The sequence below is a fragment of the Panthera pardus genome, unplaced genomic scaffold (genome assembly GCF_024362965.1).
Source record: "Panthera pardus isolate Hobbes unplaced genomic scaffold, ASM2436296v1 HiC_scaffold_8, whole genome shotgun sequence".
NCBI lineage: Eukaryota > Metazoa > Chordata > Mammalia > Carnivora > Felidae > Panthera > Panthera pardus.
In genome coordinates, this window is record NW_026527013.1 from 7,194,147 (window position 1) to 7,338,325 (window position 144,179).

Here is a 144,179-nt window from a genome sequence, read left to right on the forward strand (position 1 = left end):
GCCAGTTTCACTATGATATGTCGTGCAGAAGATCGATTCAAGTTACGTCTGAAGGGAGTTCTCTGTGCCTCTTGGATTTCAATGCCTTTTTCCTTCCCCAGTTCAGGGAAGTTCTCAGCTATAATTTGTTCAAGTACCCCTTCAGCACCCTTCCCTCTCTCTTCCTCCTCTGGGATACCAATTATGCATATATTATTTTTTTTTAGTGTATCACTTAGTTCTCTAATTTTCCCCTCATACTCCTGGATTTTTTTATCTCTCTTTCTTTCAGCTTCCTCTTTCTCCATAACTTTATCTTCTAGTTCACCTATTCTCTCCTCTGCCTCTTCAAGCCGAGCCATCGTGGATTCCATTTTGTTTTGCAATTCGTTTAAAGCGTTTTTCAACTCCTCGTGACTGTTCCTTAGTCCCTCAATCTTTGTGGCAAGAGATTCTCTGCTGTCCTGTATACTGTTTTCAAGCCCAGCGATTAATTTTATGACTATTATTCTAAATTCACTTTCTGTTATATTATTTAAATCCTTTTTGATCAGTTCATTAGCTGTTGTTATTTCCTGGAGATTCTTCTGAGGGGAATTCTTCCGTTTGGTCATTTTGGAGAGTCCCTGGCGTGGTGAGGACCTGCAGTGCACTTCCCCTGTGCTGTGGTGTATAACTGGAGTTAGTGGGCGGGGCCGCAGTCCGACCCGATGTCTGCCCCCAGCCCACTGCCGGGGCCACAGTCAGACTGGTGTGTGCCTTCTCTTCCCCTCTCCTAGGGGCGGGATTCACTGTGGGGTGGCGTGTCCCGTCTGGGCTACTTGCACACTGCCAGGCTTGTGTTGCTGGGGATCTGGCGTATTAGCTGGGGTGGGTAGGCAAGGTGCACGGGGGCTGGAGGGGCAGGCTTAGCTCGCTTCTCCTTAGGTGATCCGCTTCAGGAGGAGCCCTGTGGCAGCGGGAGGGAGTCAGATCCGCTGCCGGAGGTTTGGCTCTGCAGAAGCACAGAGTTGGGTGTTTGCGCGGAGCGAGCAAGTTCCCTGGCAGGAACTGGTTCCCTTTGGGATTTTGGCTGGGGGAGGGGCGGGGGAGATGGCGCTGGCGCCTTTGTTCCCCGCCAAGCTGAGCTCTGCCGTCCGGGGGCTCAGCAGCTCTCCCTCCCTTTGTCCTCCAGCCTTCCCGCTTTCCGAGCAGAGCTGTTAACTTATGACCTCCCAGACGCTAAGTCGCGCTTGCTGTCGGAACACAGTCCGTCCGGCCCCTCCGCTTTTGCCAGCCAGACTCGGGGGCTCTGCTTGGCCGGCGAGCCGCCCCTCCGCCCCGGCTCCCTCCCGCCAGTCCGTGGAGGGCGCACCGCCTCGCCGCCCTTCCTACCCTCTTCCGTGGGCCTCTAGTCTGCGCTTGACTCCGGAGACTCCCTTCTGCTAATCCTCTGGCGGTTTTCTGGGTTCTTTAGGCAGGTGTAGGTGGAATCTAAGTGATCGGCAGGACGCGCTGTGAGCCCCGCGTCCTCCTACGCCGCCATCTTCCGGAACCTGTCTAAACAAGAGTATCTAACAAGACTGCAATGAGTGTGCCAGCTAGAGTTACAGTCCCCTCAAAGTTTGACTGGGAGAAGACCTGTTTCCAAGCGCACTCACATAGCTGTTGGAAGGATGGACTCCCCGTTGGCTGTTGGCCAGAGGTATTCTTCAGTTCTCTGCCACATGGGTCTTTCATGGGGAAGCAACATAGCAGCTGGCTTCCATTAGGATAAGCAGGTAGGTGACAAGGAAACTACAGACAGGAAGTTGAAAGCCAGAGTCTTTTTGTACCCCAGTCTCAGAAGTGACATCCCATCAGTGTTGCCATGTTGTGTTGGTTGGAAGCAAGTCACTAGGCCCAGGACACACTTCAGGGGATAAGTCTCCACATTGGTATAAATCCAGGAGGTGGAGGTCTTTGGGAACATATGACAATCTACGCACCATGCAGGTCCCACCCTTTTTCAGGACATTGGTCTTAAATACCACAAGACTCTGAAGATGTCTCTCTGCTTCCCAACACAGCCCACAACCCATAACACCAAAAGACTCTCAACAAAATTCCTCTGCAAAAGATCTGACATGTGAGTAGAAATGGCCACTGATTTGGTATTTCTGCAGACCCCACCATGTTGCTTCAGGACATGAAGCTAATATAGTTTCTCTTCTACCACCAGGGTCCCTCCATTGACATCACACCAAGCTGAGCCGTTCTGTGCTCAAATTTAACAACCCCCCCCCCCCGGTAGTTTCTGATTTCTGCACATTGAGAAGAATTCATTTGCCCTCGAATGTATTTTCTTTACATTACTTTGTGTTCACAAATACTAACATTTAAATAAATGGCCTGTTGAGGGGCGCCTGGGTGGCTCAGTCGGTTAAGCGCCCGACTTCAGCTCAGGTCATGACCTCGAAGTTGGTGAGTTCAAGCCCCACGTCAGGCTCTGTGCTGACCGCTCAGAGACTGGAGCCTGCTTCAGATTCTGTGTCTCCTTCTCTCCCTGCCCCTTCCCCACTTGTGCTCTCTCTCTGTCTCTCAAAAATAAGTAAATGTAGGGGCACCTGGGTGGCTCAGTGGGTTGAGCGTCTGACTTCAGCTCAGGTCATGATCTCACACTCCATGAGTTCGAGCCCCGTGTCTGGCTCCGTGCTGTCAGCTGGAGAGCTGGAGCCTGGAGCCTGCTTCAGATTCTGTGTCTCCCTCTCTCTCTGTCCCTCCCCTGCTCATGCTCTTTCTCTGTCTCAAAAATAAATTAATAAAAACATTAAAAAAATTAAAAAAAAAATAAGTAAATGTAAAAAAATTTTTTTTAAATAAATGGCCTGTTGGTTTTTTTCTGGGTGACAAAATAAATTGTGTGAAAATATTGGTCCCTCACAACCTGCCACAGCCTATCATGTGGTTCTCCCAGTTCATAGGACTCTGGATGAGTAACTCAGAGAATGGTTTGTCATTAACTGATGCAAAGAAAAATCAATTAATCCAAGATGGTGAAGAAGCAACCCTGGCCTCTGCCACACCCACCCGAGAGATCAATAATTAACCATCCATGAGTAAAAACAGCTCTGGAAGAGCTCAGGAGTCTACTTAAGAAACTTCAGCAAACAGTGACTAACCACACAAAAGGGAATAACCTGAGAATAAGGTTAACACAAGAATAACTACACAAAAGGGAAGAAAGAATAGCTTCATTTTGCCTGCATCATTCCATCCCTCAGCTAGCACTGCTCAGCACCAAGAGGGTATTCATCAGCCAGAAGAGCTCCTCTCAAAAGGAAAGGGAGAGTAGGGTGAGTGACCAGTTTGCCCAGACGTTCAGGGCTCTGCACAAAGGACCTGCTTCTGGTATACCCCACCCAGAGAATGGCAAAGCTTGCACATATAGACGCAGCTAGAAACAAGGAAGAAGTGTAAGCACTACCAATATCAACCACAAGCAGGTATGGTAATGACATAAAAATAGACACAGAAACCAATAGTACAGACTCAACAGCCCAGAAATAAACCCCTGCATATATAGTCAACTAATATTTAACAAGAGAACCAAGAACACTCAATGGGGAAAGGATATTCTTTTCAAAAATTAGTGTTGGGAAGGAGCATCTGGGTGGCTTAGTTGATTCACTCTTGATTTCAGCTCATGTTTTGCAAGATGGAGCCCCATGTTGGGATCTGCACTGAAAGCATAGAGCCTGCTTGGGATTCTCCCTGCCTCTCTCTCTGCCCCTACCCAACTCACACTCTGTCTCAAAAGAAAAAAAAAATTTTTTTGGAAAACTAAATTACTACCTGCAGAGGAATAAAATTGGACCCTTATCTTACACTACTCACAAAAACGAACTTGAAATGGGTTAAAGATTTAAACAGAGGACCTGAAAACATAAAACTCCTAGAAGAAAACATAGGGGAAAAAACTCCTTCACATTGGTCTGGCAGCAATTTCCTAAACAGGACACCAAAAGCACAAGCAACAAAAGCAAAAATGAATAAGTGGGACTACATCAAAGTAAAAAGCTTCTGCACAGCAAAAGAAACAACAAATGCAAAAGCAACCACAGAATGGGAAAATGAGAGGACATATTTGGAAATCATATATCTGATAAAGAGTTAATATCCAAAATATATAAAGAACTCACACAACTCAAGGACTAATAATAATAATAAATGGGCAGAAGAACCAAGCAAGCCGTTTTCTAAAAGTAGACTAACAAATAACCAATGGGTGCATGAAAGTGCTTGACATCACTCATCATTAGGGAAATGCAAATTGAAACCACAATGAGATATCAACTCAGACCTGTTAAAATTACTGTCTTCAAAGACACTATAACAGATGTTGGCAAAAGTAGAGAAAAGGGAACCCATGTGCACTTTTGTGGGAATGTTCATCAGTACAAACACGATGGAAACGGCATGTGGGTGTCTCAAAGTATTGAAAATAGAACCAGCATATGATCCAGCAACCCCACTTCCAGGTATATTTTCAAAAGAAATTAAAACAGGATCTCGAAGAGATATCTGTGCTCCCATGTTCATTGCAGCATTATTCACATTAGCCAAAATACAAAAATAATCTAAATGTCCTTCAACAGACAAACAGATAAAGAAGATGCAATATGTATCCATACACACAAAAGAGAATATTAGTCAGCAAAAAGAAAGAAGTAAATTTGGGGTGCCTGGGCGGCCCAGTGGGTTAAGTATCCAACTCCTGATCTTGGCTCAGGTCACGATCTCATGGTTCGAGTGTTCAAGCCCTGTGTTGGGCTCTGCAATGACAGCATGGAGCCTGCTTGGGATTCTCTCTCTCTCTTCCTCTTTCTCTGCCCCTTCCCTGCTCACTTGCTCTCTCTCTCTTTCTCTCTCAAAAATAAATAAATAAACATTTTTTAAAAAGAAAGAAACAAGCAAATTCTGCCATTTGCAACATAGATGGACCTTGAGGACATGATGCTAAGTGAAATAAGTCAGAGAAAGACAAACACTGCATACTCTCTCTTATATGTGGAATCTAAAACAACCAAACTCAAACAAACAAAAAGGAAACAACTGGTTACCAGGGGATAGAGGGTAGGGAAAATAGGGATATGTTGGTCAAAGGGCACAAACTTTCAGCTATCAGATAAGTAAATTCTGAGGATCTAATGTACAGCATGATGACTGTACTATATCATATACTTGAAAGTTGCTGAGAGAGTAGATCTTAAATGTTCTCACCACAAAAAAGAAATGGTACTTATGTGATATATGGAATTGTTAACTAACTCTGTGGTCGTAAATCACTTTGCAATATATCAGTGTATCAAATCAATACACTGTACATTTTAAACTTACACAATGTTGTATGTCAATTATGTCTCAATAGACTTGAGAAAAGAAATCTATCAACCTTAGGATATAATGATGATAATGATATCTATATTTATTGAGTTCTTACCATGAGCATATTGTCTTTTTATTTTTACTTTTCTTTAAATTATTTTGTTAATGTTTATTTATTTTTGAGAGAGAGAGAGAAATGTATGAGTTGGGGAGGAACAGAGAGAAAGGGAGACACAGAATGCGAAGCAAGCTCCAGGCTCTGAGCTGTCAGCACAGAGCCCGACGTGGGGCTTGAACTCATAGACTGCGAGATCATGACCTGAGCTGAAGTCGGACACTTAACCGACTGAGCCACCCAGGTGCCCCCCCCCCTTTTTAATCCCAGAGTCTTTTTAATCCTAGAGTGCTTCCAGCTAAATATTACTTAAAATGAAGGATCAGAGGCCATCAAAGTTATAAAAATATATCCCAGCGCACTCAGCTAATGAGTTAGCTGATGGTGAAGCCAGAGCTGATGTTACAAGTCAAATTTTGGCCTACAAAGCCTGTATGTTGGAACTATACACTGGCCTGTCAATATACTACAACAATCTGCCCTATCGATCCCTTACTATATCCTAAATTGTATTCTATCATTACATTTGATGATATCTTCTCAATCAGCCTCTCATTTAGATGCTCTTATTATCATAACTCTACAGATAAGAAATTAAATAGAAATATGTTATGTATCATACTCAAAGTCACACTGTTTGTAGCATCAAGTTACTTATAAATTACTGGAATGTGTATTTAAATTAACTTCCTTAATGTTATAATAAGAATTACCATATACCATCTGACTGGTCCATGGCAAAATTATATATAATTATTGCATGGCCTCAGAGGATAAACACTGTTGCACTTAATTTGCTGCTGAGGATTCTGGGGCTCAGAAAGGAACTTTGACTTACTAATTTGCAAATTTCTGAGCCAATACCAGGCCATGGAGTATTTTCTTATCCCACATTTTTTTCTATTATCTGTGTTTCCTATTCTTTTTTGGGTTTTGGGGTGGTTTTTTTTTTTTTTTTGATGTTTATTTATTTTTGAGAGAGATACAGAGTGTGAGCATGGGAGGGGGAGGGCAGAGAGAGAGGGAGATACAGAATCCAAAGCAGGCCCCAGGCTCCAGGCTGTCAGCACAGAGCCTGATGCAGGGCTCAAACTCATGAACAAGATCTTGACCTGAGCCGAAGTCAGACACTCAGCTGACTGAACCACCCAGTCTCCTTCTGTGTTTCCTATTCTAATCAACTGTTGTCAGTCCACATTTACATGGCTGTATGAATCTTCCAGTCTTTTCCCATGCTCAGCACTCTTCTAAATCTAAACCTAAAAACAAACAAACAAAACCAAAGTGCTGCCACTGGGTAGAGTCTACCATGTGACAAAAAAAGCAGCATCACTTTCCCCCTTACCAAGGTTCTTTGGCCATCACTTAGGTCTGCATAAATGGATAGGCAAGTATAGAAATGCGGTAATTTGTCTTGGATGGTAACTTCCCGCTAACTGTTTTGGCTTCATCATCTGTCAATTTCATGCCTTTCTCCAATATCAAGTTCCTTATCCATGTAGTTGGTAGATGATTTACCATAGAGGTAAAAGACAGGGTAAATTAAAGGAACTTTTGGACAGGTTTTCAGAGAACCAAGATTACTACCAATAAACTACGTATGACATTTCTAAGGAAAGATGGATACCAAATGGAGCCCAAAGACTGATTTATCAGTGACAGAAGACAAGACGGGAAGGCAAAAAGTGAAGTCCTAAACAGGCTGTTTGTTACCAGACAAAGAAAAGAGCTCACCTTTGCTGACAACATAAACCTTTGCTGCTGAGGATTTTTTAAAAAGGAGGACAAAGTACAATTTATTTATGATGAAATTTGTGACTTTATAATCCTCAGACACCACTAGAGCCACTCATCTACTGGAAATAGGATTCCAGGACTTAGATCTCAGTTGTACATTCCTAAATCTATATTTAAAACCACCTTTATTTTATGAGCTCATTATGCAATATTCCAACTGCACACAACTTATTACACACCTTTCTCCTCATGTTATAATTTAACATTCAGGGTTCGGTCAAGAAAAAAAAATCAATGGATTGTTTTAATAAAGAGAATTAAATGTAGGTAGTTGAGTACATAGCTACTTCAGGACAAAGCTAAAGATGGGAAAATGTGGTGACAGATGGAAGCCAATAAATACCAAGGGCTTAGGGTTTTTAGAGGTAGGAGTGAACTTTACTTAATTTTAGAGTGTAATATAATTTGCTGACCATTATTAAAAATATGTAACTACGCATTTTTCATTTTTTTAATGTTTGTTTATTTTTGAGAGAGATAGAGACAGAGCATGAGTGGGGAGAGGGGGAGAGAGAGAGGGATACACAGAATCCAAAGCAGTCTCCAGACTGAGCTGTCAGCATAGAGCCCAATGCAGGGCTTGAACTCATGAACTGTGAGATCATGACCTGAGCCGAACTTGGACACTCAACCGAGTCACCCAGGTGCCCCCAAATTATGCAACAACTCTTAACTGTAGAGAACAGACTGAGGGTTGCCGGAGGGGAGGTGGGTGGGGGGATGGGCTAGATGGATGATGGGTACTAAGGAGGGCACTTGTTGTGATGAATCACCAAATTCTACACCTGAAACTAACATTGAACTATACATTAACTAACTGGAATTTAAGTAAAATTTTGGGAAAAAATATATATATATGGAAAACAAAGCAGGAATTTCAAGAGACCCACTTTAGCATTACAAGATAAGTATAGAAGGATGAGTTTGGAGCAGAAAGAGTTAAAAACCAGCACAAAGGAAAAGCTTATAGTGTTGAAGGACAATATATTTGAAGAAACCCATTGCTACGAGCTACAGTACGTTTTTTATAACTTAGCCTTTTGAGCTTGATCTCTTTAGCAACTCACAACTAAACCATCTTGGGTGCTTTTCAAAAAATCCTCATACCTAGACACACACCTGTCCAACTAAATCAGAATCTCTGGTGATGAGACTCAGTCATCATTAGTTATAAAACTTCTCAGCGTATTCTATAAAATCCATGATTGGGGGGTGCCTGCGGGGCTCAGTCGGTTAAGTGTCCACCTTCAGCTCAGGTCATGATCTCACCATTCATGAGTTTGACCCCACATTGGGCTCCGCACTGACAGTGCAGAGGCTGCTTGGGATTCTATCTCCCCCTGTCTGTTCCTCCTCCACTTGTGTGCTCGTGTTCTCTCTCTCTGTCAAAATAAATAAACTTAAAAAAAAATCCAAGATTGAGGACCAGTAATGGCATATTTAGACATTACCTGGATAAATAGCTTTGACAGATGCAAAATTTGTATGCAAAATAAACAGAAACCATGGGAAAGGATATAAATTTTAGGTACATAAAAGGAAGAATGCACCCTGGATACCAGGGTCATTGAGGAGAACTTCTCACGTATTCATTATGATGTACAAAGCGTCCCAGAATACTCCTCCAATCCAATTAAAAACAAATTTTAAAAAATAGTATTCATGTATGAAACATGAAGAGGAATGAAAACCATGAGACTGAAAAAATAATGGGGCCCAGAAAGCAGTATTTGCTGATCTACATGTTTGGTTTGGCTGATTTTTTCAACACACACTTCAAAAAGGAATGCACACATACGGAGATTAACCTATTCTTCTGAGTGACCTCCATAGGGCACTCTTGATGTCCCTGTTCCTCAAGCTGTAAATGAAGGGGTTCAGCATGGGGGTGACTACGGTGTACACAACTGAGGCCACCATATCCTTCCTGGGAGAAGGCAACAGTGCTGATCCAAGGTATACTCCAATAGCCGTTCCATAAAATAAGCAAACAACTGACAGGTGAGAGCCACAGGTGGAGAAGGCTTTGTACTTCCCACCTGTTGATGGGATTCTCAGAATGGAAGAAACAATTTTATAGTAAGAGAAAAAGATCCCTGAGATAGGGACAAAGCCAGAGATGACACCAACAAAATACATGACTATGTTATTGGTGAAAGTGTCAGAGCAGGCAAGGTTGAGGAGTTGAGAAGGGTCACAGAAGAAATGAGAAATTTACACATCCTTGAAACAGGTAAGTTGCAACACGATTAAATTGTGCAACTGGGAGTCCAAAAGGCTAACACAAAAGGACACCAAAACTACAAAGCCACAGAGATGTGGGTTCATGATGACTGAGTAGTGTAGACGATGACAGATGGCCACAAATCGGTCATATGCCATTGCAGTCAGAAACATACCATCCATACATCCAAAAAGGGTAAAATAGGAAATTCAAAAGGATAAAATAGTAAATCCAAAAAGGATAAAATAGTAAAGGATAAAAATAGTAAATTCTCAAGATCCATTAATTCCAGGTATATGCCCCCTAAAATTTAAGGCAGAAAGTCAAATAGATTCTTGCTGAAGTTCATCCCAGCATTAACCACAATAGCCGAAGGATGAAAATAGATGAATAAACAAAATTTGATATATACATACAATGAAATATTATTCAGCCCTAAGGAATGAGATTCTGATACATGCTGCAACATGGTTGAATCTTGAAAACATGCTAAGTGAGATAAGTCAGACACAAAAGGATAAGCACTTTATGAGTCCACTTATATGAGGTACCTAGAATGGGCAAAGTCATAGAGACAGAAAGTAGAATAGGGGTTTTCAATGGTTGGGAGAGGGCGAATGTGGAATTTGTTTAACGGGGACAGTGTGCTATTGGAAATGATGATAAAGTTCTGGAAATGGATAGTGGTGATGGTTGTACAACATTGTGAATGTTCTTAATGCCACAGACTTGCACACTTAAAAATTCTTAAAATGGAAAATGTCATTATATACATATTGTGGAGATATATATCTATCTATACCTATATATTTGTACCTATCTCTACAATAAAATATAAATAAAAATAAAGTAAAGTAAAATTGTTGTAAATTTTTTTCAAAGTACATTCTCAGCCTCTTCCCCTGGAGATATTGACTATGTATGTCTGGAATAAGGTGGAAAGTTATACATTAACAAGAGCCCAAGGTGATACTTTTGATATAGCTTACATTTTGAAACTCCCCTAGGGCAACTATTCTCAAAATAGTGTCCTAGAGACCAGCAAAATTTAGAGGTTGTGAAAAATCCAAATTGTCAGGCCCAAAGCCAGACATATTGAGACAGAAACTTGGAGACGGAACTCAGAAATCTATTGAAATAAAAGGGGCACCTGGGTGGCACAGTCAGTTAAGAGTCTGACTCTCGATCTCAGCTCAGGTCATGATCTTGCAGTTCGTGAGTTCAAGCCCCACAATGGACTCTGTGCTAATAGTGTAGAGCCTACTTGGGATTCTGTCTCTCCTTCTCTCTGCCCCTCCTCTGCTTGTTCTCTCTCTCTGTGTCTCTCAGAATAAATAAATAAACTTAAAAAATAAAATAACTTAAAACTAAATCTAGTTAAACAAATATTCAAGGTCATCCTGGCACAGGCCAGAAGTTTGAGAACCATTACCCAAGTGACTCCTGGGATCCTTCATTACTCAGCCATCTGCCTGATGTGAATACTACAAGTCAGTTGTCTTCAGGAGGAGATCTAAGAAACACTGGAAAAATTCTTCCCAGTGAAAAGGGACCCAGAAGAGAGGTGTCACAGCTGGCCCCACTATTACTCTCCTAGGGATAAGGAATTGGCAGGTCAGAGACCCTTTCCTGTGTGGTCCCTGCCTATTAGGAGTCAAATTGATCAGGGAATGGAAAATCCATTGATCAATTTGTCTAACAAGCTTCACAGGGGGTTCAGTCCCCAGGGCCACCAAACCTGTAACATATCAACTTATAGTCACCAAGGCCCATGTATCACTCCCAAGATACCCATGCCTTTGCCAGGAAAAATCAGACACACCCTGCATTGCATGCCTGGCTCTGTATCCCTTCTCTTTGGGGAAACAAATCTTTCTTCATTGCCCACCCTCCATGAGAGAACAAGATGCAGGGGAGTCAGCCCCAGTGGTGAGCCCACATTGCCAAGCATACATAGCCCAGTAAGTGTTGTGGGAAATAGAGAAAAGAGGTGGTTGGGTAGAAAGGGCATTGACTACTATTAAGCCTGTGGCAGGGACACCTCCATGGTATGCATGCAGGAGGAGCTCTAGGGGCCAATTTTTTGGGAGGGTGAATGGCTACCCTACCATTGTTAGTGAGCTTTTACTTTGCTTGCATGTTATTTGGGTGGATGGTTGATGGAGATTATAGGGTTGAGGAGGAAGAGTTAAGCCCCCAGTCTGCTCTTGGATACCACAGCACTATCCAGGACCACACCGTGTAATGGCACAGTTACCAGTCGGAAGTGCACAAATGGATGCCCCCAGGTACTGATAGATTATTAGGTCTTTGACTATGCAATATGGGTCTTCTCTTATTCTTTACTCCATCGCCTGGCCCCAAAACTCCAGAGACTTCACCTTCACTCAGACCAGATAAATCCTTTCTGAATCCTTCTTTACCACCTTCATTTGCTGGGGAACATACCCTGTTTCTCTGTAAGGACCTGTCCCTCCATTCCTTCTTCACCTTCATCTGTGGTCCTCATAGAGATATTCAAGAGTGAAGAGTCTGTGTTCCCTGGTATCTAGGGCTGCAGTGTATAAAGACGTGCACACGATGGATGTGGGAGGAAGAGCAAAGCACACAGGAAGGTCCAATGTCCAGTCCCCTCTTGACACCCTCCCCTTCAGCTCTGGAAACATTCTGGAAGACACTGATTTCACATATCCCTTCCTCATAGTTTCACTTGATTCCTCTTGGGTGTCAAGTCTCACCCTTATCTAGAAACATGGAATCATTAGTAAGACATGGGAACAATTTATTCACCTCTTCTCTTTGTTCCTCTTCCCAAAAATTGGTGACGTGGTCCCTTCAACTTTAATGAGGTGAGTATTCCCAACCCCATTCCCTTTGACCCTAGTTTGCCTGCCTTAAATCTATCTTTCACTCCAGGCACCAGGGAAAATCGTGATATGGATCATGTTACTCCTTCAGTCACAGTCCTTACATAGCCCCTATCCTTTTATCCGTTGTTTTTTTTCAAGGTTCCCAGAGATGTGGCCCCCGCTCTTCTCATTAACCTCATTCTTCACCATTTCCATGTCCCATTTTGTGTTGCAACAAATTCCTAGGAGCACACTGTCCCATGCAGCTTTTTGCTTATGGGCTTTTTTCCTTGCTGCCTTCTCTGCCAGAAAAGCCCATGCTCAATCATCAACCTAGACAACTCCTTGCCCACGGATCTGTTCCTCCAGGAATCCTTCCTTGACTGCATCACTTCAGGCTGTATTTGTGGTTCCTTTCTCGACTTCACTCTGAAGACTGCATTTACCTTAGCTTTTAAGTCACTGTATTACGATGACTGGTTTCTGTATCCACCACTACCCCTGAAAGGCAGGCTCCCTCAAGACAAAACCACACCATTAATCTTTGTACCCCCAACAGCTAACACTTAGCCTGTCCCAAAGTAATCCTTCTTGCAGAATGGCTTCCAGGACTTTTTCAGTGACTAACAGCCTAGTTCCATTCTTCTCTACATCCTGCCTGGCTCCACAAAATTGCCCACTAACACTAGATCCTAGAAACAGAATAGAAACAGAAGACCAACATGTATTTGGTGCATGAATAAAGGGGAAAGTATAAATGACAAATGGTTGTATCTTTCACCTCTAATTTCTAAGCTCTCATCCTAAGATAAAATGTTTCTTCCTTTCTTTCTTTCTTTTTGCTGACCATAAATCTTTATTTTTTTAATATGAAATTTATTGTCAAATTGGTTTACATAAAACACCCAGTACTCATCCCAACAGGTGCCCTCCTCAGTGCCTATCACCCACCCTTTCCTCCCTCCCACCCCCCATCAACCTTCAGTTTATTCTCAGTTTTGAAGAGTCTCTGATGGTTTGGCTCCCTCCCTCTCTAACTTTTTTTTTCCTTCCCCTCCCCCATGGTCTTCTGTTAAGTTTCTTAGGATCCACATAAGAGTGAAAACATATGGTATCTTTCTCTGTATGACTTATTTCACTTAGCATAACGCTCTCCATTTCCATCCATCCTTTTGTTGCTACAAAAGGCCAGATTTCATTCTTTCTCATTGCCAAGTAGTATTCCAGTGTGAATATAAACCCCAATTTCTTTATCCATTCATCAGTTGATGGACATTTAGGCTCTTTCCATCGTTTGACTGTTGTTGAACGTGATGCTATAAACATTGGGGTACAAGTGCCCCTATGCATCAGCACTCCTATCTCCCTTGGGTAAATTCCTAGCAGTGCGATTTCTGGGTAATAGGGTAGATCTATTTTTAAATTTTTGAGGAACCTCCACACTGTTTTCCAGAGTGGCTGCACCAGTTTGCATTCCCACCCACAGTACAAGAGGGTTCCCCTTTCTCCACATCCTCGCCAGCATCTATAGTCTCCTGATTTGTTCATTTTAGCCACTCTGACTGGCATGAGATAATATCTCAGTGTGGTTTTGATTTGTATTTTCTTGATGAGGACTGACGTTGAGCATCTTTTCATGTGCCTGTTGGCCATCTGGGTGTCTTCTTTAGAGAAGTGCCTATTCACGTCTTCTGTCCATTTCTTCACTGGATTATTTGTTTTTTGGGTGTGGAGTTTAGTGACTTCTTTATAGATTTTGGATACTAGCCCTTTGTCTGATATGTCATTTGCAAATATCTTTTCCCATTCCGTTGGTTGCCTTTTAGTTTTGTTGATTGTTTCCTTTGTAGTGCAGAAGCTTTTTATCTTGATGAGGTCCCAAGAGTTCATTTTTGCTTTTAATTCCCTTGCCTTTGGAGATGTGTCAAGTAAGAAATTGCTGCAACTGAGGCCAGAGTGGTTTTTCCTGCTTTCCCCTCTTGGGTTATGATGGTTTCCTGTCTCACATTCAGGTCCTTTACCCATTTGGAGTTTATTTTTGTGAATGGTGTAAGAAAGTGGTCTAGTTTCATTCTTCTGTATGTTGCTGTCCAGTTCTCCCAGCACCATTTGTTAAAGAGGCTGTCTTTTTTCTACTGGATAGTCTTTCCTGCTTTGTCAAAGATTAGTTGGCCATACTTTTGTGGGTCCAATTCTGGAGTCTCTGTTCTATTCCACTGGTCTATGTGTCTGTTTTTGTGCCATAAGATAAAATGTTTCTAATCTATAAGAAACTCTTTCTTAAGATGAATGTGATAATTCATCATTTCATGACCCGCTTGAATCATAATCCAGTCCCTCTAAGAAATGGCTTTACTGAATTCTAATGCAGTTGATGATGTTGACACACAGCACCCAGGGATTATCCAGAATTGTGGGCATTACTTGTGTACTCTGATCTTCTGCTCAAAACAGATCAGAATGCAAGGGAGCAAGCTACATCTATAAAAAGTCAAGGAAAATTTTTACAAACTATCGTGCTTTAAAGATGAGTCGTGACCCTCTGTTTCAAATACCTCTCACCTGACCAGAAGCCACCAGAGGTGATTGCAAACTGCCCACCTACCAAGGGTCAGAACAAAGACGTTCATTCATACCTAAACAATTTGCCTACAACGTGACCATCTTTATCATTCCAGACACACTCTTTGCTTTGGGGTTTTTGTGTTTGTTTGTTTTTTTTAGGTAAAATTGGTATGTAATATTATATTAGCTTAAGGTATATGACATAATGATTCATCACATTGCACATATAATATTTGACATATTACCACAATAGGTCTAGTTAACATCTGCCACCACACATAGTTACAAAAATTTTTTTCTGGTGATGAGAAATTATATGATCTATTTTCTTCTTTTTCAAATATTTTTTATTTATTTTTGAGAAACAGTGCACTAGTGAGGGAGGAGCAGAGAGAGAGGGAGACAGAGAATCTGAAGCAGGCTCCAGGCTCTGAGCTGTCAGTACAGAGCCAGATACAGGACTGGAACTCATAAACTGCGAGATCATGACCTGAGCTGAAGTCAGACACTTATCCGACTGAGCCACCCAGGTGCCCCTATAAGGTCTATTTTCTTAGCAACTCTCAAATATACCATATAATATTATTAACTGTATTCATACTGCACATTATACCTCATGGTTTATTTGTTTTATAACTGGAAGTTAGTACCTTTTGACCACCTTCACCTATTTCAGCCACCCCTTCCCTGCTACTTTGATTTTCATACCTAAGAGGACTGACAGGGATGACAGTCAATGGTGGCTTTTTCCCTTTGTAGTTAGGGGCATTACAGAATAGTAGTTGTGCAAAAATACTTCTAACGAGACAAAATACAACACTGAAGATCATTTTATGATTTTATGCTGTTCAGCATCCTGGGTTATAGGACCCCTTCCTCTATATCTGGGTACAGGACCTCAGGACCTGAAACAAAGAGAGTAGGAGAGTAGGTGGGCTCCTCTTCTTCCCAGCCTCATTGAATCATCACCTGATTGTGAGTGCCGCATCTGACTCTCATTTTTTTGGGCTCCTGTGTCAACATCCTGGAGCAGTTCCTATGCTTTCCCCAGGTATTTGATGAGCACCATAGAGATTAAGTCTCAAAGTTCTGTTTGGGACCTTTGTAGTATCTAATGGTACTGAAATAGTGCAAACCTTGATATCTACATTTTTGTTAGACATGGGTACCAATTCCTTAACTTCACAAATAAAGAGCATTTAGTCAAGCACCAAATGTTAAGGAGCGTCTGGCCTTGTTCCTGCAGGATGTTGATGGCTCCTGGTACACTAAGCATTAAGTATTTGTTCATGTGATTTATTATTTTGTGAAAACCTTTTCTTTTTTCTTCCTTTATTTTTTACTTGAGGAGTAAACCTACATTCTACTCATCCTGCAATAGTCTGTCCAGATATGTGAGATACTTTCAAATTTTCTCACCTCTGGGACATAGTTGCCTGACCCTTTTTTGAGTCCCACACAAGGCAGATAATCCACAGTAAGTTACTGCGTTCACCAGACCTCATGTTCCTCATTTGTGTTAGAGTAAGTTTGGGTCATGTTATTTCAAATGTCCAAAATTGTTCTTGAATTTTTAGATTTGATGATTCTAAATAAAAAGGATAAATGAGGGCCCCAAAGGCCTATGGACAGGGATTGATCAACATTATTCAATGTTGTGTGTAACAACAGAATGTAGGATTCCTACATTCTGAAGTGTGAAGGCTTTTGTGCCCAATGCTTCATTTCAAGAAATAAAAAAGTAGACTCTAGAGTTTGTCTAGTGTCTATTTCATGTGCATTCCCTTCTTCAATCATCTAGCTGATGTGTTGGCAACATGGAACCAAGAAATCAAACGAGTGTTTCAGAATTTTTACTCCTGGGATTTTCCCAAGACTCAGAGCATCAACCCATTCTATTTGGGCTCTTCCTGTCCATGTACCTGGTCACCGTGCTCGGGAACCTGCTCATCATCCTGGCCGTCAGCTCTGACTCTCACCTCCACACCCCCATGTACTTCTTCCTCGCCAACTTGTCCTTTGCTGACATCTGCTTCATCTCCACCACCATCCCTAAGATGCTGGTGAACATCCAAACACAGAGCAAATCCATCACCTATGCAGGCTGCATTGCCCAGATGTATTTTTTCATGGTTTTTGGAGGTATGGACACTTTTCTCCTCACTGTGATGGCCTATGACCGGTTTGTAGCCATCTGTCACCCCTTGCACTACACAGTCATCATGAACCCGTGGCTCTGTGGCCTCCTGGTTCTTGTGTCCTGGTTCACCAGCTTGTCATACTCCCTGATCCAGAGTCTCTTAATGTTGCGGCTGTCCTTCTGCACCAACCGGGTAATTCCACACTTTTATTGTGAACTTGCTCAGGCCCTCATGCTTGCCTGCTCAGACACATTGGTCAATCACATCCTGCAATACATGTTGACTGGCCTTCTTGGCATTGTTCCCTTCTCAGGGATCCTTTTCTCCTATAGCCGGATTGCCTCCTCAATCCTGAGAATCCCATCAGCTAATGGGAAGTATAAGACATTTTCCACCTGTGCATCTCACTTGTCTGTGGTTTCTTTCTTCTATGGGACAGCGTTTGGTGTGTATCTCAGTTCTGATGCATCTTCCTGGAGGGGCATGATTGCCTCATTGATGTACACCGTGGTCACCCCAATGCTGAACCCCTTCATCTACAGCCTACGGAACAGGGACATCAAGAGGGCTTTACAAAAAGTTCTCAGGATAACACTCTATGTTCAGTGATGGGAACACTAGTCCTGGGTTTTTGAGCTGACAGTGGTAGCAGCAGGTGGCTGCTAAAGAAATCCTACCTCCTAATCACACTGAGTTATGCTTCTCACCTGTCCTCCATAAGTAAGTGACGTTGCCCAGACCTGCCTTGCGAGTACTTTTTCTAGGTACTTCAACCTCTTATGTTGACTCCTCTGTTATCCTCAGTTCTACCCTCTGCGTCCCCTCCTTTCACTTTCCTATCACTGCACCTCACCTTGGATTTCCAGTCCTGTGGCCATTTATGCTACTACCAGTTCAGAACAGTTGCATGAGGATTATGAAAAGTAGTGCATTTTATCAATAACCATTGTTAGTTCTTATTAACTAAGCACCGTTGGTGTGCTAGGCTGCAAGAGATGTCTGGAAAACAGCACTGAAAGAAAAAAAAAACACAGAAAAAAATCTTTGTCCTAATAGAGCATAAATCCAGGATCTCAGAGTTTCTGATCACATTATGTGTCCAAACAGAATACTCACTGATGGATTAATTATTTGGCTATTAGCAAGGTTGAACGTTTCTCCAAATGCTTATTGAGTGCACTTCCAAAATAAGCTATAAAAATATATCACTAAATGTAGAAAAACTTCTGGGTCCAGAGTATCAGAATTGACCAGACTCTGATACATCATTTGGTTTAGTTGCCTTGTTGTGCAGGTGAATTTACCAAGGGCCCAACACAGGAGAACACACAGTGATAAAATGTGTGTGAAAGGAAACATGTCTTTAAGGATGATGTCAATTACTGGATTACAATTCAGGAGAGTAAGGACAGAATCACAGAATCACTACTCTCTAGGTATGTGATTCTGGGCAGCTTCAGCCGAGGTAGAGTATGTTAGGACCAGTGGATCTTCTGATAAATGTTTGTTTTCCTGTCTTCTTCACCATAAAGCAATTGGATAATGTGTTAAGTCTTTGGATGGTGGTGTTTGCCAAGGCACTGCAACAGGAAAGGCAAACATAAACACAAAAATATCCGTCCTGATAAAGATGAGTCGCTGACCACTCCAGGATGGAACGAGTCTGACAGAATCTACTTTCCATCAAGTGGAGTCTTCAAGGGATAGCACCATTTTGAAAAACTATTTATGGATTTCCAAAAGGGGGACCCACCTCCCCCTTAATTTCTTTTAGGCTTTGTGTCTAAAAACAGATTTCATCTAGAAACTGGGAAAAAATCAGGATATTTGATTGTGGTAGCCAACATCTGATAATTGCAGACTTGCTTTTTATATTTTGGGTTATCTAAGTCAACTGATATTCTTGATGTCTGCTCATCTATGATCTGTTACCACCACCACAGGTCTCTGTGGCTCATGGATCCCAGTCACCATTCTGGATTTGTTGCTCAATCACCCATGGTTAAGACTACTGCCATTTAAGTTTAGAACTCAAGATATTTGTGAATGTAGTTTAGAACTTCTGTCCAGGTATGGAGGTTAGCTAACTGAAACATATTAAAACACTCAAGAATTACAAGTTTGGAACAAGAGTAGAATTTTGGATATCAATTGATTAAGACTGCCTTAACATTCCCTGCAGCTTGACTAAAGTTAAAACATGTTTCTTCCTGACTGCAAGGGCCTGACCACCCCTTTGTCATCAATTTTACAACCCAGGATGTCTTCCTTAAAGACCTGGGAGCCATCCCTTTGAAATATAATCGTCAATAATGTTAGCACCTTTATCTCCCAACGTCTTTGCATAGGAGGGTAGGCACTTAAGTTCAATAAGCAGCAATTAGCAAACACAGATAGACTAGCCACATCGACCAACCTCCCCCCAATATCTTCCACCCCTTTTCCATAAGCTAATCCCAGCTTCTAAAATCCTCCTGTCTTTTGTTCTGTGGAGTTGAGTTCAATCTCTATCCCTTACTGTAATAGTCTTGAATAAGATCTTCTTTACCTGTTTGACTATGTCCAATGCAATTTTACTTGGACACACAACGAACGACTTTCTCTAGAAAGTCTCTAGAAATTTCTAACAAATTTCTATCAAAGTACTCTTTTGATGAAATTTCCCAGTGTCCTGCCTGTTTAAGCAAATAATATTGCATCTCACAAAGGACTTCAGACTGGAAGAGGAGCAAAACCCACTTTCTTGATGCATCAGTTTCATTTGGAACAAAATATCTGAGGTAGCTTGGTACAAAGACTGTCCATGACACTCAAAACATGTGAACTCACTCAGAAGGTAATGGTAGTAAAAGATGAATAGAGACTAACCTGATGGAGAGAACATCAGGAGAATTTAGATGGGTGTAAGAGAAGGCATCTTTTTTTTTTAAGTTTATATTACTTACTTTGAGTGAGAGAGAGAGAGAGAGAGAGAGAGAGAGAGAGAGAGAGAGAGAGAGTGAGAGCAAGCATGGGAGGTGCAGAGAGGGACAGAGAGAATCCCAAGCAGGCTCCTCACCGTCAGCATGGAGCCTGATGTGCGGCTCCAACCCAAGAACTGTGATAAAATGACATAAGCCAATCAAGAGTTCTTCACTTAACTGACTGAGCCATCCAGGTACCCCAGAGAGAGAAAACATCTTTAAGTTTCGATATTTAAGTGGAAACTTGAGTAAGAAAGGGGAAGAAAATTTTAGGCAGAGAGAATTAAGTGTAATGGTCTAGAGACTGAAAGAATATAGTCTGTTTAAAGAAAAATAAGAGGGGTGCTCGGGTGGCTTATCAGTTGAGGGCCCAGCTTTGACTCTGGTCATAATCTCACGGTTTGTGTCTCTGTGCCCCGTGCTGGACTCTGTGCTGATGGTTCAGAGCCTGCTTCAGATTCTGTGTCTCCCTCTCTCTCTGCTCCTCCCTGCTCCTGCTCTGTCTTGTATGTTTCCAAAAAAAAAGTAAATAAACATTAAAACATTTTTTTAATTAAAAAAAGAAATATAAGATATCCAATATGTCTGGGAATGCAAGCTGGTGCAGCCACTCTGGAAAACAGTATGGAGGTTCCTCAAAACATTAAAAATAGAAATACCCTATGACCCAGAAATTGCACTACTAGGCATTTATCCAAGGGATACAAGTGTGCTGTTTGAAGGGACACATGCACCCCAATGTTTATAGCAGCACTATCAACAAGCCAAAGTATGGAAAGAGCCCAAATGCCCATTGATGGATGATGGATAAAGAAGATGTGGCATATACATACATATATATACATATATATATATATATATATATATATATATATATATGCACATACATACATATATATACATACATACATATGTATATGTGTGTGTATATATATATATGTATATATATATATATATATATACACACACATACATACACACACACAATGGAGTATTACTCGGCAATCAAAAAGAATGAAATCTTGCCATTTGCAACTACGTGGGTGGAACAGGAGAGTATTATGCTAAGTGAAATTAGTCCGTCAGAGAAAGACAAATATCATATGACTTCACTCCTATGAGGACTTTAAGAGACAAAACAGGTGAACATAAGGGAAGGGAAACAAAAATAGTATAAAAAAGGAGAGGGGGATAAAACATAAGAGACTCATAAATATGGAGAACAAACAGAGGGTTACTGGAGGGGGTGTGGGAGGGGGGATGAGCTAAATGGGTAAGAGGCACTAAGGAATCTACTCCTGAAATCACTGTTGCACTATATGCTAACTAATCTGGATGTAAATTTAAAAAAATAAAATTAAAAAAAAAGATATCCAATATGTCTAGGCAAATGGTTCTCACACTTAGTGTGCAATAGAATCACCTGCTGGGCCTGTTAAAATACAGATGGCTGGGTTCCAGCTGTAGAGGTTCTGATTTAGCAGGTCTGGAGAGGGTATGAAAGTTGGCATTTGTAGTTTCCCAGGTGAAGCTGATGGTGCTGGTCCAGGGACCAATGAAGGACCTGGAAAGGGATAGGAGAGACTAACTGAAGGATGTTATAGACCATGGCAAAGGGTTCGAATTGTACTCAAAGAGTAACAGAAAGTGACTAGAAGGTTTTAAGCAGAGAAGTCACAAGTTTTGACTACACCTAAAAAATCAATCTGGCTGCCATGTCCACAGGGAGAAAGTGATTACTGAGCACCCAATTAGGGCACTCTTATAAGAGCAATAATACAATGTCAGCATGAATTGTTTTGGAAGAATGGGAAAAGCAAATCATATCACTAAAACAGTGCTATACAGATCATTTAATTGCTTTGATATGAAGGCAAATAAAACAAAGACCTAAAATGACAAAATTTGGGGGGGGGGGTGTCTGAGTGACTTGAAAGGGAGGAGTAGGTCTCTCACTTGAAAATCTGAACAGCTATATTGTATGTGCTAGATGCTAGATGCTAGTGAATTTTGGCAGTGGAAACAAGAAGAGACTTACTAGTATGTCCGCCAACATGCAGTGAAAGCAACTTCCACTAATGGACCAGTGTTGGAATGTTTGTTAATTCTTCAGAAAACTCCTCTTCCGAGAAGGGCAGGAATAGCCTCAGTGTTGAACACTGAGGTCATCCCCACGAGCAATGCTTTCAAAATCCAATGAACAGAGGAATCTGTGGGGCCATGGTAAAACTTGTCACAAAATAAAGGGTTGGGTAGGGGGGAATGTTTATGGTTGGACCACTGATTCCAGAAATTAGAGGATTACAATAGCAGCAGCAGCCAAAATTGTCATTTTTAATGCATATTTTATTTACACCAAGGGTTTAATGTTTTAAAATAAACTTTTTAAAAGTGTAACACACATGGGGATATGTATGTTACTTTATTATCTCAAACTCTACACTCCTTTTCTATCAAATATCTCTGCGTTTGGATTTCCAGAGTTATTAAAAATTTCAATGGTGACCTCCCTGCTGCCCCCAGGGAGCATTGAATGAATGAATGCCCCCATTCTTCATCTCTTGCCTTTGAATTTTCCTTTTCATGAGCCCAGCGTTAGGTTTGTAATTCAAAGAATATTTCAACTACTTCAGAACTGCCTTTAAAATTCTTTCAAGGAGCACAGTCGGTTAAGCAACCAACTCTTGATCTCGGCTCAGGTCATGATCTCACAGTTTGTGATTTCATGTGAGCCCAGTGTCGAGCTCTATCTTGGGCTCCCAGCTGACCATGCAGAGCCCACTTGGGATTTCTCCCTCCCCCTCTCTCTCTGCACCTTCCCCCTCTCAAAATAAGTAAATAAACTTGAAAAAAATAAAATAAAATGTTCTCAAATACATTTTATTAGTAACAAGGGGTCCCATATTGAGTTCCTTCTGAAGCCGACTCTGAGACAATGATTAGCACACAGGATGTTTACCAAGCAATGTTCCTAGAATCAACATCTGTGCAGGGGCATATGTGTAGTAAAGAATTTGGCCTCACCTAAACAGAGATGGCCTTTGTCCCAGCTCCTGGGAGGTAACCTTTAAATGCTTGAAAATTCCCTAATGATAGAAGTGATTGGTTATTCATGAAACACCCCAGGTTATTCATGAAGGACCACACCTGATAGTTTATGCTAATGAAATGACTTAGGATGGGAACTGGCCTTGCCAAAAAGACCAGCCATGTGGTTAAAGGGTTGGAGTATTGGGCAAAGGCATATCAGGCCAATATAGGGAGGGAGGTTGGAAATTGGGTTCAACCTGATAGGCCATAATTCAACTACTCATGTCTATATAATGAAGCCTCAATAAAAATTCTGGACAATGGAGCTCAGGTGAGCTACCTGGTTGGAAATGGTCTTTGAGTATTGTCACACATATTGTCACCAGGAGGAGGTAATGGGTCTGGATCCAAGGGAAGAGAACAACAAGAAGCTTCGCATATGGGAACCTCCATATGCCCTTCTTTGGCTAACTCTAACTTGTATCTCTTTCCTATAAGCAAACTGCAATCATAAGCACACTGCTTCTTGAGCTCTGTGAGTCATTCTGGTGCATCTGAGGAAGTCCTCTTGGTTTGAATCATTCTAGCAAAGTATCGAATGTGAAAAAGTTCCCAAATTTGTATCCAACTGGTCTGATGTGAGAGTGGACCTAGGGGCTCCTGGACTTGCATCTGGTGTCAGAGGTGAGGACAATCTTGTGGTTCGGCAAATTCTTTGCAGCAAGGAAGGAAGCTGGAAAAAGTCGAGCCAAGATGAAGCCCATCAAAGATCTCCAACAACCAGCAGGGAGTTCTGGAGCTAAGATGATCTCTTAGAGTTGCCTGGAATTAGGGCAAAGGGACCAAATATTTGCACTCCCACACATAATCAGTCATCGGATGTGGGCTGCCCCAAGAAGGAGGCATGAGCTTGCTGAAGTAGATCCCTATAGAGGTTGATTGCTGAGGGCTGAGTATCACCCAACATTTGAAGCAACATGTCCCTTATTCCTGACACAAGATCTTTTTTTAAATTGTGGTAAAAGAACATAAAATTTACCATCTTAAGCAGTTTTCAGTACAGTGGCATGAAGTACATTCACACTGTTGTGCAGTCATCACCACCATCCAACTCTAGAACTTTGCTATCTTCCCAGACTGAAATTCTGAACCTACTAAACACTACCTCCCCGTCTCTCACTCCTCCAGACCCCAGCTCCCACCATTCTACTTTCTGTCTCTATGGATTCAACTACTTTATGAACCTCATATAAATGGAAGTATACAATATTTGCCCCTTTGCGTCGGGTTATGTAATAGGACTGGGGAGAAGTTAGATGGAATGGGAAGGAGAATTATCAGGAAAATTGGGAATCACCTCTGTTCTGGTAGTTCCTCTCCCATCTATTCCTTGGGAACCATACATCCCAATCTTCCTAGAGAAGTCCCAGGAAACTTGATAACTGTTGACTCAAACTCAATATTAATAGCGTCCCACTTCAATTTCAAAAAGAAATTAGTCATCCTACTCGCTCAAAAATCTGACCAAGGGCATTAAGGTGCCAAAACGTATCAGATGCCTTGGTCCTTAAGGTAGGGTTTAGAACCTCCCATCAAATTGGTGGGTGGATGGCGCGGGGGGGAGGAATCTCAGGAAAAGTATAGAAACAATAAATAACAAGAGACAGTTATGATTATTTTGCATTGATAGAAACAAGACTGCTCATGACCAAGAGTCCTGGGTAATGCAAAAGGAAAGTGAGAGAGATATATGGATATATACATAATCCTGCAGGGGTTATAATTTAAATGGGGAGCCCAAAATAATTTCCCAGTTCCATTAGAGCTATGCTAAGGGAAAAAATGTGTAAGCAAAAACCAGAGATCCATATAGGTACCTATACCATGTGACTGCACATCCAGAATGTCTTGTGCATGTTTGATTCGCTGCATTTTGCAGTGCAATGAACCGAAAAGGATAAGACACATGCTAAGATTAGTCTGTCCTGCTGATAATCCCCCACAGTGCTCTCTTGATATCCTTGTTTCTCAGGCTGTAGGTGAAGGGGTTCAGCATTGGGGTGACCACAGTGTACATCACCGACGCCACTGCACTCCTCCTAGAGGAGGGGGAGACAGATGAACTGAGGTATACCCCAAGACCTGTTCCGTAAAACAAGCAAACAACTGATAGGTGAGAGCCACAGGTAGAAAAGGCTTTGCACTTCCCGCCTGTCGATGGGACTCTCAGAATGGAGGAAACAATTCGAGTATAAGAGCAAAGGATCCCTGAGAGTGGAACGCCACCAAAAATGGCCCCCATGAAATACACTAGTATGGTATTGATGGAGGTATCAGAACATGTAAGGTGGAGAAGTTGAGGTGCATCACAAAAGAAATGATGAATTTCCACACTTGTGCAGAAGGTAAGTTGTGACACCATCAAACAGTGAATCTGAGAGTCCAAAAGGCTGCTGAAAAATGACACGAGGACCAAAAAGCCACAGAGGCATGGGTTCATGATGACTGGGTAGTGCAGGGGGTGACAAATGGCCACAAACCGGTCATATGCCATCACAGCCAGGAGTAGATTGTCCAAACATCCAAATAGGAAAAAAAAGGATACCTGAGTTAGGCAGTCTGCATGGGTGATAGATCTACTGTGTGTTTGAATGTTCAACAGCATCTTGGGGATCGTAGTGGTGCTGAAACCAATGTCAGCCAAGGACAGGTTGGAAAGGAAGAAGTACATGGGTGTGTAGAGGTGGGGGTCAGAGCTGACAGCCAAGATGATGAGCAGGTTCCCCAGCACAGTGACCAGGTACATGGACAGGAACAGCCCAAAGAGAAGGGGCTGTAGTTCCAGGTCATCTGAGAGTCCCATGAGGAAGAATTCTGAGACACCAGTTAGATTCTGTGGTTCCATGAAGATGGGACACCTCTTGAAAAAGAAGAGTGTTGAATAAACAAAACAAGTGTAGAGACATCCAGCTAAGTGTGAATATTTAGATTCAAGCAATTCATAAGTAACGCATTCACACTTGAGGATCCTACCTCCTGTTACCTTCAGCAACATTTCTCCATTGTAAACTCTTCTTAGAACTCTTTCCTTATTGCTGTCTTGGCAATTTACCTGTTTCTACATATACCCATCATGAAGACATTGAGCCAAAGAATGTTAGACAAGCATCTAAATATATAAACATAGAAATATTTAGGGGCGCCTGGGTGGCTCAGTTGGTTAAGCATCTGACTCATGATTTCAGCTCAGGTTATGATCTCATGGTGTGTGGGTTCAAGCCCCTCATCAGGCTCTGTACTGACAGCATAGAGCCTGCTTGGGCTTCTCTCTCTCCCTCTCACTCTGCCCCTCCCTTGCTTGTACTTTCTTTCTCTCTCTCAAAATAAATAAATAAACTTTAAAAAGAGAAATATTTAGTTATACTTGCTTTGGAACTCATATTTGTGGCCAGGAAAAGTTGAGTTTTCTTGCTATCCCTGCATGATCCCATTGCCCTCCTCACTTCAGCTGCCCAAAGGCAAACACTGTCACGAATGTGGCAGTATATTTTCCTTTCAATGTTTTCATAATATTAGTACTGATGTATTCATGAACAGTTTTCTTAAAAACTTACTTAACCCTGGGGCGCCTGGGTGGCTCAGTCCATCGAGCATCTGACTTCGGCTCAGGTCATGATCTCGTGGTTTGTGAGTTCGAGCCCCGCATCAGGCTCTGTGCTGACAGCTCAGAGCCTGGAGCCTGCTTCAGATTTTGTGTCTCCCTCTCTCTCAGCCCCTCCCTGACCTGTGCTCTATCTCTCTCTCTCAAAAACAAATAAAGCTCAAAAACAAATAAAGTTTAAAAGAAACCTTACTTAATACTATAATAATGCTCACATTGCTTTTTCATTCTCACCACAATAATGTGCTTTAAGTGTCTCTGTGAAGTACACACATCTATTTCAAGCACTTCAAATGATGCATAGTATTACCTGATGGATGACTTTATTTTATTTTTTCATTTCTTATTATAATATTCCTAATAAAATTCTTCTGCACACTTCCATATTATACAAGAATTTCTATACCATATAAGCAGAAAGGTGAAGAATTGTAAAAATCAATACATGTACAATTGTACTATTAATTATCTATATTTATTTTCCTAATAGAAAACGTAGACAAAAGCAACTTCATGCTTTTATTGTCAAGGTATAGAACTGGAAAGATGCCTGAAGTCTGTGTTGCCATGCTCTTTCATAGTAGATCCACATGAAAATTCTATTTTTGTCTAGGGAATAATATTTCCAAATCACAGATCTCCAAAATAGGCTGCCAAATGCATTACTCCTCATAAAAAAAATCCTATGATCTATAATATTCATATAGTAAAGGCCCCCGTAAACCCTAATTCACCCATTTCCCTAATTCACAGATGAAGTCACAAAATCTCAAGAGAAGGAATTGGTCATCCTCTTTCTGTTTTCTCATCTGGGACAAAAGCATGTGTGAAATTGAAGAAATCATTCCACACTGGTGGAGTGCACCGAGTCTTGGGATGGGAATCAGGACTTTGAGTCTCACATCTGTCACATACTAAATCTGGAGTATTTGCAAGCTCTCAACCTCTCCGTGCTGGTATCCCTCTAGGTATCACCTAGAAATGGGGAGAACAGTACCCATGTGGCACCTAACAGAGGTTTGTACTGGAAGGAAGAGAAGCACGCAGAGAGAGCATTGAAGCCATATTGTCTATGCTCTGTTTCTGAGAACCAATGTAGGGTCTATTCAATATTGAACAGAGATCACTGTTGTCCTTGTCACCACTCTGTGCCAAGCAAAGTATAGACTCTGGGAAATCAGAAATGAATGCGATTCAGTCGTTTCCCTCCAAACGCTCAGTACCTACCTGCATAAGAACAACAACAACAACAAAAATGTTCTCTCGGGATCTCAGGAAACCCAAAACTTCCAATCACAGGATATTTAGTTGGATATATGGTGCTTAGCCTTGAGAATGACAGTAAAAACAATATTAATAATACCTAAAATTTACCTTGCCCTTACTATATGCATTCATCACATATTTAGTCACATGTACAGTGCTCATGTTAATTCTTACTCAGTGCAGTTGTATAAACCAGATCAAAGATATTAAGAGCTTACCCAGTCCCATACAGATAAAAAAGTAGAGCAGATAAGGTTCAAAATTCAATGGTGGGTCCCTGTTTCCATGAACTTCAGAGCATTTAAGGAGAAGTCCAGAGGTCGTTTCCAAAATCGCTAAGATATACCTTTGAACTGTTTCTTTCTGTTTTGTTGTTGTTGTTGTTGTTGTTTGTTTGTTTGTTTGTTTGTTTTTTGGAGAGAGAGAGAAGCATGCAGGGGAGAGGGACAGAAAAAGGGAGAGAGAGAATCCAAAGCAGGCTGCATGCCCAGTGTTGAGCCCAATGTGGGGCTCAATCCCACTATTCTGGGATCGTGACCTGAGCGAAAATCAAGAGTCAGACGCTCAACCGACTTAGCCACTCAGGCACCCCTGAACTCTTTATTTCTTAAGAATGGGATCTAACATACTGACTCTATCCCCTTAGAGATCAAGAGGGCCGAAATTACAAAAATGGAGGAGAAAGTGGAGTGTGAAGCAAAATCCAGGAGAAGGGGCAAGAGAGAGCTTCTCTGAACAGTCATGAGTTCTTTTTTTTTTTTTTTTAATGTTTATGTATTTTTCAGAGCGGAAGACAGCGTGCGAGTGGGGAAAAAATATAGAGACGGAGACACAGAATTCGAAGCAGGCTCCAGGCTCTGAGCTGTTAGCCCAGAGCTCAATGCGGGGCTCAAACTCATGAGTCCTGAGATCATGACCTGAGCCAGAGTCTGACACTTCGCTGACTGAGACATCCAGGTGCCCCATGAGCGGACTGTTTATATGATCTCTACCTTCATCTCAACTATCTTTTCTGTAGTTGATGCAGCTGGTGGCACCACTGCTCTCTGGTGTCTTCTACCATGAACCCCCAAAGGAAAGAGCACAGAGAGCAGGAGTCTCTTCCTGGAGTAACGGGAAAAAGACAGGCAGGGTGGATAAGCAGGAGTGAATACAGTCTAGGTGCCCTGTGAACAGAGTCTCACTGTCTGCATCTAAACATGACTTCATCCCTATCTATTCCAGGACCTGGTAAAACTTAAAAACTTTATGCATAGCAAAAACACAATCTTTCCAAAAAAGACATACAGACATGTGAGAAGATGCTCAACATCACTCATCATCAGGGAAATACAAATCAAAACCACCATGAGATACCATTCAACACCTGTCAGAATGGCTAAAATTAGCAACATGGGAAACACCAGGTGTTGGGAAGGATGTGGAGAAAAGGGAACACTCTTCACTGCTGGTGTAGCCACTCTGGAGAATAGTATGGAGATCCCTCAAAAAATTAAATATAGAACTACCCTATGATCCAGCAAATGCATTACTAGATATTTACCCAAAGAATATAAAAATACTAATTCAGAGGGATACATGCACTCTGATAACTATGGCATTATTATCCACGATAATAGTTATAGAAACAGCCCAAGTGTCCATCAATTGATGAATGGATAAAAAAGTCGTGAGATAGATATTACATATATGTATATGTGTGTGTGTGTGTGTGTGTGTGTGTATTTCTCAGCCATAAAAAAGAATGAAATCTTGCCATTTGCAACAACATGGATGGAGCTAGAGCATTATGCTAAGTAGACATAAGTCAGTGAGAGAAAGACAAATATAATATGCTTTCACTCCTATGTGGAATTTAAGAAACAAAACAAACAAGGATAGGGGCAAAAAAGAGACAGAGGCAAGCCAAGAAACAGACTCTTAACTATAGAGAAAAAACTAGAAGGGAAGTGGTGGGGGGGGATGAGTGAAATGGGTCATGGGCATTAAGGAGAGCACTTGTCACGATGAGCATTAGGTGACATATGAAATTGTGGAATCATTATACAGTACACCTAAAATGAATATTATGTTAACTATGATCACTAACTGGAATTTAAATTAAGCCTTAAAAATAAAAGTCGGTTGGACACAAAAAATAAATAAAATCAGGAAGTGAAAGAGAATGCTGTGCTCCTCTCCTTATCTCTGAAATGATGATAATGCATGTTGTTGTCTGTTGGGGATGGTAATGCAGATAAAAGGTAGCAAGCTACATAGAAAACTTAACTCGGTGCCTGAAACTCGGAGTCCCAAGGTAAAAGTTTGTAACATTCTGGTTACTGTCATCATTGCCATCATCACCGTCATCATCACCTTCGTGATCATTTGCAGGACTTGTGGGCAGTTAAGAAGGACCAATTTCCTGCTCTGATGGGGAAGATGCCCACGGGACACAGAAATAACATGGGGGCAAAAATAGAAATCTAAATAAGAGTTCTTGGATCCGCACCAAAACCAATCACATTAGGTCTTTATAGGGCTGTGAGTTGAATCTTTCCATTTTGGTCCCCTCATGTCTGGCTATTCCAACCGCTCTAGTTGTCTTGATGAGGAGGAAACAATGCTCTTCCAGTCCCTTCTGCCTTCAGTCTCTCCCACTGCACTTACTACTCCTGGACTGTGCTGTGTCTCTGCTGGAGCAGGTCTGAGGAACGCAGATCCCACTGCCACTCCCCTACCTGGAACTGGGTGAGGACAGAGGCTTTGTTTCCAGGACTGGCAGGAACACAGATGCAGCTATGGGTCTCCTGGAGCAGACAACTCTGGGAGGAGGAGAGACATGTATGGAGCCCACTTAACTGGAACTGGCCACTAAAGGGCTGGAAAGCACGGGCTGATTGTTTACAGCTGTTTGACCTTGAGGGCTCAAAGCACATGGCACATAATTAGCCAAATTGGTCCATGTTCTCCCAATCTCTAAGGACATTCTATTACTAATGGAAGAGGAAAAGGAAAAAAGTGAATGTACTGAGGTTGCAGGGGGTTGGGGACGGGGTGTCAAGACCCTTCCTCTTCTCAGGAAGAAGCTGACCTCTACTCCTCACTTCTGAATTCCAAGTTACATACCTAACCACAAAATTCAGACACATTTTTTTTCCAACTAGAGAAAGCACCTTATGCCTTTTGTATCTGTAAAGCCATTGACTTAATCATAGTTTAGAGAGAATTAGGTCTCTTATTCTACTACTTCTATTTCTCCTACCAAGAATCTGATAGTATTTCTATTTTCTCTGAAAATTTATGTCTCTAAGGAGAACTTTCTATTTTTCTTCCTATAGATCTTGTTTGGGGTTTGGAATTTTATACACTGGAGATGTCTGGGATTTGATGTTTTGAATGACTGTCCAGGTTCTAAATTTACCATCTAGCCATATACATTGTTACATTAGACAACTGTTTATCTTTACATATTTATCCGGTGACTTGATAGTTTGCTTAAATACTTCAGGAGCTCTCAGAGATCTCTACATTCAAAATGTGGGCCAGGGATGTAGTCCTCTCAAGGCTTGACTGGAAGATGAGCTCAGAGATTGATTTCTCATTTACTGATACAAAGAAAACCTCAATAATTACCAAATTAATTGGATATGAAAGAAGTGTGCTAATCATGTTTGTGTGTGCATAAATGGCAGAGGAAAATTTTAGAGTGTCCAAAGGACCAAATGACAGGAATACAGAGAAGGGTTGGAGAAGGAAGTATGCATACTGAGATGTTTTATAATGCTTGAACAAGAGGAAAATTTAGTATTAAACTGTAGTCACTTTGTAGCAGGAAGAGCTAATCCAATGCTAGGTTCATTGCCAGTGAAGCTGGTAGGCCATTGGCTTAGTGTAGAGGCAGAGCAAATGAAAGCAGTTATCAGAAGGCTTTTCAGAAAGCCCCCAAATTTCTACCTCAGAAACTATCTGTATGTACCACCTGTAAAGGAAAGATTGATACGAACACGGGTTCCCGGGAGTGTAGCAGAAGAGAGAAGAACCCGTCATGATAGAAGTGGTCATGATAGAAGAGAAGGAAGCATGGTGACAAGATGGAATCCTAATAAGGTGGTTACTAGTGAAAGGGAAGATCTGCCCTTTGCTGAGGACACGGTCCTTTGCTATCCTTGAGTAATGACAATGAAGATACAGTTACATTTATCCACAAAGACTTAGGTGATTTACAACCTACAGGCACAATCAAACCCACTGGAAATATCACCACTACTTGAAACCTCAGTTGTATACCCTTGACCAAGACACATCACTACACTCACCTTTTCATCCTCACCCACTTGCATTCTTCCCATCGCATCTCACAATGTAGCTTTATTCCCCACATTACGATTTACCAGAGTTCAATCAAGAAAAAGCCTGCACTAGTTATTGTAATGAAGGTAATTTAATGTAGTTACGATTAAATACTTATTGAAAAGTGAAAGACACAAAAGGAAAAACATGGCAACAGAGCAGTAGCCGCAGGATGTAGTGATAACAGCATGGGCTAGGAAGTATGGGGAAAAGGTTGGGGATTGGTGCATGTGACATTGATCACCATTATTGGAAGAACTTAAAGAAAGGACAGATGGAAAATTAGAGCAGTGGTTGAAAGGTCCCTAGCCCCTACCACAGCATCACAACTTAACGTAGAGAAGGGTAAGTCTGGAGCAGAGAACAAGAGCATAATATTCAGCTATTCAGCACAGTTAGCCAGCTGTAGAGAATGGAGGAAGAAGACACGTAAAAAAATATTACCAGGCATACGAAGGAAAAAAGCATACTGGTTATGGCTATGGAAAACTCGTATCTCCTCTATTGGATATGAGCTATGGAAAGCTCATATCTCCTCCTTTACAAGCTCTGATCACTTGGAGATGTCCGGGATCTGGCCATGTACAGCGAAGGACCCAACACATGTAAATCATCTTTGAATGAAAGGTCTGACAAAATCCCATAGGCCTCCAAATAGCTGCACATTAGCCCCACCTGGGGAGCTGTTAAAAAAGAAAAAGAAAAAAACTGTTCACATTCTTTTCACTCTCCAGTCCAATTGAATCTTAATCTATAATGGTGGGACTCAGGCATGAGGATATTTTTAAAGATTTTTTACAGTTTATTTATTTATTTTTGAGAGAGAGAGAGAGAGAGAGAGAGAGAGAGAGAATCCCAAGTAGGCTCCTTTCTGTCAGCATAGAGCCCAGTGCAGGGCTCAATCTCATGAAACCTGAGAACGCTACCTGAGCCAAAATCACGAGTTGGACTCAACAGACTGAGCCACCTAGGGGCCCCAAGATTTTAGTTTTAGGTAACCACTACACCCAATGTGAGGCTCGAACTTACAACCTCAAGATCAAGAGTTGCTCACTCTTCTGATTGAGTCTACCAGGCACTCCATACTATGAGGATTTTAAAAGGCTTATCAGATACTCCAAAAGGAAGCCAAGATTATGGACCAGTGACATACATTCTCTCACACAACCTGGATAAACAGATTTGACCAAAGCCAAACTTTTATGGATAATAGACATTATGGTGAAAATGGCTGAGAATTGTGTATCTATTTGAAAATGGAGTTGTGAATTTCTACAGGAAGCTCGGGTCATAGGTGACCAATCAGAAGATTCCATAGGTATAAAGAGATTCAATTGTGCAGTGATATTGGGATACATAGCATCCTGGAATACTCCCATAATTCCATCAAAAGGGTGCCAAGATAAGCAATATTTAGAAATGACAAATCAAGAGGAATGGACCACGACCTACAAAAAATGTGGCCAAAGAGGCATGCTTGCCAATTCCATATGTTTGGTTTGGCAATCATTTCTGATCAATAGGCACACACACAAAAAAAGCCCAAGTATTAAGACTAGGCTGTTCTGTTAAGGAGCCTCTGCAAGGCCCTCTTGATGTCCCTGTTCCTCAGGCTGTAGATGAAGGGATTCAGCATGGGAGCAACCACAGCATACATCACGGAGGCCACTGCATCCTTCCTGGAAGAATGTGAGACAGTCGATCCCAGGTACACCCCAAGACCTGTTCCATAATATAAGCAAACAACCGACAGGTGAGAGCCACAGGTGGACAAGGCTTTGTACTTCCCACCTGTTGACGGGACTCTCAGAACGGAGGAAAGAATTTGTGTATAAGAGAAAAGGATCCCTGAGACTGGAATACCAGCAAAGATGCCACCAATAAAATACATGAATATTTTATTGGTGGAAGTATCATTACAGGAAAGCTTGAGGAGTTGAGGAGGGTCACAGAAGAAATGGGGAATTTCCACGTTTGTGCAGAAGGTAAGTTGTGACACAATGAGGCATTGCAGCTGAGAGTCCAGAAGGCTGATCAAAAAAGACACCAGAATCAGCAGGCGACAGAGGCGGGGGTTCATGATGACTGGGTAGTACAGAGGATAGCAAATAGCTACAAACCGATCATAGGCCATCACGGTTAAGAGTACACCGTCCAAACAGCCAAAAAGATAAAAAAAAGACAACTGAATCAGGCAGCCCGCATGGGAGATCACTCGGTTATGAGTCTGAATGTCCAAAATCACCTTCGGGACTGTGGTAGATGTGAAACCGATGTCAGCCACGGACAGGATGGAAAGGAAGACGTACATGGGAGTGTGGAGGTGGGAGTCAGAGCTGACAGCCAGGATGATGAGCAGATTCCCTAGCATGGTGACCACATACATGGACAGGAACAGGCTGAAGGTTAGAGGCTGCCGTTCTGGATCATCTGAGAACCCCAGGAGGAGGAACTCCAACACATCTGTTAGATTATCTGGTTCCACAGAGCAGAGACAGCTTTTGGAAAATAAAGGACAGTTTACATAACAGAAACAAGTATACAGGAATCCATCAGTGTGGCTATACTTTGGATGCATGCATTTCACAAATAAAGTATTCACACTTGAGGGAAATTTAGCAACATTTCTCAGTTGTGACAACATATTCTTCCTACAACTCTTTTCTCATTGTCTTTTGCTCCATTCACCTGTTTCTATGTGCACCCACTTTGGAAAGATGGAGCTAAAGAAATTAGAGATGCCAAGGATACTTACAGATTTAAAATTCCATAAACACACTAACATATCAGTACCCTCCTTAAAGGAAACAAAAGGAATAAGAAATGTCATTCTCCCTTAAAAGATTGTTCTAATCTAAGGGCACTAATTAGCAGTCAAAAGTATGTTATTTCATCTAAATGCAGAGAAATTACAAACACCCTAAAGAACTATGTAATAAAGTGTCTGACTCCATATTTTGTGGTGATATTTGACTGCAAACGGTGGTTAAGGCTCTCTTTACCCCATCTGCCCAACACCTGGGCTAGCTGATAAAAAAACCCGGGTCCTCCAGTTATAAGTGAGTTCTAAGGATGTGATGTACAGCATGTTAACTATAGTTAATAATACCGTGTTTCATATTTGAAAGCGGTTAAGAGTAGATCTTAAAAGTTCTCATTACAAGAAAAAAAAATTTGCAGGGCACCTGAGTGGCACAGTCGGCTGAGCACCCGACCCTTAATTTCGGCTCAGGTCATGATCCCAGAGTCATGGGATCAAGCTCTGCATCCAGCTCTGGATTGAGTATAGAGCCTGCTTAAGATCCTTTCTCTCCCTCTGCCCCTCCCTTGCCTGCCTGCTCTCTCTTTCTCTCTCTCTCTCTCAAAAAAAATTGGAACTATGTATTTGATGGAAGCTAACTAGACCGTAGTGATCCTTTTGTAATATGTATAAATTTTGAATCATTATGTTGTATACTTGACCCTAATATGTTATATGTCAATTTATCTCAAAAAACAAACAACAAAAAAAGCAAGCCAGGCAGCCTGGGTACTCCCTCCTTTAGAGACAGTGAAACATTCAAACCTCACAAGAACATATGCAGGAAATCTCTCTCTCTCTCTCTCTGAACTCACACCATAGCCACAATACAAAATCCAAGCCAATCACTTTCCTTGAACTTTTGTGCCATTTCATTTTTTTTAAATTTACATCCAAATTAGTTAGCATATAGTGCAACAGTGATTTCAGGAGTAGATTCCTTAGTGCCCCTGACCCATCCCCCCTCCCACAACCCCTCCAGTAACCCTCAGTTTGTTCTCCATATTTATGAGTCTCTTCTGTTTTGTCCTCCTCCTGTTTTTAGATTTTTGTCTCCTTTCCCTTATGTCCATCTGTTTTGTCTCTTAAAGTCCTCATATGAGTAAAGTCATATGATTTTTGTCTTTCTCTCACTGACTAATTTCACTTAGCATAATACCCTCCAGTTCCATCCACGTAGTTGCAAATGCAAGATTTCATTCTTTTTGATTGCCCAGTAATACTCCATTGTGTGTGTGTGTGTGTGTGTGTGTATATATATATATATATATATATATATATATATATATATATAAATCATCTTGTGCCATTTCAGACCAGTTTAGATAGCCTGCTATGCTTTCCCTAAAGGGAGATCTTTATGAAGAATAAAATGTTTTATAACCTCTTGTATGTGTGGCATTATCAGCCTCAACATCCAAGCCAAATTTTGAATAGGAGTCAATCCTATTTCTGCAGTGTCCTATTGATGCAGTGACTAGGGCATGAGGCAGTGACCACCACCAGACGAGGTCTTTCTTCTCTTGGTCTGGCTTGCTCACTGGCTCTGCTGCCTCACGGCAAGCATGCACTCTGGACTGTGCTGCACTGTCATGCATTTCTTGAGCCCTTCCAATCCTTTCTTATAGATCCAAATGACCTCATTTACAAGTGTCAATAATCACTTGGTTGTTAGACACAAGAGTATGGGATGGGGTCTTTTTCTTTTAACATTTATCTTTGTGAGGGGAGCTAGCACAAGTGGGGGAGGGGTAGAGAGAGGGGGACAGAGGATCTGAAGCATGCTCTGTGCTGACAGGCTGACAGCAGTGAACCTGATGTGGGGCTCGAACTCACCAAGCACAAAATCATGACCTGAGCCTATGTCAGATGGATGCTCAACCGACTGAATCACCCAGGTGCCCCAGGATTGGGTCTTTTCTTAATGTGGCCCTGGGTCTTGTGTCTTGGCGCAGACCTATCCATGTCTTAGAATGAAGTTGTGACTGACATTAGGGTTGAGGAAAGGCTCTTACCCTGACTGTTGTGTGTTTCAAACCAGCATTGGCCTCTATGGGTGCTCAAGGGAAAGAGTACACCCTGTGCAAGATCTAGGTCCATTGGGTGGTTGCACATGGAAGTGTCATTGGAGAGATAGAGAGGGAAAGAGAGACAGAGGGAGGGAAATAAAGGAAGAAGGGGAGAGGGGAGAGGAAGGAAGGAGAAGGAGAAGAAAAGCAGTCATCGTGTGTCATATGAGGTCTGCACACCTAAAAACAGGCTGGGACCTTTCAATACCTCTGCTGTTCCTGTTGCCCATGCCTTTGTCACAACAAAGATCCAGACCCTCAGGGTTATAGGGAGAAACATCCATAGCATCCCTGTAGCACAGTAAAGAGGTTAGTGTAGACATGCCTTAGGCATGGGGTATATAAACCCTATAAAACAATCATCATCATGGAAGAGGCCCCTCATCATGATCCTGGCTTGAGGCTCTCTGGAGAAAGAAATTTACAAATATGAGCAGGATGGAGAGGACCTCCTTTGAAATATATACAGTGTTTAAAAATAAAGAAAAAAAAGAAGAGAAAGAAAGAAACTTGCATATGGGGAAGGAGACAAAAAATAGAACAGGTATACAACTTGATCCAATTAGAAATCTGAAATGTAGAGAAGTCCGGAAGATTGCGGCGTAGGAGGACGCGGGGCTCACAGCGCGTCCTGCCGATCACTTAGATTCCACCTACACCTGCCTAAAGAACCCAGAAAACCGCCAGAGGATTAGCAGAAGGGAGTCTCCGGAGTCAAGCGCAGACTAGAGGCCCACGGAAGAGGGTAGGAAGGGCGGCGAGGCGGTGCGCGCTCCACGGACTGGCGGGAGGGAGCCGGGGCGGAGGGGCGGCTCGCCGGCCAAGCAGAGCCCCCGAGTCTGGCTGGCAAAAGCGGAGGGGCCGGACGGACTGTGTTCCGACAGCAAGCGCGACTTAGCGTCTGGGAGGTCATAAGTTAACAGCTCTGCTCGGAAAGCGGGAAGGCTGGAGGACAAAGGGAGGGAGAGCTGCTGAGCCCCCGGACGGCAGAGCTCAGCTTGGCGGGGAACAAAGGCGCCAGCGCCATCTCCCCCGCCCCTCCCCCAGCCAAAATCCCAAAGGGAACCAGTTCCTGCCAGGGAACTTGCTCGCTCCGCGCAAACACCCAACTCTGTGCTTCTGCAGAGCCAAACCTCCGGCAGCGGATCTGACTCCCTCCCGCTGCCACAGGGCTCCTCCTGAAGTGGATCACCTAAGGAGAAGCGAGCTAAGCCTGCCCCTCCAGCCCCCGTGCACCTTGCCTACCCACCCCAGCTAATACGCCAGATCCCCAGCAACACAAGCCTGGCAGTGTGCAAGTAGCCCAGACGGGACACGCCACCCCACAGTGAATCCCGCCCCTAGGAGAGGGGAAGAGAAGGCACACACCAGTCTGACTGTGGCCCCAGCAGTGGGCAGGGGGCAGACATCGGGTCGGACTGCGGCCCTGCCCACTAACTCCAGTTATACACCACAGCACAGGGGAAGTGCACTGCAGGTCCTCACCACGCCAGGGACTCTCCAAAATGACCAAACGGAAGAATTCCCCTCAGAAGAATCTCCAGGAAATAACAACAGCTAATGAACTGATCAAAAAGGATTTAAATAATATAACAGAAAGTGAATTTAGAATAATAGTCATAAAATTAATCGCTGGGCTTGAAAACAGTATACAGGACAGCAGAGAATCTCTTGCCACAAAGATCGAGGGACTAAGGAACAGTCACGAGGAGTTGAAAAATGCTTTAAACGAATTGCAAAACAAAATGGAATCCACGATGGCTCGGCTTGAAGAGGCAGAGGAGAGAATAGGTGAACTAGAAGATAAAGTTATGGAGAAAGAGGAAGCTGAAAGAAAGAGAGATAAAAAAATCCAGGAGTATGAGGGGAAAATTAGAGAACTAAGTGATACACTAAAAAAAAATAATATATGCATAATTGGTATCCCAGAGGAGGAAGAGAGAGGGAAGGGTGCTGAAGGGGTACTTGAACAAATTATAGCTGAGAACTTCCCTGAACTGGGGAAGGAAAAAGGCATTGAAATCCAAGAGGCACAGAGAACTCCCTTCAGACGTAACTTGAATCGATCTTCTGCACGACATATCATAGTGAAACTGGCAAAATACAAGGATAAAGAGAAAATTCTGAAAGCAGCAAGGGATAAACGTGCCCTCACATATAAAGGGAGACCTATAAGACTCGTGACTGATCTCTCCTTTGAAACTTGGCAGGCCAGAAAGGCTTGGCACGATATCTACAGTGTGCTAAACAGAAAAAATATGCAGCCGAGAATCCTTTATCCAGCAAGTCTGTCATTTAGAATAGAAGGAGAGATAAAGGTCTTCCCAAACAAACAAAAACTGAAGGAATTTGTCACCACGAAACCAGCCCTACAAGAGATCCTAAGGGGGATCCTGTGAGACAAAGTACCAGAGACATCACTACAAGCATAAAACATACAGACATCACAATGACTCTAAACCCATATCTTTCTATAATAACACTGAATGTAAATGGATTAAATGCGCCAACTAAAAGACATAGGGTATCAGAATGGATAAAAAAACAAGACCCATCTATTTGCTGTCTACAAGAGACTCATTTTAGATCTGAGGACACCTTTAGATTGAGAGTGAGGGGATGGAGAACTATTTATCATGCTCCTGGAAGCCAAAAGAAAGCTGGAGTAGCCATACTTATATCAGACAAACTAGACTTTAAATTAAAGGCTGTAACAAGAGATGAAGAAGGGCATTATATAATAATCACAGGGTCTATCCACCAGGAAGAGCTAACTATTATAAATGTCTATGCGCCAAATACCCGAGCCCCCAGATATATAAAACAATTACTCATAAACATAAGCAACCTTATTGATAAGAATGTGGTCATTGCAGGGGACTTTAACACCCCACTTACAGAAATGGATAGATCATCTAGACCACAGTCAATAGAGAAACAAGGGCCCTGAATGATACATTGGATCAGATGGACTTGACAGATATATTTAGAACTCTGCATCCCAAAGCAACAGAATATACTTTCTTCTCGAGTGCACATGGAACATTCTCCAAGATAGATCATATACTGGGTCACAAAACAGCCCTTCATAAGTTTACAAGAATTGAAATTATACCATGCATACTTTCAGACCACAATGCTATGAAGCTTGAAATCAACCACAGGAAAAAGTCTGGAAAACCTCCAAAAGCATGGAGGTTAAAGAACACCCTACTAACGAATGAGTGGGTCAACCAGGCAATTAGAGAAGAAATTAAAACATATATGGAAACAAACGAAAATGAAAATACAACAATCCAAACGCTTTGGGACGCAGCGAAGGCAGTCCTGAGAGGAAAATACATTGCAATCCAGGCCTATCTCAAGAAACAAGAAAAATCCCAAATACAAAATCTAACAGCACACCTAAAGGAAATAGAAGCAGAACAGCAAAGGCAGCCTAAACCCAGCAGAAGAAGAGAAATCATAAAGATCAGAGCAGAAATAAACAATATAGAATCTAAAAAAACTGTAGAGCAGATCAACGAAACCAAGAGTTGGTTTTTTGAAAAAATAAACAAAATTGACAAACCTCTAGCCAGGCTTCTCAAAAAGAAAAGGGAGATGACCCAAATAGATAAAATCATGAATGAAAATGGAATGATTACAACCAATCCCTCAGAGATACAAACAATTATCAGGGAATACTATGAAAAATTATATGCCAGCAAATTGGACAACCTGGAAGAAATGGACAAATTTCTAAACACCCACACTCTTCCAAAACTCAATCAGGAGGAAATAGAAAGCTTGAACAGACCCATAACCAGCGAAGAAATTGAATCGGTTATCAAAAATCTCCCAACAAATAAGAGTCCAGGACCAGATGGCTTCCCAGGGGAGTTCTACCAGACATTTAAAGCAGAGATAATACCTATCCTTCTCAAGCTATTCCAAGAAATAGAAAGGGAAGGAAAACTTCCAGACTCATTCTATGAAGCCAGTATTACTTTGATTCCTAAACCAGACAGAGACCCAGTAAAAAAAGAGAACTACAGGCCAATATCCCTGATGAATATGGATGCAAAAATTCTTAATAAGATACTAGCAAATCGAATTCAACAGCATATAAAAAGAATTATTCACCATGATCAAGTGGGATTCATTCCTGGGATGCAGGGCTGGTTCAACATTCGCAAATCGATCAACGTGATACATCACATTAACAAAAAAAAAGAGAAGAACCATATGATCCTGTCAATCGATGCAGAAAAGGCCTTTGACAAAATCCAGCACCCTTTCTTAATAAAAACCCTTGAGAAAGTCGGGATAGAAGGAACAAACTTAAAGATCATAAAGGCCATTTATGAAAAGCCCACGGCTAACATCATCCTCAACGGGGAAAAACTGAGAGCTTTTTCCCTGAGATCAGGAACACGACAGGGATGCCCACTGTCACCGCTGCTGTTTAATATAGTGCTGGAAGTTCTAGCATCAGCAATCAGACAACAAAAGGAAATCAAAGGCATCAAAATTGGCAAAGATGAAGTCAAGCTTTCGCTTTTTGCAGATGACATGATATTATACATGGAAAATCCGATAGACTCCACCAAAAGTCTGCTAGAACTGATACATGAATTCAGCAAAGTTGCAGGATACAAAATCAATGTGCAGAAATCAGTTGCATTCTTATACACTAACAATGAAGCAACAGAAAGACAAATGAAGAAACTGATCCCATTCACAATTGCACCAAGAAGCATAAAATACCTAGGAATAAATCTAACCAAAGATGTAAAAGATCAGTATGCTGAAAACTATAGAAAGCTTATGCAGGTAATTGAAGAAGATATAAAGAAATGGAAAGACATTCCCTGCTCATGGATTGGAAGAATAAATATTGTCAAAATGTCAATACTACCCAAAGCTATCTACACATTCAATGCAATCCCAATCAAAATTGCACCAGCATTCTTCTCGAAACTAGAACAAGCAATCCTAAAATTCATATGGAACCACAAAAGGCCCCGAATAGCCAAAGTAATTTTGAAGAAGAAGACCAAAGCAGGAGGCATCACAATCCCAGACTTTAGCCTCTACTACAAAGCTGTCATCATCAAGACAGCATGGTATTGGCATAAAAACAGACACATAGACCAATGGAATAGAATAGAAACCCCAGAACTAGACCCACAAACGTATGGCCAACTCATCTTTGACAAAGCAGGAAAGAACATCCAATGGAAAAAAGACAGTCTCTTTAACAAATGGTGCTGGGAGAACTGGACAGCAACATGCAGAAGGTTGAAACTAGACCACTTTCTCACACCATTCACAAAAATAAACTCAAAATGGATAAAGGACCTGAATGTGAGACAGGAAACCATCAAAACCTTAGAGGAGAAAGCAGGAAAAGACCTCTCTGACCTCAGCCGTAGCAATCTCTTACTCGGCACATCCCCAAAGGCAAGGGAATTAAAAGCAAAAGTGAATTACTGGGACCTTATGAAGATAAAAAGCTTCTGCACAGCAAAGGAAACAACCAACAAAACTAAAAGGCAACCAACGGAATGGGAAAAGATATTTGCAAATGACACATCGGACAAAGGGCTAGTATCCAAAATCTATAAAGAGCTCATCAAACTCCACACCTGAAAAACAAATAACCCAGTGAAGAAATGGGCAGAAAACATGAATAGACACTTCTCTAAAGAAGACATCCGGATGGCCAACAGGCACATGAAAAGATGTTCAACGTCGCTCCTTATCAGGGAAATACAAATCAAAACCACACTCAGATACCACCTCACGCCAGTCAGAGTGGCCAAAATGAAGAAATCAGGAGACTATAGATGCTGGAGAGGATGTGGAGAAACAGGAACCCTCTTGCACTGTTGGTGGGAATGCAAATTGGTGCAGCCGCTCTGGAAAGCAGTGTGGAGGTTCCTCAGAAAATTAAAAATAGACCTACCCTATGACCCAGCAATAGCACTGCTAGGAATTTATCCAAGGGATACAGGAGTACTGATGCATAGGGGCACCTGTACCCCAATGTTTATAGCGGCACTCTCAACAATAGCCAAATTATGGAAAGAGCCTAAATGTCCATCAACTGATGAATGGATAAAGAAATTGTGGTTTATATACACAATGGAATACTACGTGGCAATGAGAAAAAATGAAATATGGCCTTTTGTAGCAACATGGATGGAACTGGAGAGTGTGATGCTAAGTGAAATAAGCCATACAGAGAAAGACAGATACCATATGGTTTCACTCTTATGTGGATCCTGAGAAACATAACAGAAACCCATGGGGGAGGGGAAGGGAAAAAAAAAAAAAAAAAAAAAGAGGTTAGAGTGGGAGAGAGCCAAAGCATTAGAGACTGTTAAAAAACTGAGAACAAACTGAGGGTTGATGGGGGGTGGGAGGGAGGGCAGGGTGGGAGGGAGGGCAGGGTGGGTGATGGGTATTGAGCAGGGCACCTTTTGGGATGAGCACTGGGTGTTGTATGGAAACCAATTTGACAGTAAATTTCATATATTAAAAAAAAAAAAAAAAAAGAATCGCCTTAGACACTAAAAAAAAAAAAAAAAAAAAAAGAAAAAAGAAATCTGAAATGTACTAAAATACTTTATAGAACAAAAAATAAAAAGGTGCTGATTGGCTTTGCATCTCTTCACACGGGTTCTGAATTAACTTTAATATCTGCTGAAATGCACCAGTTGGCAAACTTCATGTTCTCAATCAATACAGGGGTTCAGGTTACAGTCATTTCTTGGGATCCCATTAAATTTAAACAACGTGCCCTCTAGAATCTTGGGGAGGAGGTTCTTGAACATAAGAACAGTGAACAAACATGTATGCTTCACCTTCACCATTAAAACTATTGCCTTCCCCTCAAAGATCCCACAATGGGCATGAACACTCTGACCCTATGAGTAGTAAACTAAAATTGAATTAAGTCTTTGACACTGTATAGGAAAAACCCACGCACCTTTTCACCTCCTCCAATTCTCCATTATTTTACACAGAAGACTTTCCCCCCACACTAAGCAATTCTCTACAAGAGCTAAATGTCCTACAGTTTAACTCAGTTCTGACACTATCTGCCTGGAGTGTCAGATCCCAGAGGATAAGGGCTCAGTCTCACAAGACTGCTCCCACCCCACTTCAGATGCCAGTTGAGACTAGTATGTCCGTCATGTTCTGGCCAATTTCTGTCTGATTTGGCTACAAACCAGGGGTTCCCATGGCCCCTTCCTCAGGGTTTGGTTAATTTGATTTGTCACTCTGGAAGAGTGCTTGGAGGAAACCACTGAATCTCATTCATTTGTCATACAGGACATCCCTGGAAGAAAAGAAAACTTAGACAGGAAAGCCTCTAGTGTATGGAAGCCATATTGACTACAATGTGTTCCTGTGAACTAACAAAGGGTAATCAATATTATATATATTATATGTATATATAATATACATAAGGCATATACATACACATACACTATGCTAACCACAGTGTAGGTGCTGAGGAATGAATGAGGCTCAGTTGTTTCCTGCTGACAGTCTGCCTGGAGTGACCTAGAAAGAAAAAGGAAAGGCAGGTTGAGATGTTGGTTGGTTTTCGTTTGTTTGTTTGTTTGTTTGTTTGTTTGTTTTAATATTTTCCTTCACCAACTATGTCAAAAAATATTATAATTTCACCAATAAACAACATTGAGATATTCTACATTCTTTTTTGAACATCTTCAAAATCTGGTATCTTGTATGGGCAGAACATGTCAATTTGGACCACTCACATTTCAAGGGCTCACAAGCCACATGAAAATAAATTGTACGGAAAGACATTGCCCACACCCTGTGCCTTGTGAATAGAGTCTTGATACTCAGATCCAAACCTGACTTCACCCCTTTTGACCCCAGGACTTGGTGAAAATAAATAAGAATGCTGTGCTCTTTTCCTCAATTGTGCACCTGTGTTTTGGGAAGGATTATGTACATGAAAATAAAAAGCTGTATAGCACAAAGTTCACAGCCTGGCACATGGAGACTCTCAATAAAGTTTTGTAGAATGGCTACTCTCCTCATCACCATCATGATTACCGTCATCACAGTCATGATCCTTTTGGAGTACTTAGGGAACAATTTGGAGACATCCATTTCTTGCTCTCATGTGAGTGTGGCATATGGAAGCTAGAAATGGTGTTGGAGGAGAGCAGAATTCTGAATGAGATTCTGAAATTCCCAACAGGAAAAAGAACATCAACTTCATAGGCCTCTGAGCTGAAACTTTGCCTATGGCTGTCCTCCCATCTGGCCAGCCCCAGCTTGTCTTGCTGAGGAGGAAACAGTTCCCAACAGTCCCTCTTCCATCCACCATCTTCCTGGACACTCACTGGTCTGTGCTATACCTCTGCTGGGTCATGACATAGGAGTTTGGATCCATCCTCCCCTCCTGCCTGGTAAGTGATGATGGCTGAGGTTTTGTGCTCAGGACTGGCAGGAAGACAGCCTCACGCATGAATCTTCTTCTGCAGATGATGACTCTTGGAGGAGAAGACACAGTATGAATCCTAACGGAATTGCCATCCAGAAAGGCTGGAGGCACTGGCTAATTATTTACTCCTGTATGACCTTGAGAGCTCAATGCACAGAGCTCATAATTAGCAAAATTGGTCCATGCTATCCCACTCTCTGAGGACTTCCTAATAACAGAAGAATAAAATGAGAAAAGTGACTGTAGTTAGAAGGGTCTAGGCCCTTCTTCCTCTCTGGAGAAAGCTCATCTGTCTGTACACTTTCCTTCTGACTTCTAATTTCAAGGATCTTAATATAAAATACAGACTCTTTTTTTTTTTTCAATTTAATGTATGGCTTTTTGACTTTGACATCTACAAATCGATTATGTCAGTCATGTAAATTAGGGAGAATTTGGTTTTCTACAACAAGAATCAGAGGCTATTTCCATCTTCTAAGTTAAAATTTATGTTCCTAAGAGGAACTTCCTTTTTCCCGTTTTTAGGGGTTTTTGTTCCCTTATTTAAATGACAGCCCAAGTTCTAATTTTTCTGTTTCTTTGATATATGCTGGCATATTAAGTACTATTAATTTTTATGTGTTTATTTATAACTTGCTACTTCTCTTAAATAAACAAGAGTATCTAACAAGACTGCAATGAGTGTGCCAGCTAGAGTTACAGTCCCCTCAAAGTTTGACTGGGAGAAGACCTGTTTCCAAGCGCACTCACATAGCTGTTGGAAGGATGGACTCCCCGTTGGCTGTTGGCCAGAGGTATTCTTCAGGTCTCTGCCACATGGGTCTTTCATGGGGAAGCAACATAGCAGCTGGCTTCCATCAGGATAAGCAGGCAGGTGACAAGGAAACTACAGACAGGAAGTTGAAAGCCAGAGTCTTTTTGTACCCCAGTCTCAGAAGTGACATCCCATCAGTGTTGCCATGTTGTGTTGGTTGGAAGCAAGTCACTAGGCCCAGGACACACTTCAGGGGATAAGTCTCCACATTGGTATAAATCCAGGAGGTGGAGGTCTTTGGGAACATATGACAATCTACCCACCATGCAGGTCCCACCCTTTTTCAGGACATTGGTCTTAAATACCACAAGACTCTGAAGATGTCTCTCTGCTTCCCAACACAGCCCACAACCCATAACACCAAAAGACTCTCAACAAAATTCCTCTGCAAAAGATCTGACATGTGAGTAGAAATGGCCACTGATTTGGTATTTCTGCAGACCCCACCATGTTGCTTCAGGACATAAAACTAATATAGTTTCTCTTCTACCACCAGGGTCCCTCCATTGACATCACACCAAGCTGAGCCGTTCTGTGCTCAAATTTAACAAACCCCCCCCCCCCCCGGTAGTTTCTGATTTCTGCACATTGAGAAGAATTCATTTGCCCTCGAATGTATTTTCTTTACATTACTTTGTGTTCACAAATACTAACATTTAAATAAATGGCCTGTTGAGGGGTGCCTGGGTGGCTCAGTCGGTTAAGCGCCCAACTTCAGCTCAGGTCATGACCTCGAAGTTGGTGAGTTCAAGCCCCGCGTCAGGCTCTGTGCTGACTGCTCAGAGACTGGAGCTTGCTTCAGATTCTGTGTCTCCTTCTCTCCCTGCCCCTTCCCCACTTGTGCTCTCTCTCTGTCTCTCAAAAATAAGTAAATGTAAAAAAAATTTTTTTTAAATAAATGGCCTGTTGGTTTTTTTCTGGGTGACAAAATAAATTGTGTGAAAATATTGGTCCCTCACAAACTGCCACAGCCTATCATGTGGTTCTCCCGGTTCATAGGACTCTGGATGAGTAACTCAGAGAATGGTTTATCATTAACTGATGCAAAGAAAAATCAATTAATCCAAGATGGTGAAGAAGCAACCCTGGCCTCTGCCACACCCACCCGAGAGATCAATAATTAACCATCCATGAGCAAAAACAGCTCTGGAAGAGCTCAGGAGTCTACTTAAGAAACTTCAGCAAACAGTGACTAACCACACAAAAGGGAATAACCTGAGAATAAGGTTAACACAAGAATAACTACACAAAAGGGAAGAAAGAATAGCTTCATTTTGCCTGCATCATTCCATCCCTCAGCTAGCACTGCTCAGCACCAAGAAGGTATTCATCAGCCAGAAGAGCTCCTCTCAAAAGGAAAGGGAGAGTAGGGTGAGTGACCAGTTTGCCCAGACGTTCAGGGCTCTGCACAAAGGACCTGCTTCTGGTATACCCCACCCAGAGAATGGCAAAGCTTGCACATATAGATGCAGCTAGAAACAAGGAAGAAGTGCAAGCACTACCAATATTAACCACAAGCACGTATGGTAATGGCATAAAAATAGACACAGAAACCAATAGTACAGACTCAACAGCCCAGAAGTAAACCCCTGCATATATAGTCAACTAATATTTAACAAGAGAACCAAGAACACTCAATGGAGAAAGGATATTCTTTTCAAAAATTGTGTTGGGAAGGGGCATCTGGGTGGCTTAGTTGATTCACTCTTGATTTCAGCTCATGTTTTGCAAGATGGAGCCCCGTGTTGCGATCTGCACTGAAAGCATAGAGCCTGCTTGGGATTCTCTCTGCCTCTCTCTCTGCCCCTACCCAACTCACACTCTGTCTCCAAAGAAAAAAAAAAAAAAAAAAAAAAAAGTTTGGAAAACTAAATTACTACCTGCAGAGGAATAAAATTGGACCCTTATCTTACACTACTCACAAAAACGAACTTTAATGGGTTAAAGATTTAAACAGAGGACCTGAAAACATAAGACTCCTAGAAGAAAACATAGGGGAAGAAACTCCTTCACATTGGTCTGGCAGCAATTTCCTAAACAGGACACCAAAAGCACAAGCAACAAAAGCAAAAATGAATAAGTGGGACTACATCAAAGTAAAAAGCTTCTGCACAGCAAAAGAAACAACAAAATGCAAAAGCAACCATGGAATGGGAAAATGAGAGGACATATTTGGAAATCATATATCTGATAAAGAGTTAATATCCAAAATATATAAAGAACTCCCACAACTCAAGGACTAATAATAATAATAAATGGGCTGAAGAATCAAGCAAGCCGTTTTCTAAAAGTAGACTAACAAATAACCAATGGGTGCATGAAAGTGCTTGACATCACTCATCATTAGGGAAATGCAAATTGAAACCACAATGAGATATCAACTCAGACCTGTTAAAATTACTGTCTTCAAAGACACTATAACAGATGTTGGCAAAAGTAGAGAAAAGGGAACCCATGTGCACTTTTGTGGGAATGTTCATCAGTACAAACACGATGGAAACGGCATGTGGGTGTCTCAAAGTATTGAAAATAGAACCAGCATATGATCCAGCAACCCCACTTCCAGGTATATATTCAAAAGAAATTAAAACAGGATCTCGAAGAGATATCTGTGCTCCCATGTTCATTGCAGCATTATTCACATTAGCCAAAATACAAAAATAATCTAAATGTCCTTCAACAGACAAACAGATAAAGAAGATGCAATATGTATCCATACACACAAAAGAGAATATTAGTCAGCAAAAAGAAAGAAGTAAATTTGGGGTGCCTGGGCGGCCCAGTGGGTTAAGTATCCAACTCCTGATCTTGGCTCAGGTCACGATCTCATGGTTCGAGTGTTCAAGCCCTGTGTTGGGCTCTGCAATGACAGCATGGAGCCTGCTTGGGATTCTCTCTCTCTCTTCCTCTTTCTCTGCCCCTTCCCTGCTCACTTGCTCTCTCTCTCTTTCTCTCTCAAAAATAAATAAATAAACATTTTTTAAAAAGAAAGAAACAAGCAAATTCTGCCATTTGCAACATAGATGGACCTTGAGGACATGATGCTAAGTGAAATAAGTCAGAGAAAGACAAACACTGCATACTCTCTCTTATATGTGGAATCTAAAACAACCAAACTCAAACAAACAAAAAGGAAACAACTGGTTACCAGGGGATAGAGGGTAGGGAAAATAGGGATATGTTGGTCAAAGGGCACAAACTTTCAGCTATCAGATAAATAAATTCTGAGGATCTAATGTACAGCATGATGACTGTACTATATCATATACTTGAAAGTTGCTGAGAGAGTAGATCTTAAATGTTCTCACCACAAAAAAGAAATGGTACTTATGTGATATATGGAATTGTTAACTAACTCTGTGGTCGTAAATCACTTTGCAATATATCAGTGTATCAAATCAATACACTGTACATTTTAAACTTACACAATGTTGTATGTCAATTATGTCTCAATAGAGTTGAAAAAAGAAATATATCAACCTTAGGATATAATGATGATAATGATATCTATATTTATTGAGTTCTTACCATGAGCATATTGTCTTTTTATTTTTACTTTTCTTTAAATTATTTTGTTAATGTTTATTTATTTTTGAGAGAGAGAGAGAGAAATGTATGAGTTGGGGAGGAACAGAGAGAAAGGGAGACACAGAATGCGAAGCAAGCTCCAGGCTCTGAGCTGTCAGCACAGCTGACACTTAACCGAAGTCGGACACTTAACCGACTGAGCCACCCAGGTGCCCCCCCCTTTTTAATCCCAGAGTCTTTTTAATCCTAGAGTGCTTCCAGCTAAATATTACTTAAAATGAAGGATCAGAGGCCATCAAAGTTATAAAAATATATCCCAGTGCACTCAGCTAATGAGTTAGCTGATGGTGAAGCCAGAGCTGATGTTACAAGTCAAATTTTGGCCTACAAAGCCTGTATGTTGGAACTATACACTGGCCTGTCAATATACTACAACAATCTGCCCTATCGATCCCTTACTATATCCTAAATTGTGTTCTATCATTACATTTGATGGTATCTTCTCAATCAGCCTCTCATTTAGATGCTCTTATTATCATAACTCTACAGATAAGAAATTAAATAGAAATATGTTATGTATCATACTCAAAGTCACACTGTTTGTAGCATCAAGTTACTTATAAATTACTGGAATGTTTATTTAAATTAACTTCCTTAATGTTATAATAAGAATTACCATATACCATCTGACTGGTCCATGGCAAAATTATGTATAATTATTGCATGGCCTCAGAGGATAAACACTGTTGCACTTAATTTGTTGCTGAGGATTCTGGGGCTCAGAAAAGAACTTTGACTTACTAATTTGCAAATTTCTGAGCCAATACCAGGCCATGGAGTATTTTCCTATCCCACATTTTTTTTCTATTATCTGTGTTTCCTATTCTTTTTTGGGTTTTGGGGTGTTTTTCTTTTTGATGTTTATTTATTTTTGAGAGAGATCCAGAGTGTGAGCGTGGGAGGGGGAGGGGCAGAGAGAGAGGGAGATACAGAATCCAAAGCAGGCCCCAGGCTCCAGGCTGTCAGCACAGAGCCTGATGCAGGGCTCAAACTCATGAACAAGATCTTGACCTGAGCCGAAGTCAGACACTCAGCTGACTGAACCACCCAGTCTCCTTCTGAGTTTCCTATTCTGATCAAGTGTTGTCACACCACATTTACATGGCTGTATGAATCTTCCAGTCTTTTCCCATGCTCAGCACTCTTCTAAATCTAAACCTAAAAACAAACAAACAAAACCAAAGTGCTGCCACTGGGTACAGTCTACCATCTGACAAAAAAAGCGGCATCACTTTCCCCCTTACCAAGGTTCTTTGGCCATCACTTAGGTCTGCATAAATGGATAGGCAAATATAGAAATGTGGTAATTTTTCTTGGATGGTAACTTCCCGCTAACTGTTTTGGCTTCATCATCTGTCAATTTCATGCCTTTCTCCAATATCAAGTTCCTTATCCATGTAGTTGATAGATGATTTACCATAGAGGTAAAAGGGTAAATTAAAGTAACTTTTGGACAGGTTTTCAGAGAACCAAGATTACTACCAATAAACTACGTATGACATTTCTAAGGAAAGATGGATACCAAATGGAGCCCAAAGACTGATTTATCAATGACAGAAGACAAGACGGGAAGGCAACAAAGTGAAGTCCTAAACAGGCTGTTTGTTACCAGACAAAGAAAAGAGCTCACCTTTGCTGACAACATAAACCTTTGCTGCTGAGGATGTTTTAAAAAGGAGGACAAAGTACAATTTATTTATGATGAAATTTGTGACTTTATAATCCTCAGACACCATTAGAGCCACTCATCTACTGGAAATAGGATTCCCAGACTTAGATCTCGGTTGTACATTCCTAAACCTATATTTAAAACCACCTTTATTTTATGAGCTTATTATGCAATATTCCAACTGCACACAACTTATTACACACCTTTCTCCTCATGTTATAATTTAACTTTCAGGGTTCGGGCAAGAAAAAAAAATCAATGGATTATTTTAATAAAGAGAATTAAGTGTAGGTAGTTGAGTAAATAGCTACTTCAGGTCAAAGCAAAAGATGGGAAAATGTGGTGACAGATGGAAGCCAATAAATACCAAGGGCTTAGGGTTTTTAGAGGTAGGAGTGAACTTTACTTAATTTTAGAGTGTAATATAATTTGCTGACCATTATTAAAAATATGTAACAACGCATTTTTCATTTTTTTAATGTTTGTTTATTTTTGAGAGAGATAGAGACAGAGCATGAGTGGGGAGAGGGGGAGAGAGAGAGGGATACACAGAATCCAAAGCAGTCTCCAGACTGAGCTGTCAGCATAGAGCCCAATGCAGGGCTTGAACTCATGAACTGTGAGATCATGACCTGAGCCGAAGTTGGACACTCAACCGAGTCACCCAGGTGCCCCCAAATTATGCAACAACTCTTAACTGTAGAGAACAGACTGAGGGTTGCTGGAGGGGAGGTGGGTGGGGGGATGGGCTAGATGGATGATGGGTACTAAGGAGGGCACTTGTTGTGATGAATCACCAAATTCTACACCTGAAACTAATATTGAACTATACATTAACTAACTGGAATTTAAGTAAAATTTTGGGAAAAAATATATATATATGGAAAACAAAGCAGGAATTTCAAGAGACCCACTTTAGCATTACAAGATAAGTATAGAAGGATGAGTTTGGAGCAGAAAGAGTTAAAAACCAGCACAAAGGAAAAGCTTATAGTGTTGAAGGACAATATATTTGAAGAAACCCCTTGCTTCGAGCTACAGTACGTTTTTTATAACTTAGCCTTTTGAGCTTGATCTCTTTAGCAACTCACAACTAAACCATCTTGGGTGCTTTTTAAGACATCCTCATACCTAGACACACACCTGTCCAACTAAATCAGAATCTCTGGTGATGAGACTCAGTCATCATTAGTTATAAAACTTCTCAGCGTATTCTATAAAATCCATGATTGGGGGGTGCCTGGGGGGCTCAGTCGGTTAAGTGTCCACCTTCAGCTCAGGTCATGATCTCACCATTCATGAGTTTGACCCCACATTGGGCTCCGCACTGACAGTGCAGAGGCTGCTTGGGATTCTATCTCCCCCTGTCTGTTCCTCCTCCACTTGTGTGCTCGTGTTCTCTCTCTCTGTCAAAATAAATAAACTTAAAAAAAAATCCAAGATTGAGGACCAGTAATGGCATATTTAGACATTACCCGGATAAATAGCTTTGACAGATGCAAAATTTGTATGCAAAATAAACAGAAACCATGGGAAAGGATATAAATTTTAGGTACATAAAAGGAAGAATGCACCCTGGATACCAGGGTCATTGAGGAGAACTTCTCACGTATTCATTATGATGTACAAAGCGTCCCAGAATACTCCTCCAATCCAATTAAAAACAAATTTTAAAAAATAGTATTCATGTATGAAACATGAAGAGGAATGAAAACCATGAGACTGAAAAAATAATGGGGCCCAGAAAGCAGTATTTGCTGATCTACATGTTTGGTTTGGCTGATTTTTTCAACACACACTTCAAAAAGGAATGCACACATACTGAGATTAACCTATTCTTCTGAGTGACCTCCATAGGGCACTCTTGATGTCCCTGTTCCTCAAGCTGTAAATGAAGGGGTTCAGCATGGGGGTGACTACGGTGTACACAACTGAGGCCACCATATCCTTCCTGGGAGAAGGCAACAGTGCTGATCCAAGGTATACTCCAATAGCCGTTCCATAAAATAAGCAAACAACTGACAGGTGAGAGCCACAGGTGGAGAAGGCTTTGTACTTCCCACCTGTTGATGGGATTCTCAGAATGGAAGAAACAATTTTATAGTAAGAGAAAAAGATCCCTGAGATAGGGACAAAGCCAGAGATGACACCAACAAAATACATGACTATGTTATTGGTGAAAGTGTCAGAGCAGGCAAGGTTGAGGAGTTGAGAAGGGTCACAGAAGAAATGAGAAATTTACACATCCTTGAAACAGGTAAGTTGCAACACGATTAAATTGTGCAACTGGGAGTCCAAAAGGCTAACACAAAAGGACACCAAAACTACAAAGCCACAGAGATGTGGGTTCATGATGACTGAGTAGTGTAGACGATGACAGATGGCCACAAATCGGTCATATGCCATTGCAGTCAGAAACATACCATCCATACATCCAAAAAGGGTAAAATAGGAAATTCAAAAGGATAAAATAGTAAATCCAATAGTAAAGGATAAAAATAGTAAATTCTCAAGATCCATTAATTCCAGGTATATGCCCCCTAAAATTTAAGGCAGAAAGTCAAATAGATTTTTGCTGAAGTTCATCCCAGCATTAACCACAATAGCCGAAGGATGAAAATAGATGAATAAACAAAATTTGATATATACATACAATGAAATATTATTCAGCCCTAAGGAATGAGATTCTGATACATGCTGCAACATGGTTGAATCTTGAAAACATGCTAAGTGAGATAAGTCAGACACAAAAGGATAAGCACTTTATGAGTCCACTTATATGAGGTACCTAGAACGGGCAAAGTCATAGAGACAGAAAGTAGAATAGGGGTTTTCAATGGTTGGGAGAGGGGGAATGTGGAATTTGTTTAACGGGGACAGTGTGCTATTGGAAATGATGATAAAGTTCTGGAAATGGATAGTGGTGATGGTTGTACAACATTGTGAATGTTCTTAATGCCACAGACTTGCACACTTAAAAATTCTTAAAATGGAAAATGTCATTATATACATATTGTGGAGATATATATCTATCTATACCTATATATTTGTACCTATCTCTACAATAAAATATAAATAAAAATAAAGTAAAGTAAAATTGTTGTAAATTTTTTTCAAAGTACATTCTCAGCCTCTTCCCCTGGAGATATTGACTATGTATGTCTGGAATAAGGTGGAAAGTTATACATTAACAAGAGCCCAAGGTGATACTTTTGATATAGCTTACATTTTGAAACTACCCTAGGGCAACTATTCTCAAAATAGTGTCCTAGAGACCAGCAAAATTTAGAGGTTGTGAAAAATCCAAATTGTCAGGCCCAAAGCCAGACATATTGAGACAGAAACTTGGAGACGGAACTCAGAAATCTATTGAAATAAAAGGGGCACCTGGGTGGCACAGTCAGTTAAGAGTCTGACTCTCGATCTCAGCTCAGGTCATGATCTTGCAGTTCGTGAGTTCAAGCCCCACAATGGGCTCTGTGCTAATAGTGTAGAGCCTACTTGGGATTCTGTCTCTCCTTCTCTCTGCCCCTCCTCTGCTTGTTCTCAATCTGTGTGTCTCTCAGAATAAATAAATAAACTTAAAAAATAAAGTAAATTAAAAATAAAACTAGTTAAACAAATATTCAAGGTCATCCGGGCACAGGCCAGAAGTTTGAGAACCATTACCCAAGTGATTCCTGGGATCCTTCATTACTCAGCCATCTGCCTGATGTGAATACTACAAGTCAGTTGTCTTCAGGAGGAGATCTAAGAAACACTGGAAAAATTCTTCCCAGTGAAAAGGGACCCAGAAGAGAGGTGTCACAGCTGGCCCCACTATTACTCTCCTAGGGATAAGGAATTGGCAGGTCAGAGACCCTTTCCTGTGTGGACCCTGCCTACCAGGAGTCAAATTGATCAGGGAATGGAAAATCCATTGATCAATTTGTCTAACAAGCTTCACAGGGGGTTCAGTCCCCAGGGCCACCAAACCTGTAACATATCAACTTATAGTCACCAAGGCCCATGTATCACTCCCAAGATACCCATGCCTTTGGCAGGAAAAATCAGACACACCCTGCATTGCATGCCTGGCTCTGTATCCCTTCTCTTTAGGGGAAACAAATCTTTCTTCATTGCCCACCCTCCATGAGAGAACAAGATGCAGGGGAGTCAGCCCCAGTGGTGAGCCCACATTGCCAAGCATACATAGCCCAGTAAGTGTTGTGGGAAATAGAGAAAAGAGGTGGTTGGGTAGAAAGGGCATTGACTACTATTAAGCCTGTGGCAGGGACACCCCATGGTATCCATGCAGGAGGAGCTCTAGGGGCCAATTTTTTGGGAGGGTGAATGGCTACCCTACATTGTTAGTGAGCTTTTACTTTGCTTGCATGTTATTTGGGTGGATGGTTGATGGAGATTATAGGGTTGAGGAGGAAGAGTTAAGCCCCCAGTCTGCTCTTGGATACCACAGCACTATCCAGGACCACACCGTGTAATGGCACAGTTACCAGTCGGAAGTGCACAAATGGATGCCCCCAGGTACTGATAGATTATTAGGTCTTTGACTATGCAATATGGGTCTTCTCTTATTCTTTACTCCATCGCCTGGCCCCAAAACTCCAGAGACTTCACCTTCACTCAGACCAGATAAATCCTTTCTGAATCCTTCTTTACCACCTTCATTTGCTGGGGAACATACCCTGTTTCTCTGTAAGGACCTGTCCCTCCATTCCTTCTTCACCTTCATCTGTGGTCCTCATAGAGATATTCAAGAGTGAAGAGTCTGTGTTCCCTGGTATCTAGGGCTGCAGTGTATAAAGACGTGCACACGATGGATGTGGGAGGAAGAGCAAAGCACACAGGAAGGTCCAATGTCCAGTCCCCTCTTGACACCCTCCCCTTCAGCTCTGGAAACATTCTGGAAGACACTGATTTCACATATCCCTTCCTCATAGTTTCACTTGATTCCTCTTGGGTGTCAAGTCTCACCCTTATCTAGAAACATGGAATCATTAGTAAGACATGGGAACAATTTATTCACCTCTTCTCTTTGTTCCTCTTCCCAAAAATTGGTGACGTGGTCCCTTCAACTTTAATGAGGTGAGTATTCCCAACCCCATTCCCTTTGACCCTAGTTTGCCTGCCTTAAATCTATCTTTCACTCCAGGCACCAGGGAAAATCGTGATATGGATCATGTTACTCCTTCAGTCACAGTCCTTACATAGCCCCTATCCTTTTATCCATTGTTTTTTTTCAAGGTTCCCAGAGATATGGCCCCCGCTCTTCTCATTAACCTCATTCTTCACCATTTCCATGTCCCATTTTGTGTTGCAACAAATTGCTAGGAGCACACTGTCCCATGCAGCTTTTTGCTTATGGGCTTTTTTCCTTGCTGCCTTCTCTGCCAGAAAAGCCCATGCTCAATCATCAACCTAGACAACTCCTTGCCCACGGATCTGTTCCTCCAGGAATCCTTCCTTGACTGCATCACTTCAGGCTGTATTTGTGGTTCCTTTCTCGACTTCACTCTGAAGACTGCATTTACCTTAGCTTTTAAGTCACTGTATTACGATGACTGGTTTCTGTATCCACCACTACCCCTGAAAGGCAGGCTCCCTCAAGACAAAACCACACCATTAATCTTTGTACCCCCAACAGCTAACACTTAGCCTGTCCCAAAGTAATCCTTCTTGCAGAATGGCTTCCAGGACTTTTTCAGTGACTAACAGCCTAGTTCCATTCTTCTCTACATCCTGCCTGGCTCCACAAAATTGCCCACTAACACTAGATCCTAGAAACAGAATAGAAACAGAAGACCAACATGTATTTGGTGCATGAATAAAGGGGAAAGTATAAATGACAAATGGTTGTATCTTTCACCTCTAATTTCTAAGCTCTCGTCCTAAGATAAAATGTTTCTTCCTTTCTTTCTTTCTTTTTGCTGACCATAAATCTTTATTTTTTTAATATGAAATTTATTGTCAAATTGGTTTACATAAAACACCCAGTACTCATCCCAACAGGTGCCCTCCTCAATGCCTATCACCCACCCTTTCCTCCCTCCCACCCCCCATCAACCTTCAGTTTATTCTCAGTTTTGAAGAGTCTCTGATGGTTTGGCTCCCTCCCTCTCTAACTTTTTTTTTCCTTCCCCTCCCCCATGGTCTTCTGTTAAGTTTCTTAGGATCCACATAAGAGTGAAAACATATGGTATCTTTCTCTGTATGACTTATTTCACTTAGCATAACACTCTCCATTTCCATCCATCCTTTTGTTGCTACAAAAGGCCAGATTTCATTCTTTCTCATTGCCAAGTAGTATTCCAGTGTGAATATAAACCCCAATTTCTTTATCCATTCATCAGTTGATGGACATTTAGGCTCTTTCCATCGTTTGACTGTTGTTGAAAGTGATGCTATAAACATTGGGGTACAAGTGCCCCTATGCATCAGCACTCCTATCTCCCTTGGGTAAATTCCTAGCAGTGCGATTTCTGGGTAATAGGGTAGATCTATTTTTAAATTTTTGAGGAACCTCCACACTGTTTTCCAGAGTGGCTGCACCAGTTTGCATTCCCACCCACAGTACAAGAGGGTTCCCCTTTCTCCACATCCTCGCCAGCATCTATAGTCTCCTGATTTGTTCATTTTAGCCACTCTGACTGGCATGAGATAATATCTCAGTGTGGTTTTGATTTGTATTTTCCTGATGAGGACTGACGTTGAGCATCTTTTCATGTGCCTGTTGGCCATCTGGGTGTCTTCTTTAGAGAAGTGCCTATTCACGTCTTCTGTCCATTTCTTCACTGGATTATTTGTTTTTTGGGTGTGGAGTTTAGTGACTTCTTTATAGATTTTGGATACTAGCCCTTTGTCTGATATGTCATTTGCAAATATCTTTTCCCATTCCGTCGGTTGCCTTTTAGTTTTGTTGATTGTTTCCTTTGTAGTGCAGAAGCTTTTTATCTTGATGAGGTCCCATTAGTTCATTTTTGCTTTTAATTCCCTTGCCTTTGGAGATGTGTCAAGTAAGAAATTGCTGCAACTGAGGCCAGAGTGGTTTCTTCCTGCTTTCTCCTCTTGGGTTATGATGGTTTCCTGTCTCACATTCAGGTCCTTTACCCATTTGGAGTTTATTTTTGTGAATGGTGTAAGAAAGTGGTCTAGTTTCATTCTTCTGTATGTTGCTGTCCAGTTCTCCCAGCACCATTTGTTAAAGAGGCTGTCTTTTTTCTACTGGATAGTCTTTCCTGCTTTGTCAAAGATTAGTTGGCCATACTTTTGTGGGTCCAATTCTGGAGTCTCTGTTCTATTCCACTGGTCTATGTGTCTGTTTTTGTGCCATAAGATAAAATGTTTCTAATCTATAAGAAACTCTTTCTTAAGATGAATGTGATAATTCATCATTTCATGACCCGCTTGAATCATAATCCAGTCCCTCTAAGAAATGGCTTTACTGAATTCTAATGCAGTTGATGATGTTGACACACAGCACCCAGGGATTATCCAGAATTGTGGGCATTACTTGTGTACTCTGATCTTCTGCTCAAAACAGATCAGAATGCAAGGGAGCAAGCTACATCTATAAAAAGTCAAGGAAAATTTTTACAAACTATCTTGCTTTAAAGATGAGTCGTGACCCTCTGTTTCAAATACCTCTCACCTGACCAGAAGCCACCAGAGGTGATTGCAAACTGCCCACCTACCAAGGGTCAGAACAAAGACGTTCATTCATACCTAAACAATTTGCCTACAACGTGACCATCTTTATCATTCCAGACACACTCTTTGCTTTGGGGTTTTTGTGTTTGTTTGTTTGTTTTTTTTTTAAGTAAAATTGGTATGTAACATTATATTAGCATAAGGTATATGACATAATGATTCATCACATTGCACATATAATATTTGACATATTACCACAATAGGTCTGGTTAACATCCGCCACCACACATAGTTACAAAAATTTTTTTCTGGTGATGAGAAATTATATGATCTATTTTCTTCTTTTTTAAATATTTTTTATTTATTTTTGAGAAACAGTGCACTAGTGAGGGAGGAGCAGAGAGAGGGAGACAGAGAATCTGAAGCAGGCTCCAGGCTCTGAGCTGTCAGTACAGAGCCAGATACAGGACTGGAACTCATAAACTGCGAGATCATGACCTGAAGTCAGACACTTATCCGACTGAGCCATCCAGGTGCCCCTATAAGGTCTATTTTCTTAGCAACTCTCAAATATACCATATAATACTATTAACTGTATTCATACTGCACATTATACCTCATGGTTTATTTGTTTTATAACTGGAAGTTAGTACCTTTTGACCACCTTCACCTATTTCAGCCACCCCTTCCCTGCTACTTTGATTTTCATACCTAAGAGGACTGACAGGGATGACAGTCAATGGTGGCTTTTTCCCTTTGTAGTTAGGGGCATTACAGAATAGTAGTTGTGCAAAAATACTTCTAACGAGACAAAATACAACACTGAAGATCATTTTATGATTTTATGCTGTTCAGCATCCTGGGTTATAGGACCCCATCCTCTATATCTGGGTACAGGACCTCAGGACCTGAAACAAAGAGAGTAGGAGAGTAGGTGGGCTCCTCTTCTTCCCAGCCTCATTGAATCATCACCTGAATATGAGTGCCACATCTGACTCTCATTTTTTTTGGGCTCCTATGTCAACATCCTGGAGTGGTTTCTAGGCTCCCTTGGGTATTTCATGAGCACCATAGAGGATATGACTAAAATTCTATTTGTGACCTTTGTAGTATATAATGGTACTGAAATACTGCAAATGTTAATATGCATTTTTTGCTTGAACGTATACCATCTGGATGAAGAGCATTTTGTCAAGCAACAAATGTCCAGGAAGCATCTGGCCCTGTTCCTGCAGGATGTTGATGGTCCCTGGTACACTAAGCATTAAGAATCTGTTTATGTGATTTATCATTTTGTGTAAACATTTTCTTTTTCTTCCTTTTTTTTCTTCTTGAGGAGTAAACCTACATTCTACTCATCCTGCAATAGTCTGTCCAGACACGTGCGATACCCTCACATTTTCTCACCTCTGAGACATAGTTATCTGACCCTTTTTTGCGTCCCACACAAGGCAGATAATCCACATTAAGGTACTGCGGTTCACCAGACCTCATGTTGCTCATTTGTGTTAGAATGAGTTTGGATCATGTTATGGCTAATGTCCAAAGTTGTTCTTAACTTTTTAGATTTGGTGATTCTAAATAAAGAGGATAAATGAGGGCCCCAAAGGCCGATGGACAGGGATTGATCAACATTATTAAACGTTGCACATAAAACAGAATATAGGATGTCTAAATTCTGTAATGTTAAGGCCTTTATGCCCAATACTTCATTTCAAGAAATAAAAAAGCAGACTCTAGAGTTTTTCTAGTGTCTATTTCATGTGCATTCCCTTCTTCAATCATCTAGCTGATGTGTTGGCAATATGGAACCAAGAAATCAAACGAGTGTTTCAGAATTTTTACTCCTGGGATTTTCCCAAGACTCAGAGCATCAACCCATTCTATTTGGGCTCTTCCTGTCCATGTACCTGGTCACCGTGCTCGGGAACCTGCTCATCATCCTGGCCGTCAGCTCTGACTCTCACCTCCACACCCCCATGTACTTCTTCCTCTCCAACTTGTCCTTTGCTGACATCTGCTTCATCTCCACCACCATCCCTAAGATGCTGGTGAACATCCAAACACAGAGCAAATCCATCACCTATGCAGGCTGCATCGCCCAGATGTATTTTTTCATGGTTTTTGGAGGTATGGACACTTTTCTCCTCACTGTGATGGCCTATGACCGGTTTGTAGCCATCTGTCACCCCTTGCACTACACAGTCATCATGAACCCGTGGCTCTGTGGCCTCCTGGTTCTTGTGTCCTGGTTCATCAGCTTGTCATACTCCCTGATCCAGAGTCTCTTAATGTTGCGGCTGTCCTTCTGCACCAACCGGGTAATTCCACACTTTTACTGTGAACTTACTCAGGCCCTCATGCTTGCCTGCTCAGACACATTGGTCAATCACATCCTGCAATACATTGTGACTGGCCTTCTTGGCATTGTTCCCTTCTCAGGGATCCTTTTCTCCTATAGCCGAATTGCCTCCTCAATCCTGAGAATCCCATCAGCTAATGGGAAGTATAAGACATTTTCCACCTGTGCATCTCACTTGTCTGTGGTTTCTTTGTTCTATGGGACAGGGCTTGGTGTGTATCTCAGTTCTGATGCATCTTCCTGGAGGGGCATGATTGCCTCATTGATGTACACCGTGATCACCCCAATGCTGAATCCCTTCATCTACAGCCTACGGAACAGGGACATCAAGAGGGCTTTACAAAAAGTTCTCAGGATAACACTCTATGTTCAGTGATGGGAACACTAGTCCTGGGTTTTTGAGCTGACAGTGGTAGCAGCAGGTGGCTGCTAAAGAAATCCCACCTCCTAATCACACTGAGTTGTGCTTCTCACCCGTCCTCCATAAGTAAGTGACGTTGCCCAGAGCTGCCTTGTGAGTACTTTTTCTAGGTACTTCAACCTCTTATGTTGACTCCTCTGTTATCCTCAGTTCTACCCTCTGCGTCCCCTCCTTTCACTTTCCTATTACTGCACCTCACCTTGGATTTCCAGTCCTGTGGCCATTTATGCTACTACCAGTTCAGAACAGTTGCATGAGGATTATGAAAAGTAGTGCATTTTATCAATAACCATTGTTAGTTCTTATTAACTAAGCGCCTTTGGTGTGCTAGGCTGCAGGAGATGTCTGGAAAACAGCATTGAAGGAAAAAAAAAAACACAGAAAAAAATCTTTGTCCTAATAGAGCATAAGTTCAGGATCTCAGAGTTTCTGATCACATTATGTGTCCAAACAGAATATTCACTGATGGATTAATTATTTGGCTATTAGCAAGGTTGAATGTTTCTCCAAATGTTTATTGAGAGCACTTCCAAAATAAGCTATAAAAATATATCACTAAATGTAGAAAAACTTCTGGGTCCAGAGTATCAGAATTGACCAGGCTCTGATACATCATTTGGTTTAGTTGCCTTGTTGTGCTGGTGAATTTACCAAGGGCCCAACACAGGAGAACACACAGTGATAAAATGTGTGTGAAAGGAAACATGTCTTTAAGGATGATGTCAATTACTGGATTACAATTCAGGAGAGTAAGGACAGAATCACAGAATCACTACTCTCTAGGTATGTGATTCTGGGCAGCTTCAGCCGAGGTAGAGTATGTTAGGACCAGTGGATCTTCTGATAAGTGTTTGTTTTCCTATCTTCTTCACCATAAAGCAATTGGATAATGTGTTAAGTCTTTGGATGGTGGTGTTTGCCAAGGCACTGCAACAGGAAAGGCAAACATAAACACAAAAATATCCGTCCTGGTAAAGATGAGTCGCTGACCACTCCAGGATAGAAGAAGTCTGACAGAATCTACTTTCCATCAAGTGGAGTCTTCAAGGGATAGCACCATTTTGAAAAACTATTTATGGATTTCCAAAAGGGGGACCCACCTCCCCCTTAATTTCTTTTAGGCTTTGTGTCTAAAAACAGATTTCATCTAGAAACTGGGAAAAAATCAGGATATTTGATTGTGGTAGCCGACATCTGATAATTGCAGACTTGCTTTTTATATTTTGGGTTATCTAAGTCAACTGATATTCTTGATGTCTGCTCATCTATGATCTGTTACCACCACTGCAGGTCTCTGTGGCTCATGGATCCTAGTCACCATTCTGGATTTGTTGCTCAATCACCCATGGTTAAGACTACTGCCATTTTAAGTTTAGAACTCAAGGTATTTGTGAATGTAGTTTCGAACTTCTGTCCAGGTATGGAGGTTAGCTAACTGAAACATATTAAAACACTCAAGAATTACAAGTTTAGAACAAGAGTAGAAATTTTGGATATCAATTGATTAAGACTGCCTTAACATTCCCTGCAGCTTGACTAAAATTAAAACATGTTTCTTCCTGACTGCAAGGGCCTGACCACCCCTTTGTCATCAATTTTACAACCCAGGATGTCTTCCTTAAAGACCTGGGAGCCATCCCTTTGAAATATAATCGTCAATAATGTTAGCACCTTTATCTCCCAATGTCTTTTCATAGGACGGTAGGCACTTAAGTTCAATAAGCAGCAATTAGCAAACACAGATAGACTAGCCACATCGACCAACCTCCCCCCAATATCTTCCACCCCTTTTCCATAAGCTCACCCCAGCTTCTAAAATCCTCCTGTCTTTTGTTCTGTGGAGTTGAGTTCAATCTCTATCCCTTACTGTAATAGTCTTGAATAAGGTCTTCTTTACCTGTTTGACTATGTCCAATGCAATTTTACTTGGACACACAACGAACGACTTTCTCTAGAAAGTCTCTAGAAATTCCTAACAAATTTCTATCAAAGTACTCTTTTGATGAAATTGCCCAGTGTCTTGCCTGTTTAAGCAAATAATATTGCATCTCACAAAGGACTTCAGACTGGAAGAGGAGCAAAACCCACTTTCTTGATGCATCAGTTTCATTTGGAACAAAATATCTGAGGTAGCCTGGTACAAAGACTGTCCATGACACTCAAAACATGTGAACTCACTCAGAAAGTAATGGTAGTAAAAGATGAATAGAGACTAACCTGATGGAGAGAACATCAGGAGAATTTAGATGGGTGTAAGAGAAGGCATCTTTTTTTTTAAGTTTATATTACTTACTTTGAGAGAGAGAGAGAGAGAGAGAGAGAGAGAGAGAGAGAGAGAGAGAGAATGAGAGCAAGCATGGGAGGTGCAGAGAGGGAGAGAGAATCCCAAGCAGGCTCCTCACCATCAGCATGGAGCCTGATGTGGGGCTCCAACCCAAGAACTGTGAGAAAATGACTGAAGCTGATCAAGATTTCTTCACTTAACTGACTGAGCCATCCAGGTACCCCAGAGAGAGAAAACATCTTTAAATTTCGATATTTGAGTGGAAAGTTGAGTAAGAAAGGGGAAGAAAATTTTAGGCAGAGAGAATTAAGTGTAATGGTCTAGAGACTGAAAGAATATAGTCTGTTTAAAGAAAAATAAGAGGGGTGCTCGGGTGGCTTATCAGTTGAGGGCCCAGCTTTGACTCTGGTCATAATCTCACGGTTTGTGTCTCTGTGCCCCGTGCTGGACTCTGTGCTGATGGTTCAAAGCCTGCTTCGGATTCTGTGTCTCCCTCTCTCTCTCTGCTCCTCCCCTGCTCCTGCTCTGTCTTGTATGTTTCAAAAATAAATAAACATTAAAACAATTTTTTAATTAATAAATAAATATAAGATATCCAATATGTCTGGGAATGCAAGCTGGTGCAGCCACTCTGGAAAATAATCTGGAGGTTCCTCAAAAAATTAAAAATAGAACTACCCTATGACCCAGAAATTGCACTACTAGGCATTTATCCAAGGGATACAAGTGTGCTGTTTTGAAGGGACACATGCACCCCGATGTTTATAGCAGCGCTATCAACAATACCCAAAGTATGGAAAGAGCCCAAATGCCCATTGATGGATGAATGGATAGAGAAGAAGTGGTATATATATACAATGGAGTATTACTTGGCAATCACAAAGAATGAAATCTTGCCATTTGCAACTACGTGGGTGGAACAGGAGGGTATTATGCTAAGTGAAATTAGTCACTCAGAGAAAGACAAATATCATATGACTTCACTCCTAATGAGGACTTTAAGAGACAAAACAGGTGAACATAAGGGAAGGGAAACAAAAATAGTATAAAAAAGGAGAGGGGGATAAAACATAAGAGACTCATAAATATGGAGAACAAACAGAGGGTTACTGGAGGGGGTGTGGGAGGGGGGATGAGCTAAATGGGTAAGGGGCACTAAGGAATCTACTCCTGAAATCACTGTTGCACTATATGCTAACTAATCTGAATGTAAATTTAAAAAAATAAAATTAAAAAAAAAGATATCCAATATGTCTAGGCAAATGGTTCTCACACTTAGTGTGCAATAGAATCACCTGCTGGGCCTGTTAAAATACAGATGGCTGGGTTCCAGCTGTAGAGGTTCTGATTTAGCAGGTCTGGAGAGGGTATGAAAATTGGCATTTGTAGTTTCCCAGGTGAAGGTGATGGTGCTGGTCCAGGGACCAATGAAGGACCTGGAAAGGGATAGGAGAGACTAACTGAAGGATGTTATAGACCATGGCAAAGGGTTCGAATTGTACTCAAAGAGTAACACAAAGTGACTAGAAGGTTTTAAGCAGAGAAGTCACAAGTTTTGACTACACCTAAAAAATCAATCTGGCTGCCATGTCCACAGGGAGAAAGTGATTACTGAGCACCCAATTAGGGCACTCTTATAAGAGCAATAATACAATGTGACCATGAATTGTTTTGGAAGAATGGGAAAAGCAAATCATATCACTAAAACAGTGCTATACAGATCATTTAATTGCTTTGATATGAAGGCAAATAAAACGAAGACCTAAAATGACAAAATTTGAGGGGGGGGGGTGTCTGAGTGACTTGAAAGGGAGGAGTAGGTCTCTCACTTGAAAATCTGAACAGCTATATTGTATGTGCTAGATGCTAGATGCTAGTGAATTTTGGCAGTGGAAACAAGAAGAGACTTACTAGTATGTCCGCCAACATGCAGTGAAAGCAACTTCCACTAATGGACCAGTGTTGGAATGTTTGTTAATTCTTCAGAAAACTCCTCTTCCGAGAAGGGCAGGAATAGCCTCAGTGTTGAACACTGAGGTCATCCCCACGAGCAATGCTTTCAAAATCCATTGAACAGAGGAATCTGTGGGGCCATGGTAAAACTTGTCACAAAATAAAGGGTTGGGTAGGGGGGAATGTTTATGGTTGGACCACTGACTCCAGAAATTAGAGGATTACAATAGCAGCAGCAGCCAAAATTGTCATTTTTAATGCACATTTTATTTACACCAAGGGTTTAATGTTTTAAAATAAACTTTTTTAAAAGTGTAACACACATGGGGATATGTAAGTTACCTTATTATCTCAAACTCTACACTCCTTTTCTATCAAATATCTCTGCGTTTGGATTTCCAGAGTTATTAAAAATTTCAGTGGTGACCTCCCTGCTGCCCGCAGGGAGCATTGAATGAATGAATGCCCCCATTCTTCATCTTTTGCCCTTGAATTTTCCTTTTCATGAGCCCAGCGTTAGGTTTGTAATTCAAAGAATATTTCAACTACTTCAGAACTGCCTTTAAAATTTTTTCAAGGAGCACTGGGTGGCTCAGTCGGTTAAGCAAACAACTCTTGATCTCGGATCAGGTCATGATCTCACAGTTTGTGAGTTCATGTGAGCCCATATCAAGCTCTATCTTGGGCTCCCAGCTGACCATGCAGAGCCCACTTGGGATTTCTCCCTCCCCCTCTCTCTCTCTGCACCTTCTCCCTCTCAAAATAAGTAAATAAACTGGAAAAAAATAAAATAAAATGTTCTCAAATACATTTTATTAGTAACAAGGGGTCCCATATTGAGTTCCTTCTGAAGCCGACTCTGAGACAATGATTAGCACACAGGATGTTTACCAAGCAATGTTCCTAGAATCAACATCTGTGCAGGGGCATATGTGTAGTAAAGAATTTGGCCTCACCTAAACAGAGATGGCCTTTGTCCCAGCTCCTGGGAGGTAACCTTTAAATGCTTGAAAATTCCCTAATGATAGAAGTGATTGGTTATTTGTGAAAGACCCCAGGTTATTCATGAAGGACCACACCTGATAGTTTATGCTAATGAAATGACTTAGGATGGGAACTGGCCTTGCCAAAAAGACCAGCCATGTGATTAAAGGGTTGGAGTATTGGGCAAAGGCATATCAGGCCAATATAAGGAGGGAGGTTGGAAATTGGGTTCAACCTGATAGGCCATAATTCAACTACTCATGTCTATCTAATGAAGCCTCAATAAAAATTCTGGACAATGGAGCTCAGGTGAGCTACCTGATTGGAAATGGTCTTTGAGTATTGTCACACATATTGTCACCAGGAGGAGGTAATGGGTCTGGATCCAAGGGAAGAGAACAACAAGAAGCTTCGCATATGGGAACCTCCATATGCCCTTCTTTGGCTAACTCTAACTTGTGTCTCTTTCCTATAAGCAAACTGCAATCATAAGCACACTGCTTCTTGAGCTCTGTGAGTCATTCTGGTGCATCTGAGGAAGTCCTCTTGGTTTGAATCATTCTAGCAAAGTATCAAATGTGAAAAAGTTCCCAAATTTGGATCCAACTGGTCTGATGTGAGAGTGGACCTAGGGGCTCCTGGACTTGCATCTGGTGTCAGAGGTGAGGACAATCTTGTGGTTCGGCAAATTCTTTGCAGCAAGGAAGGAAACTGGAAAAAGTCGAGCCAAGATGAAGCCCATCAAAGATCTCCAACAACCAGCAGGGAGTTCTGGAGCTAAGATGATCTCTTAGAGTTGCCGGGAACTAGGGCAAAGGGACCAAATGTTTGCACCCCCACACCTAATCAGTCATCGGATGTGGGCTGCCCCAAGGAGGCATGAGCTTGCTGAAGTAGATCCCTATAGACGTTGGTTGCTGAGGGCTGAGTAACACTCAACATTTGAAGCAACATGTCCCTTATTCCTGACACAAGATCTTTTTTTAAATTGTGGTAAAAGAACATAAAATTTACCATCTTAAGCAGTTTTCAGTACAGTGGCATGAAGTACATTCACACTGTTGTGCAGTCATCACCACCATCCAAGTCTAGAACTTTGCTATCTTCCCAAACTGAAATTCTGAACCTACTAAACACTACCTCCCCATCTCTCGCTCCTCCAGACCCCAGCTCCCACCATTCTACTTTCTGTCTCTATGGATTCAACTACTTTATGAACCTCATATAAATGGAAGTATACAATATTTTCCCCTTTGCGTCGGGTTATGTAATATGAGTGGGGAGAAGTTAGATGGAATGGGAAGGAAAATTATCAGGAAAATTGGGAATCACCTCTGTTCTGGTAGTTCCTCTCCCATCTATTCCTTGGGAACCATACAACCCAAAGTTCCTAGAGAAGTCCCAGGAAACTTGATACCTGTTGACTCAAACTCAATATTAATAGCGTCCCACTTCAATTTCAAAAAGAAATTAGTCATCCTACTCGCTCAAAAATCTGACCAAGAGCATTAAGGTGCCAAAATGTATCAGACGCCTTGGTCCTTAAGGTAGGGTTTAGAACCTCCCATCAAATTTGTGGGTGGATGGGGTGGGGGAGAGGAAGCTCAGGAAAAGTATAGAAACAATAAATAACAAGAGACAGTTATGATTATTTTGCATTGATAGAAACAAGACTGCTCATGACCAAGAGTCCTGCGTAATGCAAAAGGAAAGTGAGAGGGATATATGGATATATACATAATCCTGCAGAGGTTATAATTTAAGTGGGGAGCCCAAAATAATCTCCCAATTCCATTAGAGCTATGCTAAGAGGAAAAATTGTGTAAGCAAACACCAGAGATCCATATAGGTACCTATACCATGTGACTGCACATCCAGAATGTCTTGTGCATGTTTGATTTGCTGCATTTTGCAGTGCAATGAACCGAAAAGGATAAGACACATGCTAAGATTAGTCTGTCCTGCTGATAATCCTCCACAGTGCTCTCTTGATATCCTTGTTTCTCAGGCTGTAGATGAAGGGGTTCAGCATTAGGGTGACTACAGTATACATCACCGACGCCACTGCACTCCTCCTAGGGGAGGGGGAGACAGATGAACTGAGGTATGCCCCAAGACCTGTTCCGTAAAACAAGCAAACAACTGATAGGTGAGAGCCACAGGTAGAAAAGGCTTTGCACTTCCCGCCTGTTGATGGGACTCTCAGAATGGAGGAAACAATTCGAGTATAAGAGCAAAGGATCCCTGAGAGTGGAACGCCACCAAAAATGGCCCCCATGAAATACACTAGTATGGTACTGATGGAGGTATCAGAACAGGCAAGGTGGAGAAGTTGAGGTGCATCACAAAAGAAATGATGAATTTCCACACTTGTGCAGAAGGTAAGTTGTGACACCATCAAACAGTGAATCTGAGAGTCCAAAAGGCTGCTGAAAAATGACACGAGGACCAAAAAGCCACAGAGGCATGCGTTCATGATGACTGGGTAGTGCAGGGGGTGACAAATCGCCACAAAACGGTCATATGCCATCACAGCCAGGAGTAGATTGTCCAAACATCCAAATAGGAAAAAAAAGGATACCTGAGTTAGGCAGTCTGCATAGGTGATAGATCTACTGTGTGTTTGAATGTTCAACAGCATCTTGGGGATCGTAGTGGTGCTGAAACCAATGTCAGCCAAGGACAGGTTGGAAAGGAAGAAGTACATGGGTGTGTAGAGGTGGGGGTCAGAGCTGACAGCCAGGATGATGAGCAGGTTCCCCAGCACACTGACCAGGTACATGGACAGGAACAGCCCAAAGAGAAGGGGCTGTAGTTCCAGGTCATCTGAGAGTCCCATGAGGAAGAATTCTGAGACACCAGTTAGATTCTGTGGTTCCATGAAGATGGGACACCTCTTGAAAAAGAAGAGAGTGTTGAATAAACAAAACAAGTGTAGAGACATCCAGCTAAGTGTGAATATTTAGATTCAAGCAATTCATAAGTAACGCATTCACACTTGAGGATCCTACCTCCTGTTACCTTCAGCAACATTTCTCCATTGTAAACTCTTCTTAGAACTCTTTCCTTATTGGTGTCTTGGCAATTTACCTGTTTCTACATATACCCATCATGAAGACATTGAGCCAAAGAATGTTAGACAAGCATCTAAACATATAAACATAGAAATATTTAGGGGCACCTGGGTGGCTCAGTTGGTTAAGCATCTGACTCATGATTTCAGCTCAGGTTATGATCTCACGGTGTGTGGGTTCAAGCCCCTCATCAGGCTCTGTACTGACAGCATAGAGCCTGCTTGGGCTTCTCTCTCTCCCTCTCACTCTGCCCCTCCCTTGCTTGTACTTTCTTTCTCTCTCTCAAAATAAATAAATAAACTTTAAAAAGAGAAATATTTAGTTATACTTGTTTTGGAACTCATATTTGTGGCCAGGAAAAGTTGAGTTTTCTTGCTATCCCTGCATGATCCCATTGCCCTCTTCACTTCAGCTGCCCAAAGGCAAACACTGTCACGAATGTGGCAGTATATTTTCCTTTCAATGTTTTCATAATATTAGTACTGATGTATTCATGAACAGTTTTCTTAAAAACTTACTTAACCCTGGGGCGCCTGGGTGGCTCAGTCCATCGAGCATCTGACTTCGGCTCAGGTCATGATCTCGTGGTTTGTGAGTTCGAGCCCCGCATCAGGCTCTGTGCTGACAGCTCAGAGCCTGGAGCCTGCTTCAGATTTTGTGTCTCCCTCTCTCTCAGCCCCTCCCCGACCTGTTCTCTATCTCTCTCAAAAACAAATAAAGCTCAAAAACAAATAAAGTTTAAAAGAAACCTTACTTAATACTATAATAATGCTCACATTGCTTTCTTCATTCTCACCACAATAATGTGCTTCAAGTGTCTCTGTGAAGTACACACATCTATTTCAAGCACTTCAAATGATGCATAGTATTACCTGATGGATGACTTTATTTTATTTTTCCATTTCTTATTATAATATTCCTAATAAAATTCTGCACACTTCCATATTATACAAGAATTTCTGTACCATATAAGCAGAAAGGTGAAGAATTGTAAAAATCAATACATGTACAATTGTACTATTAATTATCTATCTTTATTTTCCCAATAGAAAAGGTAGACAAAAGCAACTTCATGCTTTTATTGTCAAGGTATAGAACTGGAAAGATGCCTGAAGTCTGTGTTGCCATGCTCTTTCATAGTAGATCCACATGAAAATTCTATTTTTGTCTAGGGAATAATATTTCCAAATCACAGATCTCCAAAATAGGCTGCCAAATGCATTACTCCTCATAAAAAAAAATCCTATGATCTATAATATTCATATAGTAAAGGCCCCCGTAAACCATTTGGCCCATTTCCCTAATTCACAGATGAAGTCACAAAATCTCAAGAGAAGGAATTGGTCATCCTCTTTCTGTTTTCTCATCTGGGACAAAAGCATGTGTGAAATTGAAGAAATCATTCCACACTGGTGGAGTGCACCGAGTCTTGGGATGGGAATCAGGACTTTGAGTCTCACATCTGTCACATACTAAATCTGGAGTATTTTCAAGCTCTCAACCTCTCCGTGCTGGTATCCCTCTAGGTAGCACCTAGAAATGGGGAGAACAGTACCCATGTGGCACCTAACAGAGGTTTGTACTGGAAGGAAGAGAAGCACGCAGAGAGAGCATTGAGGCCATATTGTCTATGCTCTGTTTCTGAGAACCAATGTAGGGTCTATTCAATATTGAACAGAGATCACTGTTGTCCTTGTCACTACTCTGTGCCAAGCAAAGTATAGACTCTGGGAAATCAGAAATGAATGTGATTCAGTCGTTTCCCTCCAAACGCTCAGTACCTACCTGCATAAGAACAACAACAACAACAAAAATGTTCTCTCGGGATCTCAGGAAACCCAAAACTTCCAATCACAGGATATTTAGTTGGATATATGGTGCTTAGCCTTGAGAATGACAGTAAAAACAATATTAATAATACCTAAAATTTACCTTGCCCTTACTATATGCATTCATCACATATTTAGTCACATGTACAGTGCTCATGTTAATTCTTACTCAGTGCAGTTGTATAAACCAGATCAAAGATATTAAGAGCTTGCCCAGTCCCATACAGATAAAAAAGTAGAGCAGATAAGGTTCAAAATTCAATGGTGGGTCCCTGTTTCCATGAATTTCAGAGCATTTAAGGAGAAGTCCAGAGGTCGTTTCCAGAATCGCTAAGATATACCTTTGAACAGTTTCTTTCTGTTTTGTGGTTGTTGTTGTTGTTTGTTTGTTTGTTTGTTTGTTTTTTGGAGAGACAGAGAAGCATTCAGGGGAGAGGGACAGAAAAAGGGAGAGAGAGAATCCAAAGCAGGCTGCATGCCCAGTGTTGAGCCCAATGTGGGACTCAATCCCACTATTCTGGGATCATGACCTGAGCGAAAATCAAGAGTCAGACGCTCAACCGACTTAGCCACTCAGGCACCCCTGAACTCTTTATTTCTTAAGAATCGGATCTAACATACTGACTCTATCCCCTTAGAGATCAAGAGGGCCGAAATTACAAAAATGGAGGAGAAAGTGGAGTGTGAAACAAAATCCAGGAGAAGGGGCAAGAGAGAGCTTCTCTGAACTGTCATGAGTTTTTTGTTTTTTTTTTTTTTAATGTTTATGTATTTTTCAGAGCGGAAGACAGAGTGCGAGTGGGGAAAAAATATAGAGACGGAGACACAGAATTCGAAGCAGGCTCCAGGCTCTGAGCTGTTAGCCCAGAGCCCAATGCGGGACACAAACTCATGAGTCCTGAGATCATGACCTGAGCCAGAGTCTGACACTTCGTTGACTGAGACATCCAGGTGCCCCATGAGCGGACTGTTTATATGATCTCTACCTTCATCTCAACTATCTTTTCTATAGTTGACGCAGCTGGTGGCACCACTGCTCTCTGGTGTCTTCTACCATGAACCCCCAAAGGAAAGAGCACAGAGAGCAGGAGTCTCTTCCTGGAGTAACGGGAAAAAGACAGGCAGGTTGGATAAGCAGGAGTGAATACAGTCTAGGTGCCCTGTGAACAGAGTCTCACTGTCTGCATCTAAACATGACTTCATCCCTATCTATTCCAGGACCTGGTAAAACTTAAAAAATTTATGCATAGCAAAAACACAATCTTTCCAAAAAAGACATACAGACATGTGAGAAGATGCTCAACATCACTCATCATCAGGGAAATACAAATCAAAACCACCATGAGATACCATTCAACACCTGTCAGAATGGCTAAAATTAGCAACACAGGAAACACCAGGTGTTGGGAAGGATGTGGAGAAAAGGGAACACTCTTCACTGCTGGTGTAGCCACTCTGGAGAATAGTATGGAGATCCCTCAAAAAATTAAATATAGAACTACCCTATGATCCAGCAACTGCATTACTAGATATTTACCCAAAGAATATAAAAATACTAATTCAGAGGGATACATGCACTCTGATAGCTATGGCATTATTATCTACAATAATAGTTATAGAAACAGCCCAAGTGTCCATCAATTGATGAATGGATAAAAAAGTCGTGAGATAGATATTACATATATGTATATGTGTGTGTGTGTGTGTGTGTGTGTGTGTGTGTGTGTATATATATATATATTTCTCAGCCATAAAAAAGAATGAAATCTTGCCATTTGCAACAACATGGATGGAGCTAGAGCATTATGCTAAGTGACATAAGTCAGTGAGATAAAGACAAATATAATATGCTTTCACTCCTATGTGGAATTTAAGAAACAAAACAAACAAGGAAAGGGGCAAAAAAGAGACAGAGGCAAGCCAAGAAACAGACTTTTAACTATAGAGAAAAAACTAGAAGGGAGGTGGTTGGGGGGATGAGTGAAATGGGTCATGGGCATTAAGGAGAGCACTTGTCACGATGAGCATTAGGTGACATATGAAATTGTGGAATCATTATACAGTACACCTAAAACGAATATTATGTTAACTATGATCACTAACTGGAATTTAAATTAAGCCTTAAAAATAAAAGTCGGTTGGACACAAAAAATAAATAAAATCAGGAAGTGAAAGAGAATGCTGTGTTCCTCTCCTTATCTCTGAAATGATGATAATGCATGTTGTTGTCTGTTGGGGATGGTAATGCAGATAAAAGGTAACAAGCTACATAGAAAACTTAACTCGGTGCCTGAAACTCGGAGTCCCAAGGTAAAAGTTTGTAACATTCTGGTTACTGTCATCATTGCCATCATCACCGTCATCATCAGCTTCATGATCATTTGCAGGACTTGTGGGCAGTTAAGAAGGACCAATTTCCTGCTCTGATGGGGAAGATGCCCACGGGACACAGAAATAACATGGGGGCAAAAATAGAAATCTAAATAAGAGTTCTTGGATCCGCACCAAAACCAATCACATTAGGTCTTTATAGGGCTGTGAGTTGAATCTTTCCATTTTGGTCCCCTCATGTCTGGCTATTCCAACCGCTCTAGTTGTCTTGATGAGGAGGAAACAATGCTCTTCCAGTCCCTTCTGCCTTCAGTCTCTCCCACTGCACTTACTACTCCTGGACTGTGCTGTGTCTCTGCTGGAGCAGGTCTGAGGAACGCAGATCCCACTGCCACTCCCCTACCTGGAACTGGGTGAGGACAGAGGCTTTGTTTCCAGGACTGGCAGGAACACAGATGCAGCTATGGGTCTCCTGGAGCAGACAACTCTGGGAGGAGGAGAGACATGTATGGAGCCCACTTAACTGGAACTGGCCACTAAAGGGCTGGAAAGCACGGGCTGATTGAGCCCAGTGCAGGGCTCAATCTCATGAAACCTGAGAACACTACCTGAGCCAAAATCACAAGTTGGACTCAATGGACTGAGCCACCTAGGGGTCCCAAGATTTTAGTTTTAGGTAATCTCTACACCCAATGTGAGTCTCGAACTTACAACCTCAAGATCAAGAGTTGCTCACTCTTCTGATTGACTCAACCAGGCACTCCATACTATGAGGATTTTAAAAGGCTTCTCAGATAGTCCAAATAGGAAGCCAAGATTATGGACCAGTGACATGCATTCTCTCACACAACCTGGATAAACAGATTTGACCAAAGCCAAACTTTTATGGATAATAGACATTATGGTGAAAATGGCTGAGAATTGTGTATCTATTTGAAAATGGAGTTGTGAATTTCTACAGGAAGCTCGGGTCATAGGTGACCAATCAGAAGATTCCATAGGTATAAAGAGATTCAATTGTGCAGTGATATTGGGATACATAGCGTCCTGGAATACTCCCATAATTCCATCAAAAGGGTGCCAAGATAAGCAATATTTAGAAATGACAAATCAAGAGGAATGGACCACGACCTACAAAAAATGTGACCAAAGAGGCATGCTTGCCAATTCCATATGTTTGGTTTGGCAATCATTTCTGATCAATAGGCACACACACAAAAAAAGCCCAAGTATTAAGACTAGGCTGTTCTGTTAAGGAGCCTCTGCAAGGCCCTCTTGATGCCCCTGTTCCTCAGGCTGTAGATGGACTAGGCTGTTCTGTTAAGGAGCCTCTGCAAGGCCCTCTTGATGTCTCTGTTCCTCAGGCTGTAGATGAAGGGATTGAGCATGGGAGCAACCACAGTATACATCACGGAGGCCACTGCATCCTTCCTGGAAGAATGTGAGACACTCGATCCCAGGTACACCCCAAGACCTGTTCCATAATATAAGCAAACAACTGACAGGTGAGAGCCACAGGTGGACAAGGCTTTGTACTTCCCACCTGTTGACGGGACTCTCAGAACGGAGGAAAGAATTTGTGTATAAGAGAAAAGGATCCCTGAGACTGGAATACCAGCAAAGATGCCACCAATAAAATACATGAATATTTTATTGGTGGAAGTATCATTACAGGAAAGCTTGAGGAGTTGAGGAGGGTCACAGAAGAAATGGGGAATTTCCACGTTTGTGCAGAAGGTAAGTTGTGACACAACGAGGCATTGCAGCTGAGAGTCCAGAAGGCTGATCAAAAAAGACACCAGAATCAGCAGGCGACAGAGGCGGGGGTTCATGATGACTGGGTAGTACAGAGGATAGCAAATAGCTACAAATCGATCATAGGCCATCACGGTTAAGAGTACACTGTCCAAACAGCCAAAAAGATTAAAGAAAGACAACTGAATCAGGCAGCCCGCATGGGAGATCACTCGGTTATGAGTCTGAATGTCCAAAATCACCTTTGGGACTGTGGTAGATGTGAAACCGATGTCAGCCACGGACAGGGTGGAAAGGAAGACATACATGGGGGTATGGAGGTGGGAGTCAGAGCTGACAGCCAGGATGATGAGCAGATTCCCTAGCATGGTGACCACATACATGGACAGGAACAGGCTGAAGGTTAGAGTCTGCAGTCCTGGATCATCTGAGAACCCCAGGAGGAGGAACTCCAACACATCTGTTAGATTATCTGGTTCCACAGAGCAGAGACAGCTTTTGGAAAATAAATGAGAGTTTACATAACAGAAACAAGGATACAGGAATCCATCAGTGTGGCTATACTTTGGATGCATGCAATTCACAAATAAAGTATTCACACTTGAGGGAAATCTAGCAACACTTCTCAGTTGTGACAACATACTCTTCCTACAACTCTTTTCTCATTGTCCTTTGCTCCATTCACCTGTTTCTATGTGCACCCACTTTGGAAAGATGGAGCTAAAGAAATTAGAGATGCCAAGGATACTTACAGATTTAAAATTCCATAAACACACTAACATATCAGTACCCTCCTTAAAGGAAACAAAAGGAATAAGAAATGTCATTCTCCCTTAAAAGATTGTTCTAATCTAAGGGCACTAATTAGCAGTCAAAAGTACGTTATTTCATCTAAATGCAGAGAAATTACAAACACCCTAAAGAACTATGTAATAAAGTGTCTGACTCATATTTTGTGGTGATATTTGACTGCAAACGGTGGTTAAGGCTCTCTTTACCCCATCTGCCCAACACCTGGGCTAGCTGATAAAAAAACCCGGGTCCTCCAGTTATAAGTGAGTTCTAAGGATGTGATGTACAGCATGTTAACTATAGTTAATAATACCGTGTTTCATATTTGAAAGCTGTTAAGAGTAGATCTTAAAAGTTCTCATTACAAGAAAAAAAGTTTTGCAGGGCACCTGAGTGGCACAGTCGGCTGAGCACCCGACCCTTAATTTCGGCTCAGGTCATGATCCCAGAGTCATGGGATCAAGCTCTGCATCCAGCTCTGCATTGAGTATAGAGCCTGCTTAAGATCCTTTCTCTCCCTCTGCCCCTCCCTTGCCTGCCTGCTCTCTCTTTCTCTCTCTCTCTCTCAAAAAAAATTGGAACTATGTATGTGATGGAAGCTAACTAGACCGTAGTGATCCTTTTGTAATATGTATAAATTTTGAATCATTATGTTGTATACTTGACCCTAATATGTTATATGTCAATTTATCTCAAAAAACAAACAACAAAAAAAGCAAGCCAGGCAGCCTGGGTGCCCCTCCTTTAGAGACAGTGAAACATTCAAACCTCACAAGAACATATGCAGGAAATCTCTCTCTCTCTCTCTCTGAACTCACACCATAGCCACAATACAAAATCCAAGCCAATCACTTTCCTTGAACTTTTGTGCCATTTCATTTTTTTTTAATTTACATCCAAATTAGTTAGCATATAGTGCAACAGTGATTTCAGGAGTAGATTCCTTGGTGCCCCTGACCCATCCTGCCTCCCACAACCCCTCCAGTAACCCTCAGTTTGTTCTCCATATTTATGAGTCTCTCATGTTTTGTCCCCCTCCCTGTTTTTAGATTATTTTTGTTTCCCTTCCCTTATGTCCATCTGTTTTGTCTCTTACCGTCCTCATATGAGTAAAGTCATATGATTTTTGTCTTTCTCTCACTGAATAATTTCACTTAGCATAATACCCTCCAGTTCCATCCACGTAGTTGCAAATGGCAAGATTTCATTCTTTTTGATTGCCCAGTAATACTCCATTGTATATATATATATATACCATCTTGTGCCATTTCAGACCAGTTTAGAAAGCCTGCTATGCTTTCCCTAAAGGGAGATATTTATGAAGAATAAAACGTTTTATAACCTCTTGTATGTGTGGCATTATCAGCCTCAACATCCAAGCCAAATTTTGAATAGGAGTCAATCCTATTTCTGCAGTGTCCTATTGATGCAGTGACTAGGGCATGAGGCAGTGACCACCACCAGACGAGGTCTTTCTTCTCTTGGTCTGGCTTGCTCACTGGCTCTGCTGCCTCATGGCAAGCATGCACTCTGGACTGTGCTGCACTGTCATGCATTTCTTGAGCCCTTCCAATCCTTTCTTATAGATCCAAATGACCTCATTTAGAAGTGTCAATAATCACTTGGTTGTTAGAGACAAGAGTATGGCATGGGGTCTTTTTCTTTTAACATTTATCTTTATGAGGGGAGCTAGCACAAGTGGGGGAGGGGTAGAGAGAGGGGGACAGAGGATCTGAAGCATGCTCTGTGCTGACAGGCTGACAACAGTGAACCTGATGTGGGGCTCGAACTCACCAAGCACAAAATCATGACCTGAGCCTAAGTTGGATGGATGCTCAACTGACTGAATCACCCAGGTGCCCCAGGATTGGGTCTTTTCTTAATGTGGCCCTGGGTCTTGTGTCTTGGCCCAGACCTATCCATGTCTTAGAATGAAGCTGTGACTGACATTAGGGTTGAGGAAAGGCTCTTACCCTGACTGCTGTGTGTTTCAAACCAGCATTGGCCTCTATGGGTGCTCAAGGGAAAGAGTACACCCTGTGCAAGATCTAGGTCCATTGGGTGGTTGCACATGGAAGTGTCATTGGAGAGATAGAGAGGGAAAGAGAGACAGAGGGAGGGAAATAAAGGAAGAAGGGGAGAGGGGAGAGGAAGGAAGGAGAAGGAGAAGAAAAGCAGTCATCGTGTGTCATATGAGGTCTGCATTCCTAAAAACAGGCTGGGACCTTTCAATACCTCTGCTGTTCCTGTTGCCCATGCCTTTGTCACAACAAAGATCCAGACCCTCAGGGTTAATGGGAGAAACATCCATAGCATCCCTGTAGCACAGTAAAGAGGTTAGTGTAGACCTGGCTTAGGCATGGGGTATATAAGCCCTATAAAACAATCATCATCATGGAAGAGGCCCCTCATCATGAAGATCCTGGCTTGAGGCTCTCTGGAGAAAGAAATTTACAAATATGAGCAGGATGGAGAGGACCTCCTTTGAAATATATACAGTGTTTAAAAATAAAGAAAAAAAAAGAAGAGAAAGAAAGAAACTTGCATATGGGGAAGGAGACAAAAAATAGAACAGGTATACAACTTGATCCAATTAGAAATCTGAAATGTACTAAAATACTTTATAGAACAAAAAATAAAAAGGTGCTGATTGGCTTTGCATCTCTTCACACGGGTTCTGAATTAACTTTAATATCTGCTGAAATGCACCAGTTGGCAAACTTCATGTTCTCAATCAATACAGGGGTTCAGGTTACAGTCATTTCTTGGGATCCCATTAAATTTAAACAACGTGCCCTCTAGAATCTTGGGGAGGAGGTTCTTGAACATAAGAACAGTGAACAAACATGTATGCTTCACCTTCACCATTAAAACTATTGCCTTCCCCTCAAAGATCCCACAATGGGCATGAACACTCTGACCCTATGAGTAGTAAACTAAAATTGAATTAAGTCTTTGACACTGTATAGGAAAAACCCATGTACTTTTTCACCTCCTCCAATTCTCCATTATTTTACACAGAAGACTTTCGCCCCACACTAAGCAATTCTCTACAAGAGCTGAATGTCCTACAGTTTAACTCAGTTCTGACACTATCTGCCTGGAGTGTCAGATCCCAGAGGATAAGGGCTCAGTCTCACAAGACTGCTCCCACCCCACTTCAGATGCCAGTTGAGACTAGTATGTCCGTCATGTTCTGGCCAATTTCTGTCTGATTTGGCTACAAACCAGGGGTTCCCATGGCCCCTTCCTCAGGGTTTGGTTAATTTGATTTGTCACTCTGGAAGAGTGCTTGGAGGAAACCACTGAATCTCATTCATTTGTCATACAGGACATCCCTGGAAGAAAAGAAAACTTAGACAGGAAAGCCTCTAGTGTATGGAAGCCATATTGACTACAATGTGTTCCTGTGAACTAACAAAGGGTAATCAATATTATATATATTATATGTATATATAATATACATAAGGCATATACATACACATACACTATGCTAACCACAGTGTAGGTGCTGAGGAATGAATGAGGCTCAGTTGTTTACTGCTGACAGTCTGCCTGGAGTGACCTAGAAAGAAAAAGGAAAGGCAGGTTGAGATGTTGGTTGGTTTTCGTTTGTTTGTTTGTTTGTTTGTTTGTTTGTTTTAATATTTTCCTTCACCAACTATGTCAAAAAATATTATAATTTCACCAATAAACAACATTGAGATATTCTACATTCTTTTTTGAACATCTTCAAAATCTGGTATCTTGTATGGGCAGAACATGTCAATTTGGACCACTCACATTTCAAGGGCTCACAAGCCACATGAAAATAAATTGTACGGAAAGACATTGCCCACACCCTGTGCCTTGTGAATAGAGTCTTGATACTCAGATCCAAACCTGACTTCACCCCTTTTGACCCCAGGACTTGGTGAAAATAAATAAGAATGCTGTGCTCTTTTCCTCAATTGTGCACCTGTGTTTTGGGAAGGATTATGTACATGAAAATAAAAAGCTGTATAGCACAAAGTTCACAGCCTGGCACATGGAGACTCTCAATAAAGTTTTGTAGAATGGCTACTCTCCTCATCACCATCATGATTACCGTCATCACAGTCATGATCCTTTTGGAGTACTTAGGGAACAATTTGGAGACATCCATTTCTTGCTCTCATGTGAGTGTGGCATATGGAAGCTAGAAATGGTGTTGGAGGAGAGCAGAATTCTGAATGAGATTCTGAAATTCCCAACAGGAAAAAGAACATCAACTTCATAGGCCTCTGAGCTGAAACTTTGCCTATGGCTGTCCTCCCATCTGGCCAGCCCCAGCTTGTCTTGCTGAGGAGGAAACAGTTCCCAACAGTCCCTCTTCCATCCACCATCTTCCTGGACACTCACTGGTCTGTGCTATACCTCTGCTGGGTCATGACATAGGAGTTTGGATCCATCCTCCCCTCCTGCCTGGTAAGTGATGATGGCTGAGGTTTTGTGCTCAGGACTGGCAGGAAGACAGCCTCACGCATGAATCTTCTTCTGCAGATGATGACTCTTGGAGGAGAAGACACAGTATGAATCCTAACGGAATTGCCATCCAGAAAGGCTGGAGGCACTGGCTAATTATTTACTCCTGTATGACCTTGAGAGCTCAATGCACAGAGCTCATAATTAGCAAAATTGGTCCATGCTATCCCACTCTCTGAGGACTTCCTAATAACAGAAGAATAAAATGAGAAAAGTGACTGTAGTTAGAAGGGTCTAGGCCCTTCTTCCTCTCTGGAGAAAGCTCATCTGTCTGTACACTTTCCTTCTGACTTCTAATTTCAAGGATCTTAATATAAAATACAGACTCTTTTTTTTTTTTCAATTTAATGTATGGCTTTTTGACTTTGACATCTACAAATCGATTATGTCAGTCATGTAAATTAGGGAGAATTTGGTTTTCTACAACAAGAATCAGAGGCTATTTCCATCTTCTAAGTTAAAATTTATGTTCCTAAGAGGAACTTCCTTTTTCCCGTTTTTAGGGGTTTTTGTTCCCTTATTTAAATGACAGCCCAAGTTCTAATTTTTCTGTTTCTTTGATGTATGCTGGCATATTAAGTACTATTAATTTTTATATGTTTATTTATAACTTGCTACTTCTCTTAAATAAACAAGAGTATCTTTTTTTTTTTTTTTTTTTTTTAATATATGAAATTTACTGTCAAATTGGTTTCCATACAACACCCAGTGCTCATCCCAAAAGGTGCCCTCCTCAATACCCATCACCCACCCTGCCCTCCCTCCCACCCTGCCCTCCCTCCCACCCCCCATCAACCCTCAGTTTGTTCTCAGTTTTTAACAGTCTCTAATGCTTTGGCTCTCTCCCACTCTAACCTCTTTTTTTTTTTTTTTTTCCTTCCCCTCCCCCATGGGTTTCTGTTATGTTTCTCAGGATCCACATAAGAGTGAAACCATATGGTATCTGTCTTTCTCTGTATGGCTTATTTCACTTAGCATCACACTCTCCAGTTCCATCCATGTTGCTACAAAAGGCCATATTTCATTTTTTCTCATTGCCACGTAGTATTCCATTGTGTATATAAACCACAATTTCTTTATCCATTCATCAGTTGATGGACATTTAGGCTCTTTCCATAATTTGGCTATTGTTGAGAGTGCCGCTATAAACATTGGGGTACAGGTGCCCCTATGCATCAGTACTCCTGTATCCCTTGGATAAATTCCTAGCAGTGCTATTGCTGGGTCATAGGGTAGGTCTATTTTTAATTTTCTGAGGAACCTCCACACTGCTTTCCAGAGCGGCTGCACCAATTTGCATTCCCACCAACAGTGCAAGAGGGTTCCTGTTTCTCCACATCCTCTCCAGCATCTATAGTCTCCTGATTTCTTCATTTTGGCCACTCTGACTGGCGTGAGGTGGTATCTGAGTGTGGTTTTGATTTGTATTTCCCTGATAAGGAGCGACGTTGAACATCTTTTCATGTGCCTGTTGGCCATCCGGATGTCTTCTTTAGAGAAGTGTCTATTCATGTTTTCTGCCCATTTCTTCACTGGGTTATTTGTTTTTCGGGTGTGGAGTTTGATGAGCTCTTTATAGATTTTGGATACTAGCCCTTTGTCCGATGTGTCATTTGCAAATATCTTTTCCCATTCCGTTGGTTGCCTTTTAGTTTTGTTGGTTGTTTCCTTTGCTGTGCAGAAGCTTTTTATCTTCATAAGGTCCCAGTAATTCACTTTTGCTTTTAATTCCCTTGCCTTTGGGGATGTGCCGAGTAAGAGATTGCTACGGCTGAGGTCAGAGAGGTCTTTTCCTGCTTTCGCCTCTAAGGTTTTGATGGTTTCCTGTCTCACATTCAGGTCCTTTATCCATTTTGAGTTTATTTTTGTGAATGGTGTGAGAAAGTGGTCTAGTTTCAACCTTCTGCATGTTGCTGTCCAGTTCTCCCAGCACCATTCGTTAAAGAGACTGTCTTTTTTCCATTGGATGTTCTTTCCTGCTTTGTCAAAGATGAGTTGGCCATACGTTTGTGGGTCTAGTTCTGGGGTTTCTATTCTATTCCATTGGTCTATGTGTCTGTTTTTATGCCAATACCATGCTGTCTTGATGATTACAGCTTTGTAGTAGAGGCTAAAGTCTGGGATTGTGATGCCTCCTGCTTTGGTCTTCTTCTTCAAAATTACTTTGGCTATTCGGGGCCTTTTGTGGTTCCATATGAATTTTAGGATTGCTTGTTCTAGTTTCGAGAAGAATGCTGGTGCAATTTTGATTGGGATTGCATTGAATGTGTAGATAGCTTTGGGTAGTATTGACATTTTGACAATATTTATTCTTCCAATCCATGAGCAGGGAATGTCTTTCCATTTCTTTATATCTTCTTCAATTACCTGCATAAGCTTTCTATAGTTTTCAGCATACAGATCTTTTACATCTTTGGTTAGATTTATTCCTAGGTATTTTATGCTTCTTGGTGCAATTGTGAATGGGATCAGTTTCTTCATTTGTCTTTCTGTTGCTTCATTGTTAGTGTATAAGAATGCAACTGATTTCTGCACATTGATTTTGTATCCTGCAACTTTGCTGAATTCATGTATCAGTTCTAGCAGACTTTTGGTGGAGTCTATCGGATTTTCCATGTATAATATCATGTCATCTGCAAAAAGCGAAAGCTTGACTTCATCTTTGCCAATTTTGATGCCTTTGATTTCCTTTTGTTGTCTGATTGCTGATGCTAGAACTTCCAGCACTATATTAAACAGCAGCGGTGACAGTGGGCATCCCTGTCGTGTTCCTGATCTCAGGGAAAAAGTTCTCAGTTTTTCCCCGTTGAGGATGATGTTAGCTGTGGGCTTTTCATAAATGGCCTTTATGATCTTTAAGTATGTTCCTTCTATCCCGACTTTCTCAAGGGTTTTTATTAAGAAAGGGTGCTGGATTTTGTCAAAGGCCTTTTCTGCATCGATTGACAGGATCATATGGTTCTTCTCTTTTTTTTTGTTAATGTGATGTATCACGTTGATCGATTTGCGAATGTTGAACCAGCCCTGCATCCCAGGAATGAATCCCACTTGATCATGGTGAATAATTCTTTTTATATGCTGTTGAATTCGATTTGCTAGTATCTTATTAAGAATTTTTGCATCCATATTCATCAGGGATATTGGCCTGTAGTTCTCTTTTTTTACTGGGTCTCTGTCTGGTTTAGGAATCAAAGTAATACTGGCTTCATAGAATAAGTCTGGAAGTTTTCCTTCCCTTTCTATTTCTTGGAATAGCTTGAGAAGGATAGGTATTATCTCTGCTTTAAATGTCTGGTAGAACTCCCCTGGGAAGCCATCTGGTCCTGGACTCTTATTTGTTGGGAGATTTTTGATAACCAATTCAATTTCTTCGCTGGTTATGGGTCTGTTCAAGCTTTCTATTTCCTCCTGATTGAGTTTTGGAAGAGTGTGGGTGTTTAGAAATTTGTCCATTTCTTCCAGGTTGTCCAATTTGCTGGCATATAATTTTTCATAGTATTCCCTGATAATTGTTTGTATCTCTGAGGGATTGGTTGTAATCATTCCATTTTCATTCATGATTTTATCTATTTGGGTCATCTCCCTTTTCTTTTTGAGAAGCCTGGCTAGAGGTTTGTCAATTTTGTTTATTTTTTCAAAAAACCAACTCTTGGTTTCGTTGATCTGCTCTACAGTTTTTTTAGATTCTATATTGTTTATTTCTGCTCTGATCTTTATGATTTCTCTTCTTCTGCTGGGTTTAGGCTGCCTTTGCTGTTCTGCTTCTATTTCCTTTAGGTGTGCTGTTAGATTTTGTATTTGGGATTTTTCTTGTTTCTTGAGATAGGCCTGGATTGCAATGTATTTTCCTCTCAGGACTGCCTTCGCTGCATCCCAAAGCGTTTGGATTGTTGTATTTTCATTTTCGTTTGTTTCCATATATGTTTTAATTTCTTCTCTAATTGCCTGGTTGACCCACTCATTCGTTAGGAGGGTGTTCTTTAACCTCCATGCTTTTGGAGGTTTTCCAGACTTTTTCCTGTGGTTGATTTCAAGCTTCATAGCATTGTGGTCTGAAAGTATGCATGGTATAATTTCAATTCTTGTAAACTTATGAAGGGCTGTTTTGTGACCCAGTATATGATCTATCTTGGAGAATGTTCCATGTGCACTCGAGAAGAAAGTATATTCTGTTGCTTTGGGATGCAGAGTTCTAAATATATCTGTCAAGTCCATCTGATCCAATGTATCATTCAGGGCCCTTGTTTCTTTATTGACCGTGTGTCTAGATGATCTATCCATTTCTGTAAGTGGGGTGTTAAAGTCCCCTGCAATGACCACATTCTTATCAATAAGGTTGCTTATGTTTATGAGTAATTGTTTTATATATCTGGGGGCTCGGGTATTTGGCGCATAGACATTTATAATAGTTAGCTCTTCCTGGTGGATAGACCCTGTGATTATTATATAATACCCTTCTTCATCTCTTGTTACAGCCTTTAATTTAAAGTCTAGTTTGTCCGATATAAGTATGGCTACTCCAGCTTTCTTTTGGCTTCCAGGAGCATGATAAATAGTTCTCCATCCCCTCACTCTCAATCTAAAGGTGTCCTCAGATCTAAAATGAGTCTCTTGTAGACAGCAAATAGATGGGTCTTGTTTTTTTATCCATTCTGATACCCTATGTCTTTTGGTTGGCGCATTTAATCCATTTACATTCAGTGTTATTATAGAAAGATATGGGTTTAGAGTCATTGTGATGTCTGTATGTTTTATGCTTGTAGTGATGTCTCTGGTACTTTGTCTCACAGGATCCCCCTTAGGATCTCTTGTAGGGCTGGTTTCGTGGTGACAAATTCCTTCAGTTTTTGTTTGTTTGGGAAGACCTTTATCTCTCCTTCTATTCTAAATGACAGACTTGCTGGATAAAGGATTCTCGGCTGCATATTTTTTCTGTTTAGCACACTGTAGATATCGTGCCAAGCCTTTCTGGCCTGCCAAGTTTCAAAGGAGAGATCAGTCACGAGTCTTATAGGTCTCCCTTTATATGTGAGGGCACGTTTATCCCTTGCTGCTTTCAGAATTTTCTCTTTATCCTTGTATTTTGCCAGTTTCACTATGATATGTCGTGCAGAAGATCGATTCAAGTTACGTCTGAAGGGAGTTCTCTGTGCCTCTTGGATTTCAATGCCTTTTTCCTTCCCCAGTTCAGGGAAGTTCTCAGCTATAATTTGTTCAAGTACCCCTTCAGCACCCTTCCCTCTCTCTTCCTCCTCTGGGATACCAATTATGCATATATTATTTTTTTTTAGTGTATCACTTAGTTCTCTAATTTTCCCCTCATACTCCTGGATTTTTTTATCTTTCTTTCAGCTTCCTCTTTCTCCATAACTTTATCTTCTAGTTCACCTATTCTCTCCTCTGCCTCTTCAAGCCGAGCCATCGTGGATTCCATTTTGTTTTGCAATTCGTTTAAAGCGTTTTTCAACTCCTCGTGACTGTTCCTTAGTCCCTCGATCTTTGTGGCAAGAGATTCTCTGCTGTCCTGTATACTGTTTTCAAGCCCAGCGATTAATTTTATGACTATTATTCTAAATTCACTTTCTGTTATATTATTTAAATCCTTTTTGATCAGTTCATTAGCTGTTGTTATTTCCTGGAGATTCTTCTGAGGGGAATTCTTCCGTTTGGTCATTTTGGAGAGTCCCTGGCGTGGTGAGGACCTGCAGTGCACTTCCCCTGTGCTGTGGTGTATAACTGGAGTTAGTGGGCAGGGCCGCAGTCCGACCCGATGTCTGCCCCCTGCCCACTGCTGGGGCCACAGTCAGACTGGTGTGTGCCTTCTCTTCCCCTCTCCTAGGGGCGGGATTCACTGTGGGGTGGCGTGTCCCGTCTGGGCTACTTGCACACTGCCAGGCTTGTGTTGCTGGGGATCTGGCGTATTAGCTGGGGTGGGTAGGCAAGGTGCACGGGGGCTGGAGGGGCAGGCTTAGCTCGCTTCTCCTTAGGTGATCCACTTCAGGAGGAGCCCTGTGGCAGCGGGAGGGAGTCAGATCCGCTGCCGGAGGTTTGGCTCTGCAGAAGCACAGAGTTGGGTGTTTGCGCGGAGCGAGCAAGTTCCCTGGCAGGAACTGGTTCCCTTTGGGATTTTGGCTGGGGGAGGGGCGGGGGAGATGGCGCTGGCGCCTTTGTTCCCCGCCAAGCTGAGCTCTGCCGTCCGGGGGCTCAGCAGCTCTCCCTCCCTTTGTCCTCCAGCCTTCCCGCTTTCCGAGCAGAGCTGTTAACTTATGACCTCCCAGACGCTAAGTCGCGCTTGCTGTCGGAACACAGTCCGTCCGGCCCCTCCGCTTTTGCCAGCCAGACTCGGGGGCTCTGCTTGGCCGGCGAGCCGCCCCTCCGCCCCGGCTCCCTCCCGCCAGTCCGTGGAGCGCGCACCGCCTCGCCGCCCTTCCTACCCTCTTCCGTGGGCCTCTAGTCTGCGCTTGACTCCGGAGACTCCCTTCTGCTAATCCTCTGGCGGTTTTCTGGGTTCTTTAGGCAGGTGTAGGTGGAATCTAAGTGATCGGCAGGACGCGCTGTGAGCCCCGCGTCCTCCTACGCCGCCATCTTCCGGAACCTGTCTAAACAAGAGTATCTAACAAGACTGCAATGAGTGTGCCAGCTAGAGTTACAGTCCCCTCAAAGTTTGACTGGGAGAAGACCTGTTTCCAAGCGCACTCACATAGCTGTTGGAAGGATGGACTCCCCGTTGGCTGTTGGCCAGAGGTATTCTTCAGTTCTCTGCCACATGGGTCTTTCATGGGGAAGCAACATAGCAGCTGGCTTCCATTAGGATAAGCAGGTAGGTGACAAGGAAACTACAGACAGGAAGTTGAAAGCCAGAGTCTTTTTGTACCCCAGTCTCAGAAGTGACATCCCATCAGTGTTGCCATGTTGTGTTGGTTGGAAGCAAGTCACTAGGCCCAGGACACACTTCAGGGGATAAGTCTCCACATTGGTATAAATCCAGGAGGTGGAGGTCTTTGGGAACATATGACAATCTACGCACCATGCAGGTCCCACCCTTTTTCAGGACATTGGTCTTAAATACCACAAGACTCTGAAGATGTCTCTCTGCTTCCCAACACAGCCCACAACCCATAACACCAAAAGACTCTCAACAAAATTCCTCTGCAAAAGATCTGACATGTGAGTAGAAATGGCCACTGATTTGGTATTTCTGCAGACCCCACCATGTTGCTTCAGGACATGAAGCTAATATAGTTTCTCTTCTACCACCAGGGTCCCTCCATTGACATCACACCAAGCTGAGCCGTTCTGTGCTCAAATTTAACAACCCCCCCCCCCCCGGTAGTTTCTGATTTCTGCACATTGAGAAGAATTCATTTGCCCTCGAATGTATTTTCTTTACATTACTTTGTGTTCACAAATACTAACATTTAAATAAATGGCCTGTTGAGGGGCGCCTGGGTGGCTCAGTCGGTTAAGCGCCCGACTTCAGCTCAGGTCATGACCTCGAAGTTGGTGAGTTCAAGCCCCACGTCAGGCTCTGTGCTGACCGCTCAGAGACTGGAGCCTGCTTCAGATTCTGTGTCTCCTTCTCTCCCTGCCCCTTCCCCACTTGTGCTCTCTCTCTGTCTCTCAAAAATAAGTAAATGTAGGGGCACCTGGGTGGCTCAGTGGGTTGAGCGTCTGACTTCAGCTCAGGTCATGATCTCACACTCCGTGAGTTCGAGCCCCGTGTCTGGCTCCGTGCTGTCAGCTGGAGAGCTGGAGCCTGGAGCCTGCTTCAGATTCTGTGTCTCCCTCTCTCTCTGTCCCTCCCCTGCTCATGCTCTTTCTCTGTCTCAAAAATAAATTAATAAAAACATTAAAAAAATTTAAAAAAAAATAAGTAAATGTAAAAAAATTTTTTTTAAATAAATGGCCTGTTGGTTTTTTTCTGGGTGACAAAATAAATTGTGTGAAAATATTGGTCCCTCACAACCTGCCACAGCCTATCATGTGGTTCTCCCAGTTCATAGGACTCTGGATGAGTAACTCAGAGAATGGTTTGTCATTAACTGATGCAAAGAAAAATCAATTAATCCAAGATGGTGAAGAAGCAACCCTGGCCTCTGCCACACCCACCCGAGAGATCAATAATTAACCATCCATGAGTAAAAACAGCTCTGGAAGAGCTCAGGAGTCTACTTAAGAAACTTCAGCAAACAGTGACTAACCACACAAAAGGGAATAACCTGAGAATAAGGTTAACACAAGAATAACTACACAAAAGGGAAGAAAGAATAGCTTCATTTTGCCTGCATCATTCCATCCCTCAGCTAGCACTGCTCAGCACCAAGAGGGTATTCATCAGCCAGAAGAGCTCCTCTCAAAAGGAAAGGGAGAGTAGGGTGAGTGACCAGTTTGCCCAGACGTTCAGGGCTCTGCACAAAGGACCTGCTTCTGGTATACCCCACCCAGAGAATGGCAAAGCTTGCACATATAGACGCAGCTAGAAACAAGGAAGAAGTGTAAGCACTACCAATATCAACCACAAGCAGGTATGGTAATGACATAAAAATAGACACAGAAACCAATAGTACAGACTCAACAGCCCAGAAATAAACCCCTGCATATATAGTCAACTAATATTTAACAAGAGAACCAAGAACACTCAATGGGGAAAGGATATTCTTTTCAAAAATTAGTGTTGGGAAGGGGCATCTGGGTGGCTTAGTTGATTCACTCTTGATTTCAGCTCATGTTTTGCAAGATGGAGCCCCGTGTTGGGATCTGCACTGAAAGCATAGAGCCTGCTTGGGATTCTCCCTGCCTCTCTCTCTGCCCCTACCCAACTCACACTCTGTCTCAAAAGAAAAAAAAAAAATTTTTTTGGAAAACTAAATTACTACCTGCAGAGGAATAAAATTGGACCCTTATCTTACACTACTCACAAAAACGAACTTGAAATGGGTTAAAGATTTAAACAGAGGACCTGAAAACATAAAACTCCTAGAAGAAAACATAGGGGAAAAAACTCCTTCACATTGGTCTGGCAGCAATTTCCTAAACAGGACACCAAAAGCACAAGCAACAAAAGCAAAAATGAATAAGTGGGACTACATCAAAGTAAAAAGCTTCTGCACAGCAAAAGAAACAACAAATGCAAAAGCAACCACGGAATGGGAAAATGAGAGGACATATTTGGAAATCATATATCTGATAAAGAGTTAATATCCAAAATATATAAAGAACTCCCACAACTCAAGGACTAATAATAATAATAAATGGGCAGAAGAACCAAGCAAGCCGTTTTCTAAAAGTAGACTAACAAATAACCAATGGGTGCATGAAAGTGCTTGACATCACTCATCATTAGGGAAATGCAAATTGAAACCACAATGAGATATCAACTCAGACCTGTTAAAATTACTGTCTTCAAAGACACTATAACAGATGTTGGCAAAAGTAGAGAAAAGGGAACCCATGTGCACTTTTGTGGGAATGTTCATCAGTACAAACACGATGGAAACGGCATGTGGGTGTCTCAAAGTATTGAAAATAGAACCAGCATATGATCCAGCAACCCCACTTCCAGGTATATTTTCAAAAGAAATTAAAACAGGATCTCGAAGAGATATCTGTGCTCCCATGTTCATTGCAGCATTATTCACATTAGCCAAAATACAAAAATAATCTAAATGTCCTTCAACAGACAAACAGATAAAGAAGATGCAATATGTATCCATACACACAAAAGAGAATATTAGTCAGCAAAAAGAAAGAAGTAAATTTGGGGTGCCTGGGCGGCCCAGTGGGTTAAGTATCCAACTCCTGATCTTGGCTCAGGTCACGATCTCATGGTTCGAGTGTTCAAGCCCTGTGTTGGGCTCTGCAATGACAGCATGGAGCCTGCTTGGGATTCTCTCTCTCTCTTCCTCTTTCTCTGCCCCTTCCCTGCTCACTTGCTCTCTCTCTCTTTCTCTCTCAAAAATAAATAAATAAACATTTTTTAAAAAGAAAGAAACAAGCAAATTCTGCCATTTGCAACATAGATGGACCTTGAGGACATGATGCTAAGTGAAATAAGTCAGAGAAAGACAAACACTGCATACTCTCTCTTATATGTGGAATCTAAAACAACCAAACTCAAACAAACAAAAAGGAAACAACTGGTTACCAGGGGATAGAGGGTAGGGAAAATAGGGATATGTTGGTCAAAGGGCACAAACTTTCAGCTATCAGATAAATAAATTCTGAGGATCTAATGTACAGCATGATGACTGTACTATATCATATACTTGAAAGTTGCTGAGAGAGTAGATCTTAAATGTTCTCACCACAAAAAAGAAATGGTACTTATGTGATATATGGAATTGTTAACTAACTCTGTGGTCGTAAATCACTTTGCAATATATCAGTGTATCAAATCAATACACTGTACATTTTAAACTTACACAATGTTGTATGTCAATTATATCTCAATAGACTTGAGAAAAGAAATCTATCAACCTTAGGATATAATGATGATAATGATATCTATATTTATTGAGTTCTTACCATGAGCATATTGTCTTTTTATTTTTACTTTTCTTTAAATTATTTTGTTAATGTTTATTTATTTTTGAGAGAGAGAGAGAAATGTATGAGTTGGGGAGGAACAGAGAGAAAGGGAGACACAGAATGCGAAGCAAGCTCCAGGCTCTGAGCTGTCAGCACAGAGCCCGACGTGGGGCTTGAACTCATAGACTGCGAGATCATGACCTGAGCCGAAGTCGGACACTTAACCGACTGAGCCACCCAGGTGCCCCCCCCCCTTTTTAATCCTAGAGTCTTTTTAATCCTAGAGTGCTTCCAGCTAAATATTACTTAAAATGAAGGATCAGAGGCCATCAAAGTTATAAAAATATATCCCAGTGCACTCAGCTAATGAGTTAGCTGATGGTGAAGCCAGAGCTGATGTTACAAGTCAAATTTTGGCCTACAAAGCCTGTATGTTGGAACTATACACTGGCCTGTCAATATACTACAACAATCTGCCCTATCGATCCCTTACTATATCCTAAATTGTGTTCTATCATTACATTTGATGATATCTTCTCAATCAGCCTCTCATTTAGATGCTCTTATTATCATAACTCTACAGATAAGAAATTAAATAGAAATATGTTATGTATCATACTCAAAGTCACACTGTTTGTAGCATCAAGTTACTTATAAATTACTGGAATGTTTATTTAAATTAACTTCCTTAATGTTATAATAAGAATTACCATATACCATCTGACTGGTCCATGGCAAAATTATGTATAATTATTGCATGGCCTCAGAGGATAAACACTGTTGCACTTAATTTGCTGCTGAGGATTCTGGGGCTCAGAAAAGAACTTTGACTTACTAATTTGCAAATTTTTGAGCCAATACCAGGCCATGGAGTATTTTCCTATCCCACATTTTTTTCTATTATCTGTGTTTCCTATTCTTTTTTGGGTTTTGGGGTGTTTTTCTTTTTGATGTTTATTTATTTTTGAGAGAGATCCAGAGTGTGAGCGTGGGAGGGAGAGGGGCAGAGAGAGAGGGAGATACAGAATCCAAAGCAGGCCCCAGGCTCCAGGCTGTCAGCACAGAGCCTGATGCAGGGCTCAAACCCATGAACAAGATCTTGACCTGAGCCGAAGTCAGACACTCAGCTGACTGAACCACCCAGTCTCCTTCTGTGTTTCCTATTCTAATCAACTGTTGTCAGTCCACATTTATATGGCTGTATGAAACTTCCAGTCTTTTCCCATGCTCAGCACTCTTCTAAATCTAAACCTAAAAACAAAACCAAAGTGCTGCCACTGGGTAGAGTCTACCATGTGACAAAAAAAGCAGCATCACTTTCCCCCTTACCAAGGTTCTTTGGCCATCACTTAGGTCTGCATAAATGGATAGGCAAATATAGAAATGCGGTAATTTGTCTTGGATGGTAACTTCCCGCTAACTGTTTTGGCTTCATCATCTATCAATTTCATGCCTTTCTCCAATATCAAGTTCCTTATCCATGTAGTTGGTAGATGATTTACCATAGAGGTAAAAGACAGGGTAAATTAAAGGAACTTTTGGACAGGTTTTCAGAGAACCAAGATTACTACCAATAAACTACGTATGACATTTCTAAGGAAAGATGGATACCAAATGGAGCCCAAAGACTGATTTATCAATGACAGAAGACAAGACGGGAAGGCAACAAAGTGAAGTCCTAAACAGGCTGTTTGTTACCAGACAAAGAAAAGAGCTCACCTTTGCTGACAACATAAACCTTTGCTGCTGAGGATGTTTTAAAAAGGAGGACAAAGTACAATTTATTTATGATGAAATTTGTGACTTTATAATCCTCAGACACCACTAGAGCCACTCATCTACTGGAAATAGGATTCCAGGACTTAGATCTCAGTTGTACATTCCTAAATCTATATTTAAAACCACCTTTATTTTATGAGCTCATTATGCAATATTCCAACTGCACACAACTTATTACACACCTTTCTCCTCATGTTATAATTTAACATTCAGGGTTCGGTCAAGAAAAAAAAATCAAAATGGATTATTTTAATAAAGAGAATTAAATGTAGGTAGTTGAGTAAATAGCTACTTCAGGACAAAGCAAAAGATGGGAAAATGTGGTGACAGATGGAAGCCAATAAATACCAAGGGCTTAGGGTTTTTAGAGGTAGGAGTGAACTTTACTTAATTTTAGAGTGTAATATAATTTGCTGACCATTATTAAAAATATGTAACAACGCATTTTTCATTTTTTTAATGTTTGTTTATTTTTGAGAGAGATAGAGACAGAGCATGAGTGGGGAGAGGGGGAGAGAGAGAGGGATACACAGAATCCAAAGCAGTCTCCAGACTGAGCTGTCAGCATAGAGCCCAATGCAGGGCTTGAACTCATGAACTGTGAGATCATGACCTGAGCCGAAGTTGGACACTCAACCGAGTCACCCAGGTGCCCCCAAATTATGCAACAACTCTTAACTGTAGAGAACAGACTGAGGGTTGCCGGAGGGGAGGTGGGTGGGGGGATGGGCTAGATGGATGATGGGTACTAAGGAGGGCACTTGTTGTGATGAATCACCAAATTCTACACCTGAAACTAATATTGCACTATACACTAACTAACTGGAATTTAAGTAAAATTTTGGAGAAAGAAAAAAAAAATATATATATATATATGGAAAACAAAGCAGGAATTTCAAGAGACCCACTCTAGCATTACAAGTATACAAGGATGAGTTTGGAGCAGAAAGAGTTAACAACCAGCACAAAGGAAAAGCTTATAGTGTTGAAGGACAATATATTTGAAGAAACCCCTTGCTTCGAGCTACAGTACGTTTTTTATAATTTAGCCTTTTGAGCTTGATCTCTTTAGCAACTCACAACTAAACCATCTTGGGTGCTTTTTAAAACATCCTCATACCTAGACACACACCTGTCCAACTAAATCAGAATCTCTGGTGATGAGACTCAGTCATCATTAGTTATAAAACTTCTCAGCGTATTCTATAAAATCCATGATTGGGGGGTGCCTGCGGGGCTCAGTCGGTTAAGTGTCCACCTTCAGCTCAGGTCATGATCTCACCATTCATGAGTTTGACCCCACATTGGGCTCCGCACTGACAGTGCAGAGGCTGCTTGGGATTCTATCTCCCCCTGTCTGTTCCTCCTCCACTTGTGTGCTCGTGTTATCTCTCTCTGTCAAAATAAATAAACTTAAAAAAAAATCCAAGATTGAGGACCAGTAATGGCATATTTAGACATTACCCGGATAAATAGCTTTGACAGATGCAAAATTTGTATGGAAAATAAACAGAAACCATGGGAAAGGATATAAATTTTAGGTACATAAAAGGAAGAATGCACCCTGGATAGCAGGGTCATTGACGAGAACTTCTCATGCATTCATTATGATGTACAAAGCGTCCCAGAATACTCCTCCAATCCAATTAAAAACAAATTTTAAAAAATAGTATTCATGTATGAAACATGAAGAGGAATGAAAACCATGAGACTGAAAAAATAATGGGACCCAGAAAGCAGTATTTGCTGATCTACATGTTTGGTTTGGCTGATTTTTTCAACACACACTTCAAAAAGGAATGCACACATACGGAGATTAACCTATTCTTCTGAGTGACCTCCATAGGGCACTCTTGATGTCCCTGTTCCTCAAGCTGTAAATGAAGGGGTTCATCATGGGGGTGACTACGGTGTACACAACTGAGGCCACCATATCCTTCCTGGGAGAAGGCAACAGTGCTGATCCAAGGTATACTCCAATAGCCGTTCCATAAAATAAGCAAACAACTGACAGGTGAGAGCCACAGGTGGCGAAGGCTTTGTACTTCCCACCTGTTGATGGGATTCTCAGAATGGAAGAAACAATTTTATAGTAAGAGAAAAAGATCCCTGAGATAGGGACAAAGCCAGAGATGACACCAACAAAATACATGACTATGTTATTGGTGAAAGTGTCAGAGCAGGCAAGGTTGAGGAGTTGAGAAGGGTCACAGAAGAAATGAGAAATTTCCACATCCTTGAAACAGGTAAGTTGCAACACGATTAAATTGTGCAACTGGGAGTCCAAAAGGCTAACACAAAAGGACACCAAAACTAAGAAGCCACAGAGATGTGGGTTCATGATGACTGAGTAGTGTAGAGGATGACAGATGGCCACAAATCGGTCATATGCCATTGCAGTCAGAAACATACCATCCATACATCCAAAAAGGATCAAAAAAGACATCTGAGTCAGGCAGCCCACATAGGAGATGACTCTGCTCTGAGTTTGGATGTCCACAATCATCTTAGGGACAGTGGTGGAGATGAATCCGATGTCAGCCAAGGACAGGTTGGAGAGGAAGAAGTACATGGGGGTGTGGAGGTGAGAGTCAGAACTGACAACCAGGATGATGAGCAGGTTTCCAAGCACACTGACCAGGTACATGGACAGGAAGAGCCCAAAGAGGAGGGGCTGCAGTCCTGGATTATCTGAGAGTCCCGTGAGGAAGAATTCTGAGACACTTGTTAGATTTTGTTCTATGTAGCTTTGACACCTTTAGAAAACAAAAAGAGGGTTGGAGAAAGGAAACAAGTAAATGGGCATCCAGCACTGTGTCCATGTTGTATATTCAAGCAATTCACAAGTAAAATATTTATACTTGTAGACATGCACCCTAGTGCCTTTAGAAATATTTTTCAATGACACATCCCATTTCTTAGAACTCTTTCCTCATTGGTTTCACATTATTCACCTCTCTATATATACATTTACTTTAGAGAAATTCAACTGAAGAGTGTCAGAGGAGCAAGAACATAAGAGGTAATAAACCAAGATCACAGTAAACAAGCCTACTTCTTTAAGAGAAACCACAGAATAAGACAAAAATCACTCTAATTTAAAGAAATGGAGATGCAGTTAAATATATCTTTCTTTACTCAAATGCAATGCTAGATATTCTCTTCATTTAGAATATTCATAAACACCTCATGAAAGGCAGGACTGTGTGATTTGGATTCTGTATTAAAGTTCAATATTCATAATCAGAAAATATTTTGTTAGTTATATTCATGAGTTTTATCATTTTTTGATTTTCTTTCTTCTCTCCTTCATGGAGGTAAGCAATGATTTGATGTTGGTTGTCTTCTAAAAGTCATTTAATATGTAATTTCTATCCTTGGCTTTGGTGGACTTCAAATTTTGAAAAACACAGTTAAGTATGTATAATCATCCAACATTGACGACTATGAAGATAGTTTCTTCTTTGTTTCTGTGAACAGTGGAAAGGTTTACCCTACATTTAACAGAGATTTTTAAATTTTTGATGGCTCCCCTGTGCCAAAAAGGTATAGACTCCGGGGATTCAGAAATAAATGAGACTTGGTTGTTTCTCTCCATATCTGAAAGATATACTTGTGTAAACAAAAGTAAAATGTACTGTTAGAACTGTAGGGAAATCATAACCTCAGGTCATCAGATATTTAAGTCCAATGACATGATAGTTAACCTTATCATTATTAGTAATAAAAATTCTAAAATTTAATTTGCCCTTACTTTATGCACTCATCACATACTTATTGCATAGAGGGCATCCTTTGTTTGTTTAATCCTTTTTCAGTTGAGTTGTACCAATTAGGGATCAACTTAGACAACAATTCTAAGTCTCAGAGATACCAAGAACCTGACCTATAACACACTAATAATAAGTGGAGCAGACAGGATTCAAAATTAAATTGTTATTCTCTGAGTCCCATGAACTTCCTTGTCTCTATAATTTATGAAAGTTTTCAACAGCGGTACAGAGATTTTAACTATAGGTACATCTGAGACATATTTTTTTACCTGTTTTCAGTTTCCTAAGTAGAAATAGACCCAAGACTCTGACTTTGCCTCCTTTCGTGATTGAGTAGGCTTATTATAAGAATGGTAGAGGAAGTGGACAGTTGAAGGAAAATCCAGGAACAGGGGCAGACAGAGAGAGAGAGAGAGAGAGAGAGAGAGAGAGAGAAAGATCTCCCCTGAAGAACTGTGTGCCAACTCTCTAAGATCATTGCCTGTGATCTCAGCCATTCTTCCCATAGTTGATGCAGGAAGTTGACTGCTCTCCAACTGTGGTCTACCAGAAACCCCTAAAGGGAAGAGCAAGAAGTCTCTGCCAGGACTGACAAGGAAGTGAAATGACCATTTTGGGTTGTCGGGGGGGGAATACTGGTCTGATGTTCAGATTCAAACATGGCATCAACCCTTTCTGACTTATGACCTGGTACAAGTTAGATAAAATTCTGTTCTCCTTTCTCCTTATATAAAATAATAATAATGTGTGCATTTATCATTTGGGACAACTTATGCAGGTGAAATCAAACAAGATACATAAAATACATATCTCAGAGCCCGGCACTTAGGAAGCCCTCAGTAAAAGCACACTATGTTGTGGTTAATGGTTAATGTCATCCTCCTCCTTGTAATCATCATAATCTCCTTCATGATCATTTTGGAGTAGCTTAGGAAAAGGCTAGAGAGATCCATCTGCGGCCATATGGTGGGGCAGATGTCAACAAGAGCCAGAACCAGTGAGAGTGGAAACAGAACTGTTTTTTAATTTTTTTAAATGTTTATTTATTTTTGAAAGAGAGAGACAGAGTGCAAGTGGGGGAGGGGCAGAGACAGAGGGAGACACAGAATCTGAAGCAGGGTCCAGGCTCGGAGCGGTCAGCGCGGAGCCCGACTTGGGGCTTGAACCAAGAACTGCAAGATGATGACCTGAGCTGAAGTCGGACGCTTAACCGACAGACGCACCCAGGTGCCCCAGAAGAACTCTTAATGAGAATTCTCACACCTCCACCAGAACCCAGAAAATAAATTTCACAGGGCTCTCATCTGAAGGTTTATATACTGATGCCCTCCCATCTGTCTATCCCAAGCATCATCATGTTTGTGTTGTTGAGGAAAAAATGTTCCTGATGGTCCCTCCTCCAATCACTGTCCCCTTCAGCACTTACTGGGCGGGAATGCATCTCTGCTGGAGCATGATGGAGGAGTACAGGTCTCCTGTCGGGTGTATGATGAAGGTTCACAGTCCCTCCTCAGGACAGGCAGGAAGACAGACTTGGCTGGGACCTTCTTATGCAGATGCCCACAAGGGGAGGAGACACAGGTATGGAGCCACTGTATTAGAACTGTCAAATTAAACAGCTGGAGGCACCTGCCAATTATTTACAACTGTATGACTTTGGAGGCTCAATACACAAAGCTTATAATTAGCCAATTGGTCCATGTTGTCCCGATCTCTAAGGACTTGCTAATGTTAATAGAAGACAAAGGGGAACAAATGAGTATCTTTAGAAGGGTCTAGGTCCTTCCTCTCCTCTGGAAGAAGTTCAGCTCTACTCCTTGCTTCTTACTTCCAAGTTGTAGGATCTTAACATAAAATTCAGACTTTATTTTCAATTGAATCACTCAATATGAGATTTTGATATCTGTAAATCCATTATATATGAATCATGAAATCTAGGCAGAATTAGGTCTTCTATACAGAGAATGTGATACTATTTCCATTTTCTCAGTCAATAGTTGCCTTTCTCTTTTATTTTTTTATTTACATTTATTTTTGAGATAGACAGAGTGTGAGCAGGGGAGGAGCAGTCAGGGAGACACAGAATCTGAAGCAGGCTTCAGGTTCTGAGCTGTCAGCGCAGAGCCTGGTGGGGGGCTTGAACCCACAACAGTGAGATCATGACCTGAACTGAAGTCAGACGCTTAACTGGCTGAGCCACCCAGGTGCCCCAGTTAATAGTTGTCTCTAAAGATAACTTCTTATTTTCATTTTTTAGCTCTTACTTGGGTCAGCATTTTTTTTAAGTTTTTTTCTTTTTTGAGAGAAAAAGAGAGAGAGAAAGCACATGTGGGGGGAGGGGCAGAGAGAAGGAGAGGCAGAATCTCAAGCAGGCTTCACACCATGAGCACAGAGCCTGATGTGGGGTTTGAAATCACAAACTGTGAGATTATGATCTGAGCCAAGATCAAGAGTGGGTCACTTAACCAACTGAGCCACCCAGGTGCCCCAGGTTGGCATTTTATATGTTGGAGATTCACAGGGTTATTTTTATTTTTTGGCTAATTTGAATGAGACTTTAGTTCTCTTTTTTTTCTCTCTCTCTCTCTCTAATTGAGTTACACTGATATACTAGGAAACTATTGATTTTCACATATTTATTTTGTAACTGATATTTTACTTCAATACTTTAGAGAGCCTCTCATAACGTTATAATCAAGGTGTTGGCCAAGGCTGTTATCATCTCAAGTCTTGACAGGCAGAAACCCATTTACAAGCTCATTCATGGGCCATTGGTAGGATTCACATGTTTGCAGGCTGTTGGCCAAAGAATTCCCTAAGTTCCTTCACACTCAGGCCTCTTGATGGGGCAGTTCATAACGTGGCAACTGGGTTCCATCAACATGATCAACTGAAAGAGTGAGAGAGAGGCGGTAGGAAGAAATCTTTTTTTTTTCACCCTATTCCCAAAAGTGACTTCCCAACATTTCTTCCACATTCTCATTGTTGGAAGTGAGTCGCTATGTCTATTTCACACTCAGGGGGAGGGAAATACACAAGAACCAGAAAACCAGGAGTTGGGGATCATTGGAAACATCTCAAGTACTGCTTATCACACAAGTCTCATCCTCCATAAGAACTTTGTGCTCCAAGCACTTCAAGACTCAGGTCATTTCTGTATGCTTTCCAGTATAGTCCCAAATTTGTCACACAACAAAAATTCCTAGGAGACACACTGGCAAATAGGTAGAACGTCTTCTCCATTGGGCACTTCTGCAGACCCCACTTTACTGCTTCTGGTCATGCCATCTCAAGTAGACTCCTTGGTTTCTGTTGCACCATGAGAGCCCCTCCACCAACTTTAAGCCAACTTGCAGCTATTCCATGGCCAAATTTAACAAATATCCCCAGCAGTTCTGATTTCTTCCAACTAGAGAGGAATCAACTCACTCTAGAATCTATTTTCTTTAGATTTCTGTATTCTCAGCTTTTAAAGACATAAATAAACTGTGGTTTTGGTTTATCTGTTTTTTTTTTTTTTTTCTAGTGGATAAAGTGAGATGTATGTGGATAGTGGGATGTAACCTTCTAAATTCCCTCTAAGCATCCTTCCTGACTCAGAGATCTCTCTGCTGAGGAATATGGAGATTAGTTTGTCATTAAGTGATATGAAGAAAACTTTAGGGTATACCCAATCAAATTGGATACTGGAAAGAATGCTATTTACCTGTGTGTGGATAAATGACAGAAGCTATTTTTAGGGGAGAGCACATGACAGATAAGTAGAGGTAGATATGAGAGGGAGAGGTGGGGTGTTAAGGCATTTAGAATAGTTAGCCCATAGAAAAACTGTGTTATTAAACTGAAGTTATTTCAGAGTAGGGTGTATAAAGACATTAGTAGGGGGAAAGGATACTAGGGTCATGATAAAGATGAATTTATAGGACACAGAATAGGAAAACCAAAGGCATTTATGTTTGTGTAGTAAAATGTGATATGTGCTCTCTTCTTTTCCAGTTTCCAATTCCCGCTGCCATGATGAGTAGTGGCCAAATGGCAAGTAGGTAGAAGAAATGTATTGGAGAAGGAGAAGGTGAGTATTGGGGCCTTTTAATATTTGGGCAGTAGCAAAAATATTATTAAACTGAAGTCAGCATAGTGGGTAGAGGAGATATTAGTGTCACTGCCAAAGATGAGTATAGAGGACATGATATACCCAACAAAGGGGTCGATTTCCAAAATATGTAAAGAAATTATACAACTTAACACCCAAAAACTTTTTTTCAATTAAAAATGGGCATTTTTCCAAAGAAGACATGAGATGACCAACAAACACATGAAAGTATGCTGACCATCACCAATCATCAGGGAAATGCAAATTACTGGATACCTGTCAGAAGGGCTAAAATCAAAAACATAAGAAGTAACAAGTATTATTGAGGACGTGGAGAAAAAGGAAACCTCCTGCACTGTTTGTGGGAATGCAAATTGGAGCAATCACTGTGGAAAACCGTATTCTAAAAATAACATTGCCATAGGATCCAGCAATTCCACTACTGGGTATTTACCCAAAGAAAATGAAAACACTAATTTGAAAAGATATTTGCATGCCCAAATACATACCAAAACCACAATGAGATATCTCATACCTTTCAGAATTGCTAAAATTAACGATGCAGGAAACAACAGATGTTGGTGAGGATGTGGAGAAAGGGGAACACTTTTCCACCGTTGGTGGGAATGCAAACTGGTTCAGCCACTCTAGAAAACAGTATGGAGGTTCCTCAAAAAATCAAAATAGAACTACCCTACGACCCAGCAATTGCATGACTAGGTATTTATCCATAGGATACAAAAATGCTGATTTGAAGGGGCACATGCATCCCAGTGTATAGCAGTGCTATCAACAATAGCCAAATTATGGAAAAACCCCAAATATCCATAGACTGATGAATGGATAAAGAAGGTGTGGTATGTATAAACAATGGAATATTACTTGGCAATCAATAAGAATGAAATCTTGTCATTTGCAACAACGTGGATGGAAATAGAGCAAAATAGGTCAGTCAGAGACAAATATCATATGATTTCACTCATGTGTGGAATTTAAGAAACAAAGGAGATGAACATAGGGGAAGGGAAGGAAAAATAAAATAAGATAAAAACAGAGAGGAAGGCAACCCATAAGAGATTCTTAAGTGCAGAGAACAAACTGAGACTTGCTGGAGGGGAGGTGGGTAGGGGGATGGGCTAGATGGGTGATGGGTATTAAGGAGGGCACTTGTTGGGATGGACACTGGGTGTTATATGTAAGTGATGAATCACTAAATTCTACTCCTAAAACCAATACTACACTATATGTTAACTAACTTGAATTTAAATTAATTAGTTAATTTTAAAAAATATATTTGCACCCCTCTGTTGCAGTATTATTTATAATAGCCAAGGTATAGAAGCAACTCAAATGCCCATCAACAGATGAATGGATAAAGAAGAACTGGTATATTTATATACAATGGAATATTATTCAGCCATAAAAAAGGCAGTGTAATCTTGCCATTTCCAACAACATGGATGGACCTACGGGGTTTAATGTTAAGTGAAATAAGTCAAAACAAATACCATATGAATTTACCCATACGTGGAATTTAAGAAACAAAACAAATGAACAAACAAAAACATGAACAAGAAAACAGACTTTTAAATACAGAGAACAAACTGGTGATTGCCAGAGGAGAGGTGGGTGAGAGGATGGGTGAAATAGATAAAGGGGATTAAGAGTACACTTATCACAATGAGCACTGAGTAATGTATGAATTGTTGAATAATTATAATGTACACCTGAAACTAATATAACACTGTATGTTAATTATACTTGAATATAAATGAAAGAAAAGATAAATAGGATAAATGAATGAATGAATGAATGAATGTCAAGTTTGACAACCAGTGACATGAATCCTCCCACATAACCTGATTGGATAAATGAGAAATCTGTATGGAAAATACACAAGAACTGTGGGGGAAATGTGATTTAAATGTATAAAAAGAGAACCTCTCATCTTTCTGGGATGCTTGGATCACCAATGCTAAAGCACAGAATCTCCACAGATATAATAGGATTTAGTCATGCAATGATTATGATATACAAAGGACCCCAGAATATTTTCTCTGTCCCACTGAAGACATATGAAAAAAAGCAATATGGAAATGTTCAGCAAGGAGAGGGGTGAAAGCCATGACAGCTAAAAAAATGATATGGTGAGAGAGGTAGGATTTGCAAGTCTAGGTTAGTTTTGCTGCATTTTCCTACCTACACTCCAAATGGACAGCACAGTACTGAGATTAGATTATTTTGCTGAGGAGCCTCTGCATGGCCCTTTGGATGTCCCTGTTCCTCAGGCTGTAGATGAAAGGGTTCAACATGGGAGTGACCACAATATACACCACCGAGGCCACTGCACCTTTCCTGGGAGAAGTTGACACAGCTGAACTGAGATACACCCCGAGTCCTGTTCCATAAAATAAGCAAACAACTGACAGGTGAGAGCCACAGGTGGAGAAGGCTTTGTACTTCCCACCTGTTGATGGGATTCTCAGAATGGAAGAAACAATTTTATAGTAAGAGAAAAAGATCCCTGAGATAGGGACAAAGCCAGAGATGGCACCAACAAAATACATGACTACGTTATTGGTGAAAGTGTCAGAGCAGGCAAGGTTGAGGAGTTGAGAAGGGTCACAGAAGAAATGAGAAATTTCCACATCCTTGAAGTAGGTAAGTTGTAACACGATCGAATTGTGCATCTGGGAGACCAAAACGCTGATGAAAAGTGATGCCAAAACCAACAAGCCACAGAGGCGAGGGTTCATGATGACCAAGTAGCGCAGGGGGTGACAGATTGCCACAAACCGGTCATATGCCATTGCAGCCAGGAGGAGACTATCCAAACATCCAAAAAGCATAAAAAAAGACATCTGAGTCAGGCAGCCCACATACGAGATGACTCTGCTCTGAGTTTGGATGTCCACAATCATCTTGGGGATGGTAGTAGAGGTGAAACCGATGTCAGCCAATGACAGGTTGGAGAGGAAAAAGTACATGGGGGTGTGGAGGTGGGGGTCAGAGCTGACGGCCAGGATGATGAGCAGGTTCCCGAGCACGCTGACCAGGTACATAGACAGGAACAGCCCAAAAAGGAGGGCCTGCAGTTCTAGATCATCTGAGAGTCCCGTGAGGAAGAATTCTGAAACCCTTGTTAGATTTTGTGGTTCTATGTACCTTGGACACCTTTTGAAAAAGAAAAGAAGGTTGGGGAAAGTAAACAAGTCAATGGGTATTCAGCACTGTGTCCATATTGTGTATTCAAGCAGTTCACAAGGAAAATATTCACACTTAGGATCATACACTCCAGTACCTTCAACAATATTTCTGTGCCTAAAATTCAATTGTCTTAGAACTGTTTCCTCACTCGTTTCTCTGTTATTCTCTCTTTCTCTCTCTTTTTTAAATTTTAGACAGAGTCCACAGGAGTGGAGGAGGGGGCAGAGGGAGTGGGATTGAGAATCCAGGGTTCCATCTCATGACCCTGGGACCATGATCTGAGCAGAAATCAAGTCAGCAACTCAAACAACTGAGCCATCCAGGTACCCTCTTCCTATACACACTTTAAAGATACTCAGCTGAAGAATGTTAGAGGAGCAAGAACATTTAGAGATAAATGATAAATCCATGATCACCATAAAATACTCTTTTAAGGAAATATATTGAATAAGAAACATTCTTCTCCCTTTAAGGAAAAAATTATTCTAATTAAAGGGCACTTAGAAGCATCCTATTTTATTCAAATAAGTGCAAGAAATTCTCTTTAGGATATTGATAAACTGTGTAATTGCTAGAATTACATTCTGACATTCTAAATTAAAGTCAAATATTTACAATCAGAAAGTTTTTCAAAGTGTATTAATTTTCTTCATGGGTTTCATCACTGTCTGGTTTTCTGACTTTTCTCCTCAGTGGAAATATGTGTTCACTCAAATATGTGGGCTGTCTCCTTAAAGTCTTTTCAAATATAGGGGTGCCTGTTGGCTCAGTCAGTTAAACGTCCAATTCCTGATTTCGGTCATGATCTCATGGTTCATGGGTTCAAACCCTGTGTTGGACTCTATGCTGACAGCACAAAGCCTGCTTAAAATTCTCTCTCTCTCTCTCTCTCTCTCTCTCTCTCAAAATAAATAAATTTGAATGTCTTTTCAAATATAACTCTTAACTGTAGACTTCAAATTTTGATAAACATATTTTAGATAAATGCACAAAATCATGCATCATCAGTGACCCCATAGATGGCATTCATGTACAATGCAGCTCTCAATCATTAAACTATAAACAACTTTTAAAAAATACTGTCATCCTATCTCATTTTATGCAGGATTATATATAAACACTACACAATCTCAGGGAAATTGACACTGGTGTTTGACACTGCTCTTTGGGGCGCTTTTTGTTTGTTTGTTTATTTTTGTTTTGTTTTTTTGGTCTGCATTTTGTAGTGCTTTGGTATTAGTACAAGTGCTTACAGGTATTTCTAATCCAAAACATTTAGAAGGGCTGCTTCTTTTTATATTTTTAAAATATTTTTTACTTTTTTGTGAATTTTTTGTTCCACTTTACTTTCATCATTTCATTTTATTCTATTTTATTGTATTCATTTTTTAAATTTTCAAACATTTTCCTTTTTTTCCCTTTATTTTCTTTCCCTTCTTCCTCTATTCTATCAAGCCTCTTTCAACAACCAGAACAAAACAACCTAGGACCTAGCATCCTTTATTTGATTTTTTTGTGTTGTTTTTAATTTAAAATTTTTATTTTATTAATTATTTTTCTTCTTCCAAAATGACAAAACAAAGGAATTCACCCCAAAAAAAAGGATAGGAAGAAATGACAGCTGGGGACTTAATCGATATATATACAAGCAAGATGTCTGAACAAGAATTTAGAATCACGATAATAAGGACACTAGCTGGGGGTGAAAACAGATTAGAATCCCTTCCTGCAGAGATAAAAGAAATAAAAGCCAGTCAGGATGAAATAAAAATAACTGAGCTGCAGTTTCCAATGGATGCCATGGCAGCAAGGATGCATGAAGTAGAACAGTGAATCAGTGATATAGAGGACAAACTTATCAATAATTATGAAGCAGGAAAAAAGAGGGTAACTAAGGCAAAAGAGCATAATATAAGAATTAGAGAACTCAGCGACTCATTAAAAAGGAATAACATCAGAATCATAGGGGTCCCAGAAGATGAAGAGACAGTAAAAGGGGTAGAAAATTTATGTGAGCAAATCATAGCAGAAAACTTTCCTAACCTGGGGAAGACACAGACATCAAAATCCAGGACACGCAGAGAACTCCCATTAGATTCAACAAAAACCGACCATCAACAAAGCACATCATAGTCAAATTCACAAAGTACACAGACAAGGAAAGAACCAAGAAAGCAGCAAGGGGGGAAAAAAAGTCCTTAACCTACAAGGGAAGACAGATGAGGTTCATAGCAGACCTATCCACAGAAACTTGGCAGACCAGAAAGGAGTGGCAGGATATATTCAATGTCCTGAGTCAGAAAAATATGCAGCCAAGAATTCTTCATCCAGAAAGACTGTAATTTAAAATAGGAGAGATAAAAAGTTTCCCAGACAAACAAAAACTAAAGGAGTTCGTGACCACTAAACCAGCACTGCAAGAAATTTTAAGGGGGACTCTCTGAGGCAAGAAAAGATGAAAGACAACAAAAAAGACCAAAAGCAACACAGACTAGAAAGGAGCAGAGAACACCACCAGAAACTCCCAACTCTACAGGCAACACAATGGCAATAAATTCATATCTTTCAGTGCTTACTCTAAATGTCAATGAACTAAATGCTCCAATAAAAGACGTAGAGTAACCGAATGGATAAGAAAACAATCTTATCCATCCATCTTATCCAATGGATAAGAATCCATCTATATGCTATTTACAAGACACCCATTTTAGACCTAAAGACACCTCCAGATTGAAAGTAAAGGGATGGAGAACCATCTATCATGCTAATGGTCGCCAAAAGGAAGCTGGTAGCCATACTTAGACAATCTAGATTTTAAAATAAAGACTGTAACAAGAGATGAAGAAGGACATTATATCATAATTAAGGGGACTATCCACCAAGATGACCAAACAGTTGTAAACACCTATGACCCCAACGTGAAGTGCCCAAATATATAAATCAATTAATCATGGACATACAGAAACTCATTGATAATACCATAATAGTAGGGGACTTCCACACCTCACTTACAGCAATGGACAGATATCTAAACAGAAAATGAACATGGAAACAATGGCTTTGAATGACACACTGGACCAGATGGACTTAACAGATATATTCAGAACATTTCATCCTAAAGCAGGGGAATATACATTCTTCTGCAGTGCACATGGAACATTCTCCAGAATAGATTACATACTGGGACACAAATCAGCCCTCAACAAGTACAAAAGGATCAAGATCACACTGCATATTTTCAGACCACAAAGCTATAAAACTCAAAATCAACCACAAGAAAATATTTGAAAAGACAACAAACACTTGTAGACTAAAGAACATCCTAGTAAAGAATGAATGGGCTAACCAAGAAATTAAAAGGTAGATGGAAGCCAATGAAAATGATAACACCATAGCCTAAAACCTCTGGGATGCAGCAAAGGCAGTCATAAGAGGGAAGTATATAGCAATCCAGGCTTTCCTAAAGAAAGAAGAAAGGTCTCAGATATACAACCTAACCTTACACCTTAAAGAGCTGGAAAAAGAACAGCAAATAAAACTCAAAACCAGCAGAAGACAGGAAATAATAAAGATTAAAGCAGAAATCAATGCTATTGAAACCAAAAAAACAGTACAACAGATCAACAAAACAAGAAGCTGGTTCTTTGAAAGAATTCACAAAATTGATAACCTTCTAGCAAGTTTGATCAAAAAGAAAAAGGAAAGGACCCAAATAAATAAAATCAAGAATGAAAGAGGAGAGATCACAACCAACACAGCAGAAATAAAAACAATAATAAGAGAATATTGTGAGTAATTATACGCCAATAAAATGGGCAATCTGGAAGAAACGGAAAAAATCCTAGAAACATATAAACTACCACAACTGAAACAGGAAGAAATATAAAATTTTAACAGACCATAACCAGTAAAAACCATCGAATTAGTAATCAAATATCTCCCAAAAAACAAAAGTTCAAGGCCAGATGGCTTTCCAGGGTAAAACACTTACTCTTTTGAAGCTGTTCCAAAAAATAGAAATCAAAGGGAATCTTCCAAACTCATTCTATGAAGCCAGCATTACCTTGACTCCAAAACCAGACAAAGACCCCCTATAAAAAGGAGAACTACAGATCCATTTCCTGATGAACATCCTCAACAAGATACTAGCCAAGTGGATCCAACAATATATTCAAAGAATTTTTCACCAACCAAGTGGGATTTATACCTGGGTTGCAGGACTGGTTCAATATCCACAAAACAATTAATGTGATTTGTCACATCAATAAAAGAAAGGACAAGAACCATATGATCCTCTCAATAGATGCAGAGAAAACATTTGACCAAATACAGCATTCTTTCTTGATAAAAACCCTCAAGAAAGTAGGGATAGAAGGATCATACCTAGAGATCATAAAAGCCATATATGAGAGAACAACTGCTAATATCATCCTCAATGGGGAAAAACTGAGAGCTTTCCCCCTAAGGTCAGGAACAAGGCAGGGATGTCCACTCTCGCCACTGTTATTCAACATAGTATTGGAAGTCTTAGCCTCAGCAATCAGACAACACAAAGAAATAAAAGGCATCCAAATTGGCCAGGAGGAGGTCAAACTTTCACTCTTTGCATATGACATGATACTCTATATGGAAAACCCAAAATATTCCACAAAAAAACTGCTATAATTGGTCCATGAATTTGCAAAGTCTCAGGATATAAAATCAATGCACAGAAATTGGTTGCATTCCTATACACCAATAATGAAGCAACAGAAAGAGAAATCAAGGAATCTATCTCATTTACAATTGCACCAAAAACCATAAAAATACCTTGGAATACACCTAACCAGAGGTGAAAAACCTATACACTGAAAACTATAGAAAGTTTATGAAAGAAATTGAAGAAGACACCAAAAAATGGAAAAATATTCCATGCTCATGGGTTCGAAGAACAAATATTGTTAAAATGTCAATACTACACAAAGCAATCTACATAGTCAATGTAATCCCTATCAAAATAATACCAGCATTCTTCACAGAGCAGAAGAAACAATCCTAAAATTTGTAGGGAACCACAAAAGACCCTGAATAGCCAAAGAAATCCTGAAAGAGAAAACCAAACCTGGAGGCATCACAATCCTGGACTTTAAGCTGTATTACAAAGCTGCAATCATCAAGACAGTATGGTACTGGCACAAGAACAGACACTCAGATCAATGGGACAGAATAGAGAACCCAGAAATGGACCCACAAACATATGGCCAACTAATCTTTGACAAAGCAGGAAAGAACACCCAATGGGATAAAGACAGTCTCTTCAGCAAGTGGTGCTGGAAAAACTGGACGGCAACATGCAGAAAAATGAACTTGGACCACTTTCTTACACCAGACACAAAAAGAAACTCAAAATGGATGAAAGACCTAAACGTAAGACAGGAAACCATCAAAATCCTAGAGAACACAGGCAAAACTTCTTTGATCTTGGCTGCAGGAACTTCTTAGTCAACACGTCTCTGGAGGCAAGGGAAACAAAAGCAAAAATGAACTATTGCGACCTCATCCAGATAAAAAGCTTCTGCACAGCAAAGGAAACAATCAGCAAAACTAAAAGGCAACTGACAGAATGGGAGAAGATATTTGCAAATGACATAACAGATATAGGGTTAGTATACAAAATCTACAAAGGACTTCTCAAACTCAACACCCAAAAACAACTAATCCAGTGAAGAAATGGCCAAGAGACATAAATAGACACTTTTCCAAAGACATCCAGATGACTGACAGACACATGAAAAAATGCTCAACATCACTCATCATCAGGGAAATAGAAATCAAAACCACAATGAGATACCACCTCACACCTGTCAGAATGGCTAACATTAACAACTCAGGCAACAACAGATGTTGGTGAGGATGCGGAGAAAGAGGATCTCTTTTGCACTGCTGGTGGGAATGCAAGCTGGTGCAGCCACTCTGGAAAACAGTCTGGAGGTTCCTCAAAAAATTAAAAATAGAATTACCCTATGACCCAGCAATTGTACTACTAGGTATATATCCGAGGGATACAGGTGTGCTGTTTCAAAGGGGCACATGCACCCCAATGTTTATAGCAGCACTATTGACAACAGCCAAAGTATGGAAAGAGACCAAATGCCCATTGATGGATGAATGGATAAAGAAGATGTGGTGTGTGTGTATGTGTGTGTGTGTATATATATATATACATATATATATATACACACACACACATACACACACACACAATGGAATATTACTTGGCAACCAAAAAGAATGAAATCTTGTCATTTGCAACTATGTGGATGGAACTAGAGGTTGTTATGCTAAGCAAACTAACTCAGAGAAAGACAAATATATGACTTCACTCGTAAGTGAAATTTAAGATACAAAACAGATGGACATAAGAGAAGGGAAGGAAAAATAATGTAAAAACAGGGAGGGGGACAAACCATAGAGATTCTTAAATACAGAGAACAAACTGAGGGTTGTTGGATGGACTGTGGGGGGGCGGGGATGGGCTAAATGAAATGGGTAAGGGGTATTAAGGAAGACACGTGTTGGGATGACCACTGGGTGTTATACGTAGGGGATGAGTCACTGGAATCTACTCCTGAAATCATTATTGCACTACATGCTAACTTGGATGTAAATTAGAAATAAATAAATAAATAAATAAATAAATAAATAAATAAATAAATAAAATGAATAAATAAATAAATTCCTGCAGAATCTAATTGCCCTGCACACCTGCACCCAAAGCAACCACTGTCATCAATTAGGTGAGTATATTTTCTGTCAGTGTTTCCATAATGTTAGTACTTATTTACATATTTACAAACTTTTCTTGAAAATTTACCTAAACAACATATTACTACATACACTGCATCTAAAGTGTTCTTGTTTACTACATTATGTTTAAATCTAGATATAATACTTTAAGTGATACATAGTACTACCCGAGGAATTAACTTCATTTTATTTGTCAATTCCTTATTTCAATAACTCTATGAAAATCCTTTTTGCATATCATGCAGGTGAGAATTTCTATATGACATGTGCATGGAAAATAGTTGTTTGTGTTGTAAAAATCAGTGCAAGTCCAATTTCACTATTTATTGCCTACATTTGTTTTCCCAGTAGAAAAATTAGTTGGTACAACTATATGCTATTATTAAGGTATAGAATCAGGAGCACCCGGGTAGCTCGGTTAAGCGTCCGACTTTGACTCAGGTCATGATCTCGTGGTTTGTGAGTTCGAGCCTTGCGGTGGCTCTGTGCTGACAGCTCGGACTCTGGAGCCTGCTTTGGATTCTGTGTCTCCTCCTCTCTGTGCCCCTCCCATGCTCATGCTCTGTATCTCTCTGTCTCTCAATAATAAATAAACGTTAAAAAAAATTTTTAAAGGTATAGAATCAATATTTCTCAAGTATCTAATAATAGTCATTCTGTGATAGCTCCATTTAAATATTCACATTTTATGTAGGGAATATATTTCCATATCTCAGATTTTCAAACTTGGCTGTAAAGTGCATTACTATTCATAGGAAATCCTATAATTCACTATATTAGTGCTGTAAGTACTCCCCAAAACCACAGTAACCTAATTCACAGAAATATGTGTAAATCCCTCAACCTCTCTGTGTTGGACCCCCTTCTCTGGAAATGGAGAGGATAAGAGCATCTCCAGAGATGTGTGGCATTTAAAGGAAGAGGAACTTAACAAATATTTGGTCACTTTGTACCCAGAATTTGAATCATTATTGTAATAGTGGGTTTCTTACATAACAGAAACCCATGGGGGAGGGGAAGGAAAAAAAAAAAAAAAAAAAGAGGTTAGAGTGGGAGAGAGCCAAAGCATTAGAGACTGTTAAAAACTGAGAACAAACTGAGGGTTGATGGGGGGTGGGAGGGAGGGCAGGGTGGGTGATGGGTATTGAGGAGGGCACCTTTTGGGATGAGCACTGGGTGTTGTATGGAAACCAATTTGACAGTAAATTTCATATATTAAAAAATAAAAAAAAATAAAAATAAAAAAAAAAATAGTGGGTTTCTTGATGAAATGCAATCCTATGCACATTTGAATCACCTTTTACTTGATTATATGGAGAAAATCTGAAGGCTCTCTTCTCAAGGTGCTAGGAATCTTAAAATGTGTCTAAGCTGACACAGTAAAATTTATCTTCCCCTTCTCATTCTGCCTTTTCTTTTTGATACTTATGAAAATCACTGTAACGATTTCTTAGTAACTGAATGTTGTAGATGCTATTAAATAGAAAATAATAGATCCTATTGAAAGTTTATGACATAGATACAAACAAGTGGTATTTTTTCTTATCCCTTGTCCTATGGGATGTCCCCAGGATGGATGAAGGGTCAAGCAGGAAAGCAGCAGTTTGTGCAAGCCATATTGACTATGCTTCGTTCCTGTGACTCAAAGAAGGGTGTATTCAATATTTAACATACTTGAGGGTTTCGTTGTTGTTGCCTACTCTGGGACAAAGATAATATAAGTTCTGGAGAATCAGAAATGAATGTGACTCAGTTATTCCCTTCCAAGTACTGAATACTTGTACAGGGACAAAAATTGAAATTTTTGGGGCGCCTGGGTGGCGCAGTCGGTTAAGCGTCCGACTTCAGCCAGGTCACGATCTCGCGGTCCGTGAGTTCGAGCTCCGCGTCAGGCTCTGGGCTGATGGCTCAGAGCCTGGAGCCTGTTTCCGATTCTGTGTCTCCCTCTCTCTCTGCCCCTCCCCCGTTCATGCTATGTCTCTCTCTGTCCCAAAAATAAATAAATAAAAAAAATTAAAAAAAAATTAAAAAACGTTGAAAAAAAAATTGAAATTTTTATTAGTATCCATTGAAAATCAATCAGATCACAGGATATTTGGGTTGAATGGTATAATAAAGCTTGGTATTAACAATATTAACCAACATTATCAATAATAATATCTAAATTTTTGCCCTTACTGTATGGATCCATCACATATTTAACGACATTATTAGTATTCATTATCTATTTAGTCCGTACTCGGTGGAGTAGTATCAACTAGGAATCTATTCAGATGACAATTTTGAGGCTCAGAGATACTAAGGACTTGCTCCAGGTCACGAGATAATAAGTAGAGAACATAGGACTTAAAATTATATTACGAATGGGGCACCTGGGTGGCTCAGTTGGTTCAGTGTCTGACTTCAGCTCAGGTCATGATCTCGAGGTTCGTGAGTTCAAGTCCCACATTGAGCTTTCTGCTGTCAATGCAGAGCTTGATTTGGATCTTCTGTCTCCCTATCTCTCTGCCCCTTCCCTGGTTCTTCTCTCTCTCTCTCTCTCTCTCTCTCTCTCTCTCTCTCTCAAAAATAAATAAACATTAAAAAAAAAAGAAATGCAGATTTCCAGCAATCTTTGTTTTAAAAAAATTATATTATGGTTCTGAGGCACATGCATTTTACTTCTTCACTCCGTTAAAACTCAGAAACTTTAAAGCAGGGATCCACAGGTCTTCACAATAACACATCTATTGTACATCTTTTAATAATTTCTGGTTTCCTGATTGTGGATAGAAACTGAGACATTGATGTTATGTCTCCCTTTGAAATGGAGAAGGGCTAAATTATAAGCATGGAGTAGAAGGGGCACCTGGGTGGCCCAGTCAGTTAAGAGTCTGACTTTTGATTTTGGCTCAGGTCATGATCTCATGGTCATAGGATCGAGTCCTATGGCCGACTCCACTCTGGGCACGGAGTCTGATTAAGATTCTTTCTGCCCCTCTTCCCCACTTGCAATCTAAGAAAGAAAGAAAGAAAGAAAGAAAGAAAGAAAGAAAGAAAGAAAGAAAGAAAGAAAGAAAGAAAGAAAGAAAGAAAGAAAGAGAAAGAAAGAAAGAGAAAGAAAGAAGAAAGAAAGAAAAGAAAAAAGAAAGAAAAGAAAGAAGAAAAAAAGAAAAGAAAGAAAAGAAAAGAAGAAAGAAATAAAAGAAGAAAGAAAAAGAAAAAAAGAAAGAAAGAAAGAAAAGAAAAGAAAGAAAAGAAAAGAAGAGAGAAAGAAAGAAAGAAAGAAGAAAGAAGAAGAAGAAAAAAAGGAAAGAAAGAAAGAAAGAAAGAAAAGAAAAGAAAAGAAAAGAAAAGAAAAGAAAAGAAAAGAAGAAAGAAAGAAAGAGAGAGAGAATGGAGGAAGAAGTGGACAACTGAGGCAAAGTCCAGGAGCCAGGGCCAGAGAAAGACCTACCCTAAGCTGTACTGTCATGAGCCGGCTCTTTCTGTGACCTGGGCCAGCGATCTCAGACACCCTCCCTATAGATGATACACCAACGGCTCACCACTGTGGTTTACCAGTTACCTCCAAATAGAAGAGCACAGTGAGCAGAGAGTGTATGGGTGGAATGACCAGAGAAGTGACGTGGTTGGTTGCATTGGCAAGGAGAGAATACTGGCCAGGGGCACTGTGTATGGAGACAGACCGTTTGATTCAAACCTGACTTCATCCCATTCTATCCCATGACCTGGTACAAGTTACATTAAAAGGCTATAATCCTCTCCTTTTTAAAAGAACAATAATGTGTACACATATTTTAGGGGTGACTACGTAGGTGAAAAGAAACAGGCTACATAAAGCACTTTATTTCAGAGCCTGGTACTTGCGAATCCTTAAAAAGGCTTCATGATATCAAGTACATAGTCATCTGGCATCATTCCCCTGCTCATCTTCCACTTTCATGATCATTTTGGAATGTTTAAGAGACGGTTTAGAGGGACTTGTTTCCTGCTCTGGTTAGAAAGGTTCTTACAGGAGGGGCGTCTGGGTGGCTCATTCAGTTGGGCTTCTGACTTTGGCTCAGGTCATGATCTTGCAGTTTGTGAGTTTGAGCCCTGCTTCGGACTCTGGGCTGACAGCTCAGAGCCTGGAACCTGCTTTGGATGCTTTGGATTCTTTGTCTTCCTCTCTCCCTCTGCCCCTCCCCTGCTCATGCTCTGTCTCTCTCTCAAAAATAAACGTTAAAAAAAAATTTTTTTTAAAGAAGTATTTAGAAAGGTTCCTACAGGAGCTAGAACCAGTGTGGGAGGAAAGCAGAACTTTGAGAATTTTCAGATTCCCACCAGAACCAAGAACATAAACCTCACAGCCTCTGAGCTGAAACTACATATGGCCCCCTTCCATCTGGCTTCTCCAACTATCCTGCTTATCCGGATGATGAAGAAACAACGCTCCCCAAGCCATTCCTGTATCCAATATCCCCAGCATCACTCACAGCACTGTGCTGCCTCTGTGTTGGGGAATAACAAAGGAATGACGATCCATCACCCTTCTTATGCCTGGTGAGTGATGAAGGCTCAGGCTCTGTTCTCAGGACCTGCAGGAAGACAGAGTCAGGTATGGACCCCTTGATGCATATAATGATTCTGGGAAGAGAGGACACACATACAGATCCAACTGGGCTGGGACAGGCCAACTGAAAGTCTGCAGAGCACAAGCCAATTATTTATAGTTGTGTGGGCCTGAAAGCTCAATGTACAGAGCTCCTAATTAGCCAAATTGGTCTGTGTTCTCCCAATCTCTGAAGACTTGTTAATATTAATGGACCAGGAACATAGAGAAAGGAAATGTCTTTTGTCGGCTCTGAGGCCTTCCACTTCTCAGGGGGAATAGCACCTGTACGCTTCTGATTTTCAGGTTTCATATATCAATAAAAAACCGAGACTTAATTTTTAAATTAATATACATAAATGTGAGTTTATCATTCATCAAATGCATTCAAATTACTGAACAATTTAGGGAGAATTAGGACCTCTATATCAGGAATCTGGTAGTACTTCCATTTTCTCAGTTAATATTTGTGGCTCTAAGAACACTTAACATGAGATCTACCCTTTTAACAAACTTTGAAGTATTCATATATTATTGTCAACTTTAGGTACAATGTTGTACATCTCTAGAGCATATTCATCTTGCTTGACTGAAACTTTATGCCCTTTGATTGCCATTTCCCCCTCCTGCCACAACTCTACTCTGACTCTATGAATTTTACTATTTTAGATACATAAACGGAGTCATGCAGTATTTATCTTTCTGTGATTGGCTTATTTCATTTAGTATAATCTCCTTAAGGCTCACCATGTTGTTTCAAATGACAGAATGTCCTTCTTTCTTCAGGCTGGATAGTATATATATGTATATATACTAGATAGATAGATAGATAGATAGATCACAGTTTTTTTTATCCATTCATCTGTCAGTGGACATTTAGGTTGTTCCCAGATCTTGGCTATTTTGAGTAGTACTACAGGGAACATAGATCTCTCTTTGGGATCTTGATTTCAATTCTTTTGGAGATACTCACACACACACACACACACACACACACACACACACCAACAGGACAGGTGTGAAGTGACATCTCATTGTGGTTTTGATTTGCATTCCTTTGATGAATAGTGAGTGATATTGAGCACCTTTTCATATACTTTTTAGCTACTTATATATCTCCTTTGGAGAAATGTCTATTTAAGTCCTTAACCCATTTTTTTTTTAAACAAATTTGTTGTTGTTGTTGTTGTTGTTGTTGTTGTTGTTGTTTGCCATTGAATTGTAGGAGTTCTTGCATATTTTGGAGATTTACCAGTGATCAGTCATAGGGTTTGCAAATGTTTTCTCCCATTCCATAGGTTACCTTTTCACTGATGAGGAATCTGAAGTACACTGATTTGCCACAGGTTTCAAATTGTTGTTGAGATGAGATAGAATTGTGTCTTTGAGTCCCATACCCTTTCTATTATCTGTGGTGCCTCTCTCATATCAAGGGTATTAGCACCACTCTTAGATAGCTACTGTGGACCTACCTGACACATTTCCCTATCCAGGCTTTCACCTCCATACCTAGTGTTAATCAATTAGCACTCATTCTAAATTTTGAATTTGAAGAAGAAAAAGAAAGCATCACCTGTGGGGAGAATGTTAAATGAGATATCAACATCAGTATTACTGTATCAGTCAGCGTTCTCTGGAGAAAGAGACCCAACAGGATATGTATATATTTATATATAAAGAGAGACTTAAGAAGTTGGTTCACATGATTGTGGAGGCTTCGTAAGCTCCAATTATGCAGGGTAGGCTAGCAGGCAGGAAACACAGGAAGAACTGCAATTCAAGTCCAAAGACAGTTTGCTGGCAGGATTCTCGCTCCCTCTGGAAGGTCAGTCTTTGTTCTATTAAGGCCTTCAACTGAGTGGATAAAGCCCACCTATATTATAGAGGGTAATCTGCTTTACTCAAAGTCCACTGATCTAAATGTTAATCTCACCCAAAAAATACTTTCATAGAGACATCCAGAACAATGTTTGACCAAATATCTGGGCACTATGGCCCAGCCAAGTTGACACATAAAATTAACCATCACAATTATCTTGGCAAATTCCAAGCATTTTTGCCCATTATTTAGGTTTTCAGAAATAGAGACACACCCTATTCATTGTTCCAGAGTAGATCAGACCCAAAGTATTTTATCTCAGTTCCTGAAAACAAGGAATCAAAACCGTAATTTAGTCATTTTTAATAGGATGTATTTCTTCTCACTGGCTAGTATGGCTTTCTCCTCTATAAAGGACTACCCTCCTCCAGTATTAAAGTTCCTGGTCAGTGATGCTGATAGATGACTTAGCTTAGTGGCCAAAGGGTAAGTAAATTAAACAACTTATTAGGCAGGTTTCAAAGAGTCCCCAATTATTGTCTCAGAAACTGTACGTGACATCTCTAAAGGAAGTGGCCTTTACCATGTACCATATAGTGGACACAGAACAGAGCCCAAAGACAGATGTGTTGAGACAAGACAAAGGTTTTAAAGTAAAGTATAGATAGGTGAGTTTGCAGCAAGGTGACAATATCTAATTCACCAGCACAGATGACTAGTTGTATGGCATGGAAGGAGAATATATGCAAAGGAATATCGGGAATTTTAGGAAAAATCACCCTGGCTGTTGCTAGGGTGGACTTTTTCACATCATCTCTCTTATGAGCTCAGATTACTTTAAGAACTTCAGCACCTTCTCATGAGCATTAAAAGACCCAAACGTACTAGTTATCTCTGAACAAAACATGTAGTTAGATCAGTAGCCCTCAACCTTGGTTATGCGTGAGAGCCAACCAGGATAATTTTTAAACCCTTATGCTAAGGCTATACTTCAGTCCAATTAAACCATAATCTGTGGTGAGAAGCAGTCATCACATTTTTTAAGTTGATTTTTAAGTTTATTTATTTAGTTTGAGAAACTGAGTGAGCAGGGAAGGGGCAGAGAGAATCTCAAGCAGGCTCTGCACTGCCAGCATGGAGCCTGATGCAGGGGCTCAAACCCACAGACTGTGAGATTACGACCTGAGCTGAAATCAAGAGTCAGACATTTGACCAACGGAGCCACCCAGTGCCCCAATTGTAATTATTAAAAAAAAAAAAAGAATGCCTGGGTCATAGATGAGAAATAAAGTTCTATAGTTACAATATGATTCATTCATGCATTGACTCTAATGTAGGTAGGATCCCACAAAACTCCCTCAATCCCATTTAAGATGTATCAAAATAAGCAATATTCAGATATGAAGCACTGAACAGATTGAAAGCCACAAAAACTACCAAAATTATGGAACCAAATGGGCAGAATTTCCAGTTCCAAGTGTTTGGTTTGACTGACTTTTCCAGCTCCCACACTAAAAAAGGGGGACAAGTATTGAGAATGGGCTGTTCTGAGGTACCTCTCTGTGGCCCTCTTGATGGCCCTGTACCTCAGACTAGATGAAGGGGAGTGAGCATGGGGGTGACCACAGTATACACCACCAAGACCACCTCACCCTTCCTGGGAAAATGAGACATCTAAACTGAGGTACACTCCAAGACCTGTTGCAGAAAATAAGCCAGTAACTAACAGGTGAGAGCCACAGGTAGGAAAGGCTTTGTTACTTCCCACCTGTGGATGGGACTCTTGGAATGGAGGCAACAATTTGAGTATAAGAGAAAAGGATCCCTGAGAGTGGAACACCACCAAAAATGGCACCAGTAAAATAAATTCATAGGTTATTGGTGGGGATTTCCAAGGAGGCAAGTTTGAATAGCTGAGAAGGGCCATGAAGGAAATGAGGTATATTTCCACATCTGTGAAGAAGGTAAGCTGTGACACCATCAGACTGTGCAACTGGTGAAAAGCTGATGAAAAAAGACACCAAAACCAGCAAGCCACAGAGGTGGGTAGTGCAAGGGATGACAGATGGCCACAAACCGATCATAGGCCATTGTGGTCAGTAGATTGTCTTAACATCCAAAAAGAATAAAAATAGACATCTGAGACTACATAGGAGATGATTCTTCTGTGAGTATGGATGTCCGCAATCATGTTGGGGACAGTAGTAGAGGTGAAACGATGTCAGCCAAGGACAGGTTGGAGAGGAAGAAGTACATGGGGGTGTGGAGGTGGGGGTCAGAGCTGACGGCCAGGATGATCAGCAGGTTCCTGAGCACAGTGACCAGGTACATGGACAGGAACATCCCAAAGAGGAGAGGCTGCCATTCTGGATCCTCCAAAAGTCTCAGGAGGAAGAATTCTGAGATGAGTGTTAGAGTCTTTAATCCCATGTGGCTGAGACCCCTCCCAGGAAGGAAAAGAATCTTGGAATAAATGGAACAAGCAAACAGGCAGCAAGTGTGTCTGTATTTTGTATTCAAGCAAATCAAAATAAAGCATTCACACTTGAGGACTGTATACTCCAGTACTTCCAGCTACATTTCTCGGTGGTGGCAAACTCATCTCCTCTCAGAACTCTTTCCTCATTGATTTCTTGGCTAGTTACCTGTTTCTATATAAACACACTTTAGAGGGGAGCCTGGGTGATTCAGTAGGTTGAGTGTCCAACTTCGGCTTAGGCCATGATCTCATGGCTCCTGAGTTGGAGCCCCACGTTGGGCCCTGTGCTGACAGCTCAGAGCCTGGAGCCTGTTTCAGATTCTGAATCTCACTCTCTCTCTCTCTCCCTCTTCCCCATTCATGCTCTGTCTCTGTCTCTGTCTCTCTCTCTCTGTCTCTCTCTCTCTCAAAAATAAATAAACATTAAAAAAAAATTAAACACATTTTAGAGAGACTGAACCGAAGTGTGATAGAGGAACAAGGCCACTTAGAGTAAATAAATCAATGAACACAGTAAAATATCAGTCCCCTCTGCTGAAGGAAATATATGAAAGAAGTATCTTTCTCCCACCTTCCCCCCAAAAAAATCACTCCAATGAAAAACACTAGGAAGCAAATATAATTTATCTATATGCAGCGCAAGAAATTCTTTTAATTTAAAATATTTATAAATATTCTGTAATGTTACCTGCATTCTAAATTAAAGTCAAATATATTTAATCAGTTAGAACTAAAAAAATTTTTTTACTGTTTATTCATTTTTGGAGGAGAGAGAGACAGAGCATGAGGGAAGGAGGGGCAGAGAGAGAGGGAGACACAGAATCTGAAACAGGCTCCAGGCTCTGAGCTGTCAGCACAGAGCCTGACACGGGACTCGAACTCCTGAACTGTGAGATCATGACCTGAGCTGAAGTCAAATGCAAAACCGACTGAGCCACCCAGGCACCCCTAATCAGTTAGAATTTAATATGATAGCTGTTTTCATGGATTTTCATCCTTATTTGGTTTTCTGATACCTATCCTCAATGGAAATGAATGCTCACGGGGCACCTGGTTGGCTCAGTCAGTAGAGCATCAACTGTTTATCCTGACATTATGAGTTCAAGTCCCACTTTGGGCATGGAGTCTGCTTTAAAAAAAAAAAAAAAAAAAAAAAAAGGAATGAGTGCTCACTTAAATGTGAGTTGCCTTTTAAAAGTCTTTTTGATAATGGGGGCGCCTGGGTGGCTCAGTCGGTTAAGCATCCGACTTCAGCTCAGGTCATGATCTCATGGTTTGTGGGTTCGGGCCCTGGGTCCGGCTCTGTGCTGACAGCTCGGAGCCTGGAGCCTGCTTCAAATTCTGTGTCTCCCTCTCTCTCTGCTCCTCCCCTGCTCATACTCTGTCTCTCAAAAATAAATGTTTAAAAAAATTAAAATAAAAAAAGTCTTTTTGATATTAATCTTAACCCTAGACTTTTTATGCAGGGTTATTTGTATTAACTTCACACCACTTCAGGGACTGTCTTCGTGACTGCCGTTGGCATTTCTTGTCTCCATCACATAGTGGCTTGGTAAAAGTGTTTAATAAAGTTTCTAATTCTAAAATTTGTGAAGCATTGTTTCCTTATCAAATCAACCCTCTTATTTACAGTCAAGGTTTTACAACCAGGGGAAATCCCAAAGCTATGTCTGAAATCCAGTCTTCTTAACCCTAATTAAGAACTTACACTTCTTAAATCAGCTCCCTGAAGGCAACTTGGACCTCCTGGCAGGTAACAATGTGATTTGAGAAAAATGCAAAAGACCAAAGTACAGAGAATAATATTATAAAAACCTGAATCATTTCTTCATGTATAAAATGGGGACAAAATGGAACTACCTTAGGGGCGCTTGGGTGGCTCAGTCGGTTGAGCATCCAACTTCCACTCAGGTCATGATCTCTGGGTTTGTGAGTTGGAGCCCCACATCGGGTTCACTGCTGTCAGTGCAGAACCTGTTTCTGATCCCCCCCCCACTCTCTCTGCCCCTCCCCAGCTCACTCACTCTCTCAAAAATAAATGAACATTTTTTTAAAAATGGACATACAGGCCCCCTGGATGGATCAGTTGGTTAAGTGTCCAACTTTGGTTCAGGTCATGATCTCACAGTTCATGGGTTCAAGCCCTGCATCTGGCTCTTGGCTGATAGAGCAGAACCTGCTTTGGATCCTCTGTCTCCCTCTCTCTCTGCTCCTCCCCCGCTTGCTTGCTTGTACTCTCTCTCTCAAAAACAAATAAACGCTTAAAAGAGGAAATGGAACTACCTTATAGTGTTGTTGTAAAAAATTAAATTTTTTTTAACGCTTATTTATTATTGAGAGACAGAGAGGGACAGACCGTGAGCAGGGGAGGGGCAGAGAGAGATGGAGACAGAGAATCCGAAGCAGGCCCCAGGCTCCAAGCCGTCAGCACAGACTCCAACACGGGGCTCGAACTCACAAACCGTGAGATCATGACCTGAGCCGAAGTTGGATGCTTAACCAACTGAGCCACCCAGACACCCCATAAAAATTAAATTTAAAAGGTGGGTGGGAGAGGGGGGAATAATAAGTGGATTAAGAGTACACTTATCTTGATGAGCACGGAGACATGTATAGATTGTTGAACCATTATATTGGACACCTGAAACTAATATAACACTGTATTTTAATTATACTCTAATAAAAATATTAAAAAATGAAATCACACAATAAAAAAATTAAATAATAAAGTGCTTAGGCCAATGGGTCTCACTCCTCATTGACCATTGTAATTATCTGTATGTCTTTTAAAATACCTTAAATAGCATGGCTACAGGTTAAATCAGAACTAGAACCAGTTAAATCAGAATCTCTACATGTGAGTCTGCTGTAATTGTACAGACTGTTACTGTAATTGTAACATACAGCCACAGTTGAGAATCTTTGCCTTAGAATATTACCACTTGGTAAATGCCCCATTAATTTTATCTACTAATATTAATACCCACTCACTATATTAAAAATGTAAACATTCAGGGGCACCTGGCTGGTTCAGTCGGAAAAGAATGTGACTCTTGATCTCTGGGTTATGAGCTTGAGCCCCATGTTGCATGTAGAGATTACTTAAATAAGTAAAACTTTTAAAAAATGTGAACATTCAGGGGCACGTGGGTGGCTCAGTCCGTTAAGCATCTGACTTGGGCTTAGGTCATGATCTGACAGTTTGTAGGATCGGTCCCTGCATCGGGCTCCATGCTGGTAATGTGGAGCCTGCTTGGGTTTCTCTCTCCTCTCTCTGTCTCTGCCCTTATCCCCCACTATCTCTGTCTCTAAGTAAACAAACTTAAAAAAAAAAACTTATATTTATACAGATTTGCAATATTACCAATAAAATTTCAGTTTTCTTACTCTCCCTTCATGACCTTGTTCCTGGGCATACTTATCCCACAAAGGCAACCACTGTCATGAATTTGGCAGGTATATTTTTCCTGCCAATGTTTCCATGGTGTTAGGATTGAGTTCATATCCATAAACAGTCTTCCTGAAAACATAGCTGAAAAGTATCATACTACACATGTTGTCCCTGAAATACTCTCATTAAACTTTAAATGTTTCTGTGAAAGACTTCTTTTTTTTTTTTTTTAACGTTTATTTATTTTTGAGACAGAGAGAGAGACAGAGCATGAACGGGGGAGGGTCAGAGATAGGGAGACACAGAATCTGAAACAGGCTCCAGGCTCTGAGCTGTCAGCACAGAGCCCGACGCGGGGCTCAAACTCACGGAGTGTGAGATCATGACCTGAGCTGAAGTCGGCCACTTAACCGACTGAGCCACCCAGGCACCCCTCTGTGAAAGACTTCTGTGACCTACCTGGTTCAAACACTTTAGTGATGCATAGTTCTGCCAGAGGAATAGACTTATTTTTATTTTTCAATTCCTTCCTATGAAAATTCTGTGTAATTATCAAAATGGGGTGTCTGAATTCTTTAGCCACTTGAAACAGATTTACTTTTGTAAGCGATACTTTTCTGTTACCTGGATGGATTTTGTATCCATTATATTCTAACCTGTAACTTTTATCAATTTACCATCTGTTGCCATTTAAAAACTGTTCATAGGGGCACCTAGGTAGCTCAGTTGGTTAAGGCTGACTCTTGATTTAGGCTCAGGTCATGATCTCACGGTTCGTGAGTTCGAACCCTGCACGAGGCTCCATGCTGACACTGTGGAGCATGCTTGAGATTCTCTCTCTCTCCCTCTGTGCCCCTCCCGGGTGTTCGCTCACTCTCTCTCTCTCTCTCTCTCTCTCTCAAAATAAACAAATAAACTTAAAAAAATTTTTCAGTGTTCATAATGCCAAAAAAAAAAACCCATTCTTTTACTTCTCCATTATCACACAACTGAGAATATCTATAATATATACAGACATATATACATACATATTCATATATATATGAAGTACGATTGTTTGCATTGTACAAATCAGTGCGCATTTATTTTTACTATTAGGTGCCTACATTTTTACTTCTGAGATATAGAATCAGGAATATCCCTAAAGTCTATCTAGTAATCTCATTCCATGATAGCTCACATGAAATTGTCAACAATATTTGCACATCTCAGACTTTCATAGTGAGATGGAAATAACATTACTCTTCATAGAAAATCCTATTAACTACAATATTCATGCCAGAAAGACCTCTATGAACCACTTAGCCCATTCTCCTAATTCACAGATAACCTCACTGAGTCATAAGATGAGAAACCAATGGTTCTGTCTCCATTTGTTCCTCTGGGACAAAGCAAGCTTGAAAAAATATATATTTATTCAGCTTTAATGTAAGAGACATAGCCCTGAGACAGGAGTCAGGAGACCAAAGTCTGAGCCCCACATCTTTCACACACTAAATTTGGAGTATGCATAAATGTCTCAACCTCTTTCTGATAGCATTCTTTACCAGAAATGGGGAAAATGATATCCCTGGAAGTTTGGCTTTTAATATTCAGTTATGGTATTTTAATCAGTATTAAGTGACTTTTCAGTAGCTGGTTTGATGAAATTTAATCTTGAGAAATATTTAATGACTTTTATTTAATGACATGACAGAGAGGTCAAAGCTTTTCTTGTCCGAGGGAACTTGAGCGTGGTATGATCCTATATCCTAAATGTGAAATCCTAAAAGTGTCTCTGTTCATAAAGTAAAATTTATCTTCTCTTTCTCCCTCTTTTAAACCTTTCATTATTTAAAATCTCCACAAATTTTTGATAACTGAATAATGTATATATTACAAAAAGAAAATAAGAGGTTCATAGAAAGTCCGTGCCATGGAAACACATAAGCCTACTCTATCTTGTCTGTAGTCCTGTGGGATATTGCTGAAAAAGATAAACGCACAGCCAAGAAAGCATCCAGTGGGTATAAACCATATCGCCGACTCTACGTTCATGTGAACTAAGGGGCTATTTAATGTTTAACAGAGATTTTTATTTGTTTTTGTTGCCAGTTCTGTGCTAAAGACCAAAAATCAGAAATGAGACTCGAGTCATTTCCCTTCACTCAGTATACTCAGTATACTTGTATAAGGACAAAATAAAATGTCGTGTCAGATATCCAGGGAAATCCATACCTTGAGATTACAGGATATTTTAATAAAATAGTATGAAACTAGCCTGTTAATCATAAGAATATCTAAACTTTGACATTTCTGTACACATTCATCACATATACAGTTTCTAATATACCATTTAATCCTTGCAACTAGCACAAAGGAGGAAGATAGTTTAAGGAAAATCTAGGAGCAGGGACAAGAGAGATCTGCCCTGAATAACAAGCGGCTGACCCTTCTATGATCCCTACCTTGATCTCAGCTATCTTTCCTACAGCTTGTTACTATAGCCTAGCTGGTGCAGCAAGGGATACCTATTACTCTCCCCTTAGGTCTACTGGAAACCACCAAAGGGAAAAGCACGGGGGGGGGGGGGGGGGGGCGGGGGGGGGGGCATGTCTCTGCCTGAAGTGATCCAGCAAGTAAAATGACAGACTGGATTAGTAGGAGGGAATAATGGCTAGGTGTCCTATGTCTGGAGTCTGGATGTGAGGATTCAAATCTGAATTCATACCCATTTTATTTCATGACTTAATACAAGCTACACTTAAATACCGTGTCCTCTTCATCTGTAAAATGATAATGTGCGTTCCTGTTTCTTGGGGCGTCGTTATACAGATGAAATGAAACAATCTACACAAAAAAACACTTAGCTCACAGCCTGCCGCTTAGGAAACCAATGAAAATTAATATCATACTTACTGTCTTCATCATCATCATCACTTTGTGATTTTGGAGTACTCAAGGGACAGTTTAGAAAGACCTGATCATGCCATGTGGGAGTAATGCCTATGGGAACTAGAACCAGTGTGGGAGGAAAGCAGAACACTGAATGAGAGTAAACCTCATATTGCTTGGAGTGGAAATTTTGCATGTTGGTGCCCTACCATCTGTCTAACCCAAATGTCCTGCTTGTCCTGACAATAAGGAAACTGTCCTCCCCCAGTGCCTCCTCCATCCACTATCTGTCATGGCACTCACTGGCTACGCTGTGACTTTGCTGGTGCATGACCAAGGAGGGACAGTGTGCTGCCCCTCTCCTGCCTGGTGAGTGGTAATGGCAGAGGGTTTGTCCCCAGGACTGGCTGGCAGACAGACTCCAGCCAGGCCTCCTGATGGAGATTACTACTCTGCGAGGAGATACAGGTATGAAGCCCACTAGACAGGGACTAGCAACCTGAAAGGTTGGAGACACAGGCTGATTATGGTATTGTGGCCTTGAGAGCTGGATGCAGAGCTCATAATTAGCTGAAGTGGTTCATGAACTCCATTCCCTGTGGACTTCACAATCCTGGACAACCAGAGGAGAAAATGTGTCCTTGGTCCAGCTCAATTACTTCTGAGTCCCACCTCTTCCCAGGGGAAGTTCATGTGGCCTCCTCTAGTCATATACCCACAAGGAAGGCTCTTCCTGTAAAGACTTTTTCCACTTAAAATTTCCATTGCAATTTGATTTATTGAACTAACATTGATGATGAAATGATACCAGGAATATTGGCATCTTTATTGTTAACATTTCCCATGCTAGAACCTGAAAACATCTCTATATTTGAACATTTTTTTTTTAATTTAAACTGTTTATTTCCATTATCTAGCACTCTTGTTTATTCTGAGTGTTTCTAGTTGTTTGAGTAGAATTATTTTATCTGAAATTACTCATCACTGTGAACAGTAAACACATTACAGCTATAAGGTGTTTCAAGTAGCATCTGATGTAATTACTCAATAAACCTTTTAGTTAAATCAAGCTGTCAATATTTATGTAATGCTAACAATGTGCCACATGTTTTCAAAGATAAAGCAAGTTTGGTCTTTCACATTTTATGAATTGGATTCTCTCCTTCCCTTATAACCACACTCCTTCCATAACATAGGGACCTCATGTCATATGGATGGCTGAGAAGATACTTGGTGCTTGCCTAAAAGATGTCAAGTGAGGTTTACACTAGAATGTTGCTCTCAGCCCCATCTGACCCCAATAGCTGTCTAGACTCTTCAAAACTCTTTGGTCTCTGGAGGCAGTATAGTTTAGTATTAAAAACCATGGGTTCTGGATTCAGACATAGTTCCACCACATACCATGTAATTCCAGGCAATTAATGAGCTCATTTGTAACTCTATTTCACCATGTACATTATGTTGATAATAGGTACCCAACTCATGAAATCTTTGTGGTCAAGTAAGTTAATACATGGAAGTTAAAACAGTGAATGACACAGCATAAAAGCTCATTAAAGGTTAAATACTTCCTTTTACCTCTTCTCTTTTCATAAAACCAGGGCAGCCCCTTCTCTTCAAGTCATCTCTGAAACAAATCTTAGTCGTTTAAACTCTTCCAGAGTCTAAAAACGTGGGGGCAATGAAGGAAGTGTTTCTGATCCAGCAGAATGGATGTGATCCCTGCCCCATCCAAGCCACTCGACCAGTACTTTCTATCTGTGTCTCTTATGTTGCTGAACGGCTTTGGTTTATGGCTAATGTTGATAATATACCTGCCTTAGACTAAACACAAAAACTGGTTTCTTGTTCCTTGCCTATTTTTAACAACTTACAGATTTAATACATTAGCCTTAAAATAGATTTCATAGTTGAGAAAGTAACAGAAAAGCAACTATTAGTAAACTGAATCCACCAATCACCATGACTGGAGATGTAGTCCAGATGTGCAAGACTGGTCCATTATTTGAAAATCAGTGTGATCTACCATATGGACTAGGCTAGGACATCAGTTGATGCAGAAAAGGCAACTGACAAAATCCAAAACCTATATTCATGATTAAAAAAAAAAAAATCTCTCAAACTAGGAAGAGGAGAACTTCATTTGATGAAAAGCAAACACACTGTTAGCAATAAAAAAGGACACAGCTTCACACAACTTGGATGGATCTCAAGGGGATTATGCTGAGTGAAAAAAAAAGTCTATCTCCAGAAGGTTACATACTGTATGATTTCATTTATATAATATTCTTGAAAAAAATTACACAGATGGAAAACATATTGTACTTGTTGAGGCTAGTGATGGAGAGGTTTGGGTCTGAATACAAAGTAGTTTAAAGGAGTTCTTTTGTGCTGATGAAACAGTTCTGTATCTTGATTGTGGTAGTAGGTCCATTCATCTACACAAGTGCTCAAACTGCAAAGACACACACACACACACACACACACACACACACAGTCCATTCATATTGGTGAAATCTGAATAAGCTCTTGGATTTCTACTGGGGAAAACTGAGTGAGGGATACATGGGATTTCCCCATACATATATATATATATTTTTTACTTTGAATCTATAATTATTTCAGTAAAAAAGAATTGATACACACATACCCCAAACTCAGGACGAGAAAGCTTAAGTGGCTTTTTAAAAGTCATAGAGGTAGGATCGAAAATTGAATACTAGGAATTAGGTGTCTGGATTCCCCAGTCCAGTTTTCTCTCCATTCCACCAAGGAAGACCCAGGACCTTAAGGTAACAGACACATAAATAGTATTTTTCTGCATATATCTTAAACATATTGCTACTGATAATGGTAGAAAGTTCTGACTGGATAGGCTTATAAGTAGACTGGGCATAGCAGAAGACATGCCTTGATACAAGTATCTATCTCAAAAACCTAGAATTAAATTAAACCCAAATATAATAGAAGGGAATAAAACCAGAAATTAAAGAATCAGAAAGGAGAGTAAAGTTCTCCTTTCTTTGAAAAAATTAACATATCTAAAGTTTCTTTGAAAAAATATCTAAATCCCTAACAGGATGAAGAAAAAGGAAGAAAACACACATATTACCACCATCAGAAATGAAAAGGGGATAGAATTACAGCTTTCAGACATTAAAAAGGAATTAAAGGCTATTATCAACAAATTTATGTCAACATGTTTGAAAAGTTATGGAATGGACAGATACAATTTAGCAAAACTAACACAAAAACAAATAAAAAACCTGAATAATCTTTTGTCATATACAAATAATTTGGTGTAATTCATCAGTGAAACTATCTTACAAAAACTTTCTGTGAAGAAAACCCAAAAGATTCACTGGTGAATTATTCCAAACATAAAAGGCCTAACTGGTCCAATTTTACACAAAGTGTTTCAGAACAGTTTCTAGCTCCTTTTAAGAGGCAATATAAATCTGACATAAAACACAGACAAGTATATTAAAAGAAACTACAAGATAAGCCTCTAATTACCAGACATAACTGATTCTAGCAAAGTGAAAAGGCAAATTGGCTAATATATACCACGTCCAAGTGTGGCTTATTCCAGATACACATGTTATTTTACCATCTGAAAATCAAGGAATGTAGTTAATTCACCATATTAACAAACTGAAGGATTTTTGTTGTTGTTAAGACCATGATACGTGCAGAAAAGGCACTGGATAAATATCAATATTCACTCACAACAATAAAAAAAATACTTGACAAATTGGGGATAAAATGAAATCGCCTTCATTATTATGTTTTGAAAGACATTCTCTATTATTTTTTTAACATTTTTGTTTAAGTAATCTCTACACCGAACGTGGGGCTCGAACTCATGACCCTGAGACCAAGAGTCAGATGCTCTTATAGTCGGAGGAGGAGCCAAGATGGCGGAACAGCATGGAAGCTTTTTTTGCATCTCACATCCATGAAATGCAGCCAGATCAACACTGAACCATCCTGCACACCTAGAAAACTGATCTGAGGATTAACACAACAATCCATACAATCTGAACCACAGAACTCAGCAGGTATGTGGCACGGAGACGTGAACTGGGGGAGAGAGAAGCCACAGAAAGCAGGGAGCTGTTTTTGCTTGTGCAGAGAGGACACAGATGTGGGGAGAGTAGGGGAAAAGCACCCCTCCCCCCAAAGCAGCTGGAGAGAAAGTGGAAAAGTGAAAACAACCCAAGGGACTGAACTAAAAAGGGAGAAAGGAAAAAGGAGAGGGTTTAAATTCCACTAAAACTCTACAAACAGGGAGCGCAGAGTCTGAAACTGTCCAGTTCCATACCTGGGGGTGCTCTGGTGGGAAGGGCGAGTCCCCAGGAGCAGAGTGGAGTCCGGGGGGGCTTCGGGCCACACGGGGAGAGGCGGTTCCCCTGCTGGGAGGACAGCCGGTAGAGGCTGTGCGGCCCCCACACAGGCAAAGGTGCCGGCAGACCGGAGAACAACATTTGCTGGTGCTGGAACAAGGTCGTTAAGGGGGAAGCCCGGTGCCAGACGCGTGCTGCGATTTCCCATAATCCCTGAAACGGGAACTTTTTCTGGGGCGGGTGGGCACCCAGCCACAGTCTCTGAGCATCGGCGGCAGCACAGTCCCTCGAATGTTCCTGGGTGCTGCTAGCACCCGCCATTGTTCGGTGAGACCCTCCCCCTTAAGGTCTGAGTGGGGAGGAGGGGGAGCCGCATTCCTTCATAAGTGAGGAGTCAGGAAACACAGCCGCGTCTGGGATAAAACTCAGTAGGGAGGCCACCTGGCATCCTGATGGCTTGCTCACGGACAGTGTAAAAGCAGGGAGTGGACGGAAGCCAGAGACAAAGGACAGGTACACGATTGCTGGTCAGGGAGGAGAGTTCCGATACTAGTCTGACTAGCTGGATGACGCCATTTTCACCCCGCTCGCGCATGTGCATACACACCTACAGGCGCCACAACAATCCACCCTAGTAAATTAAGCAGCGCCACCTAGTGGAGAACAGAGCCTTTACACTAAACCCCGCCCAACCGGGCCAACCTGGCTCTTCAGAAACACAAGTCTCTCTGCCCGCTTAGTTTACATACTGTAAATTGCTTCATAGTTTGATGTTAGGGGAAGATGATGTAATTTAAATTGTATTTCTATGTTTGCTGGTCCATCTATTCAATTTTCTTTCTTCTTTTTCATTTCTTTTTCTTTAATACAGAAACAAAAATTTTTTTTATTTTCAATTTTTATTAAAAATATTTAACTTTTTTCTACTATATTTTTTACATTTTTGTAAATTTTTCAAAATCTATTTTACTTCCATCATTTCATTTTATCCTATTTTATTGAATTCATTTTTTTTCAAATTTTCAGGTTTTCCCTCCCCCACCCCCTTTTTCTCTAATCTATCAAGCTCCTTTCAACAACCAGACCAAAACACATCTAGGATCTAGCAACATTTATTTGACTTGTGTGTGTGTGTTTTTAAATTTTTAACTTTTATCTTATTAATTTCTTTTCACCATTCTAAATGATGAAGTAAAGGAATTTACCCCAAAAGAAAGAGCAGGAAGAAACAAGACCCAGGGACTTAACCAACACAGATACAAGCAAGATGTCCAAACCAGAACTTAGAATCATAATAGTAAGAATACTAGCTGGGGCCGAAAATAGATTAGAATGCCTCTCTGCAGAGATAAAAGAAGTAAAAGCTAGCCAGGATGAAATAAAAAATGCTATAACTGAGCTGCACTTTCCAATGGATGCCATGGTGGCAAAGATAGAGGAGTCAGAGCAGCGAATCAGCCATACATAAAACAAACTTATGGAGAATAATGAAGAAAAAAAAAAAAGAGACAAGGCGAAAGAACACAATTAAAGAATGACAGAAATCAGTGACTCATTAAAAAGGAATAACATCAGAATCACAGGGGTCCCAGAAGATGAAGAGACAGTAAAAGGGGTAGAAGGGTTATGTGAGAAAATCATGCAGAAAACTTTCCTAACCCGGGGAAAGACACATCAAATTCCAGAAAGCACAGAAGAGTCCCATTAGATTAAACAAAAACTGACCATCAGCAAGGTATATGATAGTCAAACAAAATACTCAGGCAAGGAAAGAATCATGAAAGCAGCAAGGGAAAAACAGTCCTTAACCTACAAGGGAAGACAGTTTATGTTTGCAGCAGACCTATCCACAGAAAATTGGCAGGCCAGAAAGGAGAAGCAGGATATATTCAATGTGCTGAATCGGAAAAATATGCAGCCAAGAATTCTTCATCCAGCCATGCAGTCATTCAAAATAGAAGAGATTAAAAATTTCCCAAACAAAAATTAAAGGGGTTTGTGACCACTAAACCAGCACTGCAAGAAATTTTAAGGGGGAGAGAAGATGGAAAGAGGGGAGAAACGATAAGGGAAAAAAAAAAGGACCAAAAGCAAAAAAGACTAAAAAGGACCAGAGAACACCAGAAACTCCAACTCTACAAGAAACATAATGGTAATAAACTCATTATCTTTAGTACTGATTCTAAACACCAATGGACTAAATGCTCCAATCAAAACACACAGGGTAACAGAATGGATAAGAAAACAAGATCCATCTATATGCTGTTTGCAAGACACCCATTTTAGACCTAAAGACACCTTCAGATTGAAAGGGGATGAAGAACCATCTATCATGCTAATGTCACCAAAAGAAAGCTGGAGTAGCCATACTTATATCAGAAAATCTAGACTTTAAAATAAGGACTTTAACAAGAGATGAAGAAGGGTATTACATCATAATTAAGGGGACTATCCACTAAGAAGACCTAACAATTGTAAATATTTATGCTCTAAATGTGAAGCACCCAAATATATAAGTCAATCACAAACATAAACAAACTCATTGATGATAATACCATAATAGTAGGGACTTCAAGACCTCACTTACAGCAATGGACAGATATCTAAACAGAAAATCAACAGGAAACAATGGCTTTGAATGACACACTGGACCAGATGGACTTAACAGATATATTCAGAACATTTCATCCTAAAGCAAGGGAATATACATTCTTCTGCAGTGTACATGGAACGTTCTCCAGAATAGATTGCATACTGGGACAAATAAGCCCTCAACAAGTACAAAAGGATAGAGATCACACTGTGCATATTTTCAGACCACAAAGCTATGAAACTCAAAATCAACCACAAGAAAAAATTTGGAAAAACAAACACTTGTAGACTAAAGAACATCCTAGTAAAGAATGAATGGGCTAAACAAGAAATTAAAGAGGAAATTAAAAAGTACATGGAAACCAATGAAAATGATAACACCACAGCCCAAAACCTCTGGGATGCAACAAAGGCAGTCACAAGAGGGAAGTATATAGCAATCCAGGCCTTCCTAAAGAAAGAAGAAAGGTCTCAATATACAACCTAACCTTACACCCTAAAGAGCTGGAAAAAGAACAGCAAATAAAACCCCAAACCAGCAGATGACAGGAAATAATAAAGATTAGAGCAGAAATCAATGCTATTGAAACCAAAACAAAAAAACAAACAAACAAAAAAACAGTACAACAGATCAACGAAACCAGAAGCTGGTTCTTTAAAAGAATTCACAAAATTGATAACCCCCTAGCAAGTTTGAGCAAAAAGAAAAAGGGAAGGACCCAAATAAATAAAATCAAGAATGAAAGAGGAGAGATCACAACCAACACTGCAGATAATAATAAACAATAGAATATTATGAGCAACTATATGCCAATAAAATGGGCAATCTGGAAGAAATGGGCAAATTCCTAGAAACGTATAAACTACCAAAACTGAAACAAGAAATAGAAAATTTGAATTGACCCATAAACAGTAAAGAAATCAAATTAGTAATAAAAAAATCTTCCAAAAAACAACAGTCCAGGGCCAGATGGCTCTCCAGAGGAATTCTACCAAACATTCAAGCAAGAGTTAACACTTCTTCTCTTGAAGCTGTACCAAGAAATAGAAATGGAAGGAAAACTTCCAAACTCATTCTATGAAGCCAGCATTACCTTGATTCCAAAACCAAAGATCCCACTAAAAAAAGAACTATAGACCAATTTCCCTGATGAACATAGATTCAAAATTCCTCAACAAGATATTAGCCAACCGGATCCTACATTAAAAAAATTATTTACCACAACCAAGTGGGATTTATACCTGGGTTGCAGGACTGGTTCAATATCCACAAAACAATCAACGTGATTCATCATATCAATAAAACAAAGGACAAGAACCATATGATCCTCTCAATAGATGCAGAGAAAGCATTTGACCAAATACAGCATTATTACTTGATAAAAACCCTCAAGAAAGTAGGGATAGAAGGATCATACCTCGAGATCATAAAAGCCATATATGAGAGAACAACTGCTAATATCATCCTCAATGGGGAAAAACTGAGAGTTTTCCCCCTAAGGTCAGGAACAAGACAGAGATGTCCACTCTCGCCACTGTTATTCAACATAGTATTGGAAGTCTTAGCCTCAGCAATCAGACAACACAAAAAAATAAAAGGCATCCAAATCAGCCAGGAGGAGGTCAAACTTTCACTCTTCACAGATGACATGATACTTTATATAGAAACCCAAAAGATTCCACAAAAAAAAAAAAAAAAAAAAAAACCTGCTAGAACTGATCCGTGAATTCAGTACAGTCTCAGGATATAAAATCAATGTACAGAAATCGGTTGCATTCCTATACACCAATAATGAAGCAACAGAAAGAGAAAGCAAGGAATCGATCCCATTTACCATTGCATCAAAAACCATAAAATACGTAGGAATAAATCTAACCAAAGAGGTGAAAAATCTATACACTGAAAACCATAGAAAAGTTATGACAGAAATTGAAGAAGACACAAAAAAATGGAAAAATATTCCATGCTCCTGGATAGGAAGAACAAATATTGCTAAAATGTCAATACCACCCAAAGCAATATGCATATTTAATGCAATACCTATCAAAATAACACCAGCATTCTTCACAGAGCTAGAACAATCCTAAAATTTGTGTGGAACCAGCAAAGACCCTGAATAGCCACAGCAATCTTGGGAAAAAAAAAAAAAAAAGCAGAAGGCATCACAATCCCAGACTTCAAGCTGTATTACAAAGCTGTAATCATCAAGAAAGTATGGTACTGGCACAAAAACACTCAATGGAACAGAACAGAAAACCCAGAAATGGACCTACAAACGTATGGCCAACTAATCTTTGATGTAGCAGGAAAGAATATCCAATGGAATAAAGACAGTCCCTTCAGCAAGTGGCGCTGGGAAAACTGGACAGCAACATGCAGAAGAATGAACCTGGACCACTTTCTTACACCATACACAAAAAATAAACTCAAAATGGATGAAAGACCTAAACATAAGACAGGAAGCCATCAAAATCTCAAAGAGAAAGCAGGCAAAAACCTCTTTGACCTTGGCTGCAGCAACTTCTTACTCAACACGTCTCCAGATGCAAAGGAAACAAAAGCAAAAATGAACTATTGGGACCTCATCAAAATAAAAAGCTTCTGTACAGTGAAGGAAACATCAGCAAAACTAAAAGGCAACCAACGGAATGGGAGAAGATATTTGCAAACGACATATCAGATAAAGGGTTAGTATCCAAAATCTATTAAGAACTTCTCAAACTCAACACCCAAAAAACAACTAATCCAGTGAAGAAATGGGCAAAAGACATGAATAGACACTTCTCCAAAGACATCCTTGGCCTTGTCATCCATGGCCAACTGACACATGAAAAAATGGTCAACATGACTCGTCATCAGGAAAATAGAAATCAAAATCACAATGAGATACCACCTCACACCTGTCAGAATGGCTAATATTAACAACTCAGGCAACAAAAGTTGTTGGTGAGATGCAGAGAAAGACTATCTCTTTTGCGCTGCTGGTGGGAATGCAAACTGGTGCAGCCAATCTGGATAACAGTATGGAGTTTCCTCAAAAAATTAAAAATAGGGGGCGCCTGGGTGGCGCAGTCGGTTAAGCGTCTGACTTCAGCCAGGTCACGATCTCGCGCTCCGTGAGTTCGAGCCCCGCGTCAGGCTCTGGGTTGATGGCTCGGAGCCTGGAGCCTGTTTCCGATTCTGTGTCTCCCTCTTTCTCTGACCCTCCCCCGTTCATGCTCTGTCTCTCTCTGTCCCAAAAATAAAAATAAAAAAAACGTTGAAAAAAAAATTAAAAAAAAAAAAAAAAAATTAAAAATAGAACTACCCTTTGACCCAGCCACTGCACTAATAGGTATTCATCCAAGGGATACAGATATGCTGTTTTGAAGGGACACATGCACCCCAATGTTTATAGCAGCACTATCAACAATAACCAAAGTATGAAAAGAGCCCAAATGTCCATCGACAGATGGATGAAGATGTGGTATATATATAGACAATGGAGTATTACTCGGCAATCAAAAAGAATGAAATCTTGCCATTTGCAACTATGTGGATGAAACTAGAAGGTATTATGCTAAGCAAAATTAGAGAAAAACAAATATATGACTTCACTCATGAGAACTTTATGATACAAAACAGATGGACATAAGAGAAGGGAAGCAAAAATCATATAGAAACAGAGAGGGGGACAAAACATAAGAGACTCTTAAATATGGAGAACAAACTGAGGGTTATTGGAGGGGTTCTGGGAGGGGGTATGGGCTAAATGGGTAAGGGGCATTAAGGAATCTACTGAAATCATTGTTGCCCTATCTGATAACTAATGAATGTAAATTTTAAAAAAAATAATAAATTAATAAAATTAATCTATGAAAACTATAGTTATTATTATACTTCTGAAATATGGCACATTTCCCCCTAAGATCAGGAACAGGACAAAGATGCTCATATTCATCATTTCTATTCATCATAAAGCAAGGAGGTGAAAAAAAAAAAAACCCACAAAGTTTAGAAACCAAGTTAAGACGTTTTGGGGTGCCTGGATGGCTCAGTCAGTTAAGCATCCAACTCTTGATCTCAAGGTCATGAGTTGAATCCCTGCGTTGGGCTCCACACTGGGCGTGGAGCCTACTTAAAAAAAGAAAAGGGAGGAGGAGAATCAAGTAAGACTTTCTTTCATAACTGACAGGATTGTATACACAGAAACTCCAAAATAATCCACAAACTATTTGAATAATATTTCAAATAATAATTTAATTTATGAACGTCATTGGATAAAAAGATCAAAGTACAAAAAGAAATTGCAATTCGCGCTAGCTGAAAAATCAAAAAGGAAATAAATAAAAATATTTACAAAGTAAAACATACCACATACCTAGAAATAAATTAAAAATATTCAAGACCTCTACAATTAAACCATGAAATACTGTTAAGAGAAATTACAGACAACTTTGATAAATGGATGATTATATTATGTTCAATTGGAAGACTCAGTATCATAAAGATGTCAATTTCATTCAGGTTATTGCATCAAGTCAATGCCAATTCCAAGCATACTCTCAGTGTATTTGTGAAAATTGATAAGGAAATTCTAAAAATATAGAAACAAATGAAGAATAAAAAAAAATTGTCTCACTCCCAGATTTCCCTACATACTACAAAGCAACATAGAGATTGAGAAGCCATCTTTAGCAATCTAAAGATATGTTAACAGATGGCATCTAACCTTTATGAAAGGATTTCTACAATTACTTAGCCCTTGCTGAGTTACCAGACTTCAGTTCCCCACTATTGCTAAGACCACAGTAAGCACAACATGCTAGCAGACAAGATTACCTCTATTCCCATATCCGCACTTGCCCACTGCTGCCTCCTCCCCTCTCTGTATACATGACAATTGTCAGGACTCTGACTCAGTGCAGACTCTACCCTGGTTTCTGGATGAGCATGGGAGCCTGCCTTAAACAAATCGGGGCACTGCACTGTGACTCGATAACAATTAGCAAGTGAGCCAGTCAGATTCTATTATAATCAACATATTGGAGTTATTCAAAAAGGCCATCGATTCTTTTCTCCCTGAGACTTCAACATGGAAAGAAAGAGCCTGGATCTTCTGAGACCTACAGCAGAGAGAAACAGCCTGCCAGGAAGAATAGCTAACCCAAAAATGCACAGCCAAGACACACAGACAGAATTCATCAAGATAATAAACTCTTTATAGCTTACAAAAATGAGAAGAGTGAAGAGAAGCCAGAGACTGGGATATGTTATTTGTAATATATGTATATATAATATACGTAACATATACACACACACATATATATAAAGGTTTTATATATGTATGTATATGTACTTAGATATAGAGATACACATACATACAATAAAGGATAAACACCTAGAAACCCTTCGAATAAAAAAGGAACCAAGCATGGGTGAAATGCTTCAACAGGATGCCCTCATAAAAGATATCCAACAAGCACGTAAAACGTACTTCTCATCCTTACATATCAGGTAACTGCAAACTAAAACCAAAGCAGGATGTTACCATATCCTCTGCTGGATGGCTGAAATTCGAAAGTTTGGCCAGCTAAATGGAATAATCGCAATTTCCACACATTGCTTTTAGGATGATAGGTGTAATCTACCTTTTTGAAAAACTGCAGTAACTACCAAAACTAAAGATAAAGTCTACCCAGTGATCTCATTCCTACATACAAAACGTATATCAAGAGAAGTAAGTGTTAAGTCTGTGAAAGGAGCAATTAAAACGTAAACCAGACACCACACTAAGAAACCAAACACGTAATTGTACATATTGTATTTAAGCACTTAGATAAAGATCAAGAAAATCAAGAATAAGCAAACCTAATAAATTGAATGAAAAGTCAAAATTGTGGTTTCCTTTGTGGAACAATTATTGACAAGGCAGATAAACTTTCTGGAATCCTGGGAATGTTCTGATTATCAGGGTGTGTACATAAGTAAAATTTCATCAAGTTATACACTTAGGAGTAGCACACTTCATGCATATTGGTATATATATGCTTTACTAAAAGAGCAGAAAATGATAAAGGGAAAGTGCCATAGGTATACTTTCAGAAATAAAGTGGAAATGTAACGGAAGGGAAAAGTATAGCTAAATGTACCTGAAGAAGCATAAACTAAAGAACTCCTCTTTCTCAAAAAAGCAGAAAAATGTTTGAAGGTGTCAAATATACATCTTCCTCCAGTAAAATAGGATGACACCCTGTCTGATGCTTACAATTATAACTAATCTTCCCTGCTGTCCACGGCTCTTCTCACTTGAGGTCCCAGGGGATTTACATAGCTGTCTTTCCCCTTGAGCAAAGTGCCGTGATGGATTAGGCCACAGATAACAATCCTGCTCCAAAATGGCGCCAATTCTACATATTCAGTTGATGTGCCGGAGGGACTATAATATCAGCAAAATGACAGTGCTGGAACTTGCCAGAAAATCTAAGAAGCTGTGTATGACCATGATGGAGGAACTTATGGAGAGGTCTACAGAGCTGCTGTCTCTGAGGTTACTGAAGTGAAAACATATAATGTTCTGTTTCAAGCTAGAATTGATTGGTGGGTCCAGTAATCAGGAAAATGAGCCGGAAACTGAAGCCCACCTGGCCCCCATGCATCTGTCTTCATTGGATGGCTCCACTAAATGAATAATGGCTTCTTCTGCCTTCCCATTTCATGCAAACTACTTCCAACAACTCTAACCTGGAACTGGATGAAGGAAATGATTTTGAGAAATGAAGTCCCAACCATGTCCAACACATACAAGCCAGCTCAACCAACTTTACTTCTAGCTTTCTTCTCACAAGGTCTCTTTTTAAACTTTTTTAAAACTCTTTTTAAAAACACTGGGTCCAACTCCCAGCCTTGAGTAAGGACAAAGAACAACATACAAAAACAAGGTATCAGAGGCGACTCTTCTTTCGAGAACTTCGCACTTATTAATTTCTGCTGAAATTGCTTATTAGACAGGAAAAGCTTTTAATAGTAAAAACTGATAACATCAAAAACTAGAAGTTCTTAGTTAAAAAAAAAAAAAAAAGAAAGAAAGAAAAAGAAAAGGAGCACCTGAGTGGCTCAGTCCGTTAAACATCTGACTTCAGCTCAGATCATGATCTCAAGGGTTGTGGGTTCAAGCCCCACATCGGGCTCACTGCTGTCAGCCCATCAGCACAAAGCCCGCTTCAGATACTCTATCCTCCTTCCCTGTGCCCCTCCCCCACTTGCGCTCTCCCCAAAACAAATAAGTATGAAAAAAGAAAAAAGAAAAAAATACCGAGTAGGCAATTTCCAGTATCTACCCTGCTGGATCAAAATGAAACTACCAATTACAAGAAAAAAATTACGAAAGAAATCACAAATACCAAAGTGTTGATACCATAATGATCGTATACTTGGAGAACAATGAGCATTAATTAGAAACTAATTAAAAAAAAAAAAAAAAAACACTCCTGCCTGCCTATGAAAAACACCTCAAATCCCCTTACGGGTCCAAAAGATTTTGTTATGAAGAACATTTACGTCTCAGCCCAAATAAAAGTACCTCACAATTTAAGCATGGTTAGAGCTGAAAAAGTATTAGAGGAAAACTTATCAACTTATCACTTTAAATATTCACACCAGAAAACAGAAAGTGAAAATCAATGAGCCAGCAGTCCACTTTCAAGGTGAGTCACTGATCTGCGCTTCTGGTTAAGCTTCCTTATCCACAGTTAAGTGATGTTCATTGAAGGTATTACCACAAGGTTTACACACACAGGTTTCTCTCAGCTGAGTTCTCGAGTCTTCAAACAGATAAGCAACAACTTCCTGCTTTCTTACATTCATAGGGTATCTCCGCAATGTTAGGCGGAGGATGTGAAAATGCCTCGAAGACACTCCCGTATTTCTGACATTTATGTATTTTCTCTGCTGTGAGTTTTCACATGTCTTCGAAAGTAGGCAGGGCACACAAAGGCTTTCCCACATTCCTTACACTCATAGGGTTTCTCTCCGGTGTGGCTTCTTACATGTCTTCGAAAGGATGAGGGACAACTGAAGGCTTTCCCACACTCCAGACATTCAAAGGGCTTCTCTCCAGTGTGCATTCTCGCATGGACAGTAAGGTACGAAGAATGGCGAAAGGCTTTCCCACATTCCTTACATTCATAGGGTTTCTCCCCAGTGTGTGTTCTCATGTGGATCCTAAGGGCTGAGGGATAAATGAAGGCTTTTCCACATTTCTTACATTCATAAGGTTTCTCTCCAGTGTGAGTTCTTATATGTACTGTAAGGTGGGAGGAACTAATAAAGGCTTTCCCACATTCCTTACATTCATAAGGCTTCTCTCCACTGTGAGTTCTTAAATGTTCCGTGAGGGATGAAGAACGGCTAAAGGCCTTCCCACATTCCTTACATTCATATTGTATCTTTCCGGTGTGATCTCTCACGTGTGCTCTGAAGGATGAGGGACAACTGAAGGCTTTTCCACATTCCTTACATTCATAGGGTTTCTCTCTACTTTGATTTTTCACGTGTGTATTCAGGGAAGTGGGAAGATAGAAGGCTTTTCCACATTCCAGACATTCATAGGGTTTCTCTCCAGTGTGTTTTCTCATGTGGATACTTAAGGAGGAGGGACAATTGTAGGCTTTCCCACATTCCTTACATTTATACGGTTTGTCTCCTGTGTGTGTTCTGACGTGGACAGTGAGTTTTGAGGACTCACTGAAGGCCTTCCCACACTCTTTACATTCGTAAGGCTTCTCTCCAGTATGAATTCTTATGTGTATTATAAGGTGAGAGGAAGAACTAAAGGCCTTCCCACATTCCTTACATTCATATGGCTTATCTCCACTATGAATCCTCTTGTGTTTGGAGAGAGAGGAGGAACAACTAAAGGCCTTCCCACATTCCCGACATTCATAAGGCTTATCTCCACTATGAATCCTTTTGTGTTCCGTGAGGGATGAAGAACAGCTAAAGGTCTTTCCACATTCTTTACATTCATAGTTCGTCTTTCCAGTGTGAATCTTCATATGTGCCCTAAAGAATGAAGAACAAGCGAAGGCTTTCATACACTCCTTACATTCATAGGGTTTCCCTTCAGTGGGAGTTTTCACATGCTTCTTAAAACAAGCAAGAAAATGAAAAGCTTTCCCACATTCTTTACACTGATAGGGTTTGCTTCCGGCGTGAGACCTGATGTGATTTTTAAGGGATAAATGATCTGTGAAGGCCGTTTTACACTCGCGGCATTCATAGGACTTTACTTCAGTAGTTCTCTTCAGTATATTCAGATGTGAGATCTGGCCGAAGGTTTGTCCACGCCGATTTTCTTCACTATGTTCATTGACGTTCTCCACCACGGGGCTTCTTTTAAAAACAAAAAGCACATTATTAGTGGTAAATAAATTTTTACCATTTTCAGGGATTATGTACATTTTCTGCCCCATCAAGTTACAAGTTCAAAGTTCTCCCAGAGGGCTCTACCATAGCCAATATTATCAATGAGTTGTTTTCACTTATATAATTTTTCTGATAATTGCTTACAACTGAACTATGTGTCAAATACTGAAGATCTCAATGTAATTTTCAAAAAAAAAAATCTTGGAAAAATTCTTTATGAATTCACAATTTTTGACCAAGTTCTATATACATGTTTTTTTAAGTTTTATGACATTTTAAGATCCTCTCCTCAGGCACTACTTTTTCTTACTTACCTCAAATGTCTCTCACGGTTTTTGTTCTGATAATAAATACCCCGGTATTCCCCGTTTTTGTGTAAAATGGATGACGAAGAATCATTCCTTTTGAATCTAACTATCTTCTGTTCATTGGATATTTTTTGTCCATAAGTATCTTGTGGAGTAACTGATTCTCTAGTTTTAAGTTGAGTCTCAAAACCTGAAACAAAAAAGTAAAGGCACCTATAAGCAAAGGACTTCTGGAAGTGTGGCTGTTTCAGGACTTTGGTAATAATATGCACAATGGTCAAAATGGTATGCAACTAAGAAATAATTCTATGAAGACTAAGACTGATAGTAACACAAATAGGGAATTATTAGGAGAACAAAACACAAAGGAACCGGATAAAGTGCACATGACCAAATACTAACTTACAAGAGGAAATACAGATCTTTCCAAGAACAAGGACACTGTGAGAATACTGATAAAAAATCAAAACAAGGAATCTGGAAGATCAGACCCCTCAAACAAAACAAAATTTTGCTCTGCTTTTATTTGATTTTTCCAAACGTAATATCCCCCCAACCAGGATAGTTTCTCCCAAGGATTCTTGCCTTCCTGGTGCTCCCCGTGGATAGG

The 144,179-nt window shown here is 40.6% G+C and overlaps 9 protein-coding genes and 3 pseudogenes across 16 annotated transcripts in view; 2 read left to right on the plus strand and 10 right to left on the minus strand.

Moving 5' to 3' along the window:
• Positions 1-9,040: 9,040 nt before the first annotated feature.
• Positions 9,041-9,667, minus strand: LOC128775670 (olfactory receptor 18-like; annotated as a pseudogene).
• Positions 9,668-16,653: 6,986 nt separating this feature from the next.
• On the plus strand, positions 16,654-17,625 carry LOC128775442 (olfactory receptor 7D4-like). The gene has a single exon (XM_053896669.1). It carries the CDS (start codon positions 16,693-16,695, stop codon positions 17,623-17,625), a length of 933 nt encoding a protein of 310 aa, XP_053752644.1. The 5' UTR covers positions 16,654-16,692.
• A 7,359-nt stretch (positions 17,626-24,984) lies between these two features.
• LOC128775437 (olfactory receptor 7E24-like) lies at positions 24,985-25,975 on the minus strand. Its single transcript, XM_053896664.1, is given in 2 exon segments — positions 24,985-25,948; positions 25,950-25,975. Coding segments are annotated over 2 exon segments (990 nt in total).
• Positions 25,976-33,823: 7,848 nt separating this feature from the next.
• LOC109254157 (putative gustatory receptor clone PTE01) lies at positions 33,824-34,912 on the minus strand. Its single transcript, XM_019427840.2, has one exon. The coding sequence runs from the start codon at positions 34,910-34,912 to the stop codon at positions 33,824-33,826; it is 1,089 nt and encodes a 362-aa protein (XP_019283385.2).
• Positions 34,913-53,508: 18,596 nt separating this feature from the next.
• LOC128775671 (olfactory receptor 18-like) lies at positions 53,509-54,135 on the minus strand (annotated as a pseudogene).
• A 6,959-nt stretch (positions 54,136-61,094) lies between these two features.
• LOC109253941 (olfactory receptor 7D4-like) lies at positions 61,095-62,066 on the plus strand. The gene has a single exon (XM_053898191.1). The coding sequence runs from the start codon at positions 61,134-61,136 to the stop codon at positions 62,064-62,066; it is 933 nt and encodes a 310-aa protein (XP_053754166.1). The 5' UTR covers positions 61,095-61,133.
• A 7,217-nt stretch (positions 62,067-69,283) lies between these two features.
• Positions 69,284-70,276, minus strand: LOC128775441 (olfactory receptor 7E24-like). The gene has a single exon (XM_053896666.1). It carries the CDS (start codon positions 70,274-70,276, stop codon positions 69,284-69,286), a length of 993 nt encoding a protein of 330 aa, XP_053752641.1.
• Positions 70,277-75,873: 5,597 nt separating this feature from the next.
• LOC128775432 (putative gustatory receptor clone PTE01) lies at positions 75,874-76,962 on the minus strand. Its single transcript, XM_053896658.1, has one exon. The coding sequence runs from the start codon at positions 76,960-76,962 to the stop codon at positions 75,874-75,876; it is 1,089 nt and encodes a 362-aa protein (XP_053752633.1).
• An 18,776-nt stretch (positions 76,963-95,738) lies between these two features.
• On the minus strand, positions 95,739-96,728 carry LOC109253939 (putative gustatory receptor clone PTE01). Its single transcript, XM_053896667.1, is given in 1 exon segment — positions 95,739-96,728. A coding segment is annotated over 1 exon segment (990 nt).
• Positions 96,729-104,019: 7,291 nt separating this feature from the next.
• On the minus strand, positions 104,020-105,006 carry LOC109254153 (olfactory receptor 18). The gene has a single exon (XM_019427828.2). The coding sequence runs from the start codon at positions 104,848-104,850 to the stop codon at positions 104,020-104,022; it is 831 nt and encodes a 276-aa protein (XP_019283373.2). The 5' UTR covers positions 104,851-105,006.
• Positions 105,007-119,821: 14,815 nt separating this feature from the next.
• LOC109253938 (olfactory receptor 18-like) lies at positions 119,822-120,603 on the minus strand (annotated as a pseudogene).
• Positions 120,604-140,722: 20,119 nt separating this feature from the next.
• The window catches only part of LOC109254141 (zinc finger protein 699), a 12,666-nt gene continuing 9,209 nt past the window's right edge, over positions 140,723-144,179 (minus strand). For all 8 annotated transcript variants that reach the window (XM_053896644.1, XM_053896645.1, XM_053896643.1 and 5 more), the window contains 3 exons: positions 144,155-144,179; positions 143,576-143,759; positions 140,723-143,228 (listed from right to left, as the gene is read on the minus strand). The exon at positions 144,155-144,179 is cut by the window's right edge and continues 74 nt beyond it. In XM_053896644.1, the coding sequence (XP_053752619.1) occupies positions 141,770-143,228; positions 143,576-143,759; positions 144,155-144,179 (1,668 nt within the window). In that variant the 3' untranslated portion in view covers positions 140,723-141,769. The remainder of the gene's footprint in view (positions 143,229-143,575; positions 143,760-144,154) is intronic.

Bases quoted from the DNA above. Each gene is read 5' to 3' on its own strand.
- LOC128775442 (XM_053896669.1), top strand. From the start codon at position 16,693: ATGGAACCAAGAAATCAAACGAGTGTTTCAGAATTTTTACTCCTGGGA.
- LOC109254157 (XM_019427840.2), bottom strand. From the start codon at position 34,912: ATGTTGTCACAACTGAGAAATGTTGCTAAATTTCCCTCAAGTGTGAAT.
- LOC109253941 (XM_053898191.1), top strand. From the start codon at position 61,134: ATGGAACCAAGAAATCAAACGAGTGTTTCAGAATTTTTACTCCTGGGA.
- LOC128775441 (XM_053896666.1), bottom strand. From the start codon at position 70,276: ATGTCTCTACACTTGTTTTGTTTATTCAACACTCTCTTCTTTTTCAAG.
- LOC128775432 (XM_053896658.1), bottom strand. From the start codon at position 76,962: ATGTTGTCACAACTGAGAAGTGTTGCTAGATTTCCCTCAAGTGTGAAT.
- LOC109254153 (XM_019427828.2), bottom strand. From the start codon at position 104,850: ATGTACCTGGTCAGCGTGCTCGGGAACCTGCTCATCATCCTGGCCGTC.